Raw genomic sequence first — 134,166 nt, 5'->3', positions numbered from 1 at the left:
GTATATGTGAATCCGGAACTGCTGATTAACCCTGCTCCCCGATGTTTCCCCTTTGGCAACCCTAAATTGGTTTTCTAATTCCGTGAGTCTGTTTCTGGTTGGTAAATGAGTTCATTTGTATCAGTTTTAAGATTCCACCTATAAGTAATACCCTATGATATTTGTCTTTCTCTCTCTGACTTACTTGTCTTAGTATGGTCATCCGTAGGTTCATCTATGTTGCTGCACATGGTATTATTTCCTTCTTTTTTGATGGCTAATATGCCCTTGTGTATAGGTACCACAGCGTCTTTATCCATTTTTCTTTTGATGGGCTTTTGTTTGAATCCCATTCTTGGCTATTGTCAGTAGTGCTGCAATGAACATTGGGGTGCATGTGAGTTTTCCAAGTATAGTTTTCTCCGGATATACTCCCAACAGTGGCAATGCATAACATAACAATGTTGTGTTAGTTTCAGGTGTACAACAAAGTGAATCAGTTATACATATACATATATCCACTCTTTTTTAGATTCGTTTCCCATATAGGTCATTACAGAGTATTGAGTAGAGTTCTTTGTGTTATACAGTAGGTCCTTATTAGTTATCTATTTTATATATAGTAGTGTGTATATCTCAATCCTAATCTCCCAATCTATTCCTCTCTGCCCCCCCACAAAAACCTCTTTTCTTAATGATTTTTAAAAGACGTCTTCTTGAGAAAATGTGGCCAAGGAAAATTAATGTGGACTCATAACAATAGCTTGGCATTTTTCCCCTTTTCCTATTTTTTGGTTCAATTTGTAGAAACTAGGGATTAGCACTGTTCCCTGAATATGTAGTAGGAATTACCTATAAACTTTTCATTGTCTAGGGCTTTCTAAGAGAAAACTTACCATTAGTAATACGATATATTTAGTGGCTACTAGTCTTTTTAAGTTGTTTTTTCACCTTTTACTAATTTTGTCACTACGTTTTTACATTGTCCATTTAATGTGGTTTTCTGATGTACTGTTAAAGTATTATTCACAACATAATTTGATACGTTTCGATATGTCTTTTATATCTTTAGTTATTTCCCTTCATTCTGTATGTTGCTTGCATTCATAGTCTTTTACTGATGATCAATTTTTTCAAATGTATGTCTGACTAACTGATCTTTAAAAAAACAGCTTTCAGTTTTGTAAATCATATTTCTGTCTTCCATTTCATTTAATGACACTATCTTTATTATTCCCTTGTTTAATTTTTTGCTGTTGTCTGTTTATTCTGTTAATCCTTTTCTATCTTCTTTATTTGAAGGCTTAGATACTTAATATTCATTTTTACTCTCTAAATAATGTTTTCAAAACCGTACGTTTACCTCTATTCACTGCTGTATTAGCTTTGAATTGTGTCCTAGAATGAGAAGTACACATTCTATAACAGTTCATTGTTTTCTTAGCTCCACTTGCTGCATTGGTCTGGTATCCTTTATATTTTTCAAATACTTGTCCCCTCACAGGGAAAATTTGCTCAGTAACCTTAATTTGATACAGAGCTTATTCATTTCATCCCAGATTCCTGTTGAAGCAAAATACTATGGTCCCTTTTTAAAATATTTATTTATTTATTTATTTGGCTGCGTCGGGTCTTGGTTGTGGCAGGTAGGATCTTCATTGCGGCGCGTGGGCTTCTCTAGTTGCCGCGCTCGGGCTTCTCTCTAGTTGTGGTGCTCAGGCTCCAGAGTGCCTGGGCTCAGTATTTGCGACCTTCTTAGACAATTTGGCTATTATATTTACTTAGTTTTCTCAAAGAGTGAGGAACAAAATATTAAGGTTAAGAATTGAGAAAAGCTTTAAAAATTAACATCATGTAAAAGGGATACCTTCTCCCCAAGGACAACAGCAGATTATAAATTGAGCTGCCACAAATCTTCCCAGATTTTAACGTTAAATCTCATAATTTTCAACTGCTATTTTAAATAATGAATGTAAATTTCAAAAAGAAAAATCATGTTCAATATGATATTAATTTTGCTCAAAATATCACATTTATATACATAAAAGATTAGGAAGTATATATGAAAATATTTAAAGTGATTACGAAGAGTACAATTTTTTAATATTTTATATATTTTCTAAATTTTCTTCAGTTTATACATTACTTTAGCAAATAGAAAAGAAACAATAAAAGCTAATAAGTAATGCTAATAAAAATTAAAACCAAGCTAAAATCATTCCTCTCAAAAACAAGCAAATTTGTACTACAAGTTGTCCCTTTAAAATTTTTGTCCCTTTAAAATTTTGTTTCCATAGTTTAACAATCAAGTTATATGTTTCCTACCTGGGTCTGGCCTAGAACAGTGAATATTTTCATGTCTGGTAGATATTTATAGGTGGAATATTAAACTTTATTATTTTCAGAAGGGTTGAGCCAAATCAAAAGTTGGCTCTCTCAGTAAGACCTTTGAAAAAACATTATGTTGAAAGAAAAAGGGTTCAAAAATGATTTCTATCTACCTGAAATAATGCTATAAAGGACTATGATTTCAGAGAAGGGGAAGCTAAACCTGAGAATACTACCAGCTAAATTGCTTAATACAGACCCATGTGGCAAGAAATGTCATGGGAAGAGATGCTCTGGTCATATGAAGCAATTTCAGATCAAGCCTTAACATTCAAATCACATTACCCTTAGTGCTGCAGTAAATGACTTCTTTTTCTCATACTGGGTTTTAATCATCTGACTAGCAAGATGGGACTATGGGCTGAATAATCTTTGAAGTCCCATCCATCTCTCAGTTTCTATCTCTGATTTCACATTTATTTAATTATGAGGAAATTCGCTACCAACATATTTAAGCTATTTATTTACCACCAAAATAATGCAAAACTATTTTATATGCAGATAAAATATCTAAAGAGCAAAAACAAAGCTATAAGATTATTAGAAGACAGTAGGAGTGAATATTTTAAGGTCAGTGTGGAAAGGCCCACTTAAAAAGGAGAAATGTCTAGATACAACCACCAACAAGCTTGGAGAAAATATTTGTAACACATATAGGAGACAAGGAGTTAATATTCCTGATATACACAATAATGAAAGAAATAGAAAAAGAAACCATACATATAAAAATATATAAATAATATGAACCTAAAAGTCATAGGGTACCTATAGACAGCCAACAAATATAAGGAAATACGCTATCTTCACTATTAGCAGGGAAATGCAAATGAAAACCAAATGCAATACAATATCATATGCATTGGATTTGCAATAATTGAATTAATAGCATTAAATGCTGGTTAGGGTCTGTAGAAATGTATAGTATTCTACAGTTTTTGTAAGTATAAAATAGGCATAATATACTTGGAGAATACTTTAGAGTATCAATCAATTTTTTAAAAATAGATATACAATTTGATCCATCGCTTTTACTTCTTGGAATCTATTCTTCAGAAAGAGTGCTATTTATATGCAAAGTTATGTAAAGAACACTGCAGTTTTAAGTATTATTTGTAAAGCAAAAAGCCTGGAAGGAAAAACTAAAGGTACACCAATGTAAGAATAGTACATCAATATAATGTGCTACAACACAGCAATTTTTCCATGAAATAAATCTACATGTACTCACCTGAAAAACTAGTCCATGGTAAGTGAATATTGTAAGACAAAACCAAAAGACATACTATTTTGGCTCATACTGCATATTTATATGTATGTATGTGCATATATGTAGTTGTGTATTTCTGTCTATATGGGCTTTAGTCTGGATATTTATAATGACGGTGATGATGCTGATAGCTAATATTTACTAGGCCCTTACCTTGTGCTAGGCACTATCCTAAGCACTTTACATGGATTGATTTAACTAATCCTCAGAACTACCATAGGAACTAGAGATTAGTATTCTCCGTTTTTAAAGAGACCGCAAACAGTTAGCCCAAATCACCCAGTAAGTGACAGAGCTAGAATTGATTTCAACAGTTGTTCTCCAGCACCTGCATCTCTTAAACCTTTAATTAAAATTCTCTGAATGGGTCTGGCCTGAAACAGGACAGTAGACCAAACGGCCTGGCCTGGATAATGTCATCAAGCTCCTAGGATCCCAAGGGTCCTAGCCTTTCTTCTCTGAGTCATCCATGAGCAGTTTGAGAGCTCTTGTGCATTTTTTAAAGGCTTGGGCACCTTTTCTTCTCCAACAATAAGTAGCTGAATTCTGTCTGATCTCTCAATTAATATCTCTATGGAATAAAATGGAGGATTAGTGAATTTAAAATATTAAGGTCCTATTAGGTAAGAAATAGATTTGGGGGAAAATACTGTCACTTGTATGATGAGAAGCTTTTTATTGGTGCCACAATAATATTGATTTAATTCTGAGGTTGGTGAGAATATTGATAATTAAGAGTTGAAAGCAGTGAGAAGAAATGTTCAATATTTGCATACAGTTGTACAACAATGGTGAGCTAGCGATGGACCTAGTCACGTGCTTACTGTCAATGGTCAAACAATTGCATTAACAATCGGTAAAGACCCAGGTATAAACTGCTGCTTATATTTCTTTGTGAAAGTTTTGGAAAATGAAGTGACTATCAAAAAAAAAAAAAAACTGATGCCATTATCAGGATTATGTGGAGATTATCCAGCATTTACTTTAGAAAAACAGAGCAGTGATTTCCAAATCTAATTCAAACCAGATGCAGTTTAAAACAAGTAAAGTAGTTTTCCAATGAGAAAAATTTTGTCCTTTCAGGGAATTTTAGGACAACTTTTAAGAGTCATTCAACCGTGCTGCATTTTTATCTCATTTGTACAACAAATATGTTTCTAAAACATCTTTTCAAAACAATTATTTTGCCAGTTATACATATTCATTGCTGTATATAGTTTATTTATTTTTATTTTTTTCTTCCAGTTTTATTGAGATATAGTTGACATACAGCACTGTATAAGTTTAAGGTGTACAGCATAATGATTTGACTTACATCATGAAATGATTACACAGTAAGTTCAGTGAACATCTATCATCTCATATAGATACAAAATAAATAAATAGAAAAAAATTTTTTCCTTGTGATGAGAACTCTTAGGATTTATTCTCTTAACTTTCATATGTAACATACAGCAGGGTTAATTATATTTATCATGCTGTATATTACATCCCGAGTACTTATTTATCTTATAACTGGAAGTTTGTACCTTTTGACTGCCTGCATCCAGTTCCCCCTCCTCCCACCTCCGCTGGCAACCACCTGTTTATTCTCTGTCTATGAGTCTGTTTCTGTTTGGTTATGTTTGTTCATTTGTTTTGTTTTTTAGGTTCCATGTATAAGTGAAATCATATAGTATTTGTCTTTTTCTGTCTGACTTATTTCACTTAGCTAGCATAATACCCTCTACATTGCTATATATTTTCAATTAAATGTAAATGCTATCCTAGTGCAAATAATAACTGAATGTTTATTGAGCATATGCTATAAATGTTCTAGTTACTTGTTATGTATATTTTATGCACAATCTAATTTAACCTTTACAACAATGTGCCTGTTTTCATATATCTGTGTGTGTGTGTGTGTGTGTGTGTGTGTGTGTGTGTGTGTGTGTGCATATGTTCGGTATATATTCATCACCACCACTTTATAGTTGGGGAGGTTGAGGAGGTTACTAATTTGCCAAAGGCCATATGGCTTATAAATGGAGCATCTGGAAATCAAACCCAGGTAGTTGGGTTTTTGTTTTTTGTTTTTAAATGCAAAGTACAGATTCCTAACTACTATACTCAGTGCCCATAAGAGCTACAGTCATGAAAAGGGCAGGAAACAGGTTTCAAGCATTTTTTCCTCTCTAATTTTATCACTGGAAAACCAACTCTAAACACCACACTAAACTAATATCTCCTAAACTATCAAGTATTTGATATATTCATTTGTCTACAAAATTTGATGCACAAACCGGTGTTTCATTCTTCTCTTTAACTTGAAGAAAGCCTTTTCTATGTTTTCTAGGACAGAAGAAAAAGCAAATGCAACTGCCATATTTTTTAATGAATGTAGGAGAACATTCAATTATTTCACTGGTGGAAACAGTTAAAATATTCAAATTTAAAACTATTTTTCTTTTATTGAGGTAGAACTTTAAACTTTTTTTTTTTCTATTTCTATTTCATCATGAAACTTTAAAACTTTCTTAGCAGATGGGCAGAGTACTTTCTGCAGAAATGATTCACTTTTGGTCTCATAATCCCACGTGGGAAAGTTGAAGGCTACGTAAATTGAAAATCTGTCCTGGTCATCCAAATGACAAAAGAAAGTTAACCTCCTGGTGACCTTTTGAAAGATGTCAACCTCCTCTAAAAAATTAGCTTAATTTACTTCATATGACAAGGGCAAGAAGCCAACTAGTTATATTGTTATATCAGAAAAACTGCTTGGCAGAAACCTCCAGAGTTCTCATCAACCTCTCAACATTCTCCTTCAGATTTTAGTACTCATAATTTAAAATGTTTAAAGTATGAACTTTAAAATAAATGTCACTAATTTTCAACAGGTATTTTAATGTAGAAAATTCTCCCTGAAACAAAATACTCATCAGTCTAAACCGTGTCAATAACATTAACCAATTTCACTGACCAATCTTTTTGGGCAACTGTTCTCTGTACCGTCTTTTGGAAATTGCAAACAAAAAATGAAACTTCCTTTGCAGAGTTATTTGATTATAATAAATACTCATTACTTGACAGTTTAATTTTGAAATTGCTCAATGAAAGGGAAAGCAACGTTTGTAGACAGGAGCTGCCCCACATAAACTCGGAGAAGAAGAAATCTTGCTAATGCTTACTGCAGATGTGGAAAAGCAGCCCACACCTGCCAGTTGTTTTGGAAATGGGAGACATGTGTCAGGCCGTGCTTCATCCTGAATGTGGCTGGCCTTTTGGACTGGCATCATAAGCTTTCCCAAATGTGTCCAGCCATGCAGCTCTAGGAGCTTTATTCACTTCGTAAATATTTCAGAATGCAATTATAGCAAAATGATTTTTAAAATCACACAGAGCCAGAACTTATAATTTTTTAAGGAAAATTTTTTATGATGAAGAATTTAAATCTTATACAAAAGTTGGCTTAAGAGAGTAGTGGACCCCTAAACTCCCGTCACTCAACAACAACAATTGTTACCACTTAGCCAATTTCATTTCATCTATCCCTCCCCAACTTTCTTCCTGGTGTACTTAAAGGTAAATCCCAGACTCTGTGTTGTTTTACTCATAAGTATTTTACTATATCTCTAAATGAGAATGAGATGCTTTTATCTTTTAACCTCTTATTGTTAAGGAATATATACATTGCATTTTTGCCATTATTTAAATAATTACATATTGCAATACTTAATAAAGGCCATAAATGCAAGAGGATAGTAATTAAGACCATTGGAAAGAATGTAGTTGAAAGGGAGGGAATATTTTCCCCATTTTTCTGCCTTCTCTTTAAGTACTCACCATGCTGTTTCCTTCTTGCAGTTTCCTTGATTCATTAAGTAAATATATTTTCTGGGTCATTATAAGCTTTGAAACTAGAAAGAAAAGAAAGGCCAACATAAATGCAATATAAAGCATATTATCCTTAATTATTTGAACGTTTTTGTAATGATAGGTTATTATAAGGGTGCAGGATTTCATGTCATAGAAACCAGTATTTTTCTACACATTCTTAAATCAGACAGTCATAAAATAGTAAATTAGTAACCCAGGTTTTAAAATTCATGTGAAACACTTCCTGGGTTAAAGATGTTTCTTTCTGTCACACAAACTAAAAGAACATACAGGAAAAAATGGAATTAGAATCACTACATTCAACTTCAATAATCCTCTCTGTGCTATTCTTTAGGCCTCAGAAATTCTTTAAATCCCTACATAATTTTTATTATAATAGGTCTAAATTTTATATATTGATATATATATATATATATATATATATGCCGACGTTTTAAAAAACTCTGTCACATAGATGGATGAATGGAGGGATGGGTGGATGAATAGATAGGTAGATTTTTAAAATTTTGTTGCTCTTTTTAATTTTGTTTGCTTTGGGATTTTGGATCTCAGGTGCACAGAATTGAATTGATTATACTCCTTGGTTCCTGGCAAGTTTTTATTGTCAACCAGTGCACCTTCTCTCTTTTATGTTTTATTTCATGATTTTTCTCATTCTTTCCTGCATCATCAGTCCCCTTCCTACCCCCACCAGGCTCCCACTGACATGCAGTTAATGTATGCTTTTCCAGTCCACATTCCACAGGGTTCATGGTCATTTGCAATGTGTGCATTCATGAAATTCATTTTTATTAATGTAGATGTGCTTTTAATGGCACAAATGGCATCACATTCTGTTTCTTACTATTCTATTCAACTTTATAGTTTTGAAATCTGCTTACACTGCTATCTTTTCCATGCTGATCATTGCCTCTGGCACTAGTATTCCTCTCTTGCATATTCATATACCACATGTTACTTAGGCCTAAAAAATATTTTCCTGTTTTTGAACTTCTAGGTTGCCTTCAACTTCTTTCTAGCACAATATGCTTTGGTGGGCATCACTGTACATGCCTCTTTGTGCATCTGTGAACAGTATCACTGGAGTACACATCCAAGAGTGGAATTTGGGGGCACAAAAGATATGCCTACAGTTTTCACTAAATACTGCCAGACTGCTGTCGAGATTGCTACATCATATTAGAGCTGCCCCTCTAAATATTATATGAGATTTCTTATTTCCCCACATCCTTGCCAGCCTTTCATGTTATCTTTCTAATTTTTAACAACCTGCTGGCTATGAAATGGTGTAACAGAGCAGTAAAGTTGTAGTGGTTGTAGAGGTGAGGAGTGTCGCCTCAAATGCTAGCTCTCCCACTTAATACTTGTGGGACTTTCTGTTCCTGGTTTCCTAATTTGTAAAATGAGACAATAATGATGCCTAGTTCATAGAGTTGCTGTAAGGATCAGAACAGAACCGTTACACTTTAAAAGCACATAGAATAATGGCTGACCTTTGTAAGCACTCAAATATTGCCTGTTTATGTAGTTCCTTCAATTAATAGCAAGGCCCAAATCAATGAACACTCTTTGTATATCTAGTGGCCACATGACTCCATATCTTTACAGTACTTTTTCATAAAGTTCCTTGACTTTATTCTTTCTGCATTCTTTTTTTGTATATATTCTTGATATCCTTAGTTATTTATAGAAATTGAAAAGATTTTTCACTCAGTCTACCCCCATCATTTAATTTTGTCTTCGTTGTCCAATTTTAAAGCCATATCTTTAGTTCTATGTAGCTATCAGTTTTTCCTTTTATATTTCATGCTATTTTTGGTATTGTTTAAGAAATCTTTTTCTACTCTGAAATCATAGACACATCCAATTTTATATATTTTAAATTTTTTGAATTTGTATCTTATTTTATATCACATTATTCTAATCATTTGATAATCTTGTTGAACTTTCTTGTTCTATCAGATTGTCAGTAGGATTCTTAGACTTTTAATTTTTAGATTATCATCTGCAGGTAATGAGTTTTGTTTCTTTCTGGCAATTCCTAATATCTTCTATTTCTTTTTCTGGTCTTTCATTGTCCACACCTTCCTTCCTGTACCCTCTTGAAAATTACTGACATACTGGGGTTCCTGTTGTCTTTTCTTATTAGTTTTTTCCAATCTTAAATGAAATCATTCTAAAATGTTCCCATTTGATATGTTATTGCTGTAATTTATTATTATGTCATTCGGTTAAGAAAGTTCCCTTCTTCCTAGCTATCTAGTTTTCTAAAAATGTTGACATAAAGGGATTTTATTTATTTTTAATATATTGAGATTATCTTATTTTTTCCTTTAAACAAAATTCACTTTTTACTTGGTTGGATAAAATTTTAGATCTGATATTGATGTTAATGTTCATAAATGAAACTAAAGTGTAATTTTATTTTCTTGAACTGCCCTCATTGGGGTTTATGTGCTGTAATTGCTTCATGAAAATAATTTTAGCAGCTTTTCTTTTTTCCTGTTTTCCAGATATATTAGTATACAATAGAGGATATACATGGTAAAACTCACATATAAAACTTCTTGGATCTGGTACTTTACAGAAGAAAAGATTTTGCTTTTTAAGCGGCATTGTTTATTTAGCATATATTGGTCAATTAAGATTTTCTATTTCTTCTTTTGTTAATTTTGGCATTTTACATTTTCTAGAAATATACCCATTTTGCTTTGAATTTCAAATTTCTTGACATTAGTTTAGAATATTTTTTGATTTTTAAAATAGTCATGTTATTCTGTAGTTAGATTACTTTTACAAATTATGTCATTTCCTGGAACCAAGAACTATATATTCCCCAAGGTCCTATCAACTCTCAATCTCTACCTCTGGTTCTAAGATGAAAAAAAACATAGTCTTACTGAGGTAAATCTAAATACATGTCAATTCAATTTACTATTCTTCATGAATTAGGCTATCTCACCTGGTTAGGACCTAGATATGTTAGTATTGACACTTGTAGATGTTGAGATGATCCCTGTGGTTTAAATGGTGAGTTCAACACTCTGATTGCCTGGGTTCAGGTGCCAACTCAGCACTGAGTACAGATATGACTTTGGACAAATTTCTTATCCCACCTCTATCTCCGTTTTTCCTTTGTGAAAAGGGAGATGATAATAGTAGCACCCACCTGATATGATCGTTGTACGATTAGGTTGGCAATGCTTGTAAAAACACTTAAACGGTACATGGCACACACAAAATACTCAAAGTAATATATGTTTATTTACAATTTAAAGCCAAATCTGAACATACCAATGTGTATCTTGTTTTACTTTTCTTTCATTCACTTTTTATGAAAAACTTTCCAATTGCTCCATATTATCCTAAATATAACTTTTCGTAACTTTTAAATATTATCAAATCCTTTCATATCATCTATGGATGTACTTATATAACTTTTACTCCTTTAACTTTGAAGAGAAGCCTATTATTGGAATAGCAACAAACATAAATAAAAGCTAAATATATATATTTAGTTTCATATGTATATATGTATATGTGCATATATATATGACACAAATGTATCATATATTCAATTATAAAAAATCTAGGAATAAGAATTTTTTTTAATTCTGAAATAATATTGACTTTTATAAACCAAGACATGACCAAATGCCAAGATTATGCTGTGTCCCCAAAATAGTAGATTAAATTAATGTTAAAATTAATAGACATGTTTCCAAAGAAGACATATAGATGGCCAACAGACACATGAAAAGATGCTCAACATCACTAATCATCAAGAAAATGCAAATCAAAACCACAATGAGACATCATCTCATACCTGTCAGATGGATATTATCAGGAAGACAACAAATAACAAGCATTGGTAAAGATGGAGAAAGGAGAACCTTCGTGTACTGTTAGTGGAAATGGAAATTTGTACAGCCACTGTGGGAAAACAGTATGGAGGTTCCTCAAAAAATTAAAAATAGAACTGCCATAAGATCCAGCAATTCCACTTCTGGGTATTTTTCCAAAGAAAATAAAAAATACCGATTCAAAACGATATATGTACGCTTATGTTCACTGAAGCATCATAGCCAAGCTATGGAAGCAACCTAAGTGTCTGTCGATAGATGAATGGATAAAGAAATGTGGTGTGTGTGTGTGTGTGTGTGTGTGTGTGTATATATATATATATATATATATATATATATATATATACACACAATGGAATATTGCTCAGCCATAAAAAAGAATGAAATCTTGTCACTTGCAACAGTATGTATGGACCTAGAGGGTATTATGTTAAGTGAAATAAGTCAAACAGATAAAGACAAATACTGTATGATGTCACTTATATGTAGAATATTAAAAAAAATGAACAGAACATATTCATAAATACAGAGAACAAACAGATGGTTGCCAGAGGGGATAGGGTTTGGCTGGACTAGTGAAAAGGTGAGGGAGATTAAGAGTACAAAAAAATGAGTTATGGGGATGAAATGTACAGCATGGGGAGTATAGTCAATATAGTCAATTCTATTGTAATATCTTTGTATGGTGACAGATAGTAACTAGACATATCATGGTGATCATTTGTAGAAATATTGAATCACTGTGTTGTACATCTGGAACTAACACAATGATACAGTTCAATTATACTTCATTTTAAAAATATGTAGACACTGGGAGGAAATGCATCAAAATGCTAATGATGGTTATCTCTATGGGGTGGGGATTATGGGTATTTTTTTTTTTTTTTTTTGCGGTACGTAGGCCTCTCACTGTTTTGGCCTCTGCCTTTGCGGAGCCCAGGCTCCGGACGCGCAGGCTCAGCGGCCATGGCTCACGGGCCCAGCCGTTCCGCAGCATGTGGAATCTTCCCGGACCGGGGCACGAACCCGTGTCCCCTGCATCGGCAGGCGGACTCTCAACCACTGCGCCACCAGGGAAGCCCTGTCATAGTTTTAAAACCATGATTATCTTCAGATCTCTATTTGCATAAACATAAGCTTAAAGCTAAACTATCATTTTAGATCATGAATCTCTATGAGACCTTGTATCCTCAACCCTTCTCTTGGTTATATGCATTCTCTAATATGTAAATGCCTAAAGTAATGATGATATCTTCTCTCAGTAATCTCACAGGGGTTAGCTATTTCCTATGTAATAATAATAATAGGTGATTTATATGTAATAAAAATATTATGAAGGAAATGCTGAATCAATCTGCTGTGGTAAATAGGTTTACAAGAAATAAATTATCACGACAGCAGACGTTCAAGACCAATAAAACCTTCACCGTAGTATTGAGCCATGACCATGCCTTTATAGTTATAACATTATATGCAATTTTAAACCAACTAATTGGTGAAAGAAAAAGTCCTAGATCCTGGCTGATCTAAAATTAAAAAGGTGAATTTTTTAAAAGTTCTTGTTTGGCTGGTATGGAGAGGAGGGATGGAAATACACTTCCTTAGAGTGCATTTTCACTTTTAATAATCACCTGCCTTTGATAAGTACTGGGGTTAAGGGCCCTTGCTGATTAGTAACTGTGTTTATTGACTGTGTTCACAGGGCTTCTACATACATTACCTTTTTAATCCTCACAACACTCAAGTCTTCTGACTCCAGGTTCCATGCTTAAACCCTTAAATCATTTGGTAAATCAAACATGTTAATACAATTTAGCAGGATGACCAGTAAAAGAAATGTATTTTTTTCTTTTTGCGGTACGCCATGGCCTCTCACTGTTGTGGCCATGGCCTCGCACTGTTGTGGCCTCTCCCGTTGTGGAGCACAGGCTCCGGACGTGCAGGCTCAGCGGCCATATCTCACGGGCCCAGCCGCTCCGCGGCATGTGGGATCTTCCCGGACCGGGGCATGAACCCGTGTCCCCTGCATCGGCAGGCGGACTCTCAACCACTACGCCACCAGGGAAGCCCAAGAAATGTATTTTTAATTACATTCTTTCATTATTTATAATCAAAGGAAAGCAAATAAATAAAATACTTGAAGCATTTCCCTCTCTTGGAAAAAAAGGTGTACTTCCTGTTTTTCACATACGTTTAATTTCAGCAATTCTGTGGTCATGATGCAATAATGGAAATAAACTGAGATGCCTCTGAACTCTAAGATTTTATGATTTAGATAATGAAGACCACTGAAGCCAACTTTTTGTTTTTTTTCTTACTAACTCATTCCAATGAATTGCACAATGAATTAATTACAGTATTAACACTGTTATTTATTTCAAGGATTAAACTCTCTAACATTTCCCCTTGGGCATTAACATTCTAGAAAAACACCTACTTTGAATTCAACCATGAGGCTCCACACCTCAAACCTCCAGACTCCTGTTAAAAACAAAAGCAAAAAACCTTATTCACCTTGGCTGTTTCTACCTGGGCTGAGAGAGGAAGCAGAGAGGATGCTGAAATTTAATGGATCCAAGAGAATAATGATAATGAAGATGAGTATCTTTAGTTAAACCTTAAAGAAATGGTAAAACTTGGGCTTTCCTGGTGGTGCAGTGGTTGAGGGTCCGCCTGCCAATGCAGGGGACACGGGTTTGAGCCCTGGTCCGGGAGGATCCCACATGCCACGGAGCAACTAAGCCCGTGCGCTGCAACTAATGAGCCTGTGCTCTAGAGCCCGCGAGCCACAACTGCTGAAGCCCGTGCGCCTGGAGTCCATGCTCCACAACGGGAGAGGCCACCGCAATGAGAGGCCTGTGCATCACAACGAAGAGTGGCCCCCGCTCGCCGCAACTGGAGAAAGCCCGCGCGCAGCAACGAAGACACAACAGCCAAAAATAAATTAATTAAAATAACTAAAAAAAAAAAAAAAAGGTAAAACTTCAATAGACAGATAATGGGAGAACAGCAATTACATGAAGAGGAGAAAATAATCTAATTTTAAGAACCTAGGTTATGAGAGACAGAAAGAAAAAATAAAGGCATGGAAAGGAAATGGCATCTGGTTTTAGAGACCTTTTTTGTATACGAAATTGGCAGTCCCTATCTGTATACGAAATTGGCAGTCCCTATTAGACTTAGAAACATTATTCTTACAAGATTGGATTGGGAGAAGTGATTTAACCATTCATCAATCTCACTTGAGTTTATACCAGGACTATTCCAGGTTTATATTTATTTATCCATTTAATGCTCATGACAATTTTACAAGGATTTGTGTCAGTAGTCCCATTTCACAGATAAGAAAAATGAGACACAGTAATGCAAAAAAAAATGATAAACCAAAATATCAAAATTTTAAGTAAAAGAAGATCAGTATTTTTCCTTTGTCTCAGCTTCCAGTATGGCCCCATCTGGCACTGTTAACAATTCTGTCTTTATTTTAAACTTTGCTATTTTTATCATGACTTTTTTGCACTAATTTTGATTTTTAAAATACTGCCTTAAAATAGTATTGATCTTGATTATTGAACTTTTTAGTGCACTTGTAAATTTTCCATCCCAGGCAGGTGCCTCACTTGCCTCACCCTATTGCCGGCCTAAGTAAGAGGGAATTTCACTTATACATCAAAGTTCCGTTTTATTTCTTTAATAAAAAGAAATTATTTCCTTTTATTTTTATTTAATCATTAAAAGGAATTCCTTCACCAGAAGGAACGGAATTATGACTAAAACTGAAACAGAACTTAAGTGATCACTCTGATTTTTAAATTATCTTAAGTCCAGATCACCAGTTTTCATATTTTTTCCCTAGAAGAAAGAAGAGAACAAATGATTATCACTTTATAGATAAGAAAACCAAGACATGTAACAGCTCAGTCACAAAGTTAAAGCTAAGCTTCCTGGTGCTGAATGGGACACACCATATTAGAAGCTTCTCTAGGGACAAGTTTGAAGAAAATGAAAATATAAAGTATACTTATATGAACAAATCTAGGCCAAATAATTTGGATTGAAAGAGTAAGGTTTTGTAAAGAATATGTGCTTCTGGAGCTTCCCTGGTGGCGCAGTGGTTGAGACTCCGCCTGCCGATGCAGGGGACACGGGTTCGTGCCCCGGTCCCGGAGGATCCCACATGCCGCGGAGCAGCTGGGTCCGTGAGCCATGGCCGCTGAGCCATGGCCGCTGAGCCTGCACGTCCGGAGCCTGTGCATCCGGAGCCTGTGCTCCGCAACAGGAGAGGCCACAACAGCGAGAGGCCCGTGTACCGTTAAAAAAAAAAAAAAAAAAAAAAAGAATATGTTCTTCTGAATTAGACACAATGAACTTGAATTCTCCTTCGGCCACTCACTAGCTGGGTGATCTTTGACAAGTTCTGAAGCCTCAGTTTCCTCATTTATAAAATAAGACTTCTCAAACCTACCTATCACTGTCTGTGTTAGAAAGAAAAAATGAGAACGTAGCTAATAGTATTTATCAATTAGGATCTCAACCTATGACAGATGGTACATACAAAACAGAAAAATTCAGATTTTTTTTAGAGGTTTTATATATATATATATATATATATATATATATATATATATATATATATATATATATGTATGTAGAAGGACAGAGAAACCTAAAGGGATAATGCATCTGAGGGGACAGTTGCCTGAATCCAAACGAGAGAAAAGTCAGAGTTATTTATCTTTAAAAGTAGTGACCTTTGGTGGAGGAAGCCAAGGAAATAAATACTCTGACCTTACTGTCCTCTCTCCCTCTGATTTCCAACCAAACCCTAAGCTAGAGGGCATTGAAGCCCAGTTGCTTTAGCCCATGCAGGCTGGTCTTAAGGGAAGACTGCCAGGAACAGAAGGATGAAGGAGGGGTTTAGAGGAGCAAAAGGAAGCTCACCACCGCATAATAAGAGCTCCTAATTACTGAGCATTTTCTATGTAACAGACAAAAACACTTGCGCATTTAATCCAAATAACAATCTTTTAAGGTGAAAACTATTATTTTCCTATTTTATAGATGAGAAACCTGAGGCTTACTGTAGTTAGGTGACTACAGAACCAAGAATGGACAGGGGAAGTGAATGAAAGCTATCTTTGCCATGCCCCATCATTGCAGAAGAACAATAAATGGTAGTGACTGGTTTCATAATCATCATCACTGTCATCAAAACCATTGAATTCCAACCCCTCTAGCAATTGTATTTCCAGAAATTTATCTCATAGTTATAATTCATGAGTATAATAAAGTATGTTCAGAAGTGGTGTTTGCAACATTGTGTTAGCAAAATATAGGCAAAACTTAAATGCCTATGAAATTGAACAGATTAAATAAGTTATAGTACATTTAAAAGATGGAATACCTTGATACCTTGTGGTCAGTAAAAAGAAGCAGCTCTATGAGTACTGGCTACTGATATTTTGATATGTTGGTTCAGAACAGTGTGTATGTTACCATTTCTGTTAGAAAATAAAAATTACCCTGTTATCTGTATTCTTGTAGATGAAAGAATATCAAATATGTCTGGAAAAATACTTAAGAAACTGGTAACTCAGTTGCCTTTGGGGAAAGCAACTGGATGGCAGGTGAAATAGAGATACATTTTTATTGCATACCTGTGCTTTCGAATTTTTTTTACCATGCTCATGTAATACCTATTTTAAAACATAAATTAATTAAGGAAAAAATCAAATGGTATGTTATTAGTTACCTTCCAGGGACTTCTGTAATTTGGAAAACAGTGACAGAAAATGGACGTGCATAAAAACCAGCTTTCTTACTCTACACCATGAGCGATTTGCTTTCTCAGTAACAATAAAATCCCTTGCCATATCAGCTTCAGTTAAATGAATGCAAAATAAGGAGTAAACTTCCATCTGTATTTTCCAATGCTTTGCCCATGCTGCAAAAGCAAAAGCTGTAGGGAAAACAATGAGAAAATTAGCACCTTGAAGCCAGGTAACAGTTAACTCAGAAGGCAGGCTAAGCATAATATCACACTCAGAAACAGCCCAGCCTGAGAACACCTCAGGAGGACTGCTGTTGTTGTTGTTGTTTAAAAAGCAAACTCTCTTGCCCAAAGGAGGCAGGTTGCAAATTAACCACAGCTCCCTAAACCCCTGGGGACTTACAGAGCTCTATTCCCCGGGTAACACCGCTATCCTTCCAGGTTTCTTCCCAAGAAACCTGACATGCTGTTTCTCATGGCATTTTCAAATTGGGAAGATCAGGACGGAAAAACTTTGCCCATCGGGAATGGCGAGACTGGCTGATAAAATGACGGAGTTGATGATTAACTGTTACCTGGATAGACAGTTTTTGTTTTTTTTTTTTTAAAAAAAAACAATGCGCCAACCTGAGTTTTAATTGTTGATCTCCTCCAGCCGTTGCCTGGGAAAATGTCCTTCCTTGGAGGAGGCATTTCCAGGAGTTTCAGCAAGTTTCCTTAGGATCTTATGGTTTCTGAGATTCGATTTTCTTCGGGTTGCGGGGAAAGACATAGGAGGTTGATACAAGGCGCTACGCTTCGGAGGAGAACGGATCGCCTACTCCAAAGCAACTCCGGCCTGAGCACTTAGCCCCTCCCGTTTGGGGGTCCCGGGGCCCCGCCCCCGCACAGCAAACCCTATAAAACCGCTGCGACCAGGGTTCTTCCTGCAAGTCTGGGTTCAGTCCGACTCCAGGGTCAGCGAGGTACCCCGCCAACTTCCCGGAGCATCGCGTGCCCGAGCCATGGCCCAGGGGCTGTACCACGAGGAGTTCGCCCGGGCGGGCAAGCAGGCGGGGCTGCAGGTCTGGAGGATCGAGAAACTAGAGCTGGTGGCCGTGCCCGAGAGCGCTTACGGTGACTTCTACGTCGGGGATGCGTACCTGGTGCTACACACGACCCAGGCCAGCCGAGGCTTCACGTACCGCCTGCACTTTTGGCTCGGTGAGAGACGCGGGCAGCCGGGCCCGGGCGCGCCCAGGTCGGGGAAGGGCGTGGCCGCTGGGGGTTGAGGTTTGCGGGCTGGTGGGCAGGACAGCGCTAGCCGGACGGGCCTGGAGACCCTTCGCGCCGGTTGAGCCCCCGTGGGCCTCCCCCCGCCTCCCCCCCACTTTGGGCCTGGGCACCTTTTCCCCGCTGGCGTCCGCTCCTGCAAACGCGGGGCGCAGCGAAGTCGGGAGCAGTCTTACCTCACTAGCTTTGACCTTTGTCGTGTCCATCTCCCGGGTTTTGGCGCCGCTTCCTCTCGCTTCACCCCCTTTCACCTTCCAGTCTCCAAACCCACCTCCCGCCCGGGGCGGCCGCCCGCTGCACCCTGGCACTGGCCAAGTTCGGCTCGCCTTCCGACAGGTTCAGTCCTGGTTCCCCTGTCAGCGAGGAGATGAAGTCAAACAAGTTTGTGGGCATTCGCCGCAGACGGCGAGAATTCCTTTAAGAAAATTATTTAGTTTTATTTTTTGCCCTTGGGCGTCAGCTTAGAGTTCTCTATTATTTGCGGCGATTAATGTTCTGGGCCGCTTTAAATCAGATTCCAGCCTGCCCCGCGCCTGCTCGCAGGTTTGGCTAAGAGAAATTCCTGTTGATTAGGATGCTGGCGGCTTTATCAATATAAATAAATAACTTTATATGGCAGAGTTCGTATTTAGATGAGTTGCTTTATAATAATAATTATTATTTTTAAATTTATTATTTATGTATCTGAACAAGAAGACAGTTTGGAACAAAACAGCTCCTTCATCAGTAGTAATTATTTTGGGCTTCACCGGCGCCAGGCTCTCAGGACACTGGGTCTTGAGTGTTCTACTTTTCCCACCTTCTACTTTTGCTCGTAAACACCCTGAATGTCTAACCTCTCCCTGTGAGATCCTGTGCCAGTGGGCACACCCCGTCTAACAACGCACCGATTGTCTGAGCCTTATTGCCTACTTTTAAAATCAGCTTGCCTCCCCTAGACTGTGTTTATTTTTAGTTTTATTCATGAGTCTATGGGGAAAACACACAAAACCACACACACATACACATTTTGAAGTCCCTGAAAGTCATTTTTTCCCCTAACATTTGAAGATTTTAAGAAACAAAATGGTAGAGAACGTTAAGTGATGTTCTCAATATTAGCAAAAACCCGGAGCAAACACTCCAAATGAGAAATCCATAGAGGGAGACAGCACTGTTTCATTATAGCACTTGATATTAAAATGTTGTGCTTGCTTGAGGAGGCTGAGGCTGAGATCTAAACTCATTTTGGTTTCCTAGTGTAATGTCACTGTTCCTATTATCACAGACAGTGATTTGTTTATATTTTATACCCCCTAAAAGAAACTCCCCACTGAAACCTTAATGTATAACTTGTGTTCATGAATGAATGATGCCACATAGAATAATAATGTCCTTACCTTGGTTGTTCTGTTTAGAACTTGGATCTGGAATGAGTATAAGTATCTGAAATACCACATCTGTCATTTTGGTGAATTAAAATGTGAAAGAACTTCATATCATGCTGTGTAAACAGCAGTTAAGTTTGACTTTGTCAGAGGATTCCAAGGGGGCTTTAAACACAATTGTTTTAATTCTATAGGTTCTTTCTTATCCAGGAAGTTCTTCAAGCACTGTGTTTCGTAGGGTTTACAGATTCGAATTAACCCGTTCATTTAGTGCTCACCAGTTTCAAAAAATGTAATAGAAAATGCTTTGGGCAAAAACATTTTATGATCTTAAAGGTCTACTAAAACTGAACTTAATAGTGTGTTAATTAATAAGTTAATTCAGCAACTTTCAACGTGCCCAGCATTGTGTGCCCAGCATTTTTGCATATGAATGATTTATGAACCTTTCCTGAAACTTTACAGTCTCAAAGGTGCAATAAAACAAAAAGTGATATAACCCAGGTAAAATGTCAGGAGCACTATGAAAGAGACACCACGTGTCTGTGGTTATGGGGAAGCAGAGAAGGCTTAATGGAAAGAAAGGAAAATGAGGGGAATTGGGAGGGATCTTGTGCCAAGAGAAAATCATGGGAACCGTGGAAAGTTTAGTGTGCTATAGTCAGCAGGACCTGTAGGTGGAACTGTTCAGCAGCTCTCCCTACTTCAGTTCCCTGAAGCAAGCTGGATTTCATCCAATGTATTCTACTCTAAGACCTAAATTCGGGTGAATTCATGAGGATTATTCAGAGGGACAGATTGAGACAAAGTTCCAAGTGGGAGAGCTGAAGGTTCAAGGAAAGAGAAAGTCTGACTAAAGGAAGTCAGTTGGAAGGAAGATGAAAGAGAGTAGAGTTAAAATCAGCCTGGGATAAAAAAAAGGTGGCTGGTGTAGAAATGAACAAACCCACCAAGTAAGAGGAAGAAAGGGGAAACAGGAAGAAGTGGGACACAGAACGGGAGAACAGAGGAAGAGTCATCTTTCCTGGTCTCTCCCTCAGTGTCTTTCCATAGTACCTTTGCATATCTCAGATTATTTCATTTTTTAAATTTATTTTTTGTTTCCTTTACAAAGTAGGAATTTGTTGCATGTAACTTAGAAGTTGTTGCATCGGTCCTTCCTGAAAAAACATTTCAGCTTTGTACCTAGCAGTTTAAATACATCTATCTGTGCTGGGCTCTTTGTAAGGCATGGGGATCCAAAAAGTTGGGTTACAATATACAATGTACAATACAAGGAGCTTATAATATACAAGGGCTGGAGAGGATGCTGAGAAACTGGAGTTTTATACATTGCTTGAGGTAGAGGAGAATATAAAACGTACAACCATTATGGAAAAGAGTCTGGCAGTTTCTTACAAAACTGTACATGCCACTACCATGTGATCCAGCAGTCGCATTCATGGGCATTTAATCCAGAGAAATGAAGTTTTATATTCATGCAGCAACATGTATATGCATGTCATAACAGCTTTATTTGAATAGACAAAAACTTGAATCAGCCCAGATATCTGTCAACAGGTGACTGGTTAAACAAGTGGCACATCTATACCAAGGAAGACTACTCAGCAACAAAAGGGAACAAACTATTGATAAACACAACTCAGATGAATCCCTTAGGGAATTATGCCGTGTGAAAAAAAAAAATGCCAGAAGGTCTCATGCTATATGATTCCATTTATATAACATTTTGGAAATGACTAAATTTTAGATTTATTGTCACCAGAGGTTAGAGATGACGTAGGGGAGGGAGGATTCAGGTGGGAGGTGGGTGTAGTTATAAAAAGGCAACATAAGGGATTTTTTGGTGATGGAACTATGCAGTATCTTGACTATGATGGTGGATATATAAATTTACATATGTGATAAAATTGTATATAACTAAATGTACAAATACACACAGATGAGTTCAAGTAAAATTGGGAAAATATAAAAAAGAAAAGTGGATTGTATCAATGTCAATATCCTGGTTGTGGCATTTTGTGCTGTACTGTACTTATATACTTATACTTTAATATACTGTAGTATACTAAACTGTACATACTGAAGTTTTACAATATTTTACATTGAAGGAAACTTGGTCTATTGATCTGTGTGTCTATACCAATTGGTGTCTTCCACCAATACCACACTGTCTTATTTAATTACTGTGGCTGTATAGTAAACCTTAATATCAGATAGAATTAGTATTCTTACCTTATTTTTCTTTGTCAAGGTTGTTTTAGCTATTCTAGGCCCTGTGCCTTTCCACGTTAATTTTATAACAAACTGACTCATATAATCTGTAATAAACCTCAATATGATTTTGATAGGAATAGAATTAAGCCTATAGATCATTTTGGGGAAAATTGACATATTTATTACATTACAAGTCTCACATTCCATGAATACTGTCTTTATATTTATTAAGGTCTGATTTTTTATTACCATTTTTTAGTTTTTAGCATGTAGATCATGTACCTGTTTTGATAAATATGTATCTGAGTATTTCAGTTTCGTTGAAGTGACTGTAAATGGTATTGTGCTTTTAATTTCAACTTTTGCATGTTCATTGCTTCTATATAAAAATGAGACTGCTTTTTATTATTGATTAATCTTCTTCATGCTGTCTTGCTGAATGCACTTTTTCTGAAGAGGTTTATTTTGGTAGATTCCATAGAATTTTCTATGTAGGCCATCCTGTCATCTCTAAATAGACACATTTTTTTTCTTCCTTTCCAATCTGTATGTTTTTTATTTCTTTTTCCTACCTTTTTCAGTCGTTAAAACTTCCTGTGTTATGTTGAGTAGGAGTACTTGCCTTGTTCCCCATCTTTGGGAGAAAGGATTCAGTCTTTGATCATTAAGAATTTATGTTAGCTGTATCTGTTTTGAAGATGCTGTTTATCAAGTTGAGGATTTTCCCCTGTGTTCCTAACATGGCGAGAGTTTTTTTTTTATCATGAATGGTTGTTCAGTTAACTTAGTCATTAAACCTCTCTTTTTATTTATGCTTTATATATAAAATCACATCCCCAAAACAATTTTAGGAAGTTTACAGCATATTTACAAATATAATATAACATAGTATAAAATAACATAACACAAAACAACATAACATGGAAGGCATTGGGAAAATTAGCATAGGGAAAATAAATGAAGTCATAAGCATACTCATTCAGAACATTTGTAAGTTTTTGAACACTTATTAGAATTTCATCATAATATAACTGAATTTGATTTTAGTTTTCATTTTCAAAGGCTAGTATTGACTTCATTAAGACCTTTCAACCTCTTTAGAAGACTGATTTATTCATACTGACATTCCCTGGCCTTGCACAGTGCATAAGCATCAACAAATGATAGCATAATTTAACTAACTTACTTCTAGTTCATTCATTAGTCGCATGCCTGCCCATTTTCATCTACCTAAAGAGATTACGGTTTCAACTTGTACTCAAGTAAGAATATTTATATCAAATACATCATCCTCAACACCTTTCATATTAACCTTGATTTAAGTTTCCTTCTTAAAGTCTCTCTGTACAAATCTACATCTATGCCCTTATTAGTAATCTAATTTATGGATGGGAAAGTGGACAGAAGAATGACACTAGGCCCTTTCAGACTGCAAAATTGCATGTGTTTTTTATGTGGTAAGTAATTTTCTTTGACCACAACAAGTTCACAAAATTGGTATCATGTCAAATACTCCTCTAGCTACTAAATTTTTTTCTGAGAAGATACTTACTACACAGGTCCCCTTTGAGAGTGAGAGGAGTTGTAAATAAATACAGTTCTTTCTTTTTTTTTTTTTTTTTGTGGTACGCGGGCCTCTCACTGCTGTGGCCTCTCCCGCCGCGGAGCACAGGCTCCGGACGCGCAGGCTCAGCGGCCATGGCTCACGGTCCCAGCCGCTCCGCGGCACGCGGGATCCTCCCGGACCGGGGCACGAACCTGCGCCCCCTGCATCGACAGGCGGACTCCCAACCACTGAGCCACCAGGGAAGCCCCCAATTCTTTCTTTAATATACCTGACTGACTTCCTTTCTCCAACTTTCATGAATACTCTTAATTGGGGTTCCAGTTGAACTATAGTATTGTTACAGCTTCTGAACATTTATGCGTCAGTTATCCATGGAGGAAAATAACATTCCCCAGTCACCTCAAAATTTTACTGGTAATGAGAGTCTGAGTATAAAAAATATCTACTAGTATTGTAATTTCTAAGAGACTGTGCTTCAGAGTTACAGACACCTGCCTCTGGGTCATGTTCTATCAAAGGTCAACTTTATGACCTCAGGGAAATTACTTGGTCTCTCTAAGCCTCCATGTCCTCTGCTGTAACAGGGTAGAAAATGGTTTCTGCTACATTGGGTCACTTGAAGATTAAATCAGATTATCAGTGTAAAACACTAGCGTAGTGCCTGGCCCATAGCAAGGGTGCTATAAAGGTATAAATGTTAGCTATTATTATTATTTCTAGAATCATTAATGATTTTCACACAGCTTAAGTAGTGGAAGTTTTTAAATGACTTTTATAAATTTTGAGGTCCCATCAGGGCAGTCCTGGCTCTGATCTTTGTGTACATCGAAGACACTGGGTTTAAGGATTGGTGTTTGGACCTCAGTGAGGTTGCCTGGATGGGATCTGCATTAGAATTATGAAAATTAACTGTGTGTTGTGTGTTAAATTCCCGGGGTAATACTGCATACGTTAACATTCAAAAGATGTTAGCATTCTGGTTCCTTTACCCTCCCTTTTCCTTCCGAGAATATTATCTTATGCCAATAAGATAGTGAAGTGGGGACAAGTGTACTCAAAAACAGTGGTAAAGTCAAGTTACATCCATTTTCCCATTCTCAAAGTGTTGTTTAGCTCTGGCCCATGATGTTTGTATTCCTTACAAATATTAACATATTGACATTTTGGAAGCCTGCAGATTAATTCTGAGAAAGGCTAAAACAATTGAAAAATGTTTTCATAGCCTTATCATTGACTATTCCAAATGAATGTGAATCCTACTGGAATATATTATTATATCTTCCTGAACATAGTCTGACAGCGGTGTTTCTTTTAAAATTAAAAAAAAAAAGAATTGGAAAGTGAGAACAAAACAATTCTTTTAGTTATTAAAATAGCGTTTTATATTATACCATTTCTGTTGATTGTTCTGTTGAAGATGAACAATTTATGCATACATTTATTGTATTGGCATATAATTCAAAGAAAATTTCTGAGTGTTTTCTTATCAGAAGTTCTGCCTTAATCCTGTTTCTTGCTTGATAAATGAGGTGCTGTCATTGGCCGTTTCAGGAAAGGAGTGTACTCAGGATGAAAGCGCAGCAGCTGCCATCTTTACCGTTCAGATGGATGACTATTTGGGTGGCAAGCCCGTGCAGAATAGAGAACTTCAAGGCTATGAGTCTATGGATTTTGTTGGCTACTTCAAAGGAGGTCTGAAATACAAGGTGAGCACCTCTCTCAAACTGTTTTATGACCCCCTCTTCTTTTCCTATCCATCCACGCCTCATATCTTCATAGAATGTAAGTTCATTTGAGGGCAGGGGTTTTGGTTTGTTTTGTTTTTGTTTTAATCTGTTTTGTTCACTGATATATCCTCAGTACTCTTGAGACCCATAATAGGTGCTTGATAAATGGTTGTGGAATATATGGTATAATGTGTGAAATATTCTGACTTAATTTCATTTGATAGGTTAATTTTTAATGATGCTAAGTAAATATGGGCAACTTGGGCATTAATAATTTTCATTTTTGCTATTCGAAAGAATCACTTAATTTGCTGCAAATAATCCACAACTTGGGAATTTCAGTTGTTCTGGAATATATTAGTACAGTATTTATAACAATTATAACTTCAGTTAATACAAAGAACTATACACACATTTCCCAAATAGTGTAGTATGATCTTGGAAGTGATACAAATGAAACCACTGAGTTGAACATACGTGTGGTTGAGCCTCACGAACTCCTACGCATACACTGGCATGTGCACCCCCCCCCCATACACACATATAGAATTTATGTGTTTTGGCCTGAAACAATAATCATCAAATGGCTTTACTTCTGAAACAAACAAACAGACAAACAAACAAAATCCCAACTAATTAAATAGTCTGTGCCTTTAAGGCGACCTTCAGCAAAGGATAGCTTTTCCTGGAATTCTCTCAGTGACGGCTTGCAGACTGGCCATTCTTCACTATCCCCCCTGCTTCCAAGAATGTTCGGTTAAAGTGTGAGGAACACCTTCTCTAGACAAACACACCAGAAACAATCTTTCTCAAAATCAAACATCTCCGACAGGTGTTCTGCAGACCGTACCACCCCACCCATCTGCCATATTAGCCCAGTGAAGACCTAAAACCTCAGAACTAAACTAGAGTTCTGAATATATACTAAATTTGCCTACTATGTTGCCCCAGTTTATTTCTTCTTTTTCCTGATCAGAGCCTTAGTTGAATATTTTGTGATGCCATTGGGATCAGGACAAAACAAAAGTTCTCTTCTCTCTCTTGAAATCATTTTTTTACTCTAGGCTAGAAACTATTAAATATGAAACTATTACCTCTTATTTTATTTAATTCATGAGTTACTTTTATGTGAAATGATCCTGAAACATCTCGTATGTCAGTGAACCCAAGATTTTGAATAAGCTGGGGCTTGTAGTTACTAGAAGCATGTACTGTGCCATCATCCTGGATATGAACCCATTTCTGCCACAAGTGGCTTGTTTGCCTCAGGGCAACTACATAAGCTTTCTGGGTTCAGTTTCCTCAAGTGTGCAATGGGTGTAACAACAGCTTTCTTGTGTAGGTGTTGTAAGGATTAAAGATTAAATTAAATAATAAAAATACGTATGTTATAGTACATATGCCATCATTCGGGTTTTATGCTATTATTATTATTATTATTTTTTTTTTTTTTTGCGGTACGTGGGCCTCTCACTGTTGTGGCCTCTCCCGTTGCGGAGCACAGGCTCCGGACGCGCAGGCTCAGCGGCCATGGTTCACGGGCCTAGCCGCTCCGCGGCATGTGGGATCTTCCCAGACCGGGGCACAAACCCGTGTCCCCTGCATCGGCAGGCGGACTCTCAACCACTGCGCCACCAGGGAAGCCCAGGTTTTATGCTATTATTAATCCTTGTGCCTATTAGTGGGGCTTCTGAAATCAAACTTCTGGTTACATACTTAAAAGTGGACATGATAAAAGTAAGTTTACAATTATTGGATAATTATCTTCTAATTATCAACATTAAAACCATCGCAAATCAGCATTTTTTAAAAGGAGGATGTTTGCAAATGGAGGTCAAATTTATCAGCAAAAAAAGTCATTTTACTGTCTTATCACTAGTGACATTGAGCAGATGACAACGTGTGTAGTTGCAACAATACGTGATAGGAAACGTGGAAGCAGAGCTCATTTACTACCCAGAACAGCAAAGATTATTATGTTATACTTAATTTCATGCTTCTAGGAATATAATAAGCACTTCACATGTATTATCGCGTTTAATCTGAAAAACAGCTCTGTGGTGCAGTTTCTATCATTATCATCCTATTAAGATAAGTAAATGGAAGCTTAGAGAGACTATAACTTGCCAAGCTCTCACAGCTGCTGTGTGACTGGGTGATTGTCTGACTTCAGTGCCTAAGCTATGATGCTATGATGCTCTCAACATAAGTAAATCGTTCAAATGCCCAGATGATTTTTTTAATTTAAGAATACTCTATGGAAAGGATATTGTGTCTATTTGAAATGCATAAAACTTGGCCAAGTCTACCATTCCCAAGTCAGCAACAACCACATTTAGTTGCTATATATAAGATAAAGATGCAGCTAGGAAACATTAATATCATCTTCCCATGTCATTTAATCGACTTGAGTTTTTTTTTCCTCTGTGAGGTTTTATAGGGAGTTGGGGAGGGGTTACAGAGGACTAATTACTTACTACTGGGCTTGCCTGGTGGTGCAGTGGTTAGGAATCCGCCTGCCAATGCAGGGGACAGGGGTTCAAGCCCTGGTCCGGGAAGATCCCACATGCCACGGAGCAACTAAGCCCGTGCGGCAAAACTACTGAGCCTGAGCTCTAGAGCCCGTGAGCCACAACTACCAACCCCGTGAGCCACAACTACTGAAGCCCGTGTGCCTAGAGCCCGTGCTCCACAACAAGAGAAGCCACTGCGATGAGAAGTCCGTGCACCGCAATGAAGAGTAGCCTCCGCTCACCGCAACTAGAGAAAGACTGCGTGCAGCAACGAAGACCCAACACAGCCAAAAATAAATAAAAAAATAAAATAAAATAAAATAACAAGTAAATAATTACTTACTACTACTTCCTTATATTAAATGTCTGGCTAAGCACCTTTCCCAAGCTGAACAAGACCCAGCCCCAATCATGATTGTAAATAGCAACAATCAGACATCTGTCAGCCAGTAAAACTGTATTTATGGTGCCCTTGATTTAGAGGATCATCCACCTTGCTTTCATTCTGTAGAATAGGTAGAAAGAGGCTGGGAGTTTCCAGGGGTCATTCAAACAGTATTCACAGAAGAATTACTGTCTGATACAGACATGTATGAAACAAAAGTTTTTCTTTTGTGCATTTTTGGCATCAAATATTAGAGTCAAAATTAATTTTTAAAATACCATTAAATGTTCACAGACTATATATACTCTGATAGTTCACCATATGAAATTATCCTAAATGTTATATATGTATTCTCAGTCTAAGTCAACTCTATATTTTATAACTTTTTTACAGAACACAGTGTTCTTATGCTATTTTTTTATCAGATTACACTGTACGTCTTATTTAAAAAATTAAGGTGGCCAAGCGTAGTAATATGTAGGTGAAAAACTTGAATTTATTTTTATTGTATAATACTTTGTGCAGTCAAGAAATATGGCAATCTTTTTAAAATTATGAAGTGGGAAATTATTATATATTTGTAAAAGCTTGTGGTTGTAATTGTCTGGAAGTCAACATTTAGCATATACTAACAAAACCTTTTTATTCATGAGGGCCTTTTGGAGAAGGGGAGAAGTCTAAAGTCAATGGAAATTTAAAGAATGCGCTGTTGATTACATATGAAGCTTCACTTCTTTTTTTTTCTGTACGCGGGCCTCTCACTGTTGTGGCCTCTCCCGTTGTGGAGCACAGGCTCCGGGCGCGCAGGCTCAACGGTCATGGCTCATGGGCCCAGCCGCTCCGCGACATGTGGGATCCTCCCGGACCGGGGCACGAACCCGGGTCCCCTGCATTGGCAGGCGGACTCTCAACCACTGTGCCACTAGGGAAGCCCAGAAGCTTCACTTCTTTCTTTGGATTTACTGTATAATGTTGATGTAATAAATTTGAAAGTTGGATTATTTTATAGGCTTCTTATACTGCTAATTTTCTTACCATATTATCAGGGAGGCTTTTGATCAATAAATAACAGTTTTATTTACACTGCACCTTTATTCTGCACGTTACCTCATAGTTAATTATGGAAGTAAATAAAGATTATTGTCCTTAACATTTAATTCGGGAAAAGAATGAAAAAGGGAAAAGCTGATTTCAAATGGTGCAAGAAGATGTGCTTGATTCAGTTAATCTGTTTTTCTTCAGCATTTCTTAATTCAGTGTGGTTGTACTTTGATTTTCATTTTGTTTTGGTTGGGGATGTGCAACCAGATTTAGAGTATAAATACTTAGGCCTGGCATATTTTGTAAACTCTTTTTACCTAAATAAATAAAACAGGTGATTTTTTAATGTAAAAAAAACAAGGACCAAAATTAGAAGCAGCCCATACCTGGCCAGCACTCAGCTCCCTTCTCTGACCTGAGGCTGTGACCGTGGGAGTTTGGGGCTGCCTGATTCTCTAGGCTCTCCTCGTCTGTACTTCTGGCCTCTGACTCTCTGTTAATCTCCTGTCACCTTTTTTTCTGAAATCCTTGTCTACCTTCTCACTCAATGGTTTGAGAACCATTAGTTCCCAGAGGACAAGAGCTACAGCTCTTTTCTGTTTATGTAGCAGGTTTTATACATGGAAGGTTTTCAGTAAATATTTGCAGTATTAAATTGAATGGTTAAAATAGGAAGGACAAAGAGCCTAAAACAAAACAAAACAAAAACCTGTTGATTCGCCAGGAAATTCTCTTCCGCATATTTAATTTTTCACATGCACTTAAGTGAGTATTTTATCTTGGCTTGACAGGCAGCTTGGCACCAATACCTGAGGTTTTCTAAGCTGCTGTGTCTAGTTCGAAGCCTCATCCTTTTTTGTTTGTTTGTTTTCTATCTTCCTTCCACTGATCAGGCTGGAGGTGTGGCGTCTGGATTCAATCATGTTCTCACAAATGACTTGACCACCCAGAGGCTCCTGCATGTGAAAGGTCGGAGAGTGGTCAGGGCCACAGAAGTTCCCCTAAGCTGGGACAGTTTCAACAAGGGTGACTGCTTCATCATTGACCTTGGCACTGTAAGTTTTATACACACATGGAGATGTCTAGAGGAAAGTAAATTGTCTTCAGATCAAATCAGATGTATGTGTCATGGAAGATAATCACTTTTTCTACACACTTAGGAAAAGGTCATGTTTATGTGAGATGCAATTATATCATATGACTAATTGGCAAGTATTGAAATGACACATAAAGCAGGACTTCAAAGTTTTTATTTTCTTTGACAGGTTTAGAATGGAGTAGTGATTTAGTTCTGCCTACCATAGAACAGAAATTGAAATTTTTAATATATTTCCCCTTCTTGAACAGAGCTTCCTCTAATTATTTTTGTCCCTAAGTGTGTGTGGGAAAACACCGCTTGAGGGGGAAATTGATTCCCCCAGGAAGCAAAGATTCTAGAATTTAAAATTGACATAGGATTAGTCTAAACAGCCTGCCTGAAGAGTTTTGGGAAAATATTTTAACAAATATTAATATATCCCTTACATCCACACACATAATACTATTTCACACTTTTTTTTTTTTTTAAGATTTAATTTTATTTATTTTTGGCTGTGTTGGGTCTTCGTTGCTGCACGCAGGCTTTCTCTAGTTGCAGCCAGCCAGGGCTACTCTTTGTTGCAGTGCGTCGGCGTCTCATTGTGGTGGCTTCTCTTGTTGCGGAGCACGGGCTCTAGGCGCATGGACTTCAGTAGTTATGGCACTCGGGTTCTAGAGCGCAGGCTCAGTAGTTGTGGCGCATGGGCTTAGTTGTCCTGCAGCATGTGGGATCTTTGTTCCCCGACCAGGGATGGAACCCATGTCCCCTGCATTGGCAGGTGGATTCTTATCCACTGCGCCACCAGGGAAGTCCCTATTTCACACTTTTTAATTTTCTCAGAATTATTAGAAGAAAAGGCACAAGTACAAATGTCAAGTATCATCTTAGTTGGATGGGCAATATCTGACTTTTCATCCAGGAAAAGAGGCCTCTTTAATGTCAGGAATACTTATCATTATTATCATGACAAAGAAGTATTATTGCAAGGTCTTGTGCTAGACTCTAGTAGGCAGGATTTGAGTTGTGTCTTTAAAACTTTGTAAGGTTTTAAAAAACCTAAAAAAGTATTCCCTGCCACTGAAAACCCACGTGCAAAGGCAAAGAAGGCAAGAAGCACAGAGCACGTTTATGTTGTCCTTTTTCTTCTGGGGATCGTAATTCTCGTCACACCACATACATCAGCATTCCCATCATCATGCATAACATTTCTAGGTCAAGCATTGTTCAGGGACTTATTGCTTCAGTTAGCATGAGGCTTGGACTGTCTATAGAACTTGCTCAAGGTGGCACAGCCAGTAAATAATGAAGCCAGGATTAGACCCTACATATGTCTGATTCCCACCTAAGCCTTTTGCTTTACTGCCTCTCCTTGGGCAGTATTTTGGGGAAGAGCATCAGACAGAGGCCAAAAAAGTTTATTTCATATATATATAGAGGGGACACTGAGGATTTTAAAAATGCAGCTACACAAAGTTCGGTTTGAGCAATATTAATCTGGCAACAGCATAGAGATTAAATATGCTAAGGTTATAAATAGTTTGGAAAATGACGCAAATTATAAACTTCTTTGGGTTCTCTAAGTTAGGATACACCTCTAGTTTTATTACTGCTAATGTATGATTCGACTGTCTTGGATTATACCAGCTGTGTGCACAGTTGAAATTATGGTATTAATGCCCAAAGTACAATTCCCGGTGTCACACTTAGACGTCTGCACCCAAAATGGCAGTACTCTTGCCCTGTATCTCACAGTGAATTTCATGGAAATATCCTTTTCAACCTTAGATGCTAACCTGTTCCCCTATCCAGGCTTAAGTCCTAACCTTCAGGTCTAGGCTGAAAACAGATACTAGTCTCTCTCTCCATTCCTCTGCAACCAAAACCACAACTTATACAAATAGATGATCAGGTATATTAAACCATGCAGTTCCAAAAACAGCACTCAGAATCTCTCAAAGCCAATGCACAATAATTATCTCCCTCAACTACTTACATTTTATAGCCCTTTAATCCCTTTATAATTTATAAAGTATTTTACACGTAAGGTGGTATTGTTCATGGAGAAAGTGGACCTCAGTTTTCTTCCGAGTTTAGTGTAATCTCAGGTTCTCATCTATAAAAGTCGGGTATTTGATTAGATGTGCTTTGAGGCCCCTATCTACTTCCCACTGATAATGTAATTCATCACTGCCATTACTTGAAAATGTTTCTTTTCTAAAAAAAGTATTTTATGTGTAATGTAATTGCTCGACAAATGCAATAATCTCTTTGTCATGAATAGTATCCAACTGAGCTTTCCAACTCTCTGCTCTTTGATCCTGAGCAAGTCATTAACCTCTTGGAGCCTTAACTTCCTTATTTCTTTTTCCTTCTTTTTTTTTTCATCTTAACTGTGGTTTCTAATGACACTGCTGACGTTAGCCGACTCTAATTCAGTCCCATCTGACACACAGTCATATCTGGAAATCGCAGTCACCATCCCCGTTTCACAAGAGGAAGAAATGCCTTAGAAGGTGTGAGGAAGTCACTTGCATTAATGCAGGCTGAGTGGTGATCTGGGATAGGACCTGGGTGTTTCTGTTTCTGTCACATCCTTTTCATTCCACTGAGTGAACTTGGTATAGAAGATGATGTGCCTCTATAACAGAGTGTCTTGCAATAGTTTCAGAATCTGCTGAATTCAGAATTGATTATGTCTAATATGGCTTAGAATCTACTGAAAGTAGTGTTATTAATGAAATTATTTATTATTTTGTTGAACAAGTATTGAGTTTCCACAATGGGCTAGGTAGTTGAATGCTGTGATAGATCAATTCTAGCTCTAGTAACATACGCTCTCTTCCCATAGGTAATATCTGCGCATAGAAGTAGTCCCCACAAATCCAGCCTCATGTAATAGGGACAGAGTCTCTATAATAAGATTCGAGGACATTCACCTGTTTAATAGTAAATTTTCTTTATTTTATGTAGTTAATTTTCTTTAATGAATTTCAAGTTATCTCCTGCTCTCATGGTTGGTTAGAGACATTTGGAATGATTTTGTTGCAGAGATACTTGAAGCTGATTTTTCTCTTATGTTGTGGAACTTTCCCACACCTCACAGGGATATTCTAGTAAGAATCAAGCCCTGGATTCCTAAGTACTTTAGAACAAATACCCACATGATCTGTGTTTGTGTAATTAACCTTTAACCAGTTGTTATGTCGCCAAAAGTTTCTAAAAGGTGATAAGATCTTGCAGTTACCTTGGGAACTTTATTTTTAGGGTGTGTCACATTAAACAAGAAGGGAATCAAACTTTTCTCTATCATAGTATTTTTATAACAGTTACTGAGTTAATTATTTCATGACCACTTTCTGCTTTCGTGGGCACAAAGGGAAGCCAATGCCATCTCTTCAATCTTGTTTTATTACCCAGGTATGAAAAAGATAGGTTGAACCTCTAGAGCTGTCACCAAACTAAAGCCAGCTGGCCAACGCTAAGGTTATGGATATAACCTAAATCCCATATCTTGATTGTGTTTGAGGGAAGTGAGCCTTTTATGATAAACAATCACTGGTATGAAGGTGGTGTGCCATATACCTTAGAAACATTTACTGTGGCAGGATTTTAGACCACAGTAAATATTCTCTAGACATGACAGCATAACCTTTTCAACCTAAAGCATGAGATTGTAAAATTATTCATTTAATTACAACATCAACATCTTAGAGGATGATTTAGATAAGTTGTCTTATATTTAGTGTATTTTCAGAAAATAATATGGGATGTGGCTAGACTTCAGCAATTTGGAATTTACTGAATTGTTGGAAAATGCTTTTGAAATATATATTTTAATGTTGGTGAATTTATACATCATTACTTTCCACTATTTTTAAAGATATGAGGAATATATAGAAATTAATAAAATTACATCTCAATATTTCGACAAAGCATCAGTAACCCCAGAAGTGAATGATAATGAAAAGAGCCCATATTCTTAGAGTTTGGGATATGGCGTTAACTCTTTTAGAAATACATGTCAGAGCCAGCCACTAGTGGAGAATTATGTTTCACAGGAATAGGAACCTGTGGTGAGTTTTTAATCGTGGTGTCCTGCATGTTCTGTTTCCTTGTTAACTTGTTTGGTCATTTATGCAGCATTGCCCTACTGCCTTTGCTATTTGTAATCTATCCCGCCCTCTCCCATAGTCAGTCATGCTGCTTTGAAAAAGCAGCCTACACTTCCTCATTGACCAGTTGGCCTTCAACCCACGTCTTCTGACTTTCACTACCACCATTTCTTTGAAACTGTTCTTCCGATGAGCATCAGTGCCTTCTGCTAAATCCAGTGGCCACTGATCATTTTCCACTTGCCCCTGTGCTCAGTTGACACTTGACTATTCCCTTTTCCTTCAGTCTCACTTCTTCCCTGGCTTCCTGTTTCTCCTCCCTTTCAAGCCACTCTTTCTCATTGTTCACATGGTCTGCCCACCGCCACAAGTTGTTGCTTTTTTAAGGATTCTACTTTTGATCATTGTCTTTTCTTTATACATTCTTCCTGAGCAAACTCATCCTTACCCAGAGCTTCAACTGCTCACCCCCCAGCTCAGACCTCTTGCGTGAGCTCTCTGTCAGTATTTCAGATTGCCTCCGAGATATTTCAGCTTGTGTATATCATGAGAACCTCAGACTTGATAAATCGAAAAACAGAGCTCATCAGTTTCACCCTCTCCTTCCAAAATGATTTCTCCTCTTGTCCTTTTCTTGTGAATAGAACCACTGCTCACTCAGGCCCTCAAACCCCAGATCCAGGAGACATCCTGACAACTTCTCCCAAGTGCTGCACATGCAATCAATCACATTCAGTCTATTTTTCCTTCTAAGTGTCCCTTGAATGCTTCCCATCCTCTTCATCATCACAGTACCGTCTCAGGACCCTGTGCCTTACACTTTCCCTCAAGTCGCCATGCTTTCGCTTTTTTTCAGGTTTCCTTTGCTTAGAATACTCCCCTCTTCTACTCACCTTTCTCTGCCAAGCATCCAATATCATCTCACCCTCAAATTCAACTCAGATTGCCTTCTTTATAATGTGTTCACTAATTCCCCTCTCCCCCTTGTCCTGTCCCATGTCACACCTTGTAGAGTTGGGCATGCTCTTAACTTTCCTATCACCATGCTGAGACTTGCCTCTCAGCACTTTCCACACTGCCTGCGCATTCACTTATTAGCCTCACTCACTCTCTTTGTTCCTAGTCTATGGCCCAGAACTTACAGTCACTCAGCAAACATTTCAACAAATGTCTATCTGTCCAGCTTAAAGCACACAGTCTCAAATACAGTCATGTGTATAGAGATGCAATTGTTTTTTCAATCTATAACTCAACCTTGTTTTATTGTCAACCTTCTATTTCCACAGGAAGGTTAAAAGTGTCTTGCCTTATTAAGGTGAATTTTGTTTGTCATTAAAGAAAATCAGATTATCCCACCCACCCCCTTCCCCATCCCAGAGGATGCATAGGTAATATTATTGCCTGGGATAGGGGACAGGGTTGAGAATGGAAGCATGAGTCTGGTTTGCAGTCTTCAGCCGCCCTCCTCTCTAAGCTTCATTGAGGTATCACTATTTCATTGAATCTTGAGCTCTGGGCTTTGGCCTCTGTCCTAAGACACTTGCTGGAAAATATTCATGGCCTCGCTTTGGTCTTCTGAGATGCCCACATATCCGCTGCAAGACCCTTTCTGGTTCTATCAGCCACTACTGCATCTGCCCTCAGGAACTCTACTTAGTTTTTCCCGTGCCACACTGGAGTTGTGGGGACAGTATATCCAAAAGGTTACCAGTACCCTTTGGTCCAACTGCCTGGACACTGACCAGAGTTGTTTCTGCTCTAATGCTTGGGATCATGGATGAATGTATGACAGATAAGGAGGAGTAGACATTTAGCGAGGCCTTCTCAAAAACTGATTGCACCTGATCAAGTTTCCTGGTTCCCTTGTAATCACCTCCTTTTCTTGGATCAGACAAACTAGGCTTATACCATTTCATACTGTTGCCTTCTCTGTGGTTTCTTCAATACACTCTGGCCCCTGAGGCCAAGACTGTGGCTCTCGATATGCAAAACCAACTTTCTAGACCACATCCTCAATCCTCCCCTGCAGAACACTTAACTCTAGGACAATCAAGGTTCTTTTAAATTAAAACTACGTTGTCTTTCAGACTTTTGTCTCTACTATGACTTAAGAAGGCTTATTTTAAAACTGACAGCTGAGCAATATCTTCTTTGTTCTGGATAAATTTGTCCTTACTCCAAAGTAATGCATCCCACTAGATTTACTGGGAAGAGCCTTCAGGCCACAAAAAAAAAGATAATGGGAAAGATAAACCTAATTTTAAATCTCTGAAATTTACCCTGTAATAAAAGTATGGATGAATGGCATTTAGTGTGTGCTTAGTGTAAAGTGCTGGGTGCTTGGAGTGTAAAGATGAAAACCAGATAGCCTTTGGCCTCCAGGTGCCATGAAGTGGTGAGAGACAGAAACACATACACAAGTCAGAGTATGACCAGGTAGAATGTGAGAAGTGCTGGAATGGAGCTACACACAGGCTGTAACTGGAGAATGGATGAGGGCCCTAGGAAAGACGGCTCTCAAGGTATTAGGAGTTATATTTTAATTCTCAATCATGGTTTCACACTGGCATCATTTAGAAGAGGTTTTAAAAATACTGATGCCTGTGATTTGACTCCTGAAGATTCTGATTTTAAGGTTTTGGGACGGGCCTTTGGTGTAGGGTGGTTTTTTTTTTTTTTTTGGCCAGGCTGTGAGGCATGTAGGATCTTAGTTCCCCAACCAGGGATTGAACCCATGCCCCCTGCATTGGAAGTGTGGAGTCTTAACCACTGGACCGCCAGGGAAGTCTTGGTGTAGGTTCTTTTTAAGCTCTACCCCCAGATTATTATATTGGACAGTGAACGTCCCCATTTCAATATGGGAAGTGTCTAATGGTGCTGGGAAATTCACAATCATATGTTCGAAGAACCAGTAAGTTAGTTAAAAATAGTTGAATCACCTACTTCTGTGGCTGGAAGAAATTATTTTTGAAAAATAAATATATATGATTTGCCAAATACTTTGACTAGTACAGAGAACCCAATTTCACCTTCTCTTGCTACAAAAAGAATGCTCCAAAAGCTGTCACCTGTTCCCAGTTAGTGGCATCACTGCCACAGCCAAGCTAGATTTGTCCGTCATTTCCCCCATTCCTGGTCCTCTAGTACCCATCCAAAGGCATGGTTGAGCGACCCTGTAGGCTTTAACCTTATAAATCCCTGTATTCTTCTCCTCTTCTCCATCACCACTGCTTTGTCCTACCTCACATATAACTCCTTCCTTTCTGGTCGCCCTGCCTTCAGTAACCATACACACCCTCTGCATCCAACTTACATCCTTCAGTCAGAGATGTTTTTTAGAACACGTATACATGTCATTGAAGGATATTGAGTTGGCTTGGCCTTAAACAACAACAAAATAGAATGTAAATAAACATTTGTTTATCAAAAACTAAAAAAAGTCATGTTTTAAAGTTAAAAAAAAGAAGGTAGGTCCTAGAAGTATTGCAGAAGACATTATCATTTTTTTAACATCTTTTATTTTTTAACATCTTTTTTTTAAACATCTTTATTGGAGTACAATTGCTCCACAATGGTGTGCTAGCCTCCGCCCTACAATAAAGCGAATCAGCCATACATATACACACACCCCATTATTGGAGTATAATTGCTTTACAACGGTGTGTTAGTTTCTGCTTTATAACAAAGTGAATCAGCTATACATATACATATATCCCCATATCTCCTCCCTCTTGTGTCTCCCTCCCTCCCACCCTCCCTATCCCACCCCTCTAGGTGGTCACAAAGCACCGAGCTGATCCCCCTGTGCTATGCAGCTGCTTCCCACTACCTATCTATTTTACATTTGGTAGTGTATATATGTCCATGCCACTCTCTCACTTCATCCCAGCTTACCCTTCCCCCTCCCCGTGTCCTCAAGTTCATTCTCTACATCGGCGTCTTTATTCCTGTCCTGCCCCTAGGTTCTTCAGAACCTTTTTTTTTTTTTAGATGCCGTATATATGTGTTAGCATACGGTATTTTTCTCTTTCTGACTTACTTCACTCTGTATGACAGACTCTAGGTTCATCCAACTCACTACAAATAACTCAATTTCGTTTCTTTTTCTGTTCCATTGTATATATGTGCCACATCTTCTTTATCCATTCATCTGTCTTGGACACTTAGGTTGCTTCCATGTCCTGGCTATTGTAAATAGAGCTGCAATGAACTTTGTGGTACATGACTCTTTTTGAATTATGGTTTTCTTAGGGTATATGCCCAGTAGTGGGACTGCTGGGTCATATGGTAGTTCTATTTTTAGTTTTTTAAGAAACTTCCATACTGTTCTCCATAGTGGCTGTTAAGCAGTTTTTGGAGAATCTCCAGCCTAGAGGGGTATCTGAATGAACTTCTATATTTGGTTAACTAGATCTAAAGGAAAACTAAACACAGGAAAAATAAAGCCAGTAGAAGCAAGGGAGAGAAATGAGTCTGCCCCCACCCGTTTTATAAACTTTTAGATGTATTTAGAATAAAAAAGTTAGAAAAGGACAAAAGAGTAGCAATTCCCTCTGAATTCTTTGCCCATGTTATGAGTCACCATGACATGGCTGTTTGGGGGTCTCCTTTAATCTTGCCTCCCTTCAAGGGCATCATTGACCATTGTTTTATTTCTGCTCTTATTTCCTGTCCCCAAATGAGGTTTGGCTGCACTTTGATGTTTGACTTGTTAACTCTGACCATGTAGTTTAAAGGAAATTTTAGAAACCTCTAGGTCTGCCCCCAGTGTGGTTGTTTCTATGAATATCACTCATTTGTTTTGATTTCTTGTTACTTGGTGGTCCGAACTAATTGCCAGTAACAGTTTCTCTTTACTCCCTTATTTTTTCCTTTTCAAACTATCCAGAGTGATTTTGTTTTCCTTTAATAGTTGGTACATTGAGTTAATTATAGTTTCACAAACTTCTACTAGAGGATGTTCGTGGGCAACATGTACGTCAGCAAATTTCAGCCAAAATTTAAGTGGACTTCATTCTAAATTGAATGGATATTTCCATATTTACAGGGAGTTTTTATATCCTTCCCTCCCTCCCCAAACATGACATTTAGTGTTGAGCTGTTAAATCCCTTAGGATCTTAGAAGGTAAAATAGTTGCCTCTGAAACCATGTTTGTTCTACAATTTTCAGTGTCTAGTACACTTAATTCACATTTACAAAAGGTTTTTCATCTAAATCCCATTAAAGTATTACAAATAAAACAATTTAAATTATAATGAAAACTTTTTCTGGTTGTAATAATACATATCAACCTATCATATCAATTCAGACATCTTTTAGCTCTATGCAGAATTTCTTTTTTTCAGCCCATGCCCTCTAAAAAAAAGGTTAAGTTGCATTATAGGAGAGTTTTTCAAGCATGGGGCCAATTGAGTACAAAGTTTCCTTGTGCCCGGAGTGGTGAATAGTCTTAACCAACTACCTCTGAATAGAGTAAGTGTTGAGCTAACACAGTTTATTAATAGTACTACACACATTCATCTCATCACTGTACAGCTCTGTTAAAATAAGATGTCTTAAACACATCCTCTACACGTGGTGGAATATAAATTGCTCAAATTTAATGAATTGCTCAAATTCTGTTTAAAATTTAAAACATGTTTTAATGTACTGCTACCATTATTGAACAAACTATATTTGTATAAAAAATTAATTAGCATTGAATGAAAAGGGTTTTTTAATTAATTTTTTAAACAGTTTTGGCTTTTAGCAATTTAAAATTAAAGTCCACATTTTATTGCATTTCTTGTCTGAGTTAACCACTGAAAATTAAGTCTAGTAAATAAGATAATATGTCACTTATAGAAATAGCACAAAATAAGGTGAAAGTAATGAAAGAGTAAGCATAACATAAAACATTCATTTTCATGCTCAGTAAGAAATTTTTTTTGGTAACACTTTCTTTAGTGATTTAGTCATCTTTGAATTAAAAGGAAAACTTCACTATTAAAAGTTTTATTATTTTTATGAGTATTTCCTAGATATGTTTTTGCTATTTTAAAGGTTGAAACTGGTCTCTAAGCAATGGTGAGGAATATTTTCTATAACTAAATTTATCTGTGAATTGATACTGCACATAAAACTCCCAACCCAAAGTAATATCATGGAAAATATTTTGGGATCCAAAGAATATTGTAAAATTCTATGTTAAATAATAATTATATTTAGAAAATTATCATTAGCTATAATTCTTTTTAAACACATTTTACCAGACTTCCTTAATGCTTTACAGATACTAATAAAATTTAGTGTGGTTTTCACTAATCATTAGAGAAATGCAAATCAAAACTACAATGAGGTATCACCTCACACCAGTCAGAATGGCCATCATCAAAAAATCTACAAACAATAAATGCTGGAGAGGGTGTGTAGAAAAAGGAACCCTCTTGCACTGTTGGTGGGAATGTAGATTGATACAGCCACTATGGAGAACAGTATGGAGGTTCCTTAAAAAAACTAAAAATAGAACTACCATACGACCCAGCAATCCCACTACTGGGCATATACCCTGAGAAAACCATAATTCAAAAAGAGTCATGTACCACAATGTTCATTGCAGCTCTATTTACAATAGCCAGGACATGGAAGCAAACTAAGTATCCATCAACAGATGAATGGAGAAAGAAGATGTGGCACATATATAGAATGGAATATTAGTCATCCATAAAAAGAAACGAAATTGAGTTATTTGTAGTGAGGTGGATGGACCTAGAGTCTGTCATACAGAGTGAAGTAAGTCAGAAAGAGAAAAACAAATACCGTATGCTAACACATATATATATGGCGTCTAAAAAAAAAAGGAAGAAAAGGTTCTGAAGAGCCTAGGGGCAGGACAGGAATAGAGATGCAGACATAGAGAATGGACTTGAGGACGTGAGGAGGGAGAAGGGTAAGCTGGGACGAAGTGAGAGAGTGACAAGGACATATATACACTACCAAATGTAAAATAGATAGGTAGTGGGAAGCAGCTGCATAGCACAGGGAGATCAGCTCAGTGCTTTGTGACCACCTAGATGGGTGGGATAGAGAGGGTGGGAGGCAGACGCAAGAGGGAGGGGATATGGGGATATATGTATATATATAGCTGATTCACTTTGTTATAAAGCAGAAACTAACACACCATTGTAAAGCAATTTTACCCCAATAAAGATGTTTAAAAAAAATTTAGTGTGATTTTATATAATCTCTTTGAAGTGGATGAGAGGCCGTTTATACAACTAAGGTAGGGAGAATATAAACATCTATTAGATGAATATAAAAATACAGAGCAAGTCAGTAATGAAAGTTGTTTACAAGCCTGAGATATCTAGAGAGCTAACTTCTGATCCACTTCCTATATTTCATTGTTATGTAAAAATTGGAAGTTTGCTTTCTCAGATCTACTAAGAAAAGAATCATTTGCAAAATATCATGGAATAAGGTAGAAAAGGAACCTAGGCTAAGAGCCTAAGTGTACTGGCAGAGTAGCCTGCTTGGCTGCATTGGGTAACTAGAAATTACAGATTCCCTGTAACACCTGCCTGATGCAACGGGTGCTCCCGGGGACCAGCAGAGGTTCTCAGCCTCGGTTTAATGCTTAGAATCATCTAGGGAGCATTCAATAAATGCGGCTGCCCAGAATACACCTGAGAGTCCCGAAGGGTAGGCTCAGGTATCCATTTTTAAAAAAAAAAAAAAAATCACCATCTTACTCCACCACCTGATTTTAATGCTCAGTGATTAGACGTTAGCTGATCGTTCGTTGGGAACCATTTATTTTCACTCTTTGTAACTGTTCCTCTGGGCCTGGTATTCAAATGTGAGCCTCATGTTCAGATGCCCAGGTATAGAAAAGAGGTTAGAGCGGAAACAATAGCGGCACGCAATTCTCTGAAAAACAGAAAAGAAACACCCCTTAACAATGTTGAATAACTAAATTAGATTCTAAAATGAAAGGAATTGCAAAGCACAGTCTCTTTTTCTTTTACTTCTTATAAAGGCTTGAATTCCTAAGACTTATATTTTATTCTTGAAGAGGAATGTGGAAAAGGTGAAGCAGGATCATGGGAGTGGGGGGCCGGTTTAAGGGGACATAGAGACTGTTGCCGACCTGGGTGCTTTCAGGTTGTGCCCCCAGGGAGAGGGATCCTGCCCAATTTCAGGTAATCAGTGAACTATTTTTGAATGGAGAAATGACTCTGGACTGGAAATGTCTTGTGATTAAAGAAAAGAGCCTGTCTCTCTGAATTTTGGGGTGCCCTTTTATTTGCTGTTATTAATTTATTTCCTCTTTTAAAAATTGCAAACATAAAGCCACATAGAAAGTGGCTGCTGGTCTGTCTCCTTTATATTGTACTTAACCACAAAGCAATAACTACAAAGCAACCCCCTCTCCGGATTGACTACAGGAAGTATGTGTGGAAACGTTTTGAAAACTAAGTGTTGTGCAAACATATTGTTAGCATTAGTTGTCTACATGTCAGTCTCTCCTTGCTAGTTTTCGCTCATTCATCTCTTTATTCCCAACATCTAGCTCCTAATAGGCAGCTAATAAATGTGAGTGACATTTAAAAAAGAAAAGGAAAAAACACTGATTTAGATACAGCAAAAACTGAAGGCTTTCTTTCTGCAATTACATGCCCCTTCCCATGTATTAAAGATACTGTGTATCTTTAAAAATCTTTTTCTGCAAAGACAGAAACAGAGCTTATATTTTTGTTTCTGTACTTTAATGGAGCTATATTATTCTGCGGCTTTATGTTATTTATGATATACCTGGATATTTTTAACATCGGTGTTTAAACATTGTCCTCAATTTCTAACCACTGAAGAATAGTCTATAGTATCCACGTAATGACATTTATATGGCCATCTCCCTATTGATGGGCATTTGTGTTTGTTTTGTTTGTTTCTTTGTTTTTGCATCCCATGTTTGAGTAGTTCTATAAAATAGATTCCTAGAAATGGAATTTCCTGATTTTAAAATCATATATAATTTTTTGGTATGACAACAAAGTGCCCTCAAAAAAAGCCTGTGTCAGTATCTACCACCCAAATAGTGTGTGATAATAGCCACTCCCACATCCTACCAGGCCTGGGTACCATTACATTTCTTTCTTTCTTTTGTTAAACCACATTTAATGGAGAAAATGACATTTTATTATTTTACATGTTATTGTATACTTTCTGAACACTGTACCTAAGTCTAAAATATATATATATATATATATATATTTTTTTTTTTTTTTTTTTTTGCGGTACGCGGGCCTCTCACTGCTGTGGCCTCTTCTGTCGCGGAGCACAGGCTCCGGATGCGCAGGCTCAGTGGCCACGGCTCACGGACCCAACCGCTCCGCGGCATGTGGGATCTTCCCAGACTGGGGCACAAACCCGTGTCCCCTGCATCGGCAGGCGGACTCTCAACCACTGCGCCACCAGGGAAGCCCTAAAATATATATTTTAATCTAAGTGGCAACTAATGTATATAATTTACAATATATCAAACTGCTGTTTCTGTTTTTCTAAATTTCTGTTAAAGTATAATTTTAATGTTTTAAGTATTTTTTCTATATATCATAATTTATATTACTGTAATCCTATTGTTGAACATTTAATGTCTTCCCAATGCCTCACTAATATAATCACATCAGTGAAAACCCTTGTACATGTGTTGTTTTCTCTTCTTTATGAATAATTTATTAAAATAAATTCCAGATAGTGATATTACTGGGTCAGAGTTTTAACTCTTTTTATGATTCTTGATAAGAATTGTTAAATTGCTTTACAAAAGAGATAGGTCATGTTTTATGATCATCAAGAGCATATTCCTACTATAACAGATTCTTGACTATCTGAAATACGTTAGATTTATTATTCTAAATTTAAATAATTTATATAAATTTACTTTTATAAATTGTACTTAGTGGATTATATACACAGAGAATGCTGAGGTATATATTTATATTTTCCATGTTTAAAAATGCTTACTTTATAATGCTAACTGAAAACAACAGGATACAGAATGAGGTATAAATTAAATATATAAAATTATATATACCTCAACAATAGATCAATTTAATTTCATTTTTTAGACCTTTTTGTTTTTCTCCTAATTAATCACAGTGTGTATTACACCAGGGCTGAATGTCCTCCACATATTCCTGGGGTCAAAAGATCTGTCTTTTTCTTTTAGGAAATTTACCAGTGGTGTGGATCCTCTTGCAACAAATACGAGCGTCTGAAGGCCAGCCAGGTTGCCATTGGCATTCGGGACAATGAAAGGAAAGGAAGAGCTCAACTAATTGTGGTGGAAGACGGGCATGAATCATCACAGCTTATAAAGGTATTGAAAGCTTGCCACTCTAAGTTTTGTGTGTGTTAGTGTGTGTGTTAGATTTAATAACTTCTTAATACTTAGGCTAAGGTTAGGTAAGAGGAAGTATCAGGGTTTTATAAGTCATGGTATTAGGAAAATAGAACATCATGACTGTTTTCTCCCACCGCTGGGATGACTATCAAAGAAGTCTTGTGCCTGTCTTCTGAGACATTCAAGGACAAATAGGTGGGCAAAACCTTTGAGATTGAGTATAAGAAAATATTTTGGAAGAAACATAATAGTTTTTTCATCTGGGCTTCTCAAATTTTTTTTAACGCAGTGATTTTCTTCAATTTTAAAATTAACAATTATTTCGTTAAAAGAATGAAATAAAATCTTATACCAAGAGATTAAATACACTAATATTTTAAATACTTCAGTCATTTTAAACTAAGAATTACAGTATAGGCAAGACATAATTTTAGTATAGTTGTTAAATCAGTATGAATTGTCTGTATGGCTCTTTATACCTCTGTCATTTACTTAATCAACATACAAGTCCCGGACATTTAGTTGTGACCAAGTGTATATATGGTATGTATTCCCTTAAGTAAGATTATCAGTCAAAGGGTATAATCATATTCAGGTGTCTAGATACACGTTGGTAAATTGATTCCCATTTATTCATTCAACAAGTATTTATTGAATTCCTCCATGAGCCAGGCACTAAATGTTTGTACCAGTTGCTGCTTCCTTGACCAAAGCACTGTGTTCCTTCATGACTTTACAGAGCACTGTCAGGATATCCTGTTGTAGTACCTTTTTGAATCTTCCCACATGTAATAGCAGCAGGAGGTATCTCTTTGAGTTTTCCTTTCTCTAATTTCCTGGGATATTATGCATTTTCCCCCAATGATTTTAGCCATTGGGCGCTTAAATTTTTCAAAAGACAATCCTGTAAACATATGTTTTTAATATTTTTTATTTAGAGCAATTTAATGCATTAGAGTTACATGATCAGATGCTAGCCCACATAATCCAGCAATCGAAAATTATATAATGAGATCATTTTATTGATTATAATGTCTTTAAACTTTATTACTTTAATAATCACCAAACACAGACTTTCACATTAATGATCTTTTAGAAATAATTTTAATTCAATGGGAAGATGATCACGGTACAATGCTAAGAGAAAAGGCAGGCTATAAAATTTTAGGTACAATATTATCTTAATATGTAAGTTTACATTATATAGCTATATATTCATATATATATTTATATCTGGAAAGAAATATGCTGAAATATTACCAACACCACCAATATATGGCTTTGACTCTGGGGATATGGCTTCTTGTTATTTTCTTCTTCATTTGTCTTTGTGTTTTCAAAATTTATTATAATGGATGTGTATTCCTTTTATAATTAGAAAAAAAAAGACCATCTGAAAAAATAAAATAAGGGATGACTATTGAAACCTGGGTTTTCAGAAGTCAGACTAACATTACTAATACATTAGACCTTGAAACTATTTAGAGCACATTCTTGATCTTTTAATATTTTTTAAAGACCTCTGTTCTGCAGATGTGATCACCATTTAAGTCATCTAATTCTCATATTTGGGAGCAAAAATCTATAAATAAGATGTATTTCTAATTGATTATAACTTCTTGTCTCAATAGCTATACTTTGATAGAAGTGGAGCCAGGGACACAATTTGCCCTTGTAGGGAGCTAGAGGGAGTGCTGCATTAACTGTCAGGCTAGCTTCTCCATGGTCATCTTGGAAAGTCCCTTAAACTCTCATTGTCTCTGGTTCCTCATTTGTAAAGTGAGGGTTAGACAAAGTGACTTCTCTGGTCCCTTTAGATTCCAATTATCTGTGATTCAACCTTGTCTCTCAGGCAATGGCTGTGTTTAATTACCAGTCATTTGTAGTCTGTTCTAGGCAATGAAACCACTGAGGCCGAGGGCCTTAACTGTGCATATGTATTTTTGATGTCTTTGCTTATTGGATATCACTCAAAGTTCTGAGAAAGAAAAGCTTAAATAGTCGATGACTATATTATGCTGTTAAATTAAAATGAGAAAATGCAAACCTGAAGAAAAAAAATTGTAAAAATGTAACTTTGATTTTAAAATATCAGTGATAGGGATAAGGGACATACTGTTTAATATAAAATGCTGTGTCTGTGTTTTAGGGGCTCTTTGTTTTCTGGTTTCTAAAAAATCCTAGAAAACACCGACTTTGTTTCCATTCAGTACATTCAATTTATACTGCATTATGATGGACAGCTGTCACTCACAATTGGTCTGAACTGAATTTTGAGTGAAAGCCTTTTTTTTTTTTTTTTTTGTTAAAAAGCATTCAGTGGGAAGTTCTGTTTTCAGAAATGTTCTTTTGTGGCCTGATTACAAGGGTAGGTAGTTGTTTGATGAATTACCTATGGACTTAAGATAAACAAGTTTGACCTCTAGGCTTTCTTAATGTTGTATTGTAACAATAGAATTCAAAGAGCTCATGAACTTGGTTGGGAAAAAAATTACAGCTTCATTTTCACCGATTTCTTTGTGAAAATTTTCTCCAATTGTGAATGTAGTTGATAAACGACAGTAGCATGAGCAGAACTTGTGACTTTTCAGATCACACTATAGATATTGCATATAACCTCAAAGTATCACTTATGCTCATCACTACTTGGTAATTAGGGCAGTTATTAGACCTGCTTTTCAATAATATTATTTAATGAGTAAATGAAGAAGCTTATTTATTACTTTATTTACTTTATTTATTATTTTTACTTTATTACTTTATTTATTACTTTATTATTTATATATTACTTTATTTATTACTTTTTTACTTTTGCTTTTTTAAATATATTTTGATTTTTTGATAGTTTTATTCTAATATAATTGGTTTCCATTGTAATACTAAGTATTTTATTTTATACGTTTAAAAAATACATTTATCAGTAGGGGTTCATAGGCTTCAAAAGTGGTCCAAAATGGTCCATAGCACAAAGACAAAAAAGGTTACCTCGTTTAAGATAATGGACCACCACTTCTTTTCCTGAGACTCTAATGCAACTGTTGACTTTGCTAGAGGATTCCAAAAATCTAAAAATCTTTCAAAATATCTTATAAAATTGACCTGTTAAGTGACTCATTTTTAATGAGAATTTAAAAAAAATATTTATTTCCAAAAACTTTGAAAGTGTATATATGAAGGTTGGTAATGGCTTGAAGTCAAGGACTTTTCAACCAGTTAAATGATGTGATTGTCATGACTCCATATTCAATGCTGAGTTTTTGGAACATGTCTTTGTAACACATTCAAGTGATCAACACTGAAAATATTGAAAAAAAATTTTTCTGAGAGTCTTTTGAAAAATTGATCTTTATTTAGAGGTAGTTCAACTATCTTTTGATCACAATATTATTTTCACACAATTTTAATATGGCTTATCTCTAGGATGATCATAAATTTATCCTTCAAACAAAACACTCTGGAGAGTAATAGTGGGCACTAACCAGACAGGACACAACATGCATTAACAAGAACCGTCTGGGGAAACAGGATGTGTGGTCAGCCTCTTATCTGTATCTTAAGCACTTTTAAAAGCTTGTATGCCTAAATATGAAGGTAATCCTATAAGCAGAACTAACTAAAACCTGTAATTAAAGTCATGTATACTCTGTGCTTGTTTTCTCCTGACTGTAAACATATTTACCATGAAAAGCTGCATGTAAATTATGTAAAGCTTTTTTCTTTTCATATTTAAAATAAATAATCAATGAATGTGAAGGAAAATTAAATATCTCACTAGCCCGAAGGTCTCAAACTTTCTTTGTTGATTCTACTCATTCTCGAAACATTAGGAGGGAGGCTAAAAGTCCCTTGAGGAAAAATGGCTAAGGTGAATAACTTATCAGTATGTTTTATAGACTTTCATTTTTAAAAAGATAGCATTGGGTAGATATCAAAAAGAGGATAAAGAAGGAGCAAGTTGTTTGAAACAACAACAAAACAACCAATTCTTCTAACCTGGAAAGAGTTTTTTTCAATGTAATTTAATAAACTTGTTAAGTCTATAATCATTGTAAATGCTAGTGAAGGAATCCTGGCAGTAAAAATACTACAGGGAGATTGTTAGCAGATGCTTTGTTGTTGAACTGTTAGATTTCTTGCTTCTATAAAAACACTGAGGCTCCCTGGAAAGTCATATGCACAATCATTATTTTAGATTTGGGTAAAAGAAGAAAATTGGAAAGAAAAATTAGAATGTCATGTGATGTCTTAGTTAATAAGTGTTTTTTTCTTTTTGTAAAAGCATGTACTTTATTATTAGAGACATAGCACAACAACAAGTGGGAGAGCACGCAGAGGAACAGTTTGCTTATTTAAGACAGAAGCAAGGCAGAGATGCACAGCCGGAGAGCAAGGGTGTGGGCATCCTCCCCAATGAGGAGGAGCCAATAAGTGTTTATTGATCACTGGGTTGGTTCCCAGTAAAGTTCAGACTGTATTTTTTTGTCTGATTGAGAAGATAAGCATGCACCCGGTCTAAAACATAGTCCTAGAGTGGTAACAGGTTGTGAGGGTCCTCAAATGCCAGAGAAAATACAGTCAGAATGATACCACCAGTGGTTGAAAGACTTCTCATGATAAAACTTATATATTTTATTTTATTATTTTTTTAAAATTTATTTTATTGAAGTATAGTTGATTTACAGTGTTGTGTTCATTTCTGCTGTACAGCAAAGTGATTCAGTTATACACATATATATGTATATACACACATTCTTTTTCATATTCTTTTCCATTATGGTTTATCACAGGATATTGAACATAGTTCCCTGTGCTGTACAGTAGGACCTTATAGTTTATCCATTCTGTACATAATAGTTAGCATCTGCTAATCCCAAACTCCCAGTTCATCCCTCCCAAATTTATGTATTTTAGACTATATGACAATAGCATATAAAATAGATTAATCTCCAGAGGATCTCCCAGTATAGGAATTGTGTTGATCTTGTTACTATAAGTCATAATTGACTACTTGAAAATAAGAAAATTTATTCAATCATTCTTTTGAGAAGTTGATCAGATATTTATGATGTGCTCATCTGGTAATCTTGTAAATAAAATCTAGAGTTGAACTGTGCAGATATTTCTTAAATTATCCTTTAGATATCTATTTAGGCAAAGAGTAAAATTTTAGTTATACTTCCCCAAAGTACTTTGCCCAGTGAAATTTATATCTTAACAAAGCTACTCTAAATTCCTTGAAGACAAGACATTGCCTTTATATCTGTGGAACCCTCACAGCTCTAACTCATTGCTCATTAATATTTAGAAAATTAATACAATTAACTGGGAACTTTGTGGTTCTAGAAAACCAATTACATTTGTCTTCCTGTTTTCTACAGGATAGTATTGCTTTAAAAAATTCCCTGTGTTATAGATGATAGTGTTGGTGAATATATGAACAAAGCCATATGGTTGATTAAGTTTTAAAACCAACGGCATTTATGTAGGAGCAGTTAGTGTTTAGATAAGGATAATCCATAGAGTCTGCTAGTCTTCTTTCTACAGATTGATGGTTACAGCTCATCTCCTGGAAGGTGATAACTGAGTCTTGAGCTTATCTACCTTCCCACGTATTAGGCAGATTGCATACACTCCAGGTGAGAGTATCTAGCACAGTAAGAAATAGACAGCAAATGTCTAAAACTTCATTCTGTGAATAAAAATGCATGTCCCCAGGAGCTGCAGTTGGATTCTGCCATCTGTAAAATCTTCCTTCCCAGGTCAGGTCACCTCCCTATTTAGTGTTCAGCAAAATTGGACACTATTTCTGTTTTTGTCCACTTAGTGTGGACTAAAACACACTAAGTGCACACTTAGCGTCCACTTTGTCCACCCTTCTTGCTGTTTAGTACACATCACTGCTGTCCACTGGCCTAGGACTGCTGCCTACAGTCTCGGTGCTGCCTCTCCTCACCACTGGGTTAAAAGTGAATGTGGGGGAAAAAAAAAAAAAAAAGTGAATGTGGGGCTTCTCTGGTGGCGCAGTGATTGAGAGTCCGCCTGCTGATGCAGGGGACACAGGTTCGTGCCCCGGTCGGGGAAGATCCCACGTGCCGCGGAGCGGCTGGGCCCGTGAGCCATGGCCGCTGAGCCTGCGCGTCCGGAGCCTGTGCTCCGCAACGGGAGAGGCCACAGCAGGGAGAGGCCCGCGTACCGCAAAAAAAAAAAAAAAAAGTGAATGTGCTCCGTGCACTCCAAGGAACTACACAGATGTAGAGCTTTGTTTTTGAAATCACCCAATATATTTGTCTTATCCTTAACATCAATGCTTAACATCAAAGGCGGTGGTGCTAACACTTCCCAAGGTTGTACAATTTAAATTTACAGAAAGTTAAAGCAGGAGTGATTTTGAACATTTAATCATCTAAGCACTGGAATAGTAATACAGTTTCAGCATGTAGAGCAAAAAGTGAAGAAAAAGCAAGCAGGAATTTGGAAATTTAGAATTGTCAACATTCCATGAAGCTTCTCTGTGGAAACGTTTGCTTTCATAGCATAACCTTGAGTTTACTGGATTTACATGGAGTTATATTTTAATCTTTTAACTAAACTAACATTGTGTATTTGAATCATGCTTAGTCATTTTAAAAATGATACCATAGAGAATGGGAGAAACTTTATTTTCTGGGGATGATTTTTGATTAGATAAATCAATCCCCATTTATCTTTGTAAAATAGTATCAAATGAACCAAAGGAGTGCCAATAATAGAAGTCGGGGAACTGTTTTTGTTGTTGTTTTGTTTTTTGTTTTTTTGGGGGGTTTTTTTGCGTTATGCGGGCCTCTCACTGTTGTGGCCTCTCCCGTTGCGGAGCACAGGCTCCGGACGTGCAGGCTCAGAGGCCGTGGCTCACGGGCCCAGCCGCTCCGCGGCATGTGGGATCCTCCCGGACCGGGGCACGAACCCGTGTCCCCTGCATCGGCAGGCGGACTCTCAACCACTGCGCCACCAGGGAAGCCCTGTTGTTGTTGTTGTTTTGCGGTACGTGGGCCTCTCACTGTTGTGGCCTCTCCCGTTGCGGAGCACAGGCTCCGGATGCGCAGGCTCAGCGGCCGTGGCTCACGGGCCCAGCCGCTCCGTGGCACATGGGATCTTCCCGGACCTGGGCATGAACCCGTGTCCTGTGCATCGGCAGGCGGACTCTCAACCACTGCGCCACCAGGGAAGCCAAGGGAGCTGTTTTGAAAACCCCCTTCATGAGCATTTTGGAACAGTGAGTATACAGTATTTTTAAAGGGTCTAAAGATTTATAGGAAAATAGTATAAATAAGAATCAAAATCACAGCTTTTTAGCATCAGGGAATAAACCTGGGTGTTTGGAGCTCCTTAAATGTAAATGATAGTTATTTTGTGGGTTTGTAACGCACACACACCACTCATTAAATTATTTTCTGTTGCCCTCTTACTTCATTGTTAGTCACAACTCTGTACTTTGTGAGGATGGAAATTTGAGTTGCCTGAGATACTAATTTGGTCAATAGGCACAGTAAACACTTTTAACACTAAGAGACAACAAAAAACGTTTTGTGAGAGAGGTACACTGCTCTTTGTGTGCTATCCAATTAGTTTTAGCTTCCTTGTTTATCCCTCCTTTATTTTCCAACCTCCTTCTGTAAGTTTTTGGGAAATTGAACAATGTCTGACATATTTTGGAATTTCCTATTTATATCACATGGTGTCTGGCACAGCAGAGACGTTCACCAGAATTTGTTGTCTGAAATAACATTATTATGAGAGCCAAGTGGAGAGAGAAGGTCCATTTATGGGTTTACCATTCAAAGAATTTTAAGGTAAAGGGGTCCAAAATATTTGCCACTCTCTCTAGATTAGTCCTTATATTACGTATAGAGAGGAAGTATCAGAGGTACCAGAAAATAGAAATCTTTCCTTTTCTTATATCTGTTGCATTGTAATTAAATCATTGCCCCTGTTTTGCTTTACAGCAATGATACTTAGTACACACCTCAAATCCAAAGATTATAGTGACGAGTAGTGCATGCTGCAAAGTTATGATGCTTCCAGGAGCACAATAGTTGCTGTAGCTATTTGTATCTACCATTTATTGATAGCTTACTTTATGTGCCAGGCACTGTTCAAGGCACCATTCATTTATTGTCATTTATTTGAATGAATCTTTTATTTGGATGTCTAGTATTTAATTCAGATATCCATTTTGTTCCTCACCAATTCATCCAGTGGGGGAAGTTGAAATATTCTGAACAAAGATAAGAAATAGAGTAAAAGTATACTTAACTATATACAACAATAAGATAATAATTTTTCAAATAATCTTCCACTTTGTCACACCCAAGTTCCACATTGAAGACTTGTGACCTCGCTGATAAGATGTCACTTTTATATAATCAGTCCAAACTAATACTACTTGGCAAACATTTCTGAATGAGGTCATTTCCCCGATAGAACCCATCAACAGGATAATGCAATTCCAAGACAGATGGGTTGTATGGAAGGGTGGATCTTTTCTATATTTGAAATGATAAACTAACACAAATATTAAACTAGAATGGCAGGTTTCTAGTCTCGCTATTATTTATATTTCTCCTCATGTTTGTTATAATATTAGTGATTATATATATATAGAGAGAGAGAGAGTAAAAAAAGACTTACAGTAGGACTATATTTTCTTTCAGCAATTTTAGGTCAATTTCTTCTTATTCCTATGCTAAGAATTAGCCAAACTCAAATATCAAAGGGTAAGATCTCTAAGATTCAGTGATTCACAACTCCTTGACATTCATTTTGTAAAATAAATAGTTAAAATATATAATAATAGTTAACTGTAATATTAATTTTATATGTTTCCTCCTAACATCTTGTGCTAAGAGTTAGCCAAGCCCAGATATTAGAAGGTTGACTTTTCAAGAGTCAGTGATTCACAACTCCTTAGTATTTATTTTGTAATTATTGTTTAATATCATGAGGAAAAGTGTTCACGTATTGGAAAGAACTCCCTAAGATGGAGGCCATTTAGGTTGTGATTTTAAGTCATGTTTATCCAGAGCCAAGGATCGCACTATGATGGAATTGGGTTATATTGACAGTACTTCTGCAAATGCAAAACTGTTGTTATTGCTATTAGAATTGCTGTTATGTTTGCAAGGGTATCCAGTGCATCACCATTTTACAATTACTTTGTTTTGGATGTGTGTGTGTGTGTGTGTGTGTGTGTGTGTATATATTTATATATATATATGTATATATATACATATATATATATTTATATGTAAGAAGGATTTGTCAGGAAAGCATGGTTTGTTCTTGTCAATACAGTATCCTCTCAGTGGAAACTCTCAATAGGAAATCCTCAGTTCTGGATATTTCATAACATTTTACTAATCAGAAAACAGGTACTAACGTACTATTAAACAGAAAATCTGTTAGTATCTGTACACAAAAAAGCCATACAAATATACTGGGAAATGAAGTCCTATACCATGTGTAACTGTGAAATTAAATATCAATGCTCTATTTCAGTGAAGGCTGGTAACTAAAAAAGCCAACCAAAACTAAAAATAAATTTTGATGAAATCTGATAGAGGACATGTGGACAAGACAAATATGTTGACTAAAAACTGTTCCAAAGCAAGTAGCAAATGCCCCACAATTGAATATCATTTGCTCTGCTATTCACTGTCGTGGTGCTCCATTGCTAGGTGACGTCATAATTTCATCTTGTCATGCCTTACAAGGGTAAGGGCAAATGGCTTACTGGTCAGCTGAATTTTCTGTTCACTTTTTACTCTTTCTAGCTGCATTTTTCTTTATATGATGCAAGTGCTTCTCATCATTGACACAGAAATTCCATAATCTAAGAAGAAAATTTGTCATGGATTTTATTTGCTGCAGAGGAGGTCCACCAAAAGCACCACCAGGACAAACATTCAGTGTTTACTATATGACTGGCATTCTTCTGTGGGCTGTACATGGATGAGCTAATTTAATTCTTACAACAGCCCTGTGAAGTGGATACAGTTATTATCCCCTGTCTTGGTCTGTGTTCCTCCAAAAGCCAACTTGGAGACAAGGACTTGGGAGCAGATTGTTATTTGGAAGATGATCCTGGAAGCGCAGAGTAGAAGTAAAATGAGGCAATAGTTTGTTAATAAGTTATTTACTGCTGCAGACAACTGGGGCTTAGTCCCTGAGGGGCCCTCTGAGAAACTGTATGGAGAACACTTCAGAACTGGCCCACTGAAGGCTGAGGTGGCTGCAGGATTTAGCTGGTAACTCCCATCCCTCATTTGTTGAGGGTCACTCCTTGGGTTTTAACTCCCCAGAACCTCTAGCCTGCCTTGTATGTAGATACAGTACAGCCTGGTGGCCAGATAATGCCATCAGACAGAGAGCAGAAGGCTTTGGCCTTTAAGAAATTATCTGGCGATGACCTCTGAGGTAGAGCAAGGTGAGATGGGCAGGGCACCAGTAGCATCTCTACATCCTCACTTTATGAAGAAAGTAAGTCATAGAGAGACTGTGTAACTTGCCCATATAGGAATGGGAATGGGAGACCTGTGGTTCACAGATCATGGCGGATCTTCATTCCAGAGCATGCAAATCTTAAATATGCAGAGAGATGGGAATCTCATCTGCTGTGAAGTTATTTTATAACTTCCAAAACTTTTCTACACACTTTTGACAATCATACCTATTTTATTACATATCATAAGTAATAGCTTTTGCAGCACAATTTTTGCGCTCAGTGGGCTGGCTTGACCCTTCATATCTCTTAGTGTCAGCATTCAACCTTTCATCCATACTATGAAGGCATTAGGTGCAGGGTAATTGGGGTAGACATTTTCTTTGAAAGAAAATACATTCCTTTAATGTGAGTGTAAAAGCTATGCAAATATTTTTCAAGAACCTCAGAGTATATGAAAGCCATTTTGAGTTTGCTCCATTAAATGTTGGTGCTTAGAAATTTTCTTAATTATGTAGATAAAGAGGAAACTCACAACTCTCTTGCCATAAAACTCCACCTAATCTCATTAAATGTTATATGTGAATCAGTTTATTTACCTCACTTAATCATCATAATCATTGTGAGTGGTATTACTTATCATACTATTTTAAATATGAGAATAAGGTCACAGAGTCACTTAGTTCTGGGTCCATCCAGCTCAGGTTGTCTGATCTTAGCAAATGAAGGGATTGTCAAAAAGACAAATGTGGGGCTGCCCATTGTGAAGCATAGAGATTAGGAACCCCAAAGGCCAATGATGAAAGTGTCCATTCGAGCACTGATCGGGTACAAATGTCCAAATGGCTTTGAGATCTTACAATAGAAGGGTTTAATAATCCCCAGAAAGAGCAGAGGGCCTAAAATCTTTACCTAAGAGTTGACCCAGGGCAGCCTCCAGACTACCAGGCCTGCTAATTTTTCCAGGAGAGAAATTGTTTATGTGAAGGTACGTGAAAATCAGAAAGATTTGGCGGAGCTGTCCTGCTGGTTAAGATGAGTGAGCCAGGCTCACAGAGCTGAAGCCACTAAAGGTTTAAATCATATCACCAAACCAGGCCCTAGGAGCTCTTCAAATACACAGTGCCAGGGCTTCATTCAGAATCTCTGCGGATGGGATTCAAACTTGAGTGTTCTATATCATAACTCCTAGGTGGTTCTAATATGCAGCCAGTGAAAAACAGCTGCTGTAGTTTAAAAAGTTGACGTTCTGGCTTACATATTTTAATAACTTGTGAGTTGGGTTTCCATGTTAAAGAAACTTGTAAGTTAGCTTTCTGTAATAGTAACCTGTGGATTAGCTTTCCATATTATAATAATTTATGAGTAAACTTTCTCATGAGTTTGACCCTCTAAATCTAATCTCTAATACGTTGATGTTACAGTAATGTTGAGGTTCAGACCTGCATCATGATGAGTTTCCCAAGGCCACAGCATTCTCTGCGTCCTCCTGAGCTACACTGTCAAATACAGCATCTGTGAGACATGTGGCTGTTTAGGTTTTGATTTAAATTTCCTAAAATTAAATAAAATTTAAAAGTTAGTTACTTGGTCGCATAAGCCACATCTCAGGTGCTCAGTAGCTACAGGTAGCTAGTTACTACTGTATTGGATACACGGATATGGAATATTACAGTCACAGAAAACTCTACTGGCCAGCCCTGAGCTAGATAATGAAGCGAACCCTCTTTTGCAGACACTCGGTTGACTTTGTCCTTTTATCCCAATATGTATTTCACACGCTTTCTCTCAGTCTAAAGTACTTTATCCACTATTTGATGTATTAAATTACCCTTTATTTGACATATCAATAAAGAGGTAAAGGTATCTTAAAGGCGGGGAAGTACATCACTGAGAGAAAGCAGGAGAGCAAATGTTGGAACCATACCCAGATTAAGTGGAGCTGGCTAAAGGAGTTCGTGGCTCGTCTCAGAATTGCCTATCATTTTATATGTGTTTCTTCCCTATTATCAAATAGTAGTCTTACCAAAGGCATAAAATGCGTTGAAGTAAACACACCATAACTATGAAGCTGTACTTCACTTTAACAATTTCTTTCCATATGCTTGAAATGTACTGATTTTTTTACCAGTTAGGGAAAGGAAATAAGACACAAAAACTACTGAGTGATTAAAATTTTATGTCTTAGAACCTGGAAGCTTACTCTGTTTTTAGTGATAAAAGAAGCAGAGCCATTTACAGTAAAATAATTAAGGTAAGAACAGTGCCATGTCTCATTATCTATATAAAGCACTGCAGTAGGAGTTGGAAGCCCTGGGGTTTACATCCTCGCTTTGTGTTTATAAGATTTGGGCCTAAGGCAAACTCTTGCAGCCTCATTTTCCTCATCTGTCAAGATGAACTTGGTTTGGGAAGTACATAAGACCCTCTATGTTAAATGTCGGTAGGACTTGACACCAGGGTAGATCATTTTGATCCCAGGTGACCTGGAGTTTTGAGTTATGTACTTTTCTTCCTCCAGGCCACGTATTATCCCCTCTTTTCTTATCGTTCACTTTAATTACTTACTGTAGAGTGTCCAAGCATCTCGACTTTTCTGTCAGACATCAGAAGGAGGGAAAATGCATCTTGTGTGAGCAAGGTTGCAAATGTTGGAATTTCGTATCCAAAATATGTGGGGCTGGCTAAAAGATTCAAAATAAAAACAATTGCAAATGTGAAAATTCAGTAAGGATTATGAAAATACGGCAAAGTTTTTAACTGCTTCGTCCTTCTTTCTGAGAAAACAAATTTACACATAGGCCAACTTATGTTTTAAAACAAAGCCACAGTGGGTCATATAGAAGAAACATACAAGACGCTGAGGATGGTCTTGGCACAGGTCATGAAAACCCAGAAATTTTGAAGCTAGAGGATTGTGAATCTAAAGTTGGATTGTGTATTTGCTTTAATGATTTAATATAAATATCTTCTGAGTTATTCTGAATTGATCTCCTGTTGAAGGCAAAGAGTATACAGCGGGAAAGAAGGTCTATTTAGGCAGAGAACAAAATTGTATTTCCGCAGATTTCCAACCTCTTTAACGTACTTGGAATAGTGACTTAACGTTGTTAAGTGTTTCCGTTACGTTACTGACAAAACAGAGAGGAAAAGATATAGATGCTCCCATTTTTGTATTCACATCCCATCTGTAACAAAATAGACTGTGCCATCTTTGGAGCCACTTAATTTCCTAGCTAAAAACTTAAGAACCCTGGGCCCCTGCTGGCTCCTTCTAGGTCTTTACATTAACAAATGCTTCTCTGATCAAAATGTCTTAGAGCAGTCAGGAATCCAGTAATATTTACTATCTTTGATGAACTGAGTGGATAAGGCTGAGGCAGAAGCCTAAGGTAGACTGTAAGTTAAAATGAAGTGATATTATCTCTATTTGAAGTAATAAAATACTGCAGTTTATTCTACTGGGAGCAAAACAAATTCAAGACGTCAGCGTTTTTCCTAATATAAGTTTTTACAGTTTTATTTATTGAAGAAAAATACATGTTTCTTGTTGAAATTTTACAAAGTATAGTTGTAGTAGAGAAAAATATCACCCCAAGTCCCACCTTTGAAAAAAGAGTGACCAAATTTTTTCCAATCTTTGTTTCCACATATGCAGCTCTGTGCTTTTACAAGAAAGAGTTCATACCGTAGATAATGCTTTGAAATCTAGATTTTTATTTGAAATGTTATGAAGATTTTCCTGATAATCAACTAATTTTTGATATTATAATGACTGTATAGTTCTCCATTGTTCGGATGTAGCCTAATTTATTTAATCAGTTCCTTCCATGTTGGACATTTAGGTGGTTTGCATTTTTTAATATTATATAATGCTGTGGTGAATATTCATTAAATTAATTTTTTGCATACATTTAAATTATTTCTTTAGAATAAACTACTAGAATAGAATAATTGGGTTAAATGATAGGTATGCTTTTAAGGTTTCTGTTACCTACTGGTCATCACTTTTAAGAATTTTCCTTCTCAGCAGGGTGCCTGGTAGAATACTGAATCTTTCCCAACACTAGATACAGTCAGTTTTCTCCTGACCGTTGACAGTTTTATGGGTAAAGAAGTATTGTTGCTCTATTATTTTACATTCTTTGGTAGCTCTTTCATGTTTGTTTCACCCTGTTGTATCTTCTCTTTAAGGGCTGCCTGCTCCCACAGCACTCTGATATGATGAGAGAACTTCTCTCTTTTGACCTTTAATGCCCACAGCATAGGCAGAACCAAGAGGAAAGGGGAGTAGACAGAGAGGATTTGGAGAAAGATGAAAGCTACGTGGAGAGGAAGGTAGAGCACCGTAACCATAGTGTATAGGATGCGTGCCACCTGTGGTATTTGCTGGCATTGTTCTGATCCGAATGGGAGAGATAAATGTGGCCCCTGTACAGTCTCTTCTATGAAGAAACTTCTGCTTTATCTCCAGAGACAAGGCCTAAACAGTTAAGTGAAGATCTTTTGAAGTACCTAGAAGAGGCAGTACAGCCTGTTAGTTGAGAACACACACTCTGGAGCCAGAGTTCAAATCCCGACTTTGTCACTTACTGGCTGCGTGACCTTGGTCAAGTTACTTAGTCTGTTTCTTCAGGCATAAAATAGGATAATAACGGTGCCACCTCATAGGCTTGTTATGAAGACGAAATGACTTAATAAATGTAAAGTGCTTAGAATGGTGTCTGGTACATAGTAACATATAAGCATTGGTTATATTAAATTTTTAAAGTACTTAGTGTGGCACATAATGGACTTGAAAAGTGTTAGCTGAATACATGCACCGTAGTAAAAGGCAATAAATATATAAATAGATTCCAATATCTGTGGTTTAGACAAGTGGGGTACTATGTGTTAAAGGATAGTTTTCAAAGAAGTAAAATCATGAATCTCAGACAAATATAAAATAACCATGTCAAAGATGTCATATAAGTAAGTCATTCACTAAGAAAACAACTAAGATATTATAGTGAGTTCAAAGATGATCCAAAGAACAGACAAAGGTATGGGCAATCAGTGTTGAAATGAATTTGCTAGTAACTGCAAAACTGGCCTCTTTCACATGGCAGAAATTAGTTTCATCTCCACCAGACAAAATGCCTGTGCATCTCTGTGGACAAAATCATTTGCTGCTATCAGTCTTCTACTGGATTAAAATATAACTCAAAGAGAAGGAAAGGTGCAGCCCTCTGTAACATCAGATCACCAGAAGGGTCCTTTAGACACCATCCATGGAAAGAATCTTTTTGTCCATTTCAAAGACTTGCCTAGTTTCTCTTGATTTAGGAAAGTATGCAACCAATTATTCTAAAAGTTACAGAAATGGCATTAAAGGAACCTATACCAGAATCTCAGTCTCAACACTTAGCAGCTTTGGGAAAACAATTGCTTTGCGTCTTTGAGCATCAGTGACCTTTTCTGTAAAATGATAATAACAGTATCTGGTTAATGGGAGCTCTTATAAGATTTAAATTACATGTGTCTAAAGCTCCTGATCCAGTGTGTGACTCATGGTAGACATCCAGTGAGTGGTAACTATTACTGTGCTAATTATAATTAACTGAATCAACCAAAGAATAATTGTTCAGTTTTGCTTCTGCCATAGCCAGTCTACCTAGGTAGCAGTTACATAGAGCACTGGTACAGCCCTGGGGAAGGAAAGTGCATGGCTCCCAGTGGACATGGGAAACATGAGCTTGATTAGAGAAGGCTACTTGGTAGATGCTGGGAAATAATGCCAAGTAGGTCACATCCAGCCTCTTGAGGAGCCTTGGAATCCAGAGAGAAGAGTTGGGGCTCTGTCAGTAAGCATCCAGTTCAGAATCATCTGGAGTGCAGAATCCTGGGCTTCACCCCAGATCCACTGACTTAATAGCTGGCAGTTGGGAATCTGTATTTTATCACGTTACTCAGATGTTGCTTGAGCACCTTGAACCTTAAGAATCACTGCTGCAGATAAAAGATATAAATCTTTATCTGGAGTCATATTCTTGAAGCATTGGAGTAAAGTGAAATAAGATGGGCCTTCCAGCCATTGTCCAGGATAACTTTCTTGATGAAAAGATGAGGGGGGACTGAATGCAGGAGGGAATTGACAGGAGTAGGCATATGCCGTGACTTGGGTGATGAAGAACTACATTAGGGTGGGGATGAATGTAGATAGGAAACAGTGACTCTAAACATCATCATAAAGAAGGAGAATTTAATGACTAAGAGGCTAGGAGACTCAAAGTAGAGGACAGGAGGTATTCAAAACTAACATGATTTTAAGTCCAGGTGAATAGAGGAATAGAGATTCACTGACACAAACAGAGCATTGAGAATGGTCAGTTTTGTGGAGAGATAAGGTAAGTTTGGAGCATGTTAGAGGATGCTGGTACTTTTAAGTAGAGATTTATAGAAAATAATTGAAGGAAAGGGGGGCTCCAAGCTGGAGTGGCAGGACTTGGCTAGAACAACAGATGAAACTTTCATGGAACATCCTGAGATAAGGATTCTCTCTTCGCCGCCTTCTTTAGATTGTCAAAGTATATGTTATTTCATACACAAAGGGTTACATGAGCTAAATGCTCATCACTTGAGAAACCTAAAATGGGTTTTTTAAATTTAGACATTATCCTACCTGTAGAGAAAAAGAAAGGCTGTATTTACAGTTTATTTCAAAGATCAAAATGTGTGGCATAGTTGATAGGGTGAACGTATTAAACTATTTTCCTCTTTCTAGGAAGGATGTAAAGTTTGTAAGGGTTGTGCAGGGTGGTTGGAAACTCCTTTGTATGTCCCAGTGAGGTGTTTGGTAAATGCTTAGTTGATGAACTGAATTTTAAAATGATATCTGACAATATACAGCCTCCCTGTACCTCTGGAGTTAAGCCTGTTTCTGGTAAATTCCCTGGGTTCAATTCCCAACTATGCTACAGTCCTTTGAGAGGCTAAGATCCTTAGCTAATATGGGAATTGTTGTCTGAAAATTAAAAGTTCGAGTATGTCCCAAATCTCAGACTTAGTCCACTGGGAGACTTCCCAATATTAAATATGTCCTTAACCCAAACTGTTGATTCCAAACTACTGTCTTGGTTGAAGTAGAATTTCTAAAGGGTATATGAGACCTTTCACTGCTCTTATAAGTTACACATATTTCTACCAATGTAAAACTGTTTTTTAAAAATAAGCACTTTTGATTGTATTTTAATTTTTGTCTTGATCCTACTTTTAGTAAAAAACAGAAACACTATATTATAATCATTTAGTGTGGTCAGTAATTAAAGGGTTTTATTGATCACTGTATAAACAAAAAGATGGGCATATTCTGAGAGGAAATAAGTCTTTAATGTATTTCTAAACTCGAGGCTGTGGCATGCTCATGCAAGGATTAGAATTTATATACATTTTTATTGTTGTCTGGTATTCAGCAGTATATATTTTCACATAACATATTGTGAGGAATACTGACTATAACGCACATTATGCAAGGAATCTCATTGTGTATTAAATATTTATTGAATCTAAGTGAATAGCTTCTTTGTATTTTCTAAACTTGAATTTATATCTATGTATTGTTATAAAAATCACATTGTTTTCAATAAATTTATATTTGATTCCCATCCTTAACATCCTATGATATTTGTCAATTAAATTAATTAAGGTGCTTTGTAGACTTTTTTTGTGATTTTGGTGTACAGAAATTCAAAGCAGATTCAAATGTATTTTCTACCAAATGCTTTACTTGAACTTTTGGATTGCATCAGATATGCAAAGAATAAATAAATGCATTCATTCATTCAACATTCATTTATTCTATGCCAAAAATACAGCAGGAAACAAAGCATGGTGTGGTTAATTTACACTTTCGTCTAAATCAATAATGATCATAGTACCCTACCCTCGGATAGTAATTTTGACCAAGTCTTTGTGATAATAAATTAATAAAGCCTATAGATTGCTGCTAGAGGCAGAGGTCATGGAAGAAATTCTGTTGTAGAACTGAACGTAGAACTCAAATTTTAATTAATTCCTCCTAGTTTTCAATCATACGGAGACCTACACTTTCAAGTTTGGGATTTCACTTTCTCCTTCACATCACCAGCAAACTCACTGTTTACTAAATGCCATTGATTGATATGACCCATGGTAAAAGGACAATTTAATATGACTGGTGAGACATGTCTGAGACTGGTCATTTTGATTGCCAATATTTTATAATCTATGACTTTAGAAATGTAAGCTGTTTTACTTTTTTATTTTTTTTAACTTTGCACCATTAATGAGAGGTCTTTATCTTTTATTTGTGTACTTTTTTTCCCAGGTTTTAGGGCAAAAGCCGGAGCTTAGGGATGGAGAAGAGGATGACGACATGATAGCAGACATAACTAACAGGAAAATGGCTAAACTCTACATGGTGGGTTCACTGTTAGGGAGTTCTGTTGTTTTTACTGGACTGAAAGCTGCTGGGGAGGCCTGTACTGGGAGGGACTCTTTGCTACAGATGGCATTAATCCTCATTGCCCTCAAAGAGAAATGTGTGGGCAGAATCTGTTCTTTGCTCTAGCATAGTTATTTAAATTCCTCTTTCTATTACTTTTAAAATTTTTATTAAAAACAACAAATAATAACTTGCTGTGATTTAAATAAAATTATATATTGTTGCTGTATTAGTTTGCAGCAATCTGTTTTGATACATTACATTCAATAAAATGTTTCCTTCATGAAGTAAAAAAACTTCGTAAGCTTTTTCTTATAAAATCTTTATAAGCTATAAAATCATCCCCTTATTTAAAATATCCTGTTTAGCCATCATGAAGACTTTCTTTGTTATGAGCACAAGGCTATCAAATCAAACCGCTGGAAGGAAACAGGGTAAAAACTGTCCTGGGCGTTGGCAGACTTAGTTCCATGTCAGCTCTGTGGGAAGGACTGCCTGGGTGACCTTGGGCAAGACATGGCCATTCAGGGTCTTAGTTTTCTTATCTGAAAAAAAAAAAAAGAGAGAGATAGATTAAATTAGAAGATTACTCAGGTTCCTTCCAAATCCACAATTTTATGATTTTATTGCTGTTGAGGGTAACAAAATCCACAAGATGTACCAGTTGAGGAGACGGTTCAGATGGGATCCTTCAAGCGTTCCCTCCCCTTGTAACTTTCTAAGCATGTGATTTGGAGCAGACCTTAATCTCCCTGCAGAACTGAATAGTTTTCTCATCTCTTACAAGAAGGGATTATATTTGCTGCTCTTTAAAGGGACCTTCTGGCTCAGACACGCTGTGATTTTAAATGAAGATCAAGTTACTAACTTGTATAAAATAACTTCCTTTTTGTAGCATGGGAGGGAAAGTAGATTCTTTTCCTCCTACATGACAAAGGAAAATGTGGTTACCACTCCTAAATACTGATAATTTTAATATGAGCCACACAGAAATTGTTATTCTAAAGACTTTGTTGCTGCTTATTTTTTATTACTGTTTCTAAAACCCAATTGCAACAGTTTAACAAATATCTTTTATGTCACATCATCAAATAAAGCTGTTCTGCTTCTTGGACAGCATTATGGGACAAGGGAAATATTTTAAAATGTGAACGTGTTAATGCTGAAACAATGCTCCCTCTAGTGGATCTTTAATGTATTGCATACATCTAACTCTAAAGTTCTTTTGAAAATACTTTAATTTGGGATTGCTGAACAGACCTGGGAAGCAGAGTCAACTAGGGTGATTTCTAAAAATACAGAATTCAAGCCCTACCACAGTGCTGCAAAACCCCACCACTGATCTAGGTAGGGCCCTCAAATCTGCATATTTAGCAAGTGCCCAGGTGGATTACCTTGCAGCCTACTAGGCCTTTGAAAAACAATGAATTCTAACTTAGCAAATTTTGTAAGATCCCCTGAAACTTAAAAAAATATATATTCTGTAGTCGTTTACAAACTTCAAGAGTCTAGGTAAGTTTACTTGTGACACAATTTTATTTGTGACAGATGATATTTACTTTGATAATTTACACAAAGTATTTAAATAAGTTGAGGTAAATTACAGGCCCCATATTGAAAAAAATCTGTAAGCATAAACTGTAATGTATCAACGCCTTCCTTAGCACAGTGTCTGGCATATGATAGTACTCAGTAAATGTTGAAAGAACGAATGTTTAAGCTTCAGCTTTCTGTTTGTGTGCAGTGAGTGTAAGGTTATTACCTATTTAAAAGATTGTTGTATTCATAAAATTAAGAAATAATCTTGTTAAAGTTCATTGTGTGGTGCCTAGTCTATATGAAATCACCACAAACCTTATCCATTATTATTATCATTGTTATTTTCTGTGTTGAAACTTAACTTTTTATTAGTAATACTTTTAACCCCAAAGGACTTTAAAAAAGCCTTTCTAAGGGTATAACTGGGTTCATGGGGTTTTTTGTTTGTTTGTTTTCTTTGAAATAGCTTTGTTGAGATATAATTTACAGATTGTAAAGTTTATCCCTTTAAAGTGTACAATTCAGTGGTTTTTATTACATGTACAGAGTTGTGCAGCCATCACCATGATCAAAGAGTTTAGAACATATTGATCATCCCCAAGCAAGCTCATGGTTTTCATGTTAGGTTTCAGATGCCAGTGGCTCCATGAAATTGAGCATGGTGGCAGAAGAAAACCCCTTCTCCATGGCGATGCTGCTTTCTGAAGAATGCTTCATTTTGGACCACGGTGCTGCAAAACAGATTTTTGTATGGAAAGGTAAAAAATGCCATTGGTATTGTGGAGGTACTTCAGATTTATACATTTTTCTTCGGAAAGGTCAATAAAACATCTTTTCTAACTTAAAAAAATCTTACGTTTCTGCGTGATCTGTAAAATGCAGACATCAAACCTATATTTTCTTCCTACCAGCATTATTTACCAGGGATGATGGGGAGAAAGAAAGCCTTTGGGCACTATAAAAAGAATCTATTTTATACCGAGTGTTCATTACAATATTGTTAAATATATTTAGTATACTAGGAGAATTTTGCTATTCTTTCAGGGTTGTAGTTAAATTCAATTATAATTCTGTTTATTTTTTGGTGCACAAATATTTCTTTATCATATAATACCTTGCTTCTCTGAAATTCTGTCTCTTTCATATATCTTGCATGATAGGTAGAGATGCTAATCGCCAGGAGAGAAAGGCTGCCATGAAGACAGCTGAAGAATTCCTAGAAAAAATGCATTATTCTACTAATACTAAGGTATGTATAGAAATGAACTGGCTAGAAAAAATGTTTTTAAACATGGGAGCTCATGACATCGCCACAAAACTCATGAAAGAATTTGGTTCAAAATAACATATGCACGCAAGTCATTCTCACGTGTGTGCCATGCTGTATCATGCGTCCCTAGAACTACATCTGTGTGGAGGATGGAATTTTGCAGAAATTGGAGATCAGACCTTCCACGGGACTTTGTGATGAGAAGAAGAACACATCCACTTCCTCCATAGCCTTTAAGTCAAGATGATCGACCACAATTGAATTAGCTGAGAGCATTTATCAGTTATTCCTTAGAGCAATTTGTATAGACATGGACTAATGCCCAGAGAATATTTGCCTTTGTGGAGATCAACATAGACACTGGATAGTTGCTCTTCTTTTCTGAATTGCTCAGCCTCATCTTTGCTCTTCATTTTTATGTCCTGGCACATGTAACACAATGAGATCATTTCTTTCAGGTCACAGACATCTTATGAACCTAGTGTAGGAAAACAGTCAAACTTATTTGACTGTAATGATAACATACAAAATAACTTTATTCTTCTCTCAAACATCCAGATTCAGTGGCAATTACTTTAGCTGTAAGAAAAAATAAAAGCCAGGTTGCATTGTTTTAGCTTCGTGTTTGATAACCTTCCCTTTTGCATTCAGTTAAGGATCCCAGCTTCCAAGTTTACATCTGTCATCACAAAAAGAAGGATCATCTTTGCATTTCCTCAGTTTTTTTCTCCACTACTAGATTAATGTTTTTCCTTGGTCTCTTACTTTTCTGTTGATAATTATTATTTTTTTTTAAAATTTCAGATTCAAGTTCTTCCAGAAGGAGGTGAAACACCAATCTTCAAACAGTTCTTTAAGGACTGGAGAGATAAAGATCAGAGTGATGGCTTTGGGAAAGTATATGTCACAGAGAAAGTGGCTCAAATAAAACAAATTCCATTTGACGCCTCAAAATTACACAGTTCTCCAACAATGGCAGCCCAGCATAATATGGTGGACGATGGTTCCGGCAAAGTGGAGGTATTTACATGTTTTTGTTCATTTGTTTGTCCTTGTCAAGCCCATTTATGGCAAGATATGTGGAAATATAACTTCAGGAAACTACAGACTGTGTAAATTGTGAATTTTTATTATTAATAAAAATGGTTCAAGACTGTATATTAAACCAGGGAGTTTAAAGCTGGAAGAGCTGTTGTCTGGCCTTCAGTCCTAATGTACAGTGTGTGTGCTGAGATTCTAAGAAGTTAGGCGATTTGTGCAAGATCACCTAATTATCACCTTAGAGGCCTCCATGGAACCCAGCCATCTCCATCTTGTTTCCTGGTCCAGAAATGCTCCTGCTCTTGCAACTGGGATTGTCCAGTGAGGGCGCATTGCTCCAAAAGCACCCACTACATAAGTTTGTCCTTCCCTTGCACCGTAGAGGCATTCACAAAGGCAAATTGGGCATGTGTCACGTGCCAAAATCACAGATATTTTTAGAGCATTCAAATTGAGTTTGTTTGTTATTGCTTTTTTTTTTTTTTTTTTTCCCCTGGCACGCGGGCCTCTCACTGTTGTGGCCTCTCCCATCGCGGAGCACAGGCTCCGGACGTGCAGGCTCAGCCGCCATGGCTCAAGGGCCCAGCCGCTCCGCGGCACGTGGGATCCTCCCGGACCGGGGCACGAACCCGTGTCCCTTGCATCGGCAGGCGGACTCTCAACCACTGCGCCACCAGGGAAGCCCGGTTATTGCTATTTTTTGACAAAAATTGTTAAAACCCTCCTAAGAATTCTCCCTAACTAAAATCTCTTGACATTTAATCTGCTGTTGGGTCATCTAATTTAAGGGAAAGTGGATAATGTCACTTCCATTCTAGAATATGTTGCTGGCTTTCCACAGTCTTCCTGGGAACGTCCATCCTCAGGTGGGCCTCCCGGACCTCCATGATTGACCCTTGCTCTCTGCACCTCAGCCTGCCACAGCCTTGAGCACTCTTCCCCTGTGCCATCTGGCTAACATTCCCATTCCTCCTTTGTAACTCCGTTAAGTCACAAGCTGCCCCTCTTCCGAGAAGCCTTCCCTCCACACTGAAATGACCTTTCTCTGTGCTCAAGCCATAAGTAATATTCTTCATAGAATTTATCATATAAGTACCACAGAATTGTTCATTTACTTACAGGTTTCTCCTCCCAGACCTCTTGTCAGTTCCTTGAGGGAGGGAATTGAATAATTTATCTCTCTATTCCCAGAGCTTATCACAATGCTTGGACCAAAGTATATAGTAAAAAGATTTAAAAGTTTTTTCTCTTTTCAGAGACATGAAGTGTGAATCTAAGCTGTGCAGGGGTTGTGGGAACTGCAAAGGGAGAAGTTCCCCCCCACTCTGCCCCCGACCATGATCGCTGTCAGAGGGGTATTAGCTTCTGGGGCTGGGTCTGTCTCCTGCTCAGACATCCTTTTCTGGAGCTCAACACAGCCAGCAGACCCCATGGCAAACGTGGCTCCCAGCACCAAGTGTGTCCCAGCTGCAGTCTCCACGTTAGGGCACAGCATCTCTGAGATGCCCTCCCATGCCATCCCAGGGATATTAACATCCAGGGCTTTCTCTAGGTTTTTGGGTTTAGCCAGGCCATGCTGCCGTTGTTCCTCTGGGATGGCATGGGAAGGCTGCTCTCTGAAAACTCTGCACTGCTCTTCTGCACTTGCTTATCTCCTTATTTGAAAGCAAAGGGTCCATCCTGAGCCTCCCCAGGACCCAGGCAGGACGGTGCTCGCGCACATAGTGCCTGCAGTCTCTCACTCAAGTGCTACTTTCCCGTTTCATTTACAACTCTCATCTCTCCAACTTTTAATCGTTAATTAAAAGTGTCTTTAATCTGTGACGAGGATAAGGAAATAGAAAATAACTAGTTCTGCCTGCTTTTATCTTAATCAGTCTCATGCCTAGATGGTGGCTTTTGAAAATTGAAGTCATGCAATTGGTATTTTTATTATTTGGTCACAATCTGCCACTCTTACCTGGGAAAACAATAGTCTCATGGCTTAAAACACAGGGAAAAAGAAATTTTAAAAAATTACTTCCAAACTGATGACAAATTTTATGTACCTTAAGAGATGTATTTCTGAGCGGAATATTTCAGTTTGTTATTCCACTAGAGTGTCATGTTATTTTCACTAATCGATCAAACAATATGTATTTATCGATCAACAGGCTCAGAACTGAGCTAAGTACTGTGAAGGGTACAAAAGAACTAGAAGGGCTTAAAAAGTCAATAACCAAATTGCCAAATGGATAAAAATTTCTTCCTGTTGCTTAATTTGTAAACTAGTTAGAAAAGTAATTTAAAAGTTCCTTAATGACAGATCTAAACCAAAATGTTTTTTAAACCTCTGAGAAGTATCATTAGATCAAGAAAATTTTGATTTGGGTACACATATTTCATTACTTTTAGATTTGGCGTGTAGAAAACCATGGTAGGATCGAAATTGACCGAAACTCGTATGGTGAATTCTATGGTGGTGACTGCTACATCATACTCTACACTTATCCCAGAGGACAGATTATCTACACCTGGTAAGTCTCCCTCTTTCATAAGATCTCAAGTTCCGTAGAGGTCACATTTTGCTCCAAAGTTAAATTTCATTAAATTCCATGCAATAGGGGGTAGAATTATCCTATAAATATGCCAGTGAGGTTTGTATAACATGCAAGTAGTATTCTTTCGAGATGATTTTGACTGTATTCTGTAGCTGATGTCCACAAGCGGGAGGGGTTAGATAAGTGTCATCCTTTCTAACCTAGGAGAAAGGTTTTGATAGCCCAAGGGTAGTGTTCCTTTAGTGGATATACAGTTGAATAACTCATCTCCTCTGCAAGCTAACACTCCAACTGGCATCAGGTGCCATGTCTTCTTGTTAAAATTCACAGAGCCCATCTTGATTGGAGCTGCAACATTTCAATGATGCAAATCCTCTAAGGCATGTATATAATTTATGATTCTATTTCATACTCCAGAGACCTCAAATTGATGCATCCTTATTCTTTGTCCTCATGAAATTCATAGCAGTAATGAAGAAAAATGCCATTGCATCCATATCTCGTATGGTTTTTGCATAATGACTTGAGTTAATTGAAGGTTAAGTTTACTTAGAGAGAGTCATTGCCAGTGCGGAGTGTCCAACCAAGTAAGTGAAGTACACATAGCATGCTGGACTCTTCCAAAGGGACAGGGATTCTGCAACAAATCATGCAATGTGGGATTCTCAAACTTTTTTTTAAGTGAAATCAGGAAAAGTAGAATATTTCTGAGAAGACTGAGAAAAATAAAAGAATTTTCAGAAAAGATCTTAAAGCTGAGGGCTGTAGGCCAAAGGTGCAAGGGTGAAGCAGGATCCTGCCTTTGCCTACATGGTGATGGCAATCTTCAGGGAACATATTGAACGTATGCAGACTTAGGTGTCTGCTGATACCGTGACATTTCTCTCTGGTGAGCGTCCCACCAGATGACAGAGACATCTGTCCACACAGTGTGACCACTTAACACTTATACTGGCCAGTGCCTTGAGCTTAACCAAGTAAAGGAGATGAGATGATTTTCCCTATCCCATAGTTCTTGGTACCCAAAGGGTGGTCTGTGAACCAAAAGCATGGGCATCACTAGGGAGCTGGTTAGAAAAATGTCAGGCCCTCTCTTTGACCCACTAAAGCAGAACCTGCATTTGAACAAGATCTCAGGACGATTCATATGCACTTTAATGATTGACAGGCACTGCCTTAGGCAGTGGTTCCCAACACTAGCTGCACATACTAACCTGGAGAGTTTTTCACAAATCCAAACGCCTGGCCCCCACTTTATACCAAATAAAGATGGGGGTAGGACTCCTGAGATTCTAATGTACACTGTGGCATTAATGAGAACCACTGTGTCCAGGGACATTTCTGACTCCACAGTCACATCATATCCTGTCACAGATGAATGTATTTAGCTATTTAGCTCTATGTTTAAGATGCCATCTTCATAGTAACCATTTATTTGAGCAGCGTGCTTGTGCCAGCAAAGTGCTAGATGTTTCCATATATTATCTTTCTTCCTCACAACCAGATTATTTTCAAGTGAAAGGTAAGATAAAAAAGGGAGGAGGATGGGCTTCCCTGGTGGCACAGTGGTTGAGAGTCCGCCTGCCAATGCAGGGGACACGGGTTCGTGCCCCGGTCCGGGAAGACCCCACATGCCGCGGAGTGCCTGGGCCCGTGAGCCATGGCCGCTGAGCCTGCGCGTCCGGAGCCTGTGCTCCGCAACGGGAGAGGCCACAACAGTGAGAGGCCCGCGTACCACAAAAAAAAAAAAGGAAGGAGGACTTAGGCAGATTAAGTAATTTAACCCAAGGTCACAACTCTTGTAACTGGTGAAGCAACATTTCACACCTTGATCTGCAGCTCTCTTTAAGGCCTGTGTGCAGCTATACCTTGGTAGAAGTTGTGTCCTTATTTTGCAATTTCCTTTTCTAAAATTTTAATTCAGAGAAGTGTGTGCAAAGCGTGGCATTTGTAGGGATAAATTTATTGTTCCGAGTCAGCTTTTCTTTTACATTCTGTTTCTTGTTCTTCCTCTTAATTCTTTTTGGTATGTAAAAAATATAATTAATTGTAGCACTCAGATCAAAGAAGAAAGACTAAATAAGTAATTCAAGATAATGTTTTGAGGAATTAGCAATTTGTAATCCATATCAATAGCTATGTGGATATAACTAAAGCAGATTAAATCAGGTCGTAAATTTTAAACGCAGTAGCTATTCCTTCAATCATACGAAAGTATTCATAGAGCGCTTTCTATGTGCCAAGCACTGAGCTAGATACTAAAGATACAGTGGTGGGAAAAAAAAGCCAAAACGTTGCCCAAGAATTTATACTTTAAAGAGAGAAAGATGGTTATCAGGCATTTCAATGACATATGAAGGGTTTAAGATAAAACCAAGGGCTTCCCTGGTGGCGCAGTGGTTGGGAGTCCGCCTGCCGATGCAGGGGACATGGGTTCGTGCCCCGGTCCGGGAGGATCCCACGTGCCACGGAGCGGCTTGGCCCGTGCGCCATGGACGCTGGGCCTGCGCGTCTGGAGCCTGTGCTCCGCAACGGGAGAGGCCACAACAGTGGGAGGCCCGCACACCGTAAAAAAAAAAAAAAAAAAAAAAAAGATAAAACCAAGCTGAGTGATCTTTGGGGAATTAGGGACAGACACTCAAGCTAACTCCTAGGCTATTGGTGAAGGGCTCTTAGAAGCGACATCTAAGTGGGAGCAAAAATGGGAGTGATGAAAGCAAGCAAATAGGGAAGTTTTTCCTAGCAATGCAGGGAAAATCGTGCTCTACTCGGTTAGTAATGATATATGGCTAGAGCAAAGTCAAGGAGCAAAAGATAAAACCAGAGAAATTAGAAGGAGCTAAATAGTGAATGGCCTTGTGACTATCCTGGGGAAGATGAACTTTATTTTCAGGGCATTGGGAGCCAGTCAAAGAGTTCGCACAGGGGAGTGACATGATTGGTTTCCATCTTAGAGAAATTATTCTGGTTAACATCTGAAGAATGGACTGGTGGGAGATTGATGGCAGAGAGGCCATTTGGAATTTGTTGCAATGATCCAACTGAATGATGATATGGCCAGAGTTCAGTGTAAGGGAGGGAAAGGATGAGCAAGTGTGCAAAGTATTAACGAGTTGACATCTGAATGACTGGTTACAGAGAACGGAGAAGATGACTGAGTCAAGGGTGGCCCCAGATTTCTGGTATGTGCACAGGCGGGTAGTGTTTTATTCGCTGAGATAAGGAACTTAGGAGGAGGACAAGTTTGGTCCTCACTGTAAAGAAATCAAAGAGAAAAACAAGATGAAAATATGTCACATTTTTAATAGTCATGACCTTTGGGCTAGGACTGGGGCTGGGGGAGGGGGTCATTTAGTTTTCTTCTTTCAGTTTGATGTGTTCAAGGTTTCTGTGATGAGAATGTATGACTTTTTGAGATATCAGGAATATAAGTTAGATGCTTGAGTCCTCTTGTGAGTTTTTGTCATTTAATATCATGGATGTTAAATATGTCAGTTTGTTAATATTGTATGGTTTGCAGAACTTCGAAAACTTCCGAAAAGGTAGCAAAGAGGCATTTAGAAAATGCCTCTTGAAGACTAGCTTTCAAATTAAACAGCTTTCCAGTTTATGTGATAATTTCAATGCAGGACGTAAATAGGTTAAATCCAAGAAGCAGAGTTGAAGGTGACAAACTAGAATTAAATCACTTTGTCTCTTTATTTCTGAAACCACTTATATTCTAAAATGATAGGAGAAAAATAATTTCAGCAGTGATCTTTCTCTGAAATGTCAAGTAGTTGAAAGTGAACAAACTTTGAACAATGGCAATGATGAGTCACTTGAAGCAGTAAATTCCATTTTCATGCAGCATTTATTTTTAATGAGTAACAAGCACCACAGATGTATAAAGAAGAAATCATATCAAAGTAGATTGCTTTTTTTCCCCTTAGGCACAGGATTTCAAAATTAGAGGAGTCCTTGACCTCCTGGGTCATAGATCAATAAAGCAAATTGGTTTGAATCTGTGTGGATGGAAGCATGAGTCACTTTGGCATGAAGAGGAAGAAGGGCTCGAGATGAACAGTGAAATATTTATTAAGAGTGTCAGATGGCAAAAGTTTGGTGAGGGTTTTCAGTTTTGCTGGTTGAAATACTCCAGGAAAAAAAACAGTAAAATGGTGACAAAAGTTTGGTGATGTAGTCTATTAGTTAGTTGAATTTTTTTCCTGCAGAAAAAAAAGGAAATGAAGAAACATCCAAGAAGTTGCAGACGTGAGGAAGGAAGGACAGGCGATAACAGACCCTGGTGTTTCCTCAGCTCTGTGTTACACCCCAGTCGGTGCTCCCAGTGGCTCCCGGAAGTGTTTGCTAGCATGATAAGCTCATGGAAGATTTAGGCTATTAGCCTTAAAAGACTGTATCTTTATGGGTGCCTTTGTTATGAAAAGCATTTTTTATTTTTTTAAACGTATGCCTGACATGAGCATATCTTTCCGTTTTTTTGCACCCCACTGTAGGACATTTTTCTATCAATCACTTGACTCTGTTGGCTCAATGAAATATTCTGAGATAAATGAGACGTACTCCCTGAATTCTGTGTTTTGGGGGGTGTGTCTGTGTGTGTTGCCCAGGTTGGGAGGCTATCGTTAACCTGTTCTGGGTATGGAACAGGTAGCTCACTCTCAAACCTTCAGAAGAAAGGATATAATTAATTTTCAAAATCCAGTTCCAGGATTACTGTTCTTCTAGTCACACAAAGATAGGAGGAGTGGCTTCAATCAATGCTCAGTGCTTTCAGTGGCTTTTCCCTCCCACAAAGTCATCAAACAAGCAGATCTCCCAGAGGTTGCTATATAAGTTAAGCCAGTGATTGGAGTTATAGCCACAAGCTACCCTAGAAAGAGAAGTTGCAAATGAACTGGATGAATTGATTCACTGACTCTTCTTTTTTTTGGCTGTGTTGGGTCTTCGTTGCAGTACGTGGGCTTCTCTCTAGTTGCGGTGTGCAGGATTTCTCTCTCTAGTTGTGGCGCACCAGCTCCAGGGCGCATGAGCTCTGTAGATTGTGGCATGCGGGCTCTCTCGTTGAGGCGTGAGCTCAGTAGTTGTAGCGCACGGGCTTAGTGGCCCTGTGGCATGTGGGATCCCACTTCCCCGACCAGGGATTGCACCTGTGTCCCCTGCACTGGAAAGCGGATTCTTTACCACTGGACCACCAGGGAAGACCCGATTCATTGATCCTTATCTGGGTCACTGGTAGTTTAGCTTCTTTTATGGTTTTATTAAAAATTCCTTTAAAGAATTGCTAGAATGACAAAATGGGGCTTCACCATTGCCTACTTCTGATGATTATTTTCTTGATTTTTCTGGGTCCACACATTTGTTACTATGATCACCAAATATTCATGGAAAGATAAAGTACTTCTAATATCCAGCCTAATAGATTTGGCTCGTATTCTACTCAAATGGATTATTTTCACTGTGAAGATGGTTTCCCAAAATAGGCACCTCCAACTTGAAATCAGACAGAATCGACTACTTAGCGGAGTAATTATGGAACTAAAAATGGACCTATAAAATGGAGATTAAAGATACTTATCATATGTAGTTCTAAACAATACATGGGATAGTTCATGGCTCAATGTTAGTTAAGTACTTTAAAAAAACAATAACTTCTATGGCTTTATCATGTCAAAACAGCCGGTTTCTTCTTGATCTTTCATAATAACTTAAGTTTCTGCTTGAAATGCCTACATTAGAAGATCTTAAAACTTAAATACAAACTAATTTATTTTACTTCGGTTCCACCAGGCAAGGAGCAAATGCCACGAGGGATGAGCTGACGACTTCCGCATTCCTGACCGTTCAGTTGGATAGATCCCTTGGAGGACAGGCTGTGCAGGTTGGGATATTTTTACCCCAAAACTTATACAAGCTAAAGTTTTCTTAGCCCAGTGTCTAGTTAAAACCCTTTTCCCAAGTTGGGATGGGAATTTGACCCTTTCTAAATATTATATTTTTTTCATTTTAGAATTTAAATATTCCTATTCTCATGCCATACTCGTTCTCTCAGATTCTGGAAAAGAGGGAGCAAACAAAATTTAAAAAACAGAAACAAAAATAAACTATTAACAGATTTAAGAGCCCCAAAGAATCATTCCTTTAGAATCATATCAGATCAATGATAGCCACTTGCTATTAAAACTGTTCTACCTGAGTTATCACTCCCAGGTGATCACTTTCAAGTTTTCAAATCTTTATAAATGTGTAATGGCTTCTTCAAAGGTAGAAAGTAATTAGAAAAGTAAGTCCAATACTTTAGTACATAAAAACTGAGATGTGGAGAGTGAATTTGGTCTTCCAGCTGTTTTTCTTTCCATCTTGGATTTTAGTTCCTAAATAAAGCAAGTTAGACCTAAATTTAAAGGTGCATATTAACTTTTTAAAAATAAACTAACTGGGCTTCCCTGGTGGCGCAGTGGTTGAGAGTCCGCCTGCCGATGCAGGGGACACGGGTTCATGCCCCGGTCCGGGAAGATCCCACATGCCGCAGAGTGGCTAGGCCCGTGAGCCACGGCCGCTGAGCCTGCGCGTCCGGAGCCTGTGCTCCGCAACGGGAGAGGCCCGCGGACCGAAAAAAAAAAAAAAAAAGCTAACTTTTTAAATTGTTAATTAACAAATTAACAACATGATTGAATTCTGTAAATGCACTAACTCCCCATGAAGTTCCCCATGAACTATTACATTCATTTCTTATTTTTGAATTTTATTTATTTTTTATACAGCATGTTCTTATTACTTATCTATTTTATATATATTAGTGTATACATGTCAATCCCAATCTCCCAATTCATCCCACCACCACCACCACCCCTGCTTTCACCCCTTGGTGTCCATACGTTTGTTCACTACATCTGTGTCTCTATTTCTGCCCTGCAAACCAGTTTGTCTGCACCATTTTTCTAGATTCCACATACATGTGTTAACATATGATTTTTTTTATCTCTTTCTGACTTATTTCACTCTGTATGATAGTCTCTAGGTCCATCCATGTCTCTACAAATGACCCAATTTCATTCCTTTTTATGGCTGAGTAATGTTCCATTGTATATATGTACCACATCTTCTTTATCCATTCGTCTCTCGATGGGCATTTAGGTTGCTTCCATGACCTGGCTATTGTAAATAGTGCTGCAGTGAACAGTGGGGTGCATGTGTCTTTTTGAATTATGGTTTTCTCTGGGTATATGCCCAGTAGTGGGATTGCTGGGTCATATGGTAATTCTATTTTTAGTTTTTTAAGGAACCTCCATACTATTCTCCATAGTGGCTATATCAATTTACATTCCCACCAGCAGTGCAAGAGGGTTCCCTTTTCTCCATACCCGCTCCAGCATTTGTTGTTTGTAGATTTTCTGATGATGGCCATTCTAACCAGTGTGAGGTGATACCTCATTGTAGTTTTGATTTGCATTTCTCTAATGCTTAGTGATGTTGAGCAGCTTTTCATGTGCCTCTTGGCCATCTGTATGTCTTCTTTGGAGAAATGTCTATTCAGGTCTTTTGCCTATTTTTTGATTGCGTTGTTTTTTTTTTTAATATTGAATTGCATGCGCTGTTTATATATTTTAGAGATTAATCCTTTGTCCATTGATTCATTTGCAAATATTTTCTCCCATTCTGAGAGTTGTCTTTTTGTCTTGTTTATAGTTTCCTTTGCTGTGCAAAAGCTTTTAAGTTTCATTAGGTCCCATTTGTTTATTTTTGGTTTGATTTCCATTACTATAGGAGGTGGGTCAAAAAAGATCTTGCTGTGATTTATGTCAAAGGGTGTTCTGCCTATGTTTTCCTCTAAGAGTTTTATAGTGTCCGGTCTGACATTTAGGTCTTTAATCCATTTTGAGCTTATTTTTGTGTATGATGTTAGGGAGTGTTCTAATTACATTCTTTAACATGTAGCTGTCCAGTTTTCCCAGCACCACTTATTGAAGAGGCTGTCTTTTCTCCATTGTATATCCTTGCCTCCTTTGTCATAGATTAGTTGACCATAGGTGCTTGGGTTTATCTTTGGGCTTTCTATCCTGTTCCGTTGATCTATATTTCTGTATTTGTGCCAGAAGCATATTGTCTTGATTACTGTCACTTTGTAGTATAGTCTGAAGTCAGGGAGTCTGATTCCTCCAGCTCCGTTTTTTTCCCTCAAGATTGCTTTGCCTATTCGGGGTCTTTTGTGTCTCCATACAAATTTTAAGAATGTTTTGTTCTAGTTCTGTAGAAAATGCCATTGGTAATTTGTAGGGATTGCATTGAATGTGTAGATTGCTTTGGGTAGTATAGTCATTTTCACAATATTGATTCTACCAATCCAAGAACATGGTATATCTCTCCATCTGTTTGTATCATCTTTAATTTCTTTCATCAGTGTCTTATAGTTTTCTGCATACAGGTCTTTTGTCTCCCTTGGTAGGTTTATTCCTAGGTATTTTATTCTTTTTGTTGCAGTGGTAAATGGGAGTGTTTTCTTAATTTCACTTTCAGATTTTTCATCATTAGTGTATAGGAATGCAAGAGATTTCTGTGCATTAATTTTGTGTCCTGCTACTTCACCAAATTCATTGATTAGCTCTAGTAGTTTTCTGGTGGCATCTTTAGGATTCTCTATGTATAGTATCATGTCATCTGCAAACAGTGACAGTTTTACTTTTTCTTTTCTAATTTGTATTCCTTTTATTTCTTTTTCTTCTCTGATTGCTGTGACTAGGACTCCCAAAACTATGTTGAATAATAGTGGTGAGAGTGGACATCCTTGTCTTGTTCCTGATCTTAGCAGAAAAGCTTTCAGTTTTTCACCATTGAGAATGATTTACTGTGGGTTTGTCATATATGACCTTTATTATGTTGAGGTAAGTTCCCTCTATGCCTACTTTCTGGAGAGTTTTTATCATAAATGGGTGTTCATTTTTGTCAAAAGCGTTCTCTGCATCTATTGAGATGATCATATGGTTTTTATTCTTCAATTTGTTAATGTGGTGTTTCACATTGATTGATTTGCATGTATTGAAGAATCCTTGCATTCCTGGGATAAATCCCACTTGATCATGGTGTACGATCCTTTTAATGTGTTGTTAGATTCTGTTTGCTAGTATTTTGTTGAGGATTTTTGCATCTATGTTCATCAGTGATACTGGCCTGTAGTTTTCTTTCTTTGTGACATCTTTGTCTGGTTTTGGTATCAGGGTGATGGAAGCCTCGTAGAATGAGTTTGGGAGTGTTCCTCCCTCTGCTGTATTTTGGAAGAGTTTGAGAAAGTTAGGTGTTAGCTCTTCTCTAAATGTTTGATAGAATTCACCTGTGAAGCCATCTGGTCCTGGACTTTTGTTTGTTGGAAGATTTTTGATCGCAGTTTCAATTTCATTACTTGTGATTGGTCCGTTCATATTTTCTGTTTCTTCCTGGTTCAGTCTTGGAGGGTTATACCTTTCTAAGAATTTGTCCATTTCTTCCAGGTTGTCCATTTTATTGGCAGAGAGTTTATATTCATTTCTTGAATGAAATATTTCTAAGAACTGACATCATCGATGTCATTTAGTTGATCTTTCAAGTAGTGATTACCAAATCATGCAAAAACTTTGAGGATAAGGCCCTGTGCCTTATAAATTCTATATTTCACAGTTAAATATTTGATATACCCAATGAATGAATTTCCAGTGTCAGCCAATTGAATCCTAAAATGGCAATGAAATGGTAATGCTTAGTTTCACCACAAGATGGCGGTGGTTTACAACAATGCATGAATAAAGTCCTGAATTGCTGTTTTAAACATTCCTTCGTAGACTGTATTAACAGTACTGAAAAATTTTCAGTTTACCTTTCTATCTCTTATTTTCATTTCGCAGTGGAGAATGGGCCTTAATCAGTAGCCCTCTTTCTTTCATGTTGGCGCTTGATGTTTTCTCAGTGTTATGGGAAATGCTAAGCCAACGGCAGTTTTAGGAGCTCTTAGCTAACCTCACCCCATGCTTTGGGGTGTGACTCAAAAGACGTTTTAACTTGTTACTCGCTTATTTGAATGTCTACTAGTTGAAAGATATTTGTGGAGTTAGTTACTTTCAGTGCTCCCTAGGCTTCCCTATGATGGTATGTGCATCAGCATTCCCATTCACTTGGCTTCTAGAAAAAGACAGACCAGGGTAGGAGAGATATTTCAACTTTAGCATAGGGCAAATAATTTAAAAAAACAGGAGAGTGACACAAATTTTGAACTCTTTATGTAAATACAAGCATCGATAGATTATGCAAGGGATAGGAAATTTGGATCTGATCCAGTATCTGTTGTTAAACTAATAGGTGAAATTAAATAACTTGCCATTTATTTTCTTCCATTTCCTTATCCTGAAAAGTCCTGATATTGTATTTTAAAAACAGCTTATATTAAGCAAATCTACTAGTACCATTTCCATAGGTAAGCTAAAAAGTATAAAGTCTATTCTGTTTATTTTTGTCAGTTTTTGATGTTTGGATTGAAATCTTTATTCATCCCCAGATTATGATGATTTTTTTCATCTTACAGTGGTAGGGATGTAAAAAGAATGAGTATACTTTCGTGTTGTCTTATTTTTGGAAGAATTTGAATGAATGCACATCTCCTAACCTACTGAATGAGATCCAAAACACGTGAGAGACAGGTATACCCCTAAACATCTGGAAAGCTTGGTGCCCTTGTAAAAAAAGAGTAATTTTCATAAAAGACGGCATACATCAGCACTTCGTTGTTTTCCCCCTTTTGGAGATGTAGATGAACAGACTTGAAACTTTGTGCTTTCTGGAAGCAGAAAGTGGTGCAGTGTGGTGCTGTGTCCCCCGAGAAGGTGCTGTGTCTGGAGTAACGACTGGTTCCTAAGTCAGTGAGGAAGCTCTGTTTGATTATCATTAACCTATATTTTCTGTTGATTCATCGTTCCTCCTGCTCTTGACTTTTTATATATATATTTTTGACTTTTTATATATTTTTAATTTTGTTTTCAAAGAGAAAAATAAGGACACCTTTGGAAATACGGCCTTCTTTCACTGCACTCTTTATTAATTTCTTTTATCCCCGCTGCCCCCAGATCCGAGTCTCCCAAGGCAAAGAACCTGCTCACCTGCTGAGTTTGTTCAAAGACAAACCGCTCATTATTTACAAGAACGGAACATCAAAGAAAGGAGGTCAGGTGCCGGCCCCCGCTACACGCCTCTTTCAAGTCCGAAGAAACCTGGCGTCGATCACCAGAATTGTGGAGGTAACATCATGCATTCAGTAAAACCTGCCCTGCTCATGGGCTTCCCAGTGGACCTGAGCCATCAACAAATACTAGTCTTTAAAAAAATTGGCAAGTAAACCCCCTTCATTTCTATAATTAATCCAGCGTTCACCATAAAAAATATTAAAAGCAGGAGAATCAAGTAAAAAGTTAACTTCAGATACCAGGCCTCTCATATTTTTCAACCAGCTTATAACAAAACAAATGAATTTTAAGAATAATGTAACAAATCAAGTGGTCAAAGGCGTGAGGCAGCTTAAGCTCTGTCTTGAAAGGCCTGGGGGAAGATGGATTGAGGGTGATGGTCAGGTGACCACACTAGGAAAATTCAAGAGGGAGGGCCCTCATTTGTACAAGTGTGAGGACCATGGAAAGCAAGCTTCGCCACACTGGGCTGGAACCATAACTCAGCTGTTACGGCCACACAAGCTGTCTCTGACAGCAGCTGTGAAAGAAGTCAAACCCCAGATCACAGTGTCAGACCACAAGACCACCAGGTATGGGCAAGGCCAGCGGGCCCAAGTTTTTAAATGGCTGAGTGCTTTGACTTCAGGGAGGATTCATCACACTTCATAACCCGGTCACCTTAGTCACCATTGAAACCCAAGTCTCCCAAGTCACCCCTAACTGCCCTGCACTCTCTGTATGTCCCCAAACCTGGACCATTTGCCAAGTTGTTCAGCTGAGCCCTTAAAACCAGGTGGGTCACAGCATCCCTCCCCCCTCAACCTGTTCTCTAAGCCACCCCGCCTTCTTGCTCCGTGGCTGTGTTCTGAGGACGCAGATTCCCATACAGCCTTCTCAAGTGGAAGTTGTATTTTCCGCCAGTGCCCGCTGACCAAGGACCGGTGGTGGGGTCCCCTCCTTGCTCCACCCTTGCCGTTTTGACTTCTTCTTATCCGTCTCCTTCCCCCATCCCCCTGTGCTGTCCTCTGCTGAGCTCCCGGTCCAGTCCTTCCCCTCTTATTGTTTGGTGGCTTCAGTTGTTGTCTCACCGTCTCCGTCACTTTGGCTCCTCTCATCCAACAGTTGTGTCTTGACTCCACTTCATTTCACACTTGTGGTCCTGTACTGGACTCCACTCCGTCGTCCCCTCCTGCCCCTCCAGCCGGATGGGCTTTATCTAGTTTGCCAAAGCCCTGCCTTTCGCCGTCAAAAGCCTCATGTCTGACCGCGCTTTTCTCAGCCTCCTGCCAGCATTTGCTAGAGCCACCCTTTTCTGTCTTCCCAGAACGCTATCTTTTTACGAGGCTTCTGGAACCCCTCACTTAGCAGGATTTCTTCCACACTTGAGGGCCACTCTTCTGAAGAGTATTCGCACTCCCAACCAGCTTTGCTGCATTCTCCTCCTCTGCTCGTCCTTTAAGCTCCTGAACCCTCCGAGGCTCAGTCCTGGCCCTCTTCAGAATGATCTCATTCAGTCATATAATTTAAACGCCATTAGGTAGTGATCTCATCCAGAACATTCTGTGCATGGATTCTCATGTGTTCAATTATGACTACTTTTTCTAATCTGTCAAATGGACGGTGACGCCTTCATCTACAGGCCCTCTCAGTTGATTTCAGATGCAAGAGTCAAGGAGAATCGTTATGGTCCTGGTCTCTTCCCAGTGGGTACTTCTTCAGGGGGCATCGTGAGCTGCTTGCGATGCAGATTCTTTATTTTCTTGCAGCCTCCCAAACCAGCCTTTGCATTCCTAGCCTCTCTGAAATGCGCTAGTCGAAACATTGTTTATAAGGCTTTCTGTTTTCATCTCCTGGGAGGCTAAAGCTTTCTTATGTTCTATTTTGGAACTACCGCCAGGATCCCACACCAGTCTGGGCATGGACCTCTCGTCACCTGTCTCTCCATCGTCCAAGCTCTTTCCTCTGAACCAGTAAGGAGACATTTGGATTAGAAATTGGAAGTCATAGTTCCTGTAAATCTCCATCATCACATCTGATAGATTCCTTTGAGCTTGGTCCATGGAGCCTCCTTCCTACTGAAAGAGGATGATAAGCACTTCTCTGAGTGTTCCCAACACCTGGGACACATCTTTAAAATTTCCAGCAGCTGTTCGTTGCTCCTCTAGTGCTTTCTCTGGGGACAGGGTCCTGACGAACCTGGTGAAACCCAACTCTCCTCATGGTTGATGCCTTCCTCTGGCAGCTCGCCACAGTTGGTCAAACGGCATCATTTGGACAGCCGATCGCCAGCTCCTTCTTGAGGCACTCTCTTCACTTGCCCTCAGGACACCACACTCTTGATTTCTTCCTCTCTCATGGCTGCTCTCTCACAGTCTTGTTTCCTGGTTCTTCTTCATCTCCCTGTTAGCACACCTCACATGGAGTCCCACAGAAAGTCATATGCATACTGTCACAATCATACAATCCTATAGTCAGACAGAGGGTCTCAAAGAGGCCAGTGCAGAGACACAAAATGACAAGGTCATAGACGCAGTCAAAGGCACAAGCCCATCGTAGGACCTCAGACTCACTCCCAAGCCTGAGACTCCGCACATGCCTTGTCTCTGCCCCGATGCTCCACTGTCAGCCTCACCCTCAGGCTGGAGTCTGGTCTCAGCCAGGTGCCTCTCACTCACTCTGCAGCCACACTGACTGGAGCTGTGCTCATCTGGCTCATCCCAGACGGTGTCCACAGCTTCTCAGTTGAAAGGAAGAGGGTAGGTCAGTGCTGTATTTTTAACCCCCTATAATCAGTCTCTTATAATTTGAGCTATAATTTATCTGAGCCTGGAGAACCTTTCAGTGAATCTATGTTATTATCTCTTTGTCTGTATTAGATCCCGGTCCCTGTTTTATGATTTTTCTGTGTCCCTTGGATTATTTGACAAACCTCTTTAGTGGAGGGAGAGAAAAACTGAACACTGTGCTTTACGTTTATCATTTGTGAATATAAACGTATATTTCTTTTCAACCTCTTTCCAAACATCAATTATAGCCCATCCTCCTTCTTGCGGTCTCTTTGAATATTATCCTTGTTATGTATCACTTAAGTTTGCCTTATTTTATTCTCAGAGCCTGTGCTACTGTCTTCGGGCGGGTGAGCGTTAAAGTGACGCAGCGCAACGTGCTCCTACTGTTTCTAACCCCCTAGGCGTGTCCTGGTGCCCCCTGAATTAATATCCTGGGTCAGGACAGAAGTCTGTAGGTGGTTTGGCACTGTCGCAGCTTCTTGGACATGTTTATTGAGGGAGCAGCAATGAATTTACATCATTGTGTTCTTTTTCTTCATACTCTAGGTAGATGTTGATGCAAAGTCATTGAATTCCAATGATGTTTTTGTCCTGAAACTACGACAAAATAATGGCTACATCTGGAGAGGAAAAGGGGCCAGCCAGGAGGAGGAGAAGGGAGCAGCGTATGTGGCAAGTGTCCTCAAATGTAAAACCACGAGGATTCAGGAAGGCGAGGAACCAGGTGTGTATAGGTGAGGCCAAGGACACTAGCCAGAACTTATATTTGGCATACTTGCTAATCATGTAATTTATTTATTTTTGTCATAAATAGGAACTTTGTAATGGTTGTAGGGCATTAAGAACCCATTCACTAGTTGCAAAAGTGAGTGATGGTGCCAACTATATTTAAGTAACTTCTCCTGCTCTATTTCAGTAACTTCTTAACAGTGAAGTTGAGGTGAGATACGATTATTTGTTAAGGTAAAGCAGTACCGACCATATGCTTCTGAAAATGCACTGGCTAACTTGTGTTTTCCACAGAGGAGTTTTGGAATTCCCTTGGAGGGAAAAAAGACTACCAGACCTCTCCCCTGCTAGAAACCCAGGCTGAAGACCATCCACCTCGGCTTTACGCCTGCTCCAACAAAACTGGAAGATTCATTGTAAGTGTCCCGTGAAACCCTGGGGTAGAATCAGCAGCAGTGGGAGAGAGAAGCATTCTTGTGTTGCTCTAACGCGTTCCTGCCCTGATTCTCAGTTTTAGTTTACCTGCAAACCACAGGTGACAATCTTTGCTCCACGCAGGGTTGGTTTAAGAGCCAGTGACGTACTGGACGTGAAAGCATCGGAATACTGTAATGTACTGTATTAATCAAGCTGCTCTTAAATATATCAGCTACTTTGCACCAGTGTCAGCATGTGGTCATTTCGGTACGAATATGCGTGTGGTTGGATTTGCTTATTTAATGGTTTGATGCTTTCTGTACGGAACAATAGTGGTTTCTCTGATCAAACTATGTCAATTTTACACTGCAGTTTCCCACGGGAATAAAAAGTTTCACCATGTTGACGGAATAAAAAATATTATGGAAATATGATCCTTGGGCAAGAATCACAGAAAGCTATATACACACCTGCAAATTAACTGACATCAGCAGGAATATTTTATGTCATAGTCCCATTCACAAGCTTTGAATTCTAGGCAATTCAAAGTATTTGTGTACAAGAGTGATTGTCTATGGGTCTCTAAAATATCCTGGGCTGTGGCCCCTCATCTCAGTTTAATCAAAAATTCTGCTTTCTCTGTTTGACATACTAAGTTTTTGTGTAAATCTTTCATTTAAAGAACAAATTCCTTGCCTATAAAATCTGAACTAAAGATTTGGTCACCAAGTCTTAGTAAATACAAGCTTTACTTTTCAATGCACACATGACAATTTAGTAAGTATTTTCCCAGGTACATTGCATGCTTGAGATAAAATGCTTTGAAGAAGAAACTGCTCATGTGTGAACCACACTTGAAGCTTACATGTGATTTGACCTAAAAATTAAAGATTTAAATGGTGGATTGTGATAAATATTAGGTGGTTGGGCACCACAGTTGTTCACCCACTTTGGAAATCCATATATTTTATAAACTTGCTGTCAGAAAAATCTGTTGTTTTACTCTTTTTTTTTTTTTTTTTTTTTGCGGTACGCGGGCCTCTCACTGCTGTGGTCTCTCCCATTGTGGAGCACAGGCTCCGGAGGCGCAGGTTCAGCGGCCATGGCTCATGGGCCCAGGCGCTCCACGGCATGTGGGATCTTCCCGGACCAGGGCACGAACCCGTGTCCCCTGCAAAGGCAGGCGGACTCTCAACCACTGCGCCACCAGGGAAGCCCTGTTTTACTCTTTTGACTGCTGATTTTATATTGCATCCAAACAATGTCTTTTTCAGCATATGCTCCTATAATTTCTTATTAGTATTATCTACTAATAATGCTGTAAATAACATGTTTGTTTCCAATGGAGCTATATGTTAAAAAAATAACACCTAGGCTTTGTTCTTAGGTTACAAAAATCTATTAGTTTTTGGGTTTTGTCATTCACATATTTAAGAGAAATATACTTTTCCTTTACACCTACTCATTTTCTTGTTTGATATTTGGAACGCTAATCCCTTCACATTTTAAGGAAAAGGAGTGTTACTAACAAGTGTTTGATCTCATCATCAGAAAGCAGGCTTTAGACATGTAGATTCATACAAGACAGAGTCTATTGGTTAAAAGCACAGCTTTTAGAACCATTCTGCCTATTTGATATCACTTACTTGGCGATATTATTTACTGGCTGTGTGACCCTAGGTTGGTTACTTACCCTCTCTGTGCTATAATTTTCTCATCTGAAAAATGGGGATAATCCTAGTACCTACTTCATAGGGTTGTTGTGAATATTAAATTAGTTGTTGCATATATACAACAGTGCCAGGCATGGAGTAAGTGATATTTAAGGTTTTCGCTTTTTTTAAGCATTATGTAATTGGTAATTATTCTGTAAAAAGAAAATATAAACAAATTTGCCCTCTGTAAATGGTTAGTGTTTGTTTGTTTTTTGTGTAACAATCTCAAAATGTAATCAGATTACAACAAACAGGTATTGTCATGCTCAGGGGGCTTCAGGTTGGGGTCATGCCTCTTCTTCCCAGGACAGAGCCCAGGAGCACAGGAGGGGCCCTGAGTCGCATTTGCTAGTATGACAAGGGCAAGGCCACAGTCAACTTCACCTGCAGAGTCACACAGTAGAGGGAAGGAGCAAACCATAATCCAATCTACCATACCTTCCTAATGATCAGGGGGGTTTCATCCAGAATTCTTTTAAAAATTTGAACTTTAGATTAATGCATGCCTGCTGGTAATGGGTGCATTAAACTAACCCTCCCCATTACCCTTTAATGTTAACTACGGAGAACACAATTTAACCCATTTAAAATAAAAATAATGAAGCTTTGCATATGGAATATTGTTATAATATCATCTTATGGAAAATGATTGATTCATAAAAATGACCAGACTTACTGATTTTATTAAAATAATCTTGACCTACAAAATGAAAGATGATTTAATACCCAGATCATAAACTTAAATATCTTTAGGAACTAGGAAGGTAACAGAAATCTGTGAAGCAACTTGTCATAAGGAAGTGGAATTAGAGACAACTGTGGCCAGATTGACTGTACATGGTCTCTCTAAGGCCATATGCAATGTTTATGTTAAGCACTGTCCTCCCCAAATAAGACACCCTGAGTTTGTGATACCTGATTAAACAGATAAACAATTATTTAAATCTTTAACTGCCCAAAAGGAAGAAAAAAATGGCTACCAAACTTTTTTTGCTGTGCTCCAAATAATGCAAGGGATTTATATCCCGTATATTAGAAAAATCACTGCTTAACTGCTTGGTCATAAAGCTTTTTTATACATTTCAGGTTGAAGAGGTTCCAGGAGAGTTCACCCAGGATGATTTAGCAGAAGATGATGTCATGTTACTAGATGCTTGGGAACAGGTAAGAGAGTGGAACAGGAAGAGAGTGTACTTATAGTTGGGACCTGACACAACCTGCTTTGAGAAATAGCAAGTCTAATAATAAACGGACCCATGGATTTAGGCTGTATTTAAAAGAAACTCTCCACAGTTTGGCAAAAAATAAAACCAGTGTGGCAAGTTGGTTTCTGAATATGGAAATAATTCCACAGCTACCATCTTTGGCTCTATAGTTTTGGCCAAAAAAACCCCTACTTTTCATTTATTTGTAAAGTTCACTCGTTCCTAATTTATTCATACATTCATTCATCCACTCATTTAAGTAATAAATGCATTAGTTGGTTGCAGTGCATGGGGGGTACGATGCCTCAGGAAGACCAAAGTATTCAGAATTTCTCTTGAAATTTGACAAAAAGTCCTAGGAGACCCCTTCCCTGGGGAAGGAATAGACACAGAATAGTTTTGAATCTACACAGTAAAATATATTACTGTTGTGTATATATCTTTATTTGATAGAAAATTAATGGCGATTTTATATGTCACATCTGTTAGTTGTTTTCTCCTGTGAAAGGGAAAAATAAATATATTAGGAGCTAAATCATATAGAACAATTATAAAACACTTATCTGAATTAGGCCTAGTCTTAGAGTCAACCACAGAGACTTGTTACTTTTAGGTTTGTTCTTACTTGCTAAGTCATTCAGTTATATTACAACTTAGCTTCTTGGTCTAGAATTACCATATTTGAGTTTGGGGTCTAGTCACAGATTCTCCCTAAGTGAATGGATCACTTATTTCTAGATATGAAATTTAAAACCTTATGTCAATAAAACACCTTTGTGTATTTAAGAATTATAAGAATGTTTCCTTATTCAGAAGAATTTAATCTTTTCCATTTGTAGTGAGCTCTGTTGCTTCCATAATCATGGATACTTCAGAATATTTCCTGTACTACATTTCATTTGTTTTTCAATCATACTTTTCATTTACATGGCCATGCTGTCATGGTTTGTTCTGTGCCTGCAAGCAAATATTCTAGCACTTTCAGTATGCATTAGAATGTAATCAAAACTAATTTGACCAAAATTTCTCTGCCAACAAGTGATTTTAAAGTGATTTAAATATAAGGGAATTCAGGAGAATTTTTCATCATTGAAGCAGAAAACCTACACATTTGACAAGAAGGATACATACAGAACATGTATCTGTTTTTAAGAATCAGTATTTAAATATTAAACATTATAGCACTTTTACCAAAGTGTGACAGGATACAATACCATAGGACAAGAACCCTAGGACTAAGTTAGGGGATCCTAAAGGGAGTCTGGGGTGCCCACAAACAAGCTACATATGGTTCCCCCAGGATAATAGTATGGGGATACTGACTGCCTTACACACCCCAGGGTTGGGTGCAAAAAACCAGCCAATGTGTGGGGTTTTTTTTTTTCTTTTTTTTTTTTCTTTTTGCGGTATGCGGGCCTCTCACTGTTGTGGCCTCTCCCATTGCGGAGCACAGGCTCCGGACGCGCAGGCTCAGCGGCCATGGCTCACGGGCCCAGCCGCTCCACGGCATGTGGGATCTTCCCGGACCGGGGCACGAACCCGCGTCCCCTGCATCGGCAGGCGAACTCTCAACCACTGCGCCACCAGGGAAGCCCCCAATGTGTGGTTTTAAGGAAAGCTCACTTAATAACTAGAAAACACTATATAAACTTAAAATACCAGAATGTGAAATCTGGAGTCAAACTGGCTGGATATAAATTTAGGGTCTCTTAGTAAGTGTATACATTAGGAAAGTGATTGAACCTCTCTGCACCTCCATCTCCACACCCCTGACTTTGGGGTTGCTGTGAAGATTAAGTGGGATTGTATGAGAAGCACTTTGCATAAGGCTTGCACCACATCTACACTCCCAAAACAATGCGTATGATTATTGCTTCATTTTTCAGATTTTTATTTGGATTGGAAAAGATGCCAATGAAGTTGAGAAATCAGAATCTCTGAAGTCGGGTAAGCTAGATCCCGTGGGGAATTATGACAGTAATTCTGAACAGGTGTTACCAAGTTCCTGACTTCTCTTTTCACCACATCCTCCAAAACCACATATCAAAACCAAGAAGAATCTTAGCTTTCATCTTCAGAACTAAAGAGTAATGGAATTTTTTTTTAAATGAAGAATTTCAGAAAAGGAACAAGAAAAACATATTTTGTTATCTAATTTAGGATGTAATTATATCAATTTATTCTGAAAATTTCTAATTCACTTAAACACTTTTTTATTATGGAAATAGTAAAACCTCCATATCTGTGATAACTTAGATTTTTTTTAACATCATTATTGGAATATAATTGCTTTACAATGGTGTGTTAGTTTCTGCTTTATGACAAAGTGAATCAGTTATACATATACATATGTTACCATATCTCTTCCCTCTTGTGTCTCCCTCCCTCCCACCATCCCTATCCCACCCCTCTAGGTGGTCACAAAGCACTGAGCTGATCACCCTGTGCTATGCGGCTGCTTCCCACTAGCTATCTATTTTACATTTGGTAGTGTATATATGTCCATGCCACTCTCTCATTTTGTCACAGCTTACCATTCCCCCTCCCCATATCCTCAAGTCTATTCTGTAGTAGGTCTGTGTCTTTATTCCCGTCTTGCCCCTAGGTTCTTCATGACCTTTTTCTTTCTTAGATTCTATATATATATGTTAGCAAACGGTATTTGTTTTTCTCTTTCTGACTTACTTCACTCTGTATGACAGACTCTAGGTCCATCCACCTCACTACAAATAACTCAATTTCGTTTCTTTTTATGGCTGAGTAATATTCCATTGTATATATGTGCCACATCTTCTTTATCCATTCATCTGTTGATGGATACTTAGGTTGCTTTCATGTCCTGGCTATTGTAAATAGAGCTGCAATGAACATTTTGGTACATGACTCTTTTTGAATTATGGTTTTCTCAGGGTATATGCCCAGTAGTGGGATTGCTGGGTTATATGGTAGTTCTATTTTTAGTTTTTTAAGGAACCTCCATACTATTCTCCATAGTGGCTGTATCAATTTACATTCCCACCAACAGTGCAAGAGGGTTCCCTTTTCTCCACACCCTCTCCAGCATTTACTGTTTGTAGATTTTTTAATGATGGCCATTCTGACCAGTGTGAGATGATATTGCATTGTAGTTTTGAATTACATTTCTCTAAGATTAATGATGTTGAGCATTCTTTCATGTGTTTGTTCGCAATCTGCATATCTTCTTTGGAGAAATGTCTATTTAGGTCTTCTGCCCATTTTTGGATTGGGTTGTTTTTTTGATATTGAGCTGCATGAGATGCTTGTAAATTTTGGAGATTAATCCTTTGTCAGTTGCTTCATTTGCAAATATTTTCTCCCATTCTGAAGTCTGTCTTTTCATTTTGTTTATGGTTTCCTTTGCTTTGCAAAAGCTTTTAAGTTTCATTAGGTCTCACTTGTTTATTTTCGTTTTTATGGCCATTTCTCTAGGAGGAGGGTCAAAAAGGAATTTGCTGTGATTTATGTCAAAGAGTGTTCTGCCTATGTTTTCCTCTAAGAGTTTTATAGTGTCTGGCCTTACATTTAGGTATTTAATCCACTGTGAGTTTATTTTTGTATATGGTGTTAGAGAGTGTTCTAATTTCATTCTTTTACATGCACCTGTCCAGTTTTCCCAGCACCACTTATTGAAGAGGCTGTCTTTTCTCCGCTGTATATTCTTGCCCTCTTTATCAAAGATAAGGTGACCACATGTGCATGGGTTTATCTTTGGGCTTTCTATCCTGTTCCATGGATCTATATTTCTGTTTTTGTGCCAGGACCATACTGGCTTGATTACAGTAGCTTTGCAGTATAGTCTGAAGTCAGGGAGCCTGATTCCTCCAGCTCCGTTTTTCTTTCTCAAGATTGCTGTGGCTATTCGGGGTCTTTTGTGTTTCCATACAAATTGTGAAACTTTTTGTTCTAGTTCTGGGAAAAATGCCAGTGGTAGTTTGATAGGGATTGCATTGAATCTGTAGATTGCTTTGGGTAGTAGAGTCGTTTTCACAATGTTGATTCTTCCAATCCAATAACATGGTATATCTCACCATCTATTTGTACCATCTTTAATTTCTTTCATCAGTGTCTTATAATTTTCTGCATACAGGTCTTTTGTCTCCTTAGGTAGGTTTATTCCTAGATATTTTATCCTTTTTGTTGCAGTGGTAAATGGGAGTGTTTTCTTAATTTCACTTTCAGATTTTTCATCATTAGTGTATAGGAATGCCAGAGATTTCTGTGCATTAATTTTGTATCCTGCTACTTTACCAGATTCATTGATCAGCTCTAGTAGTTTCCTGGCAGCATCTTTAGGATTCTTTATGGATAGTACCATGTCATCTGCAAAGAGTGACAGCTTTACTTCTTCTTTTTCGATTTGGATTCCTTTTATTTCCTTTTCTTCTCTGATTGCTGTGGCTAGAACTTCCAAAACTATGTTGAATAAGAGTGGTGAGAGTGGGCAACCTTGTCTTGTTCCTGATCTTAGTGGAAATGGTTTCAGTTTTTCACCATTGAGGATGATGTTGGGTGTGGGTTTGTCATATTTGGCTTTATTATGCTGAGGAAAGTTCCCTCTATGCCTACTTTTGCAGGGTTTTTTATCATAGATGGCTGTTGAATTTTGTCGAAAGCTTTCTCTGCATCTATTGAGATGATCATATGGTTTTTCTCCTTCAACTTGTTAATATGGTGTATCACATTGATTGATTTGGGTATATTGAAGAATCCTTGTATTCCTGGGATAAACCCCACTTGATCATGGTGTATGATCCTTTTAATGTGCTGTTGGATTCTGTGTGCTAGTATTTTGTTGAGGATTTTTGCTTCTATGTTCATCAGTGATATTGGCCTGTAGTTTTCTTTCTTTGTGACATTTTTGTCTGGTTTTGGTATCAGGGTGATGGTGGCCTCACAGAATGAGTTTGGGAGTGTTCCTCCCTCTGCTATATTTTGGAAGAGTTTGAGAAAGATGGGTGTTAGCTCTTCTCTAAATGTTTGATAGAATTCGCCTGTGAAGCCATCTGGTCCTGGGCTTTTGTTTGTTGGAAGATTTTTAATCACAGTTTCAAATTCAGTGCTTGTGATTGGTCAGTTCATATTTTCTATTTCTTCCTGATTCAGTCTTAGAAGGTTGTGCATGTCTAAGAATTTGTCCATCTCTTCCAGGTGGTCCATTTTATTGGCATAGAGTTGCTTGTAGTAATCTCTCATGATCCTTTGTATTTCTGCAGTGTCAGTTGTTACTTCTCCTTTTTCATTTCTAATTCTATTGACTTAAGTCTTCTCCCTTTTTTCTTGATGAGTCTGGCTAATGGTTTATCAATTTTGTTTATTTTCTCAAAGAGCCAGCTTTTAGTTTTATTGATCTTTTTAATCACAATTAAGTTAATTATCAGTTCCTTCATTTCTTTTTGATTTATTTCTGATCTGATCTTTATGATTTCTTTCCTTCTGCTAACTTTGGGGTTATTTTGTTCTTCTTTCTCTAATTGCTTTAGGTGTAAGGTTAGGTTGATTATTTGAGATGTTTCTTGTTTCTTAAGGTAGGATTGTATTGCTATAAACTTCCCTCTTAGAACTGCTTTTGCTGCATCCCATAGGTTTTGGGTCAACGTGTTTTCAGTGTCTTTTGTTTCTAGGTATTTTTTGATTCCCTCTTTGATATCTTCAGTGATCTCTTGGTTATTAAGTAGTGTATTGTTTAGCCTCCATGTGTTTGTATTTTTTACAGATTGTTTCCTGTAATTCATATCTAGTCTCATAGCGTTGTGGTCGGAAAAGATACTTGATACAATTTCAATTTTCTTAAATTTACCAAGGCTTGATTTGTGACCCAGGATATGATCTATCCTGGAGAATGTTCCATGAGCACTTGAGAAGAGTGTGTATTCTGTTGTTTTTCGATGGAATGTCCTATAAATATCAATTAAGTCCATCTTGTTTAATGTATCATTTAAAGCTTGTGTTTCCTTATTTATTTTCATTTTGGGTGATCTGTCCATTGGTGAAAGTGGGGTGTTAAAGTCCCCTACTATGATTGTGTTACTGTCAATTTCCTCTATAAGGGCTGTTAGTATTTTTTCTTTTCTTTTTGTGGTACGCAGGCCTCTCACGGTTGTGGCCTCTCCCATTGTGGAGCACAGGCTCCAGATGTGCAGGCTCACCAGCCATGGCTCACTGGCCCAGCCACACCACGGCATGTAGGATCTTCCCGGACCGGGGCATGAACCCGTGTCCCCTGCATGAGCAGGCGGACTCTCAACCACTGCGCCACCAGGGAAGCCCTGGCTGTTAGTATTTGCCTTATGTGTTGAGGTGCTCCTATGTTGGGTGCATAAATATGTACAATTGTTATATATTCTTCTTGGATCAATCCCTTGATTATTATGTAGTGTCCTTCTTTGTCTCTTGTAATAGTCTTTATTTTAAAGTCTATTTTGTCTTACATGAGAATTGCTACTCCAGCTTTCTTTTGATTTCCATTTGCATAGAATATCTTTTTCCATCCCCTCACTTTCAGTCTGTATGTGTCCCTAGGTCTGAAGTGGGTCTCTTGTAGACAGCGTATATACGGGTCTTGTTTTTGTATCCATTCAGCCAGTCTATGTCTTTTGGTTGGAGCATTTAATCCATTTACATTTAAGGTAATTATCGATATGTATGTTCCTATTCCCATTTTCTTAATTGTTTAGGGTTTGTTATTGTAGGTCTTTTCCTTCTCTTGTGTTTCCTGCCTAGAGAAGTTCCTTTAGCATTTGTTTTAAAGCTGGTTTGGTGGTGCTGAATTCTCTTAGCTTTTGCTTGTTTGTAAAGGTTTTAATTTCTCCATCAAATCTGAATGAGATCCTTGCTGGGTAATCTTGGTTGTAGGTATTTCTCCTTCATCACTTTAAATATGTCCTGCCACTCCCTTCTGGCTTGCAGAGTTTCTGCTGAAAGATCAGCTGTTAACCTTATGGGGATTCCCTTGTGTGTTGTTTGTTGTTTTTCCCTTGCTGCTTTTAATATGTTTTCTTTGTATTTTATTTTTGATACTTTGATTAATATGTGTCTTGGCGTGTTTCTCCTTGGATTTATCCTGTATGGGACTCTCTGTGCTTCCTGGACTTGATTAACTGTTTCCTTTCCCATATTAGGTAAGTTTTCAACTATAATCTCTTCAAATATTTTCTCAGTCCCTTTCTCTTTCTCTTCTTCTTCTGGGACCCCTATCATTCGAAAGTTGGTGCATTTAATTTTGTCCCAGAGGTCTCTGAGGCTTTCCTCAGTTCTTTTCATTCTTTTGTCTTTTTTCTGTTCTGCAGTAGGTATTTCCACTATTTTATCTTCCAGGTTACTTATCCATTCTTCTGCCTCTGTTACTCTGCTATTGATCCCTTCTACAGCATTTTTAATTTCATTTATTGTGTTGTTCATCATTGTTTGTTTGCTCTTTAGTTCTTCTAGGTCCTTGTTAAACGTTTCTTGTATTTTCTCTCTTCTATTTGCAAGATTTTGGATCATCTTTACTATCATTATTCTGAATTCTTTTTCAGGTAGACTGCCTATTTCCTCTTCATTTGTTAGGTGATGGGTTTTTGCCTTGCTCCTTCATCTGCTGTGTGTTTTTCTGTCTTCTCATTTTGCTTAACTTACTGTGTTTGGGGTCTCCTTTTTGCAGGCTGCAGGTTCGTATTTCCCGTTGTTTTTGGTGTCTGTCCCCAGTGACTAAGTTGGTTCAGTGGGTTGTGTAGGCTTCCTGGTGGAGGGGACTAGTGCCTGTGTTCTGGTGTGTGAGGCTGGATCTTGTCTTTCTGGTGGGCAGGTCCACGTCTGGTGGTGTGTTTTGGGGTGTTTGTGGCCTTATTATGATTTTAGGCAGCCTCTCTGCTAATGGATGGGGCTGTGTTCCTGTCTTGCTAATTGTTTGGCATAGGGTGTCCAGCAGTGTAGCTTCCTGGTTGTTGAGTGAAGCTGGGTCTTGGCGTTGAGATGGAGATCTCTGGGAGATTTTTGCAATTTGATATTACGTGTAGCTGGGAGGTCTCTTGTGGACCAGTGTCCTGCACTTGGTTCTCCCACCTCAGAGGCACAGCCCTGATGCCTGGCTGGAGCACCAAGAGCCTTTCATCCACATGGCTCAGAATAAAAGGGAGAAAAAATGGATAGCAAGAAAGAAAGGAAGGAAAGAAGAAAGGAAGAAAGAAAGAAGGAAGATAAAATAAAATAAAATAGGTATTAAAATAAAATATAATTACTAAGAAAAAAATTTTAAAAAGTTAAAAAAAAATTTAAAAAACGGACGTACAGAACCCTAGGACAAATGGTAAAAGCAAAGCTATACAGACAAAATCACACACAGAAGCACACACATACACACTCACAAAAGGAGAAAAAGGGAAAAAAAAAAAATATATATATATATAACTTTGCTCCCAAAATCTACCTCCTCAATCTGAGATGACTCGTTGCCTATTCACGTATTCCATAGATGCAGGTCCATCAAGTTGATTGTGGAGATTTAATCAGCTCCTCCTCAGGCTTCTGGGAGAGAGTTCCCTTTCTCTTCTTTGTTCACACAGCTCCCGGGGTTCAGCTTTGGATTTGGACCCGCCTCTGCGTGTAGGTCGCCTGAGTGCGTCTGTTCTTCGCTCAGACAGGACAGGGTTAAAGGAGCAGCTGCTTCGTGGGCTCTGCTCCCTTGGGGCGGGGAGGGGGGGGCCGGTAGGGGTACAGAATGTGGGGCAAGCCTGCGGCGGTAGAGGCCAACATGACGTTGCACCAGCCTGAGGCGCACCGTGTGTTCTCCCGGGGAAGTTGTCCCCGGATCACGGGACCCTGGTGTGGCGGGCTGCACAGGCTCCCGGGAGGGGAGGTGTGGAGAGTGACCTGTGCTCGCACACAGGCTTCTTGGTGGCGGCAGCAGCAGCCTTAGCGTCTCATGCCCGTCTCTGGGGTCCGCGCTGATAGCCGCGGCTCGCGCCCGTCTCTGGAGCTCCTTTAAGCAGCGCTCTTAATCCCTTCTCCTCGCGCACCAGGAAGCAGAGGCAAGAAAAAGTCTCTTGCCTCTTCGGCAGCTCCAGACCTTTTCTCGGACTCCTTCCCGGCTAGCTGTGGCTCACTAGCCCCCTTCAGGCTGTGTTCACACAGACAGCCCCAGTCCTCTCCCTGGGATCCGACCTCCGAAGCCCGAGCCTCAGCTCCCAGCCCCCGCCCGCCCCGGCGGGCGAGCAGACAAGCCTCTCGGGCTGGTGAGTGCTGGTTGGCACCGATCCTCTGTGCGGGAATCTCTCCGTTTTGCCCTCCGCGCCCCTGTTGCTGTGCTCTCCTCCGCGGCTGCGAAGCTTTCCCCCTCCGCCACCCGCAGTCTCCGCCCGCGAAGGGGCTTCCTAGTGAGTGGAAACTTTTCCTCTTTCACAGCTCCCTCCCACTGGTGCGGGTCCCGTCCCTATTCTTCTGTCTCTGTTTTTTCTTTTTTCTTTTGCCCTACCCAGGTACGTGGTGGGTTTCTTGCCTTCTGGGAGGTCTGAGGTCTTCTGCCAGCGTTCAGCAGGTGTTCTGTAGGAGTTGTTCCACACGTAGATGTATTTCTGATGTATTTGTGGAGAGGAAGTTGATCTCCGCATCTTACTCTTCCACCATCTTGAAGCTCCGACAACTTAGATTTTTATAAATTCCTTTTGAGGAATGCTGTTCTTTCTGGCACAGTTTTTTGTTTGTTTGTTTGTTTTTGTATTATTGCAAAGTAAAGAATAATTATGCTGTAAGAATAATTCCATAAAATTTGGAATATTTTTAGGCAATAATGAGACTCTCATGCACGTTCCACGGCAGATGAGAGAAGACAACAAGGAATTGTTCATATGGAGTAGCATTGGCCACTTTAGGGCAATGAAAATTTGATTTATTACTTTTATTGGCAAGCTTTTCATTCTATAGTTATTATACTTTAATTGAAACTAACTCACTTTATTTGTCTTTTAAACTCTTTTTAGCCAAAATATACCTTGAGACAGACCCTTCTGGAAGAGACAAGAGGACGCCAATTGTCATCATAAAACAGGGCCATGAGCCATCTACATTCACAGGCTGGTTCCTGGGCTGGGATTCCAGCAGGTGGTAAACTGAGTTTTGTAGGAAAAAGCAAACAAACAAGTAAGCATTATGGGGCAGCTGTCCCATTGCTGTTTGGTGGGGAGAAAGGGGGAGCTTGTTTGTTTGTTTGACTTTAGAAAATTAACCTCAGCCATGTGGCTGTTTTTTAATGCTTAGTACTGGTTTGAAATTTCTTTTAAACTGGAATTTTCTTATGTTAGTATTTTTAAATAACTTAAAGTAAACTTTTGTTACGGACCAGTATTAGCTCTGCTGGATCCTGGCTTATATCTTTTATATGACCTTTTAAAGGAGAAAAGCTATGCTCAGTCTAGGGGAGTTTGTCAGGAAATTTTACAATTCAGGAGTGATTAGCCAAACTTGTACTTTAATATATCAGAGAAGAAAGTTATAAATGCCTTTGAGGTTATTCTCCTTTCTGTGTGTTATGTTCAAAAGAATCACATGCTTGCAGTAAGGTTTCCATTAAAAATAGGTTTAAAAGTTTGCTGTTTTCCTTCTTTAGCCAATGTGACTTTGATACCATTAACTCTTAAGTGTCATTTTCTTTTTTTTAAAAAAGTTTTTGGCCACACCCCACGGCATGTGGGATCTTAGTTCCCCAACCAGGGATTGAACCCACGCCTCCTGCATTGGAAGGCAGAGTCTTAACCACTGGACCGCCAGGGAAGTCCCAAACGTAATTTTCTAGGAGAAACTTTACCTTTTTGGCCTTTTAAAAAGCCTTTGAGGGGCTTCCCTGGTGGCGCAGTGGTTGAGAGTCTGCCTGCCAATGCAGGGGACACGGGTTCGTGCCCCGGTCCGGGAAGATCCCACATGCCGTGGAGCGGCTGGGCCCGTGAGCCATAGCCACTGAGCCTGCGCGTCTGGATCCTGTGCTCTGCAACAGGAGAGGCCGCAACAGTGAGAGGCCCGCGTACCAAAAAAAAAAAAAAAAAAAGCGCGTTTGAAAGCACAGCTCTTCATGACAAAATAATTTGTATTCGTATCCACTTTTATATATATCTATATATTTGACAGTAATGTTTAATATCTCAAAAGATATGTACAAAAAGGTTTCACTAATCCTGTCTTTCCTCATTAAAATACATCTTTTTAAAAAGGTTGTTGTGACATTTTATTCAAGTGTGATGTATCAGTTAATTACACAGTTAACCTTAAGGTTACAAATACTTTTATGCATAAATAAATATGAATTTAATTTTTAAAAATTCATTCTCATTACATAGTCAAAATTAAACTTTTCCATGGTTATATAATTTTCAACTTTAAATACCATACTGCAAATGAAAGCGGGGTCCTGTTAAAAACTACACAGAAGCATATTAACAGTTTTAAGAGTTTTTGTGAGCAAAAATCGATTTGGATTGGGCAGTGCCAAAGCGAGCACTCCAAGGGGACTATAATGGAGAAAAGGTGGAAACAAAGCAAGGAAATTACTACTGATTGGCTACAGCTTGAAGTCTAGTTGACTCTGATTGGTTGCCCGTAGGTTTGGATTTCGTAACCGAGAGGCATTTACAGGTTTAGGTTTCGGTTTGCTTACGTCGGCTGCCACGGCGCTGGAGCCGCCTCAGTCTAATGCCTCCTCGCTTAACTAAACAGAAAACAGGCTTTGGGGCTGAAGACGGCGCTCAGGAAAGCAGAAAACGGCTTTGGTGGTAAGCTACGGGGTGGCAGGGTGAGGAGGGGAAGCCATACTTCAATGGGAAGGGGAATCAAACAGAGATGGAATCTGAGGAATTCTCACCCTCTCGCTGGGGAAATGAAGGGCTGTGTGTTTCAGATTTGGTCCTGGCCTGGGTCCTGGCATGAGAACGTGGACCCGCGTCCATTACGGCCTGAAGGTGGATGGTCTTGTGGGGACCTGGGGCTTAGGTGGGTGGTAGGGAAGCAGTGAGAAGCTGTACTTCCAGGGACTGTTCATTCATTTAATAAATATTTATTAGGCATCTGCTTGGTGTCAGGCGCTCTAGGGTCCAACGTGAATGAAACTGACAAAATCCCAAAGGTCATGGAGTTTATATTCCAGGGAAGAGGCTAATAAAAACAAAATCAGTAAGTGATATATTATAAAAATATATTAGAAGATAAGTCCTGTGGAGGGAAAAAGATAAAGAAGGAGGATAGGAAATACTTGGATAAGAGTGAGGTGGGGTACAGATTTCATAGGGTGCTTAGGCAGGAGCAAACCTTGTGATCACACCTGAGCAGAAGGAATGCCAAGTACTAAGGCCTGGAGGTGGAAGCAAGCCCTATATAATGGGGCTGAAGTCTCAAGAAGCAGGGAGATTCCTTGGGGTTCTCTCCTGTCACCACTGGGCTACAAAACATTCATCTTCAGCAGACCTGCTGTTTAAGCCTGAGTTGTGAAAAGGTTGCTTTCCCAAATCCGAAACCCAAGTACTCAGAGGCAGGGATGGTGATGCCCGACGAGACAGGCGCGGCATCAGCACAAGCAGTGTGGGGAGAATGTAGCCATGGGGGGTGTTCACAGAAATTACCAGCAACAACAGCTGCTGTATCAGGGAGGCTCATGACTCCTGTGTTAGTGAACTGAAGGGCTGCTGGTGAAGAGAGGGGATGAAGAGCATTTGTAAAAATTAGCTGGAAAGGGTGAGCTAGGGAGTTGCTGTTTTCATTTCACACCTAAAACTGATGTGGCTGGAAAAAACACAAACACAATACGTGTGAAGTCAGTCTCGGGGAGGGGAACCAATCTCTTCTAAAAAGGCAAATTTGGTGGATTATAGAAGGGCCATTGTTCTATGGTATTATGTAGTCTTAAAACTCCAGTTATAAAAATAGAACTGCCATATGACCCAGCAATCCCACTGCAGGGCATATACCCTGAGAAAACCATAATTCAAAAAGAGTCATGTACCACAATGTTCATTGCAGCTCTATTTACAATAGCTAGGATATGGAAGCTGCCTACGTGTCCATTGACAGATGAGTGGATAAAGAAGATGTGGCACATATATACAATGGAGTATTACTCAGCCATAAAAAGAAATGAAATTGAGTTATTTGTAGTGAGGTGGATGGAACTAGAGTCTGTCATACAGAGTGAAGTAAGTCAGAAAGAGGTAAACAAATACCATATGCTAACACATACATATGGAATCTAAAAAAAAAAAAATGGTTCTGATGAACCTAGGGGCAGGAGAGGAATAAAGACACAGATGCAGAGAATGGACTTGAGGACACAGGGATGGGGAAGGGTAAGCTGGGACAAAGTGAGAGAGTGGCATTGACATATATTTACTACCAAATGTAAAATAGATAGCTAGTGGGAAGCAGCTGCATAGCACAGGGAGACCACCTAGAGGGGTGGGATAGAGAGGGTGGGAGGGAGACACAAGAGGGAGGGGATATGGGGGTATATGTATATGTATAGCTGATTCACTTTGTTATAAAGCAGAAACTAACACACGATTGTAAAGCGATTATACTCCAATAAAGATGTTAAAAAACAAACCAAAGAAAACCTCCAGTTATATGTAAACCCACATAGAAGTCAGTCTCTTGGATTTGAAAAGCAGTTTTATATAGCCTAATCAATAAGTATAAAAGTTTCATAATTTATTTTCTATTTTTCTTGAATAGAACTATTGCTTGCTAATTTTTAACATGAAACATTAGATAGCTTTCTTGCTTCTGATTTTCCTGAAAGATTTTTGGGATGAAAAACCATAACAAATTTAGCCCTCAGCTACTAGTGCTTTACAGACCTTTCTTTGCTTCAAATAATATAGCACACTGGTTTTTCTGTGAAATTTGTGACAGGAAGAAAAATTAGTGAATCTAGGAAGACCAAGTGCTAATCAGAAATCAGTATTCTAGTCAGAAGTAGCATATTTCAGGAATTTCAAATAAGGTTAGATTATGGCATTAACTTTGAGCAAAAGAACAGGAAACAAGGAACCTGGGTAAAGTGAACTATTGTTTTGTCGTCTTAGCATTGTTTGTTTGTTTTGCGAGACCATCGGAGAATTGACTTCAAAATAACTTATATTGGACAGATTCCTCACAGAGATTAAATTTTAGTCAAAATAAAAGAATATTAGTATTCATTATATATACAGGATGGGTATGTTGTTGTTCAAAAAAATGTATTTTCAAAACGTTTTTTCTTGCTGTACCTTCAGATTTTTTTCTCCATTATGATTTCTCCCCTTTTAGTTTTAAAGAGCTATGTTAGGTATTTTAAAAGTATGTTATGTATTTTATATATTCTCTAAAATAGTTCTGTCTCTTAAAACCATCCTTATTGTGCTACCTAAAATATTAATGATGAAATATTTTAAAGATTGGATCTACATTTTATTGTATATGCCTGGATAAATTCCATGTGGTTCAAAAATTTGAATGTGAAAATAATAGATGAAAACATGGAATTCCACTGTAGTGGGGAAATGATCTCTCAAGAACTGACAGAAGAAGAAAATCAGTAAGGACCCAGAGGTCTCGAACAGCATTCTCAACCAGTTTAACCCAATCGATGTGTACTGAACACTCCACCAATAATGGCAGCATAGCTGGTTTTTTTTTTTTTTTTTAGCATAGTGGTTTTTTTTTTTTTTTTTTTTTTTTTTTTTTTTTTTTTTTGCGTTACGCGGGCCCCACACTGTTGTGGCCTCTCCTGTTGCGGAGCACAGGCTCCGGACGCGCAGGCTCAGCGGCCATGGCTCACGGGCCCAGCCGCTCCGCGGCATGTGGGATCTTCCCGGACCGGGGCACGAACCCGTGTCCCCTGCATCGGCAGGCGGACTCTCAACCACTGCGCCACCAGGGAAGCCCTAGCATAGTGGTTTTTTAAGGGCACTTAAATTATTTGCCAAGAGAGAAAATATTCTGGGCCATAAAACAAATTTCAACAAACGTGAAGTATTGAAATCATACAAACTATGTTCTCTAACTACAATGGAATTAAAGTAGAAATTCATAACAGGCAGATATCTTGCTAATTTGTACATATTTGGATAAGTGGAAAAATCACAAGGGAAATAAGAAAATATTTTTATTTCAATGAAATTGAAATACAGCCTATTAAAATGTGTGGGATACAGCTAACTCAGGGCTTAAAAGAAATTTTATAGCATTAAATGCTAACATTAGATGAATAGAAAGGCCTCAAATCAATGTTGTAAGCTTCCACCTTAAGAAACTAAAAGAAGAGTAAATTAAACCTAAAGAAAGCAGAGAGAAGAAAATGACTAATACAGAAAATGGGGGAAAATATAAATTACTAAAATCAGGAATAAAAGAGGGGTATCACCACAGAACCTATGGACACTGAAGAGAAAATAAGAAACATAATTGTATGCTTATAAATCTGACATTGATGAAATGGGCAAATTCTTTGGGAGACACAAACTACTAAAGTTAACTCAGGAAGAAACAGAACTTAAGTAGCAACACATACACACACATTAAACAAATTGAATTCATAGGTAAACCCCTCTGGCAGAGAAAAGCCTAGGCCTAATTAGGCTTCACTGGTGACTTCTGTCAACATTTGAAAAAGCAATTCAACCAATTCTATACAAACTGTTCCCAATAATAGAAGATGAGGCCAGTATTACCCTGATATCCGAACTAAACAAAGTGATTATAAGAAAGGAATACTCTATGCCAGTATTCCTCAATACATAGAGGTAAAACTTTAAAGTTTATCAAATTGAATCCAAATTCAATGGGTTTTATTCCAGGAATCCATTTTAACATTTAAAAATTAAGAATTCTCCATATTAATAGACTAAAAGGGAAAAAACATATGAACGTCTGAATAGGTACAGAAAAGCATTTGATAAAATTCAGCAACCACTGATAATGAAAACTCTCAGCAGATGAGGTATAAAATGGAAGTTCCTCAATCTTAAAACGGGTATATATGAAAAAATGTACAGCTGACATATTTAAGAGCAGAAGACCAAATTTTTCCCACTAAGATCTGGAACATGATACAGAAGTTTGTTTTCATCTCTTTTGTGTTTTACTGGAGGTCCTAGCCAGGCACAGAAGGCAAGGTTTCTCAGTCTTGGTACTACTGATATTTTGATAATTCTTTGCTCTTTGAGCTGTCCGGGCATTAGAGGATGACTAGGATCATCTCTGGCCTCTGCTTAACAGAAAACCGTAACCCCCATCTCTCCCACCCCTACTTCCAGTGTACCAATCAAAACTGTCTCCAGACATTACAAATGTCCTTGGGGGGAGAGGGAAGCAAAATTGCTCCCAACGGAGAACCACTTCAATGAGGCAAGAGAAAGAACTAAAAGGTTCATAGATTGGAAAGGGAAATGTGAGTACTCTTGGTGAAAGTCACCTGGGTGTTAATAATCTTTAACTGCCCCCAGGTGAATATAATATGCAGCCAGGATAAATACCTACTAGAGTCTTCTGCAAATCAAATACAGCTGGCTCTGACTCTAGGCCTGGCCTCACTATTCAGGGAGACTTCTTCGATTGTTTTCAGTTATAGGAACAGCCAAAACTGTAACTATTTATCCTTCACAGTATTTGATAACCAGCAAAACATCCCTTTGACTTAAAAACGCTGTTCATGTTCTACTCTTGCCTCAAATCAAATTTGAGGTAGTGAATACTCTTTTAAAGAAAAATCTAAACCCCAGCAGCATAAGATTTACTTTCTGTTTACTCTAAAAATAGGAGTAGCATTAAGGGTGAAAATGATCTACGTGTAAACCTCTTCAAGTACATTAAAACAGTGTTCTGCCTGATTAAAGCAAAAATTAAGAAATTAAAAAATATATGTACCTTCAGAGATGTATACATCCAAACAGCACAGTAGAGGGCACTCCTTGCCCATGTTAATAAACAGGGTGCTGAAGACACTGAAAAATACAGTCATATTTACTTTTATTTTCGATTGGACATGAATAGTGCTAGGCAGGTCAAATGTGGCTGTGGAAGTATTTTATACTCTTCCAATTTGGGGGTTCAGTAGAGTGCCATCATATATTGCTTTTATAATATATTTGCTACCTGCTAGGCTATCCTGTCATGTATATCCTGATATGTATATATGCAGTATATATCTTTCTAAGATAGATACATACCTATATGTATCCATCTGTCTCCTTCTATATATCCTGGTATATAGCCTAGTGCTGGCGATACAACAGAAAGCAGATAGTTAAGGATGCCCTCCCTCAGTGGAGCTACAGCCTAGTGGGTGGAGAAGAGAAGGTGCAAACACTAAAATACATATTGCCATATAGCAATAAGTGTTATGAAGGAAAATAGGACAGGAAGAGAAAAATAAGGCCAGGGGTTGTGAGATGAGGGATTCTATTTTAGATAGAGTGAACAGGGAAGGCCTTTCTGAGGTGGTATTTGGACAGAGACCTGAAGGAAGTGAGGGAGAATGAGTCTGTGATGGTTAATGGTATGTGTCACCTTGACTGGACCAACGGATGCCCAGATATCTGGTTAAATATTACTTCTGGATGTGTCTGTGAAGGCGTTTCCTGGAGAGATTAGTATTTGAATTGGTAGACTGGGTAAAGCAGATGGCCCTCCCCAGTATGGGTGGGCGTCATTCAATCTGCTACGGGCCTGAGTGGAACAAAAAGATGGGGGAAGGTTGAATTGGCTCTCTCTGCCTGACTGCTTGAGCTGAGATATCAGTCTTCTCCTGCCCTTGGGCTGACTTACACCATTAGGTCTCCTATTCTCAGGCTTTTGGACTCAGACTGGAATTTATACCACTGGCTTTCCTGGGTCTCCAGCTTGCAGATGGCATATTGTGGGACTTCTCAGCCTTCATAATCACGTGAGTCAACTTCTTATAATAAATCTTATTTTGTGTAGATAGATACCAAGATCTATACGTCTGTCTGTCTGTCTAGCTATCCCTTTGGTTTTGTTCTATGGAGAAGCGTGACTAGTGACTAACACAGAGCCTTGGGCACATCTCTGGGTGGAGACCAGCAGAGCCTTTCTGTGTAGAGGCATAAGAAGCTGCTTGGTTTGCTCAAGGAAATGTGAGGAAGCCAGTGTGGTTGTAGTGATGGAGAGAGATGGAGAAGTGTGGGAGATGAGATCAGAAAGGTAGTAGAAGCATAGATCATACAGAACTTGTGACATTTTCATTTTCCCTCTGGATGGGATTTACTGGAATGACATGATTTGTCTGACATTTTGAAAGGATCACTCTGGCTGCTGAGTTGAGAACAGACTTCAGGATGACAAGCCTGAAAAGAGAGGCCAGTCAGGAGGCGATGATTCTAATCCAGGACAGAGCTGATGGTGTTGGTGGCAAAGAGGGATTGGATTCCAAAATATTCTAAATATGGAGCCAATGGGAGGATAGTTGATTGGATAGAGGGTGTGAGAAAATGAGAGAAATCAAGTATCAGAGGAGTTGTGATTTACTGAGCTGGGAAAGTGTTGATGGAGAAGGTTTGAGTGGGGAAATAGGAGTTGAACATGTTCATTTTTGAGATGCTTATCCTATTGGACAGTTAATCGAAGTTGTTGAGTAGCTATTCTAGTTCAATAGAGAATTCATGGCCAGGGACATATATTTGCTATGAGTCAGTGTATAGATACATTTAAAGACTTAAGAGTAGATGTGATGACCTAGAGTGTGAGTGTCGATAAAGAAGACGTCTAAGAGGATAAATGAGTTCTGGGATGTTCCACCATGTAGAAGTGTGGGAGGTGAGGGAGAGCCAGCAAAGAGGATGAGAAGATCCCAGTGAGGCAAGAAGGAAATGAAGGGAGTCCATGAGAGAATGCTTTCTTGAAGGTGTTAGTTACAAACTAAAGGTATTTTAAGGAAACAACAACCTGTTCTTTCTGATGATTTCCTAATAATATAACCAAATATTCTTGTGAATATTCTAGTGGATGCTTATGGGGTATTTCTCCCCAGATTGTGCATGAACTAAAGCAAAGATTTTTCTTTTCTTTTTCTTTTTTAATTGGGGTATAGTTGTTTTACAATGTTGTGTTAGTTTCTACTGTACAGCAAAGTGGAGTTCCCTGTGCTATACAGCAGATTCTCATTAGTTATCTGTTTTAGACATATTAGTGTATATACGTCAATCCCAATCTCCCAATTCATCCCACCCTCCCCCTTTCCCCCCTTGGTGTCTGTACATTTGTTCTATATGTACATCTGTGTCTCCATTTCTGCCTTGCAAAGCGGTTCATCTGTACCATTTTTCTAGATTCCACATATATGTGTTAATATACAATATTTATTTTTCTGACTGACTTCACTCTTTTTTTAAATATATATATATATATTTTTTTTTTTTTTTTTTTTTGTGGTATGCGGGCCTCTCACTGTTGTGGCCTCTCCCGTTGCGGAGCACAGGCTCCGGACGCGCAGGCTCAGTGGCCATGGCTCACGGGCCTAGCTGCTCTGCGGCATGTGGGATCTTCCTGGACTGGGGCACGAACCCCTGTCCCCTGCATCAGCAGGTGGACTCTCAACCACTGCGCCACCAGGGAAGCCCTTTAATATATATTTATTTTTAAATTTGTATTTATTTAGTTTTGGCTGCGTTGGGCCTTTATTGCTGTGCGTGGTCCTTCTCCAGTTGTGGCGAGTGGGGGCCACTCTTTGTTGCAGAGCATGGGCTTCTCATTGCAGTGGCCTCTCGTTGCGGAGCACAGCCTCTAGGCACACGGGCCTCAGTAGTTGTGGTGCAGGGGCTCAGTAGTTGTGGCTCGTGGGCTCCAGAGCACAGGCTCAGTAGTTGTGGCTCGCAGGCTCAGTAGTTGCGGCATATGTGCTTAGTTGCTCTGAGGCATGTGGGATCTTCCCGGACCAGGGCTCGAACCTGTGTCCCTTGCATTGGCAGGCGTATTCTTAACCATTGCGCCACCAGGAAAGCCCTTACTTCACTCTTAAAGTGGTGATTTTTCAACCAGGGTCGATTTTGCACCCCTGGGGATATTTGGCAATGTCTGATGACATTTATGGTTGTCAAAACATGGGGACATCTAGTGCTACTGGCATCTAGTGGGTAGAAGCCAGGGATGCTGCTGAACATGGTACAGTGCACAGGAGGGCCCCTTACAACAAAAGCCTATCTAGTCCAAAATGTCAATAGTGCCAAGGCTGAGAATCCCTAACCTAGAATCATTACATTTCAAAATGGAAATCTATTGTTTCTTCAGAGAAGTTTTAAGGAAACAAGCTAAAATGAGATAACACCATACAGTAGGACAGCTGCTCCTTTTTTTAAATGATGTTTCACATGAAGGACCAAATAAGAGCTCTTAATTAATTAACTAAACTTGCTATATTCTTGTCATCATGACATACAGACCATATACCTAAGACCTAGTTATTTAAAAAATATAAAATATATGGATAGGGAATTCCCTGGCGTTCCAATGGTTAGAACTCTGTGCTTTTACTGCCGAGGGCCAGGGTTCGATCCCCGGTTAGGGAACTAAGATCCCACAAGCCACGCCGGCGCAGGCAATAAATAAATAAACAAAACAAAACAGAATAAAATAAAGTATATGGATATAGGTATAAGTTGATATTAAAAAATTTTTTTAAAACACTACAATTTTGATACTCTATATTTAAAATTGGTATTGTTGAATCATAGTATATTTATTTCCTATTGCTGCTGTAACAAATTATCCCAAATTTATTGATGTAAAATAGCACAAATATATTGTCTTCTGGTTCTGGAGCTCAGGTTCTAGTGGCCTCCCTCCTGCATTCCTTGGCTTGTGGCTACTTCTTCCGTCTTTAAAACTAGCAGTGTAGCATCTTCAAAGATTTCTCTCTCTTTCCCTATATGACCTCTGCTATGTGACCATCAGTCACATCTCCTTCTGCAGCTCTGACTTTCTTGCCTCCCTCCTTCCCTTATAAGGACGCTTGTAATTATCTTGGACTTGCCTGAATAATCCTGGAAAACCTCCCCTTCTCAAGATCCTTCATTTAATCACATTTGTAAAGTCCCTTTGCCTTGTAAGGTAATACATTCACAGGTTCAGGGCCGGATGTGGTCGTCTTCGGGGGGTTGTTATTTCACCTACCACACTCGGTAGAAAGGTATACAATGAAACCAGTATTGTAGTCGGTTGGCATAGTGGATAAAAGCTGATAACCTGGGAAGCCGGTAGATTTTCCCACTCTCTTCTATCCACTCCACCTTCAGCTTAGACTCCAATTTCTAAAATAGAAAATAAACATAATTGTAGCTGGGGGAAAATCTAGTCAGCATTTCATCTCTTTCCTATTCCTTGCAAGGGGCTGTTCTAGTTCCAACCTGACCATCTTATAAACAGACGCAGAGAGAAATTTCCCATACTATGTTCACATAAGGCATTTGCTGTTTTCACAATTACAGTAACACTACTACATATCCTTTTGTGAGACACTTTGGAGACAAGAGAGTGGGTATGATATTTCATTTGCATTAAAACAAAAACAAAAGAGTTTGAACAATTAAACATCTAACTTACTAAGATAATTTTTGAGCTTTTGTTTTTTATTTTTTTGGTAATAGTTGAATTTTATTTTATTTTATTTTTTTATACAGCAGGTTCTTATTAGTTATCCATTTTACACATATTAGTGTATACATGTCAATCCCAATCTCCCAATTCATCCCACCACCACCACTACCCCCACTTTCCCCCCTTGGTGTCCATAAGTTTGTTCTCTACATCTGTGTCTCTGTTTATGCCTTGCAAACTGGTTCATCTGTACCATTTTTCTAGATTCCATATATATGTGTTAATATATGATATATTTTTTTCTCTTTCTGACTTACTTCACTCTGTATGACAGTCTCTCAGTCCATCCACGTCTCTACAAATGACCCAGTTTCGTTCCCTTTTATGGCTGAGTAATATTCAATTGTATATATGTACCACATCTTTATCCATTCCTCCGTTGATGGACATTTAGGTTGCTTCCATGACATGGCTATTGTAAATCATGCTGCAATGAATATTGTGGTACATGAATCTTTTTGACTTATGGTTTTTTCAGGGTATATGCCCAGTAGTGGAACTGCTGGGTCGTATGGTAGTTCTATTTTTAGTTTTTTAAGGACCCTGCATACTGTCCTCCATAGTGGCTGCATCAATTTACATTTCTACCAACAGTGTATGAGGGTTCCCTTTTCTCCACACCCTCTCCAGCATTTATTGTTTGTAGATTTTTTGATGATGGCCCCTCTGACTGGTGTGAGATGATACCGCATTGTAGTTTTGATTTGCATTTCTCTAATGATTAATGATGTTGAGCATTCTTTCATGTGTTTGTTGGCAATCTGTATATCTTCTTTGGAGAAATGTCTGTTTAGGTCTTCTGCCCATTTTTGGATTGGGTTTTTTGTTTTTTTGGTATTGAGCTGCATGAGCTACTTGTAAATTTTGGAGATTAATCCTTTGTCAGTTGCTTCACTTGCAAATATTTTCTTCCATTCTGAGGGTTGTCTTTTCATTTTGTTTATGGTTTCCTTTGCTTTGCAAAAGGTTTTAAGTTTCATTAGGTCCCATTTGTTTATTTTTGTTTTTATTTCCATTTCTCTAGGAGGTGGGTCAAAAAGGATCTTGCTGTGATTTATGTTATACAGTGTTCTGCCTAAGTTTTCCTCTAAGAGTTTTATAGTGTCTGGCCTTACATTTAGGTGTTTAATCCATTTTGAGTTTATTTTGTGTTTGGTGTTAGAGAGTGTTCTAATTTCATACTTTTACATGTAGCTGTCCAGTTTTCCAAGCACCACTTATTGAAGAGGCTGTCTTTTCTCCACTGTATATTCTTGCCTCCTTTATCAAAGATAAGGTGACCATATGTGCATGGGTTTATCTCTGGGCTTTCTATTCTGTTCCATTGATCTATATTCCTGTTTTTGTGCCAGTTCCATACTGTCTTGATAACTGTAGCTTTATAGTATAGTCTGAAGTCAGGAAGCCAGATTCCTCCAGTTCCATTTTTTGTTCTCAAGATTGCTTTGGCTATTTGGGGTCTTTTGTGTTTCCATAAAAATTGTGAAATTTTTCATTCTAGTTCTGTAAAAAAATGCCAGTGGTAGTTTGATAGGGATTGCATTGAATCTGTAGATTGCTTTGGGTAGTAGAGTCATTTTCACAATGCTGATTCTTACAATCCAAGAACATGGTATATCTCTCCATCTATTTCTATCATCTTTAAATTCTTTCATCAATGTCTTATAATTTTCTGCATACAGGTGTTTTGTCTCCTTAGGTAGGTTTATTCCTAGATATTTTATCCTTTTTGTTGCAGTGGTAAATGGGAGTGTTTCCTTAATTTCACCTTCAGATTTTTCATCATTAGTGTATAGGAATGCCAGAGATTTCTGTGCATTAATTTTCTATCCTGCTACTTTACCAAATTCATTGATTAGCTCTAGTAGTTTTCTGGTAGCATCTTTAGGATTCTCTATGTATAGTATCATGTCATCTGCAAATAGTGACAGCTTTACTTCTTCTTTTCCGATTTGGATTCCTTTTTCTTCTCTGATTGCTGGGGCTAAATTTTCCAAAACAATGTTGAATAAGAGTGGTGAGAGTGGACAACCTTCTCTTGTTACTGATCTTAGTTGAAATGGTTTCAGTTTTTCACCATTGAGGACGATGTTGGGTGTGGGTTTGTCATATATGGCTTTATTATGCTGAGGAAAGTTCCCTCTATGCCTACTTTCTGCAGGGTGTTTGTCATAAATGGGTGTTGAATTTTGTCGAAAGCTTTCTCTGCATCTATTGAGATGATCATATGGTTTTTCTCCTTCAATTTGTTAATATGGTGTATCACATTGATTCGTTTGTGTATATTGAAAAATCCTTGCATTCCTGGAATAAACCCCACTTGATCATGGTGTATGATCCTTTTAATGTGCTGTTGGATTCTGTTTGCTAGTATTTTGTTGAGGATTTTTGCATCTATGTTCATCAGTGATATTGGCCTGTAGTTTTCTTTCTTTATGACATCTTTGTCTGGTTTTGGTATCGGACTGATGGTGGCCTCATAGAATGAGTTTGGGAGTGTTTCTCTCTCTGCTGTATTTTGGAAGAGTTTGAGAAGGATAGGTGTTAGTTCTTCTCTAAATGTTTGATAGAATTCGCCTGTGAAGCCGTCTGGTCCTGGGCTTTTGTTTATTGGAAGATTTTTAATCACAGTTTCAATTTCAGTGCTTGTGATTGGTCAGTTCATATTTTCTGTTTCTTCCTGGTTCAGTCTTGGCAGGTTTCACATTTCTAATAATTTGTCCATTTCTTCCAGGTTGTCCATTTTATTGGCATAGAGTTGCTTGTAGTAATCTCTCATGATCCTTTGTATTTCTACAGTGTCAGTTGTTACTTCTCCTTTTTCATTTCTAATTCTATTGATTTGAGTCTTCTTCCTTTTTTACTTGATGAGTCTGGCTAATAGTTTGTCAATTTTGTTTATCTTCTCAAAAAACCAGCTTTTAGTTTTACTGATCTTTGCTATCATTTCCTTCATTTCATTTTCATTTATTTCTGATCTGATCTTTATGATTTCTTTCCTTCTGCTAACTTTGGGGGTTTTTTGTTCTTCTTTCTCTAATTGCTTTAGGTGCAAGTTTAGGTTGTTTATTTGAGATGTTTCCTGTTTCTTCAGGTAGGATTGTATTGCTATAAACTTCCGTCTTAGAACTGCTTTTGCTGCATCCCATAGGTTTTGGGTCGTCGTGTGTCCATTGTCGTTTGTTTCTAGGTATTTTTTGAAATCCTCTTCAATTTCTTCAGTGATCACTTGGTTATTAAGTAGTGTATTGTTTAGCCTCCATATGTTTGTATTTTTTACAGATCTTTTCCTGTTATTGATATCTAGTTTTATAGCGTTGTGGTTGGAAAAGATACTTGATACAATTTCAAGTTTCTGAAATTTACCAAGGCTTGAATTGTGACCGAAGATATGATCTGTCCTAGAGAATTTTCCATGAGCACTTGAGAAGAATGTGTATTCTGTTGTTTTTGGATGGAATACCCTATAAATATCAATTAAGTCCATCTTGTTTAATGTATCATTTAAAGCTTGTGATTCCTTATTTATTTTCATTTTGGATGATCTATCCCTTGGTGAAAGTGGGGTGTTAAAGTCCCCTACTATGATTGTGTTACTGCTGATTTCCCCTCTTATGACTGTTGGTATTTGCCTTATGTATTGAGGTGTTCCTCTGTTGGGTGCCTAAATATTTACAATTGTTAGATCTTCTTCTTGGTTCGATCCCTTGATCATTATGTAGTGTCCTTCTTTGTCTCTTGTAATAGTCTTTATTTTAAAGTCTATTTTGTCTTATATGAGAATTGCTACTCCAGCTTTCTTTTGGTTTCCATTTACATGGAATATCATTTTCCATCCCCTCACTTTCAGTCTGTATGTGTCCCTAGGTCTGAAGTGGGTCTTTTGTAGACAGCATATATACGGGTCTTGTTTTTGTATCCATTCAGCCAGTCTGTGTCTTTTGGTTGGAGCATTTAATCTATTTACATTTAAGGTAATTATCTGTATGTATGTTCCTATTCCCATTTTCTTAATTGTTTAGGGTTTGTTATTGTAGGTCTTTTCCTTCTTTTGTGTTTCTTACCGTGAGAAGTTCCTTTAGCATTTGTTGTAAAGCTGGTTTAATGGTGCTGAACTCTCTCAGCTTTTGCTTGTCTATAAAGGTTTTAATTTCTCCCTCAAATCTGAATGAGCTCCTTGCTGGTTAGAGTAATCTTGGTTGTAGGTTTTTCTCCCTCATCACTTTAAATATGTCCTGCCAGTCCCTTCTGGCTTGCAGAGTTTCTGCTGAAAGATCAGGGGTTAACCTTATGGGTTTTCCCTTGTGTGTTACTTGTTGTTTTTCCCTTGCTGCTTTTAATATTTTTTCTTTGTATTTAATTTTTGATACTTTGATTAATATGTGTCATGGTTTGTTTCCCCTTGGATTTATTCTGTATGGGACTCTCTGTGCTTCCTGGACTTGATTAACTATTTCCTTTCTCATATTAGGGAAGTTTTCAACTATAATCTCTTCAAATATTTTCTCAGTCCTTTCCTTTTTCTCTTCTTCTTCTGGGACCCCTATAATTCGAATGTTGGTGCGTTTAATATTGTCCCAGAGGTCTCTGAGACTGTCCTCAGTTCTTTTCATTCTTTATTCTGCTCTGCAGTAGTTATTTCCACTATTTTATCTTCCTGGTCACTTATCTGTTCTTCTGCCTCAGTTATTTTGTTGTTGATCCCTTCTAGAGAATTTTTAGTTTCATTTATTGTGTTGTTCATCATTGTTTATTTGCTCTTTAGTTCTTCTAGGTCCTTGTTAAATGTTTCTTGTATTTTCTCTCTTCTATTTGCAAGATTTTGGATCATCTTTACTGTCATTATTCTGAATTCTTTTTCAGGTAGACTGCCTATTTCCTCTTCATTTGTTAGGTCTGGTGGGTTTTTGCCTTGCTGCTTCATCTGCTGTGTGTCTTTCTGTCTTCTCATTTTGCTTAACTTACTGTGTTTGGGGTCTCCTTTTTGCAGGCTGCAGGTTTGTAGTTCCGTTTGTTTTTGGTGTCTGTCCCCAGTCTAAGGTTGGTTCAGTGGGTTTTGTAGGCTTCCTGGTGCAGGGGACTAGTGCCTGTGTTCTGGTGTGTGAGGCTGGATCTTGTCTTTCTGGTGGGCAGGTCCACATCTGGTGGTGTGTTTTGGGGTGTTTGTGGACTTATGTTTTTAGGCTGCCTCTGTGCTAATGGATGGGGCTATGTTCCTGTCTTGCTAGTTGTTTGGCATAGGGTGTCCAGCACTGTAGCTTGCTGGTCATTGAGTGAAGCTGGGTCTTGGCATTAAGATGGAGATCTCTGGGAGATTTTCACCTTTTGATATTACATGTAGCTGGGAGGTCTCTTGTGGACCACTGTCCTGAAGTTGGCTCTCCCACCTCAGGTGCACAGCACTGATGCCTGGCTGGAGCACCAAGAGGCTTACATCCACGTGGCTCAGAATAAAAGGGAGAAAAAATAAGAAAGAAAGAAAGAAAGAAAGGAAGGGAGGAAGAAAGGAAGAAAGAAAGAAAGGAAGAAAGAAAGAAAGGAAGAAAGAAAGAAAGGAAGAAAGAAAGAAGATAAAAGAAAAAATAGAGTAAAATAAAATAAAGTTAGTAAAATAAAAACAAAAATAATTATTAAGAAAAAAAAATGTTTTAAGTAAAAAAAAAAACCAAAGAAACAGACTGACAGACCCCTAGGACAAATGGTGAAAGCAAAGCTATACAGAAAATCACACACAGAAGCACACACATACACACTCACAAAAAGAGAAAAAGGGGAAAAAATAATATATCTTTGCTCCCAAAGTCCATCTCCTCAATTTAGAATGATTTGTTGCCTATTCAGGTATTCCACAGATGCAGGGTACATCAAACTGACTGTGGAGATTTAATCCGCTGCTCCTGAGGTTGCTGGGAGAGAGTTCCCTTTCTCTTCTTTGTTCGCACAGCTCCTGGGGTTCAGCTTTGGATTGGCCCCGCCAGTGCGTGTTGTCGCCTGAGGGAGTCTCTTCTTCGCTCAGACAGGACGGGGTTAAAGGAGCAGCTGATTTGGTGGCTCTGGCTCACTTAGGCCGGGGGGCCAGGGACCCTGGCAGTGGCGGACTGTACAGGCTCCCGGGTGGGACGGTGTATATAGTGACCTGTGCTCGCACACAGGCTTCTTGGTGGCGACAGCAGCAGCCTTAGCGTCTCATGCCCGTCTTTGGGGTCTGCGCTGTTAGCCGCGGCTTGCGCCAGTCTCTAGAGCTCCTTTAAGCAGCGCTCTTAATCCCGTCTCCCCGCGCACTGCAAAACAAAGAGGCAAGAAAAAGTCTCTTTCCTCTTCGGCAGTTCCACACCTTTTTCCTGGCCTCCCTCCCGGCTACCTGTGGCGCACTAGCCCCCTTCAGGCTGTGTTCACACAGCCAACCCCAGTCCTCTCCCTGGGATCCAACCTCTGAAGCCTGAGCCTCAGCTCCCAGCCCCTGCCCGCCCCAGCGGGTGAGCAGACAAGCCTCTCGGGCTGGTGAGTGCCAGTCGGCACTGATCCTCTGTGCGGGAATCTCTCTTCTTTGCCCTCCGCACCCCTGTTGCTGCGCTCTCCTCTGTGGCTCCGAAGCTCCCCCCTCTGCCACCCGCAGTCTCTGCCCACCAAGGGGCTTCTAGTGTGTGGAAACCTTTCCTCCTTCACAGCTCCCTCCCGCTGGTGCAGGTCTCATCCCTATTCTCTTGTCTCTGTTTCTTCTTTTTTCTTTTGCCCTACCAGGTACATGGGGAGTTTCTTGAATTTTGTGAGGTCTGAGGTCTTCTGCCAGCGTTCAGCAGGTGTTCTGTAGGAGCAGTTCCACCTGTAGATGTATTTCTGATGTATCTGTGGGGAGGAAGGTGATCTCTGCATCTTACTCTTCCACCATCTTGAAGCTCTCTCCCTTGTTGCTTTGAAAAATTTTGCTTTGTCTTTCAGTTTTGTCAATTTGATTACTATGTGTCTTGGCCTGTTTCTCCTTATGTTTATCCTGCCTAGGACACTCTGCACTTCCTGGACTTGGGTGGCTATTTCCTTTCCCATGTTAGGGAAGTTTTTGACTATAATCTCTTCAGATCTTTTTTCGGGTCCTTTCTCTCTCTCTTCTCCTTCTGGGACCCCTATAATTTGAATGTTGTTTCATTTAATGTTGTCCCAGAGGTCTCTTATGCTGTCTTCATTTATTTTCATTCTTTTTTATTTATTCTGTTCTGTGGCAGTAAATTTCACCATTCTGTCTTCCAGGTCACTTATCCATTCTTCTGCCTCAGTTATTCTGCTATTGATTCCTTCTAGTGTATTTGTCACTTCAGTTATTGTATTTTTCATCTCTGTTTATTCTTTAATTCTTGTAGGTGTTTGTTCTTTAACTCTTCTAGGTCCTTGTTAAACATTTCTTGCATTTTCTTGATCTTTGCCTCCATTCTTTTTCTGAGGTCCTGGATCATCTTCACTATCATTATTCTGAATTCTTTTTCTGGAAGGTTGCCTATCTCCACTTCATTTAGTTGTTTTTCTGGGGTTTATCTTGTTCCTTCATCTGGTGCATAGTCCTCTGCCTTTTCATTTTGTCTGTCTTTCTGTGAATGTGGTTTTTGTTCCACAGGCTGCAGGATTTTAGTTCTCCTTGCTTCTGCTGTCTGCCCTCTGGTGGATTTGGGTATCTAAAAGGCTTGTGCAAGTTTCCTGATGGGAGGGACTAGTGGTGGGTAGAGCTGGGCGTTGCTCTGCTAAAGCCAGAGCTCAGTAAAACTTTAATCCACTTGTCTGCTGATGGGTGGGGCTGAGTTCCCTCTCTGTTGTTTGTTTGTCCTGAGGCTACCCAGCACTGGAGCTTACAGGCCCTTTGGTGGGGCTAATGGTGGACTCCAGGAGGGCTCACACCAAGGAGTACTTCCCAGAACTTCTGCTCTCAGTGTCCTTATCCCTCCAGTGAGCCACAGCTGCCCCTCACCTCTACAGGAGACCCTCCAACACCTGCAGGTAGGTCTGGTTCAGTCTCCTATGGGGTCACTGCTCCTTTCCCCAGAGTGGGAGTCTCTGTTTCCCCCATACCTGTCAAAGTCCTGCAATCAAATCCCGCTATCCTTCAAAGTCTGTTTCTCTGGGAATTCCTCCTTCTGTTCCCAGATCCCCAGGTTGGGAAGCCTGAATGGGCCTCAGAACCTTCACTCCAGTGGCTGGACTTCTGTGGTATAATTGTTCTCCAGTTTGTGAGTCACCCACCCAATGGTTATGGGATTTCATTTTATTGAGATTGCACCCCTCCTACTGTCTCATTGCAGTTTCTCCTTTGTCTTTGGATGTGGGGTATCCTTTTTGGTGAGTTCCAGTGTCTTCCTGTTGATGACTATTCAGTTGTGATTCTGGTGTTCTTGCAAGAGGGAGTGAGCACACGTCCTACTCTGCCATCTTGAACCAATCCCTGAGCTTTGGTGTTTGAGAGTAGTGTTTTTCTATGCTTAGTCATGGGATATCTGTGAATTTTTTGTATTTGAAGAGCCAGGAAGAACGTTGCTAGAATGACAGTATTCTCAATGGGTCATCAATGAGGTTAGCCAACCGCATTCTAATGGTGCATAATATTCAACCCAGGTGTGAATGAGAAGAATCTTTATTTGAGATTATAACTTCTGAATATAAAAGTGTTTCAAAAAAGGTCATATTTTTGCAAGGTCAAGTATTATTTTACATGCACTTTTATTGAGGACACCGGAGATAACATCTTTCTTTTTTATTTTTTTAAACAGTAGTTGAATCAGCTGCTCATTTGAGTCTACATTTTATTCTCTCCTTCTGTAATGTGTCAGGCCCCAAGAGGTCATCCATCAGTTACTCAAAGCAGGAAACCTATATAATGCCTATTTTTGCTGTAGTATCCACATAACCCCCTTCTTTATGTTCCCATGATGATAGTCCTTAAGAGGTCACTGCCAAACACAATATATTCTTATGGAACTTCATAAATGATACATTGGAGCAAATCATTCCATATTCCAGCACCAAAACTAACACAAACTCAGAAGAACTTGTAGGGAAAAATAGCCACAGGATAATGATTCCCCAATTTTTAATGAAAAAATAATTAATGAAAAGTATGGAAATTATGTTCTATTTCCCAATAAGGATTACAGGTACCCTGTAGTTTGTTAAAATATTCTATGATCCTAAAATATCCAGCTTTATAGGTTTTTAAAATGTATTTTGTACTTGTTGGCTTTTAAGGTAATTATTAAGTGAGACCAAAAAGAAAAGGGTATAGTTTCATTCAATTTTCTACGCATGGTTTTTCTTTCAACTATTCAGCCTTGACAGAACCAGATCCCCAGGATGACACCTAATAGCTAAATATAACTGACAGTCCAACTGGTGCTGTTGGACTTCCTTTGCTTTGTCTGAAAGCAGTGTGGTTGGTTACATTAACAGTGCTATGCTAAAGAACACTGTGTGGTGTCCTGTTAGGTCTTTTAATTAATCCTCTAATTAAAAGGATGTCAGGATTCTTGGGAAGAATCCTGGCTCCACCATTACTAGTTGAGCCAAGTACATTAGGCAAATCACTTAATTGTGTTTTAACCTCAGTTTCTCTAAAGGTTAAGCATGCCTCTGCCTGCCTACTCTCCTAACATTCCACATATTAGAGGTCTTCAGTGGTTAGCGTGGGTGCTGGGAAAAAAAACCAGCGTAGCTGCCGGAAGTCGGGGAAGGTCATTTAGCTGCTACCCCAGGTTGAACCAAATGAGAAGAGAAGGAGGAGGGAGGAGAGCATGGCACAGTCTCAGGACATGCAGAATGTTGTGAAGAAAGACTATCTGAACACAACCAAAATTAGCAGATACGTCAGAAAGTGGCTATGCTGAGGAAGGGAATTATAAACCTAATTGTCCAACTACTTATGGAAACCTTGGTGGGAAAGGAAGGGATATTGGGAAAAGCTCAAGGATTGAGTAGAGTGAATAAAACAATAATGGTGGTGAGGGTGGGGTGATGGGGAACAAAACTGAATGCCAGAAACTATTACTAGTTTGCAGTACTTTGTGCTCAATGAGATGGGTTATATATGCAGAGGCGAGAAGTAAAAAATAAGATGAGCAATACCTATGCAGAAAGTAGAGAGAATTCCTCTTTTTTTTGAATTTGGAAGGAATTTTTTTTGGAAGGAAAAACCCCACTTCTTGTAAGAATATCATCAACTGTTTTATATATTCACTCACCTTTTGCATTTAGCATATGTAGTCTCGTACCATCAAACACATCAGTAAGAAGTTTTGATTTTATCGAACATTTCAGGAAGTAGAGGGTAGAAGTTTAGAGAGCTTTGAAAAAACCTGAGTGTAACTTAAAGGACAAAGAACAATAAAAAAGCAGAAAGTATCACAGATAAAAAATATTTTTATTGATTAGTGACTTGGTGTTGATAAACAGCCTGAGTTCAAAAGACATGAAATCTAGACTGAAAATATGTAATTTTATATGTAACTTCGGAACTAAAAATAGTGTTTCTAAATATGCATGCTATTTCCCCAAAGTGATATCAAAAAAACAAGCAAGGTTCTGTCATTATAGATTGACTTGTTTTCATTTTCTAGAATTGTATAGTATACAATATAAACGGAAGCATACGGTATATCTCTTTTTGCCTGGTTCGTACTCTTCTTTCCCTCAGCACAATTATTTTGAAATTTATCGGTGTTATAGCATGTATCAATAGAGCGTTCCTTTTTATTACTGAGTAGCAGAGATGGGACTAGGGTGAGGCAAGGGAGGTGCCTGGGGTGCAAAGTGCAAGCAGGTGCTCACCCTCAGGATCCTGCAAGGGCATCACTGGGACTTCCATGACCCTGGGAGTGGGCACCTCCCTGTACTTTGCACCCTAGGCACCTCACTTGCTTCGTTCTAATCCCAATTCTGCTGAGTAGTATTTCACTGCATGGATATATCGTAATTTGTTTATCCATTTCCATGTTGATGACATATGATTGTTTCCCACTTTGCGTTGTCTGTTACAAATAAAGCTGTTAAGGACACTCCTAAAAAAAAAACCAAAAAACAAGCAAGGGAATAGCAAAATATGTTCATGTGTTATCTGTATCTGCTGATGTTCTGTATTATCCATTCTTCCCTTTTTCCTGTTAGTATTAATAACAGAAACCCACCTGCATGACTTGCAGGTCACATTCTTTGTGTCCCCAGCAGCAAGGCCATCTGACTAAATTCAGGCCAATGACGTGAGCAGAAGTTCTTTGAATTATAAAGGCAGGTGTCTAGTCACTTCCTTGAAAAGGAAGCTCTTTGTCCTCCACATTTCTATTCCCTTTTCCACTGGCTGCGAAACAGCAAGAGCTTGAATAGCCACCTTGGGCTCAGAGATGGAAGCCACATGTAGCAGCTGGCAGAGCTTGCCTATTATGACTGGATCTGCTTGTTTAAGATGAATAGATAAAAAGAAAGAATTTTCTTCCAATGGCTTTAGAGCCATTGGAGTCTCTTTTTAGAGCAGTTCAGCCTCTACCCTAATTAATACAAACATTTGTATGAGAAGTGGAGTTTTACACTGTAAAACTGTTCTAACATATGTGGCCCTGCCTTAATGATAGACTTGCTGAGTGTGAGTAAATAGATATTGCAGGCTGGGAAGCCGGGAATCCTTTTTATGGTAAACATTAAATAAAACTGTTACCCATGGTAACTAAGAAGGCAGATCATGTGCCTACCAAGCCTGTATCTCCTGGAAAAGGGGTCAGGAAATTTCAGAATATTAATGTGTGTTGGCTGTTCCTTGCAGCTTTTAGAAATGCACTAAAAGAGAGCGATGATTCAGGCAGGAATTAATCAGTGTAAAGCAGAGCTGAAAGGGGAGTATAACTCTGCTCTGTTCTCAGCAGGTGGCCTTTAATCTAAATTGGCTGATGGATTAGTAACTTGGAAAAGCCAACTGCTTCTGTAAACAAAATAACAGTAGATAAAGTTGTCACCCAGGACCTTGCTCAAGAGCCTTCCCTTAAGGGTTCTCAACCCAGAATGTGAGCCAATCCGAAATCAGATCAAGGGTGTTGTTTTCATACTCAGTGTAACTGCTGTTAATTCAAGGGAGAGAGAGATGATAGAATCGTCAGGGTTCTATCCAGATAAAGCCCTTGGCCATAATTTCTTTCACAAACAAACAGCTACCTGGAACCAAATAGACAAGGAATCAACTGTTATTGAGCAAATAATATTGCCAAAGAACTTGCAAGTCTAGTCTACAAACGTTTGGGATTGTTTCACGATAAGGCACCTTCTGAGATTCTAACCCTGCATCTGCAGAGAGTTGAGAAACTCGTGCTGCATTCAGTTTAAACCCTAGAACTTCTTGTCCATCATCACATCTAAAGGGACAAGAGAGTATGCTTTCCAATGTGTGCCATAGATGTGTCCCAGGGGATGATGGACAGAGAAGAATTTCCCAAAGGACAAAGCCAGGAGACCAAAAGGACAATGGACAAGGGAGTTTCCCAGAGGGCAGAGCCAGGATTTCATCAAGGAACTTACTCCAGTGCTAGTGAGGGGAGTCTTATTGATTTCTGCCCAGCAAGATTTCAGCCTTGCCAGAGACAAGCATCTCTGTGTAATTTCCATTCTTCTCCTCCAAGTGAGAATTTTTACTGTAGTTATTCTGGTTCTATTCCACTACTGTATATCAGTGTATTTGGGTGTTTGTGTGTGGGGACGTGGGAGCTGGGGGTAGTGGCAGGGAAGTTATCTGCCAGTTTGTCAGTCACAGAACCAGATGAAGCCTCCTCAGGACTCATGGAAGGAACTTGGCATCACATAGAGATTCTAGATTTTGAGCTAAACTGGGTTGGACTCTACACTGTTCACCTTTGGAAAAGAGGTGCGTCCTTCATGTAGGGTGAAAGAAACAAGAGATAGTTGAGTTACCATACAAATGGGTTATGGTAAAAGCTGCAAAGTGTCTCCTAGTATCCAATATCTCTTAATTCCTTCTAATCATAGAACCCACCAAAATTTTAGCAAATATATAGCTGTCTAAGTAGAATGAAATTTCTCAGCCTCGCTTGGAGCTGGCTGTGGCCATGTCACTCAGTGCTGACATTTACCCAATAAGATATTTGCCTGAAAAGTAATCTTGCTACAGAAGCTTACCACGTACACTAATAAAGATAGCATTTCCCCTGCATTCAACAAGATTGATACAGGAAGGCATTTATTTCTAGGAATAATAGTGGAGTGCAAAGTAATCAAAATATATAAGTATCATATGAGGCAAGCTTAATTCTATACTTGTTTAAGGCTAGTGAGAAGGAAATGTCTAAAGAGGACTTTTTCGTGAAATTAGTAAAGAGCAAGGTTACTGGTTCAATGTCATTTGTATTTGACCACGTTTCTGTAGTTTAGCTAGTGGCTTTTCTCATTCCCAATTTCAGCATAGGTCTAGGCAAATAGTTGGGTCTCAGTTAATATTCATTGAATGGCAATCTCAAAAATGGGATACATGGCGAGATGATAAAGTACACTGTTTTGAGAGCCTAAAATGATTATTCAGTCCTGTCACAGAGAGTTTTAACCTGCCCAAAAGAGGGAGAGAGAAGAAAACAGCTATACGATTTCTGAATGCATCACAGCAAAAACATATGCAATCAGAAGGCATAAAAGAAAAATATGGTACAATTTACTCGATGAAAATATGCCATAATAGTACCCAAAACTGGAAAACTTAGAAAATAATGTATAATACATATAGCTAACATTATTGCTACACAAATACTAATTTCTGTCATTGAAAAAGAACCCTTACAAATCAATAGTCAACAGCCCAGTAGAGAAATGGTCAAAAGACATGAAGAGACAGTTCACAGAAAAGAATGAAAATGATCAGTAAATATGGAAAAGATGTTCTATGACGCTTCTAATTGAAGAAATTCAAAATAAAACAGAGGAAACATATTTTTGTCTATCTACCGAACTGGCAAATGTTAAAACATCCAAATATTAGTGGTCATCAGAGTATAGGGACACAGGTTCATAAATACACTGTTAATGACTATGCAAATTGCTCAAAACTTTTGATCTATTGTGCAGTAGTATTTTTGTAAGAAAAAATACACCTGAAACATTTTATATTTATCAACTATATGCACTAATCTAAGATCGAAGACATTTGACTGGGTGCCTGTGGAAGAGAGAGAGATGAGTGTGTTCTCGAGTAAGCTAATAGGTTGACGTCCCTTCAAATTGATATTTTGGCATATTAATCTAATATATAATCAGAGGCAAGGAAAGGAACATCCTTTTCCTGGATCCAACAGGGATCCAGATCTACTGTTAGCAGAGATGACTCCCATTTTTTCCTGCTCTGATCCCAAAAGTACATACTCTACTCCATCAATCAGAAGTGCGCAGTTACCCTTGACCTTAGAGAGTCATTTATTGTGATCATCAATATTTATACAAGCGTAATTCTTGGTATCTCATCTCCCATCTCAAGTAGCTTATCAGATAAACTTTCACACTGCCTGTTTCTAACAGTCCTGGTAAAGAGAATTGCCTCCACGTTGTATTTGTAGTAGTGCTTGGACTCTAGTAATGGTTAGGAACCCACTGTAGCTTTACACATTAAGCATCTGTCCCCTGGGCTTATCACTCAGTCATACAGCAGTTTTCATATCAGTCATTTTCCAAAGCTACACACTGTAAACGTACATCGTTGTCTAAAGAAACCAACCTTTCTACTAAAAAAATAAGTTGAGACTTATTTTTGAGAATTAAAAAAAAAAACATGGTAAGTACTTATTATGCATTTGAACTGGGTTTGAATTTCAAAGACTGCCTATGTCAAAAATATGTAGAATGACCATTCATTCCAGTTTGCTGTTGCCGCTGGGTAAGACAAACAACCCCAGGCTTATAAATGCACTTTATAAAGAATGATATAAAAAAGCCGTTAGACCTGTGAGAAGTGATTCAAACCAAGTACTGATTAGGGAATGGCTAAAATCAAATATGTCACATAGAAATACCAAGTAAAAATACTGGTGAGGATGTGGTATAACTGGAACTCTCATCCAAGGCTGGAGAAAGTATGAATTGATGTATGGGTTTTGAAAAACTTTCACTTTCTATTAAAATGAACATACACATAGGCAATGACCCAGAAATCCCACTCCATGGAATATACCCAACAGAAATGCATACAAAAGTGCACAAAGGATGTAATTGCATTTTTAAGTGATAAATTCCTCTTTTGCATTGGCAAAGAAATGAAGATACTGATCGGCAATTTTCTTGTATACTGCAATCAGTAGAAGACAGATCAGAGGTGTTATTATTGTCCCCGGTGTCCGTCGTTGTGTTTCTCTTTTTCATACTGATGTGAAAAGCAGCTGACTCTTCTTTGAGAACATAAGTCTCCTCTTAAGATGTCATTTTCACTATATAATTGGCTGTGATACTTGCGTGTATTTCATCAGGTCTCCAGCTATTCAGAATGATGATTTCTAATATATTTTTCTCCTAGTGCAAGAATAAGAATTCAGTAGCCATAATGCTTTCTGTTGCCTGTGAAAAACGGGCTTTTTAATTTAGTTAATATGACAAAGTTCATCTTATTTAGAGGGAGTATTTTTAATGTTATTATAATAAAAATGACACCTTTATTACCCATGCTTGATCGTAAAATGCTTTTCTATCTTTTCTGCACTGACTGCAAACAGTACCAAATTAAATTATTATTCCTGAAAATTTACTGTGACTCAGTCTAAGGTTTTAATAATTCATGAATTAAGATTAATGTTGATGTTATCCCAATCATTCTTGCTAATGCCAACTCCTCGGTAAACAAGTAAACAAGAATGAACTAATTTCAGTTTTTCTAATTATCTGGTATTGGCATTAGCTTGTGCTAGATCTATAGCTGGAATATATTTTGTCAGATCTTTTTTTCCCCATGGGACTGATGAGCCCTGGCTGGAATGGAGTAAGAACGACAGGGAATGGCCTTAACTCCTTAGAAAGGTCAGAGGAAGAGATGAAAGTAGACCAGTTTTTACTGGAGCATTGACCCACCAAAGGTGCTATGGAGGTAAAAATTTCTCCTGACAATATTCCCTTTCCAGTGAACTGGAAATAGCAGCTGATTACGGAGTCCTCAGTAACACAGTACCTTTTAGAAAGTCTTGCTGCACATTTTAGGTTTTTGTTAGGCATAATGGAGCTCATGGTGGGTAGAGTTTAGAGGGTAAGATAAAACAAGGAAGGGAGGCAGCTGAAGTAAGATTGATTGTCTCCATCATTTCAGAGGAGCCACGGGATTGGAAAGAGTGATTGTGATAAAAGGTGATGCTGAGGGGACTTTCCTGGCGGTCCAGTGGTTGAGACTTCGCCTTCCAATGCAGGGGGTGCAGGTTCGATCCCTGGTTGGGGAGCTAAGATGGCACATTCCTCGCGGCCAAAAATCCAAAACATAAAAAAACAGAAGCAATGTTGTAACAAATTCAATAAAGACTTTAAAAATGGTCCACATCAAAAAAAAAAAAAAAGAAAAAAGATGATGATGCTGAGACTCCCTTGTATGATCTCTTTCTCTGAGGTGTTCTGGGTGGAGCTGTTGTATTTTTTAATTCAGTTGTGTGAACATAGGCAATGACACCACTGCGTATGCTTTTTGAGAGCAGGTTTGATCACCGCTTTGTCTATGGATTAATCCACTTCTCTATGGACAGTAAGCACAATGGAAAGGTAAATACAGACTTGGCTGTATTTTAACACCACCTTTAAAAATTAGAAGCCATAAATCGGGGAGCTGAACCTGTCCACAGGGTCAGGAGATTCCCTGAACTGGTGATGTCTGGAGTGGAGATAAGACCAGAGAGATTGTGTGCCATTTTGACGTGGATACATAACACCACCATGCATTAAGAAGGAGATAAAATCGAGAAAAAGTGTCTCCGTGGTCATCCAAGGGAAGAAAATGGATTAAATAAGGCATTATACTACTAGTTAACCTGGAGACAGATATCACAAGTAAACGTGTTACAAATCACTGTCCCTATTCTAAGCCAGATTTAATATGTTGCTAGAGCCACAGCGGCTGGCTGAGATGGTACAGTGGCAAATCTTGGCCATAGGCTGTTGCAAGGAAAATATGTAGTCCCCAGTTTACACAGAGCATGCCACCAGCAGCCCTGATTTTCATATACATAGACTGCTGCTTGTGCCTAGCTGATGCTCACGACCATGGGGAGGATGCTCACTCATTCAGTATCACACGAGACTCAACAAAAGCAGAGTTTTCAGAGCGCAGGTGTTGTCCTGTTTGGGCCGCATCTACTACTCACTGGTAAACTGGCTGCTGAGGTTCCAGAAGGTTTCACAATATTGCTGTTGCTGTTGCTGCTGCTTCTATCGTTGTTTTGGGTGATACCCAAAACATATGACACATTTGTGCTAACATATGCAGGCTATGGGGCAACAGAAGCAAGAGTTCCAGGCTTACCTGCGGTTGCTCCAGGCTGCGGTGGATTATAACTGGATTAGTGCTACACAGCCCAGAAGGCAGATTTGACAAGCAACTTTCATTTCCGGATGAGAAAGTAATGCTTCGGGGCTCAGTGTCCCAGGCAAATTGTTCAAGGATAGAAATTCTGAAGACTACAGTGGTAGAGTCCAACCGGAATCAAAAGCCCTGATGGTGTAAGTCTGGATGGATTCGGGGTGCCCCTGGTCAGGGCAGAAGAAATCTTTTCTTTTCCTGAACATCTGTAACCCTCCCTGAATACGAGATATCAAGAGTAGCCTGGTGTTTATACGCAAACATCCTGTTTTGTCAGAGAAATTACCTTTATTTTCTGATTATAAAAATGCCACTTAATTTAAATTTAGCAGCCCTCTGATTCCAGCGTGATAATACAGCCTAAAAAAACAAACACCAGCTGCAGAGAGCCTCTGAGGTCGTTCCAGTGTTGATGAGGTTCTCTTGAGAAGGCAACAAAGGGAGGATTAATATTTTAGAACACAGAGCAAGCCTTAACCAGAATCTTCTACTCTTCACAGAAGTTGCTCATTTTTCCTACTTTTTCTCATTCTCTTCCCACACTCACTGTCCTCAGCTTCCTGCTCTTCGTGTTACTCTCCTTTATGCCTCTCTCAACATGATCAAGCCCCAAAATAAACAAAGGGTAGCTGGCTGAGCTGACCAAAGGTGCTTTCTTCCCTAGAGGGGAAGAAGGGGTGGAAGAGTGGCAGATGTTATGTTGCTGTAATAAATTACCACGAACTTGGTGGCTTAAAGCAACAGAAATTTATTCTCTTGCAGCTCTGGAGATCAGAAGTTCAAAATCAAGGTGTTCTCAGGTCGGTACTCACTAGGAAGGCCCTAGGGAGCCTCTCCCTGCCTCTGTCAGATTCTGGTGGCTCCAGGCATTCCTTGGCTTTTGGCAGCATAACACCAATCTCTGCCTCCTTCTTTCACAGGGCTTCTTTCACTGGGTCTCCTTGTAAGGAGACTTGTCATTGGATTTAGGGTCCACTCAGTTAATCCGGGATGATCTGATCTCAAGGTCCTTAATTACATCTGCAAACATCCTTTTGCTAAATAAGTTCACATTCCCAGGTATAAATTCACACTACAACTCAAATTTCTTTGTAAATTATGCACAGAGTTAAAGTCTAAATGGATATATATATATATATATATATATATATATATATATATATATCTTCCCTTGTTAAGTTCTCTGATATAGTCAAGAGTGCAAGCTGGTAAAATTAGCTGAGCTGTGATGTGGACGTAGGTAGCTTGGCTCCACAGCCTATAAGGCTAACCTCTGTGCCCCATTTATACACTCAGGAGCCAATGCTCCTGAGTGTATAAATGCCTCCCCTTGGTAAAGAAAACCCCTGCTACCCAGACCTGCGCTACAACTTAGAACAGCTTTTCCATAGTTGAAATACAGAATATGGTTCAGAGCGGGGGTTGAAAACTGGAAGGGTCTTCCTGTATCAAGACAGTTTCAATCTGCCAGGACTAAGACGGTAGTGCCCCGCTTCCCTGTCTTTGTCAGGAGAGGAGGGGAATTGCTTGGGCACCTTCAGAAATCTTGAGCACATGAGCAATGCAGCATTTATGTGTTGATCTCTCGGGAGTTAGGAAGATTGTGACCTTGTGACAGTTCAACATGAAGAAATGTCCTTGAAACCTTCTAAGAAAGGAGACTATGGACAGGGTGAGGCATGAAAACGGCTCAGCATCCCTCAGAGCTTTGGTGGTCGTGTCTCCCTGAATGTATGGCTTGGTGCTTCTGGGAGGCCAAGGGTGTGGTTAACCACGAGTCAGCCTGGATGGAGGGGCAGTTAACTTTGCTCTACCTGGGTGATGTGATGCAAGAACGTTTACGGTGAAGAATGGAGGCTCTTGTGTGTTATCAGTGAGCACATTATTTTGAGGGAGAATCGTTTACAAGAAGAGTAATGTGTTTGGACTGGAAGAAGTAAAGCATTTTGGATAGTGAGAGGAAAAATGTGAGCCTTTACCAGTAGCTCAGTCTCCTGTTAACATATGTGGAGCAAGGTCCTGCTTCCCTCTGCTCCCTTTTGTAGAAGCAGTATGATGGTGTGATGATGGGGAAACAAACACTAAAGCTCTTCATCCCCTGATGGAAAACTGGTCACAGTTGGGCAGCAACTTCCTCGCTCCCTCCCCCCTCCCTTCCCCTCCCTCCTCCCTCCCTCCCTCCCTCCCTCCCTTCCTCCCTTCCTTCCCCTTTCTCTCATTCTCTCCCTCTGCCCTCCCCCTCTTTCTCCCTTCCTCCCTCCCTTCTTTCCTTCCTTCCTTCCCTCTTTCCTTCTTTTTTTTTTAATCATGTAAACTTCTCTTGGCAACTATCTATTATGTAGGAATTTACTTTCCCCCAACTTTTTTGGACACTCATCCAAACAATTTCTGATAAATCAAATAGAGCAAATAGGGATATTAAACAGAATGTATCGGCCTTGTGTGAATCAGAAGAGCTGCTTTCCTCATCATTCTTTGGGGAAATCACTGAAGTTATGAAATGAAGCTTATTCCCTAGAGAACGCACAAAATGATTTCTTAAGAAATATTGGTTCTATCTTGAGAGCATTATGTTAAGCGAAATAAATCAGATAAAGAAGGGCAAATACCGTTTGATTGCTCTTATATGTAGAAGCTAAAAAAAAAAAAAAAAAAGAGTAGAAACAGAGTAGAGTGATGGTTACCAGGGTCTGGGTGGGGGAAATGGGGAGATACAAAGGATACAAACTTCCAGTCATAAGAGTATCAAGTCCTGGGGGTCTGACATAGAGCATGGTGATTATAATAATAATACTGCATTATACACTTGAGAGTTGTGGACAGGGTAGATCTTAAATGTTCTCACTACAAAAAAGAAATGGTAATAATGTGATGGGGTGGGAGTGTTAGCTAGGGCTATAGTGCTATCATTTTGCCACATTTGAATATATCAAATCAACATGCTGCACACTTTAAACTTACACGACGTTATATGTCAATTATCTCCCAGTAAATCTGGGGAAAAAATAAAATAAGAGGGAGAAAAAAAAATATTGGTTCTAGGTTTAGGAGCAAACATTTGGCCAATAGAGACCTCCCTTCTATCACAGCAGGTGATGAATTTGGATGAAGATATAGAGAATGCTTAAGTAATGGTTTATTTACAAGTAGACTTTTAACTTCACTTATACCTTGAAGTTACTCTTTATTTAAATGTTTTCATCTTATGCTAGTTCACTGAAAATATAAGTGATTCACCACAGATGATGTCATCACTTAGTGTTTTACATTATTCATATTAGTGAAACTTGGACGTGAAATTGTATATTTCATTCGGAGATATGGCTTGTTTTCCCAAAGCATATTCTCTGATGGCTGTCCCACTTGGAATGAGGTTTGCAAACATTAACTCTTCCTGAATCTTAATTTTTAGGTTATATTTCAAATTTTCTTTAATTTTCAGAAAGCATTAATTCTTAAATTAATCTAGATTTTGAGCCCCTGTTTAAGAGTGAGGATTTTTGTGTTAACTTATCAGTACATGTCATAAGAGAATGATTAGCAAAGAACTACAGAATTTTGCACCATGAAAAATTAGACCTGGGAAACCTGCATGGAGTCTTAGTCTTCTGAAAAATACAATATGGGAATTCCTAGACAAGAATTTCAAAGCTACGTTTTACCAATCTCCACCGTTTTTCCCCTAATATGCGGAATAATGACATATTCAGCCACTTTCCTGGCACATATTTTATCCAACAAATATTTACTTACTATCTGCTAAGTGCTAAGACACTGGAAATTGGGAGAGGATGTGTAATAACATTTGAGAGTTGATGTTGATAGTTTAAAACATGTGTAAGACTTCATAAAGTGGTAATAAAACTATTATGTTCCAACTAGAGAGCTTCCATTGTCAAGGTGAGAGAGAGAAATATTAAAATCTCTCCTTTGATTGATTACCTGATATATTCTTTAATCCTGATGCTAGTCATTCATTTCTTCAAAATAGTTAGCACTTTTAAATCTCATTGATCTGTTTTATATATACTAACATCTTAAGAATGATACATCTGAGAAAAATAAGCAAGTGGTCCAGAGAAGAATAATGCCAGTAACACGGTGGTGGTGATGGCAGGGGGCAGGGGGCACACATTATTAATTTCAAGTAAAATTCATCCACCCCACATGGTTCACCCCATATTTCTCTTCAGGTATGTACTAATTTCTTGGATCTCTGCATACTGTGTTGAATAGATATATATGTTAATATATGCAATATCCTTTCAATCACTAACATATTCATGTTTATTTCATATTCATTCAACAAGTTATACTGAGTGTATATACTATGTACTACGAACATGCAGTGGTGAGCAAAATAGGCACAGTCTAGTGGGAAAGTCTGAGGTTTAAAGAGGAAATTATATCACATTTTAAAAAGTCATTCATGCTGAGAGTATATAGGAAGGTAGGTTTGGAATTTGAGGGAAGGTGGGATAGGAGTGGCTCAAAGCAGGGATTCTAAAAGAAGTGACATTTAGGCTAGATCTGAAGTAGAAGTAGAAGTTAGCCAGGCAAATCGGAGATATGAAAAATTGTTCCAGATGAAAAGAGCAGTAGGGACAATGACAAAAGGGCCTGATAGAGAATGCTGTAATATTTCAGGAATTCATAAAAATTCCTGTGGTAAGTACTGTTATTTAGTCAGTATGTCATTTTTATTTACTTTTTTCTTCTTAACAGAACTCTGATTTTGTTCAAAAGAGCAAAACACCCAGGTTAAAAGAAATATTAAAAAAAAAACATATACGCTACCAAACGTAAAATAGATAGCTAGTGGGAAGCAGCCACATAGCACAGGGAGATCAGCTCGGTGCTTTGTGACCACCTAGAGGGGTGGGATAGGGAGAGTGGGAGGGAGGGAGACACAAGAGGGAGGAGATATGGGGATATATGTATATGTATAGCTGATTCACTTTGTTATAGAGCAGAAACTAACACACCATTTTAAAGCAATTATACTCCAATAAAGATGTAAAAAAAAAAAGAAACAGAAAACTACATTTTTTTTTTGTTTAACTTAGGGTTAAGGGCTATTCGATTTGACAGAGTTCTGGTCAATACATAAGTAGATGTTGAGGTGATTTATGAGTAGGTTTTGCTTTCATGATGTAGGTGCTATCTCTTCATCCTTGTTGCTTCATCCCTCATCTCCTATTTGGAATGGGGATGTACTGCTGGAGGTGAAGCAGCCATTCTGTTACCGTGAGGTACCCATGAGGAGGGAAGCCAGGAGCTGTGGGTGGTGGCATAGAAGGATATAATAAGGAGCCTGGGAGGTTGATGATATCATGGAGCTACAGTTCTAGCCCTGAACCGTCTACTCCTGGATTTCCTGATATGGTAAATAATAATTATAATGTCACCCCCCTCCCCAATTCAGTTATTCAGGTCACTGTTTACATGTGGCTGGATGTAATCGCTAACAGAAACAGTGCTACAGTGGCTGGTGCATGGCGAGTGACTCAAGGCTGACAAAGCAAGTAGGAACACGGTCAACAAAAGACCTTAAAACATGTTAGAGTTTAGACTTTATCCTTGGAGCCTGTGGGGTAGCAGTAAAAGATGTTAGATAAGGAAGCCAGCAGCTAAATTTGCATAACAGAAAGGCCCGTTGGCAGCAGTGTAGAGAGTGTACAGGAGGGGGCAGGAAAGGAGGCAGGGAAAGCGCTGAAACCGGGCAGCCATCCAGATGTGAGACAGTCACGGCATAAACTGGAGTAACCGCTTCAGGGATGGAGAGAAGTGAACAGTTCTGAGAGATACCGAAGTGGTAAAGCGGTAGGAAGAGCTTCACGAATGGCTGGGTATAAAGAAACTCGATGAAAAAAAAAAAAAAGAAACTCGATGAGTGAAAGGTGATGTCAGTTTTGTGCCTCAGTCAGCTGGCAGGACGGTGTGTCATTCCGTGAGGAAGAGAGATGGACATGGGAACAGGTGGGCTTTGAGGGAGGAATCAGCAGCTCGATTTTGAGCATTCTGACTTTGTGATGCCTGTGGGATTTCCAGGAGGTTCTGAGAGTTAAGGTGTCAGAAACACAGGTCTGGAACTGAGTGTATCTCTCCACGGAGAAGATGTAGATTTCAGAGTCGTTGTCATTTAGATGTTATTTGGAATCGTAAGAGGAAATGCAGAAGCCCATGGAGGTGTGTCAAGGACAGAGGCTGGGGAATAATGACATTTAAGAGGTAAGTGGTAGGGAAAATAAAGCTTTCCAAGGAGCCTGAGCAGAAGAGACCAAAGAAGGAGGGGAGGAAGGAGAGACTCTGGTTTCAGAGAAATTGAGGGAAAAGTGGTGTCAACAGTCTCAAAGCTGCTGAGTGATCAAGGAAGATAAAACCCAAGAACTAATTGTTAAATTCAGCTCTAAAAGTCTTTGCTTACTTCTGGGAGCAGTACAGAGGGGTCTCGGGAGCTGAAGAGGGACTGCAAGGTGAGATAATAGAGCTAGTCCAGGAAACTTCTGAAAGAAGTTTGGCTGTAAGGGCAATGAAAAGCTTGGTACCAACGGGAAGACAGACTTCTGGTTGAAGAAAGATGTTTTTGAGGATGTGAGAGCCTTGAGCATGTTTACGTGCTGAGGGGGAATAGCCAGTATAGAGTTTGTGAACACATGAGACAGTGAAATAAGCAGGAGAAGATGGAATCCAGAGCACAGGCAAGATTAGCCTTGGGTAGGAGGGTCTCCAGTTCCAACACTAGAGAAAAAGAGAATGGTGGCCAGAGTATGAGGTACAGTGATCTGCCCTGGGCAGGATGAGATGGACAT

General features: G+C 38.6%; 1 protein-coding gene across 2 annotated transcripts; it reads left to right on the top strand.

Annotated features, from left to right (window-relative positions):
* The first annotated feature begins 18,003 nt into the window (after positions 1 to 18,003).
* Positions 18,004 to 99,379, top strand: SCIN (scinderin). Of its 2 annotated transcripts, XM_019928035.3 has the most exons (16): positions 18,012 to 18,346; positions 25,118 to 25,272; positions 30,126 to 30,287; positions 44,634 to 44,783; positions 63,629 to 63,721; positions 65,910 to 66,042; positions 66,445 to 66,533; positions 67,359 to 67,574; positions 69,990 to 70,111; positions 75,929 to 76,019; positions 81,226 to 81,396; positions 84,660 to 84,837; positions 85,137 to 85,258; positions 88,061 to 88,138; positions 90,066 to 90,126; positions 98,157 to 99,379. In XM_019928035.3, the coding sequence occupies exons 1-16, from the start codon at positions 18,148 to 18,150 to the stop codon at positions 98,282 to 98,284; spliced, it is 2,148 nt and encodes a 715-aa protein (XP_019783594.1). In that variant the 5' UTR covers positions 18,012 to 18,147; the 3' UTR covers positions 98,285 to 99,379. The 2 variants fall into 2 exon arrangements, with proteins under 2 accessions (XP_073665774.1, XP_019783594.1); XM_073809673.1 differs by lacking the exon at positions 30,126 to 30,287 and having other exon boundaries at positions 18,004 to 18,346.
* Positions 99,380 to 134,166: the final 34,787 nt, after the last annotated feature.

Source organism: Tursiops truncatus, chromosome 9, assembly GCF_011762595.2.
Source record: "Tursiops truncatus isolate mTurTru1 chromosome 9, mTurTru1.mat.Y, whole genome shotgun sequence".
Taxonomy (NCBI): domain Eukaryota; kingdom Metazoa; phylum Chordata; class Mammalia; order Artiodactyla; family Delphinidae; genus Tursiops; species Tursiops truncatus.
This window is presented reverse-complemented; position numbering and strand designations above follow the sequence as displayed.

Coding starts and splice junctions, on each gene's coding strand:
- SCIN (XM_019928035.3), top strand. CDS start 18,148: ATGGCCCAGGGGCTGTACCACGAGGAGTTCGCCCGGGCGGGCAAGCAG. Junction 81,397..84,659: donor CGATCACCAGAATTGTGGAG/GTAACATCATGC, acceptor TTCATACTCTAG/GTAGATGTTGATGCAAAGTC. Junction 90,127..98,156: donor ATCAGAATCTCTGAAGTCGG/GTAAGCTAGATC, acceptor AACTCTTTTTAG/CCAAAATATACCTTGAGACA.